At 32.1% G+C, this 138,487-nt stretch overlaps 3 protein-coding genes across 10 annotated transcripts; 2 read left to right on the top strand and 1 right to left on the bottom strand.

The window, feature by feature from the left end:
- Positions 1-47,260: 47,260 nt before the first annotated feature.
- LOC128221326 (uncharacterized) lies at positions 47,261-116,441 on the top strand. Of its 8 annotated transcripts, none has more exons than XM_052929887.1 (15): positions 47,261-47,351; positions 68,554-68,611; positions 68,932-68,977; positions 71,811-71,834; positions 72,634-72,657; positions 77,111-77,134; positions 83,868-83,891; positions 86,112-86,135; positions 91,483-91,506; positions 97,821-97,838; positions 104,447-104,467; positions 111,227-111,268; positions 111,427-111,468; positions 112,268-112,330; positions 115,113-116,441. In XM_052929887.1, exons 3-15 carry the CDS (start codon positions 68,952-68,954, stop codon positions 115,555-115,557), a joined length of 801 nt encoding a protein of 266 aa, XP_052785847.1. In that variant the 5' UTR covers positions 47,261-47,351; positions 68,554-68,611; positions 68,932-68,951; the 3' UTR covers positions 115,558-116,441. The 8 variants fall into 8 exon arrangements, with proteins under 8 accessions (XP_052785847.1, XP_052785852.1, XP_052785851.1 ...); XM_052929889.1 differs by lacking the exon at positions 47,261-47,351 and adding an exon at positions 47,680-47,717; XM_052929888.1 differs by lacking the exon at positions 47,261-47,351 and adding an exon at positions 54,432-54,522.
- Positions 116,442-124,748: 8,307 nt separating this feature from the next.
- On the top strand, positions 124,749-128,545 carry LOC128221322 (putative nuclease HARBI1). Its single transcript, XM_052929872.1, has 4 exons — positions 124,749-125,403; positions 125,879-126,014; positions 127,434-127,584; positions 128,065-128,545. The coding sequence occupies exons 1-4, from the start codon at positions 124,878-124,880 to the stop codon at positions 128,260-128,262; spliced, it is 1,011 nt and encodes a 336-aa protein (XP_052785832.1). The 5' UTR covers positions 124,749-124,877; the 3' UTR covers positions 128,263-128,545.
- A 148-nt stretch (positions 128,546-128,693) lies between these two features.
- On the bottom strand, positions 128,694-130,644 carry LOC128221321 (uncharacterized). Its single transcript, XM_052929871.1, has 5 exons — positions 130,289-130,644; positions 129,924-130,063; positions 129,335-129,494; positions 129,045-129,132; positions 128,694-128,868 (listed from the first exon to the last, which is right to left on the bottom strand). Exons 1-5 carry the CDS (start codon positions 130,579-130,581, stop codon positions 128,764-128,766), a joined length of 786 nt encoding a protein of 261 aa, XP_052785831.1. The 5' UTR covers positions 130,582-130,644; the 3' UTR covers positions 128,694-128,763.
- Between the last annotated feature and the right edge of the window lie 7,843 nt (positions 130,645-138,487).

Here is a 138,487-nt window from a genome sequence, read left to right as displayed (position 1 = left end):
GAATTTACTCTTTAAGTGTATCCATTATACAACAACAATGTTCATATGACTTATTTACTCTGTGATTTACTCTTTAGGGTGTATCCATTATACAATAACAATGTTCATATGACTTATTTACTCTATGATTACTCTTTAAGTGTATCCATTATACAACAACAATGTTCATATGACTTATTACTCTATGAATTTACTCTTTAGGTGTATCCATTATACACAACAATGTTTCATGACTTATTTACTCTGTGAATTTACTCTTTAAGTGTATCCTTATACAATAACAATGTTCATATGACTTATTTACTCTGTGAATTTACTCTTTAGGTGTATCCATTATACAACACAACATGTTCATATGACTTATTTACTCTGTGAATTTACTCTTTAAGTGTATCCATTATACAATAAATGTTCATATGACTTATTTTCTCTATGAATTTACTCTTTAAGTGTATCCATTATACAATAACAATGTATATGACTTATTTACTCTATGATTTACTCTTTAGTGTCCATTATACAATAACAATGTTCATATGACTTATTCACTCTGTGAATTTACTCTTTAGGTGTATCCATTATACAATAACAATGTTCATATGACTTATTTACTCTATGATTTACTCTTTAAGTGTATCCATTATACAATAACAATGTTCATATGACTTATTCACTCTGTGAATTTACTCTTTAAGTGTATCCATTATACAAAACAATGTTCATATGACTTATTTACTCTGTGATTTACTCTTTAGTGTATCCATTATCAATAACAATGTTCATATGACTTATTCACTCTATGAATTACTCTTTAGGTGTATCCATTATACAATAACAATGTTCATATGACTTATTTACTCTATGAATTTACTCTTTAAGTGTATCCATTATACAATAACAATGTCATATGACTTATTCACTCTGTGAATTTACTCTTTAGGTGTATCCTTATAAAAATACAATGTTCATATGACTTATTTACTCTGTGAATTTACTCTTTAAGTGTATCCATTATACAATAACAATGTCATATGACTTATTCACTCTATGAATTTACTCTTAGGTGTATCCATTATACAACAATAATGGTCATATGACTTATTTACTCTATGAATTTACTCTTAGGTGTATCCATTATACAATAACAATGTTCATATGACTTATTTTCTCTGTGAATTTACTCTTTAAGTGTATCCATTATACAATAACAATGTTCATATGACTTATTTTCTCTGCGAATTTACTCTTAAGTGTATCCATTATACAATAACAATGTCATATGACTTATTTACTCTATGAATTTACTCTTTAAGTGTATCCATTATACAACAACAAATATTCATATGACTTATTTTCTCTGTGAATTTACTCTTTAAGTGTATCCATTATACAATACAATGTCATGACTTATTTTCTCTGTGAATTTACTCTTTAAGTGTATCCATTATACAATAAACAATGTTCATATGACTTATTTTCTCTGGAATTTACTCTTTAAGTGTATCCATTATACAACAACAATGGTCATATGACTTATTTTCTCTATGAATTTACTTAAGTGTATCCATTATACAAAACAATGGTTCATATGACTTTTTTCTCTGTGAATTTACTCTTAAGTGTATCCATTATACAATAACAATGTTCATATGACTTATTTACTCTATGAATTTACTCTTTAGGTGTATCCATTATACAACAAATAATGGTCATATGACTTATTTACTCTATGAATTTACTCTTTAGGTGTATCCATTATACAACAATAATGGTCATATGACTTATTTACTCTATGAATTTACTCTTTAAGTGTATCCATTATACAATAACAATGTTCATATGACTTATTTACTCTAATGAATTTACTCTTTAAGTGTATCCATTATACAATAACAATGTTCATATGACTTATTTACTCTATGAATTTACTCTTTAAGTGTATCCATTATACAATAACAATGTTCATATGACTTATTTTCTCTATGAATTTACTCTTTAGTGTATCCATTATACAATAACAATGTTATATGACTTATTTACTCTATGAATGTACTCTTAAGTGTATCCATTATACATAACAATGTTTATATACTTATTTACTCTATGAATTTACTCTTTAAGTGTATCCATTTACAATAACAATGTTCATAGATTATTTTCTCTGTGAATTTACTCTTTAAGTGTATCCATTATACAACAACAATGTTCATATGACTTATTCACTCTATGAATTTACTCTTAAGGTGTATCATTATACAATAACAATGTTCATATGACTTATTTTCTCTGTGAATTTACTCTTTAAGTGTATCCATTATACAATAACAATGTTCATATGACTTATTCATCTATGAATTTACTTTAAGTGTATCCATTATACAATAACAATGTTCATATGACTTATTTTCTCTGTGAATTTACTCTTTAAGTGTATCCATTATACAATAACAATGTTTATATGACTTATTTTACTCTATGAATTTACTCTTTAAGTGTATCCATTATACAATAACAATGGTCATATGACTTTATTACTCTATGAGTTTACTCTTTAGGTGTATCCATTATATAATAAACAATGTTCATATGACTTTTTACTCTGTGAATTTACTCTTTAGTGTATCCATTATCAATAACAATGTTCATATGACTTATTTACTCTATGAATTTACTCTTTAGGTGTATCCATTATACAATAACAATGTTCATATGACTTATTTACTCTGTGAATTTACTCTTTAGGGTATCCATTATACAATAACAATGTTCATATGACTTATTTTCTCTGTGCATTTACTCTTTAAGTGTATCCATTATACAATAACAATGTTCATATGACTTATTTTCTCTATGAATTTACTCTTTAAGTGTATCCATTATACAATAACAATGTTCATATGACTTATTTTCTCTATGAATTTACTCTTAAGTGTTATCCATTATATAACAATGTTCATATGACTTATTTACTCTATGAATTTACTCTTTAGGTGTATCCATATACAATAACAATGTTCATATGACTTATTTACTCTATGAATTTACTCTTTAAGTGTATACATTATACAACAACAATGTTCATATGACTTATTTACTCTATGAATTTACTCTTTAGGTGTATCCATTATACAATAACAATGTTCATATGACTTATTTTCTCTATGAATTTACTCTTTAGGTGTATCCATTATACAACAATAATGGTCATATGACTTATTTACTCTATGAATTTACTCTTTAAGTGTATCCATTATACAATAACAATGTCATATGACTTATTTCTCTATGAATTTACTCTTTAGGTGTATCCATTAACAACAATAATGGTCATATGACTTATTTACTCTATGAATTTACTCTTTAAGTGTATCCATTATACAATAACAATGTTCATATGACTTATTTCTCTATGAATTACTCTTTAGGTGTATCCATTATACAATAACAATGTTCATATGACTTATTTACTCTATGAATTTACTCTTTAGGTGTATCCATTATACAATAACAATGTTCATCTGACTTATTTACTCTATGAATTTACTCTTTAAGTGTATCCATTATACAATAACAATGTTCATATGACTTATTTTCTCTATGAATTTACTCTTAGGTGTATCCATTATACAATAACAATGTTCATATGACTTATTTACTCTATGAATTTACTCTTTAAGTGTATCCATTATACAATAACAATGTTCATATGACTTATTTACTCTATGAATTACTCTTTAGGTGTATCCATTATACAATAACAATGTTCATATGACTATTTACTCTATGAATTTACTCTTAGGTGTATCCATTATACAATAACAATGTTCATATGACTTATTTACTCTATGAATTTACTCTTTAAGTGTATCCATTATACAACATAATGGTCAAATGACTTATTTACTCTATGAATTACTCTTTAAGTGTATACATTATACAATAACAATGTTCATATGACTTATTTACTCTATGAATTTACTCTTAGGTGTATCCATTATACAACAATAATGGTCATATGACTTATTTACTCTATGAATTTACTCTTTAAGTGTATCCATTATACAATAACAATGTTCATATGACTAATTTACTCTATGATTTACTCTTTAAGTGTACCATTATACAATAACAATGTTCATATGACTTATTTACTCTATGAATTTACTCTTTAAGTGTATCCATTATATAACAATGTTCATATGACTATTTACTCTATGAATTTACTCTTTAGGTGTATCCATTATACAATAACAATGTTCATATTGACTTATTTACTCTATGAATTTACTCTTTAAGTGTATCCATTATATAACAATGTTCATATGACTTATTTACTCTATGAATTTACTCTTTAGGTGTATCCATTATACAATAACAATGTTCATATGACTTATTTACTCTATGAATTTACTCTTTAGGTGTATCCATTATACAATAACAATGTTCATATGACTTATTTACTCTGTGAATTTACTCTTTAAGTGTATCCATTATACAATAACAATGGTCATATGACTTATTTTCTCTATGAATTTACTCTTTAGGTGTATCCATTATACAATAACAATGTTCATATGACTTATTTTCTCTATGAATTTACTCTTTAGGTGTATCCATTATACAATAACAATGTTCATATGACTTATTTACTCTATGAATTTACTCTTTAGGTGTATCCATTATACAATAACAATGTTCATATGACTTATTTTCTCTGTGAATTTACTCTTTAGGTGTATCCATTATACAATAACAATGTTCATATGACTTATTTACTCTATGAATTTACTCTTTAAGTGTATCCATTATACAATAACAATGTTCATATGACTTATTTACTCTATGAATTTACTCTTTAAGTGTATCCATTATACAATAACAATGTTCATATGACTTATTTACTCTATGAATTTACTCTTTAAGTGTATCCATTATACAATAACAATGTTCATATGACTTATTTACTCTATGAATGTACTCTTTAAGTGTATCCATTATACAATAACAATGTTCATATGACTTATTTTCTCTATGAATTTACTCTTTAAGTGTATCCATTATACAATAACAATGTTCATATGACTTATTTACTCTATGAATTTACTCTTTAAGTGTATCCATTATACAACAACAATATTCATATGACTTATTTTCTCTGTGAATTTACTCTTTAAGTGTATCCATTATACAATAACAATGTTCATATGACTTATTTTCTCTGTGAATTTACTCTTTAAGTGTATCCATTATACAATAACAATGTTCATATGACTTATTTTCTCTGTGAATTTACTCTTTAAGTGTATCCATTATACAACAACAATGGTCATATGACTTATTTTCTCTATGAATTTACTCTTTAAGTGTATCCATTATACAACAACAATGGTCATATGACTTATTTTCTCTGTGAATTTACTCTTTAAGTGTATCCATTATACAATAACAATGTTCATATGACTTATTTACTCTATGAATTTACTCTTTAGGTGTATCCATTATACAACAATAATGGTCATATGACTTATTTACTCTATGAATTTACTCTTTAGGTGTATCCATTATACAACAATAATGGTCATATGACTTATTTACTCTATGAATTTACTCTTTAAGTGTATCCATTATACAATAACAATGTTCATATGACTTATTTACTCTATGAATTTACTCTTTAAGTGTATCCATTATACAATAACAATGTTCATATGACTTATTTACTCTATGAATTTACTCTTTAAGTGTATCCATTATACAATAACAATGTTCATATGACTTATTTACTCTATGAATTTACTCTTTAGGTGTATCCATTATACAATAACAATGTTCATATGACTTATTTACTCTATGAATGTACTCTTTAAGTGTATCCATTATACAATAACAATGTTTATATGACTTATTTTACTCTATGAATTTACTCTTTAAGTGTATCCATTTTACAATAACAATGTTCATATGACTTATTTTCTCTGTGAATTTACTCTTTAAGTGTATCCATTATACAACAACAATGTTCATATGACTTATTCACTCTATGAATTTACTCTTAAGGTGTATCCATTATACAATAACAATGTTCATATGACTTATTTTCTCTGTGAATTTACTCTTTAAGTGTATCCATTATACAATAACAATGTTCATATGACTTATTCACTCTATGAATTTACTCTTTAAGTGTATCCATTATACAATAACAATGTTCATATGACTTATTTTCTCTGTGAATTTACTCTTTAAGTGTATCCATTATACAATAACAATGTTTATATGACTTATTTTACTCTATGAATTTACTCTTTAAGTGTATCCATTATACAATAACAATGGTCATATGACTTTATTACTCTATGAGTTTACTCTTTAGGTGTATCCATTATATAATAACAATGTTCATATGACTTTTTTACTCTGTGAATTTACTCTTTAGGTGTATCCATTATACAATAACAATGTTCATATGACTTATTTACTCTATGAATTTACTCTTTAGGTGTATCCATTATACAATAACAATGTTCATATGACTTATTTACTCTGTGAATTTACTCTTTAGGTGTATCCATTATACAATAACAATGTTCATATGACTTATTTTCTCTGTGAATTTACTCTTTAAGTGTATCCATTATACAATAACAATGTTCATATGACTTATTTTCTCTATGAATTTACTCTTTAAGTGTATCCATTATACAATAACAATGTTCATATGACTTATTTTCTCTATGAATTTACTCTTTAAGTGTATCCATTATATAACAATGTTCATATGACTTATTTACTCTATGAATTTACTCTTTAGGTGTATCCATTATACAATAACAATGTTCATATGACTTATTTACTCTATGAATTTACTCTTTAAGTGTATACATTATACAACAACAATGTTCATATGACTTATTTACTCTATGAATTTACTCTTTAGGTGTATCCATTATACAATAACAATGTTCATATGACTTATTTTCTCTATGAATTTACTCTTTAGGTGTATCCATTATACAACAATAATGGTCATATGACTTATTTACTCTATGAATTTACTCTTTAAGTGTATCCATTATACAATAACAATGTTCATATGACTTATTTTCTCTATGAATTTACTCTTTAGGTGTATCCATTATACAACAATAATGGTCATATGACTTATTTACTCTATGAATTTACTCTTTAAGTGTATCCATTATACAATAACAATGTTCATATGACTTATTTTCTCTATGAATTTACTCTTTAGGTGTATCCATTATACAATAACAATGTTCATATGACTTATTTACTCTATGAATTTACTCTTTAGGTGTATCCATTATACAATAACAATGTTCATATGACTTATTTACTCTATGAATTTACTCTTTAAGTGTATCCATTATACAATAACAATGTTCATATGACTTATTTTCTCTATGAATTTACTCTTTAGGTGTATCCATTATACAATAACAATGTTCATATGACTTATTTACTCTATGAATTTACTCTTTAAGTGTATCCATTATACAATAACAATGTTCATATGACTTATTTACTCTATGAATTTACTCTTTAGGTGTATCCATTATACAATAACAATGTTCATATGACTTATTTACTCTATGAATTTACTCTTTAGGTGTATCCATTATACAATAACAATGTTCATATGACTTATTTACTCTATGAATTTACTCTTTAAGTGTATCCATTATACAACAATAATGGTCATATGACTTATTTACTCTATGAATTTACTCTTTAAGTGTATACATTATACAATAACAATGTTCATATGACTTATTTACTCTATGAATTTACTCTTTAGGTGTATCCATTATACAACAATAATGGTCATATGACTTATTTACTCTATGAATTTACTCTTTAAGTGTATCCATTATACAATAACAATGTTCATATGACTAATTTTACTCTATGAATTTACTCTTTAAGTGTATCCATTATACAATAACAATGTTCATATGACTTATTTACTCTATGAATTTACTCTTTAGGTGTATCCATTATACAATAACAATGTTCATATGACTTATTTTCTCTATGAATTTACTCTTTAGGTGTATCCATTATACAATAACAATGTTCATATGACTTATTTACTCTATGAATTTACTCTTTAAGTGTATCCATTATATAACAATGTTCATATGACTTATTTACTCTATGAATTTACTCTTTAGGTGTATCCATTATACAATAACAATGTTCATATGACTTATTTACTCTATGAATTTACTCTTTAGGTGTATCCATTATACAATAACAATGTTCATATGACTTATTTACTCTATGAATTTACTCTTTAGGTGTATCCATTATACAATAACAATGGTCATATGACTTATTTTCTCTATGAATTTACTCTTTAGGTGTATCCATTATACAATAACAATGTTCATATGACTTATTTTCTCTATGAATTTACTCTTTAGGTGTATCCATTATACAATAACAATGTTCATATGACTTATTTACTCTATGAATTTACTCTTTAGGTGTATCCATTATACAATAACAATGTTCATATGACTTATTTTCTCTATGAATTTACTCTTTAGGTGTATCCATTATACAATAACAATGTTCATATGACTTATTTACTCTATGAATTTACTCTTTAAGTGTATCCATTATACAATAACAATGTTCATATGACTTATTTACTCTATGAATTTACTCTTTAAGTGTATCCATTATACAATAACAATGTTCATATGACTTATTTACTCTATGAATGTACTCTTTAAGTGTATCCATTATACAATAACAATGTTCATATGACTTATTTTCTCTATGAATTTACTCTTTAAGTGTATCCATTATACAATAACAATGTTCATATGACTTATTTACTCTATGAATTTACTCTTTAAGTGTATCCATTATACAATAACAATGGTCATATGACTTATTTACTCTATGAATGTACTCTTTAGGTGTATCCATTATACAATAACAATGTTCATATGACTTATTTTCTCTGTGAATTTACTCTTTAAGTGTATCCATTATACAATAACAATGTTCATATGACTTTTTTACTCTATGAATTTACTCTTTAAGTGTATCCATTATACAATAACAATGTTCATATGACTTATTTACTCTATGAATTTACTCTTTAGGTGTATCCATTATACAATAACAATGTTCATATGACTTTTTTACTCTATGAATTTACTCTTTAGGTGTATCCATTATACAACAACAATGTTCATATGACTTATTTACTCTATGAATTTACTCTTTAGGTGTATCCATTATACAATAACAATGTTCATATGACTTATTTACTCTATGAATTTACTCTTTAAGTGTATCCATTATATAACAATGTTCATATGACTTATTTACTCTATGAATTTACTCTTTAAGTGTATCCATTATACAATAACAATGTTCATATGACTTATTTACTCTATGAATTTACTCTTTAGGTGTATCCATTATACAATAACAATGTTCATATGACTTATTTACTCTATGAATTTACTCTTTAGGTGTATCCATTATACAATAACAATGGTCATATGACTTATTTTCTCTATGAATTTACTCTTTAGGTGTATCCATTATACAATAACAATGTTCATATGACTTATTTTCTCTATGAATTTACTCTTTAGGTGTATCCATTATACAATAACAATGTTCATATGACTTATTTACTCTATGAATTTACTCTTTAGGTGTATCCATTATACAATAACAATGTTCATATGACTTATTTTCTCTATGAATTTACTCTTTAGGTGTATCCATTATACAATAACAATGTTCATATGACTTATTTACTCTATGAATTTACTCTTTAAGTGTATCCATTATACAATAACAATGTTCATATGACTTATTTACTCTATGAATTTACTCTTTAAGTGTATCCATTATACAATAACAATGTTCATATGACTTATTTACTCTATGAATGTACTCTTTAAGTGTATCCATTATACAATAACAATGTTCATATGACTTATTTTCTCTATGAATTTACTCTTTAAGTGTATCCATTATACAATAACAATGTTCATATGACTTATTTACTCTATGAATTTACTCTTTAAGTGTATCCATTATACAATAACAATGGTCATATGACTTATTTACTCTATGAATTTACTCTTTAGGTGTATCCATTATACAATAACAATGTTCATATGACTTATTTTCTCTGTGAATTTACTCTTTAAGTGTATCCATTATACAATAACAATGTTCATATGACTTTTTTACTCTGTGAATTTACTCTTTAAGTGTATCCATTATACAATAACAATGTTCATATGACTTATTTACTCTATGAATTTACTCTTTAGGTGTATCCATTATACAATAACAATGTTCATATGACTTTTTTACTCTATGAATTTACTCTTTAAGTGTATCCATTATACAATAACAATGTTCATATGACTTATTTACTCTATGAATGTACTCTTTAAGTGTATCCATTATACAATAACAATGTTCATATGACTTATTTTCTCTGTGAATTTACTCTTTAAGTGTATCCATTATACAATAACAATGTTCATATGACTTATTTTCTCTGTGAATTTACTCTTTAAGTGTATCCATTATACAATAACAATGTTCATATGACTTATTTTCTCTGTGAATTTACTCTTTAGGTGTATCCATTATACAATAACAATGTTCATATGACTTTTTTACTCTGTGAATTTACTCTTTAGGTGTATCCATTATACAATAACAATGTTCATATGACTTATTTTCTCTGTGAATTTACTCTTTAAGTGTATCCATTATACAATAACAATGTTCATATGACTTATTTTCTCTGTGAATTTACTCTTTAGGTGTATCCATTATACAATAACAATGTTCATATGACTTATTTACTCTATGAATGTACTCTTTAAGTGTATCCATTATACAATAACAATGTTCATATGACTTATTTTCTCTGTGAATTTACTCTTTAAGTGTATCCATTATACAATAACAATGTTCATATGACTTATTTACTCTGTGAATTTACTCTTTAAGTGTATCCATTATACAATAACAATGTTCATATGACTTATTTACTCTGTGAATTTACTCTTTAAGTGTATCCATTATACAATAACAATGGTCATATGACTTATTTACTCTATGAATTTACTCTTTAAGTGTATCCATTATACAATAACAATGTTCATATGACTTATTTTACTCTATGAATTTACTCTTTAAGTGTATCCATTATACAATAACAATGTTCATATGACTTATTTTCTCTGTGAATTTACTCTTTAGGTGTATCCATTATACAATAACAATGTTCATATGACTTTTTTACTCTGTGAATTTACTCTTTAAGTGTATCCATTATACAATAACAATGGTCATATGACTTATTTACTCTATGAATTTACTCTTTAAGTGTATCCATTATACAATAACAATGTTCATATGACTTATTTACTCTATGAATGTACTCTTTAGGTGTATCCATTATATAATAACAATGTTCATATGACTTTATTACTCTATGAATGTACTCTTTAAGTGTATCCATTATACAATAACAATGTTCATATGACTTTTTTACTCTATGAATTTACTCTTTAGGTGTATCCATTATACAATAACAATGTTCATATGACTTTATTACTCTATGAATGTACTCTTTAAGTGTATCCATTATACAATAACAATGTTCATATGACTTTTTTACTCTGTGAATTTACTCTTTAAGTGTATCCATTATACAATAACAATGTTCATATGACTTATTTACTCTGTGAATTTACTCTTTAAGTGTATCCATTATACAATAACAATGTTCATATGACTTATTTACTCTATGAATTTACTCTTTAGGTGTATCCATTATACAACAACAATGTTCATATGACTTATTTACTCTGTGAATTTACTCTTTAGGTGTATCCATTATACAACAACAATGTTCATATGACTTATTTACTCTGTGAATTTACTCTTTAGGTGTATCCATTATACAATAACAATGTTCATATGACTTATTTACTCTATGAATTTACTCTTTAGGTGTATCCATTATACAATAACAATGTTTATATGACTTTATTACTCTATGAATTTACTCTTTAGGTGTATCCATTATACAACAACAATGTTCATATGACTTATTTACTCTGTGAATTTACTCTTTAGGTGTATCCATTATACAACAACAATGTTCATATGACTTATTTACTCTATGAATTTACTCTTTAGGTGTATCCATTATACAATAACAATGTTCATATGACTTATTTACTCTATGAATTTACTCTTTAGGTGTATCCATTATACAATAACAATGTTCATATGACTTATTTACTCTATGAATTTACTCTTTAGGTGTATCCATTATACAATAACAATGTTCATATGACTTATTTACTCTGTGAATTTACTCTTTAGGTGTATCCATTATACAATAACAATGTTCATATGACTTATTTACTCTATGAATTTACTCTTTAAGTGTATACATTATACAATAACAATGTTCATATGACTTATTTACTCTATGAGTTTACTCTTTAAGTGTATCCATTATATAACAATGTTCATATGACTTATTTACTCTATGAATTTACTCTTTAAGTGTATCCATTATACAATAACAATGTTCATATGACTTATTTACTCTATGAATTTACTCTTTAGGTGTATCCATTATACAATAACAATGTTCATATGACTTATTTACTCTGTGAATTTACTCTTTAAGTGTATCCATTATACAATAACAATGTTCATATGACTTATTTACTCTATGAGTTTACTCTTTAGGTGTATCCATTATATAATAACAATGTTCATATGACTTATTTACTCTATGAGTTTACTCTTAAGGTGTATCCATTATATAATAACAATGTTCATATGACTTATTTTCTCTATGAATTTACTCTTTAGGTGTATCCATTATACAATAACAATGTTCATATGACTTATTTACTCTATGAATTTACTCTTTAAGTGTATCCATTATACAATAACAATGTTCATATGACTTATTTACTCTGTGAATTTACTCTTTAAGTGTATCCATTATACAATAACAATGTTCATATGACTTATTTTCTCTGTGAATTTACTCTTTAAGTGTATCCATTATACAACAATAATGGTCATATGACTTATTTACTCTATGAATTTACTCTTTAAGTGTATCCATTATACAATAACAATGTTCATATGACTTATTTACTCTATGAATTTACTCTTTAGGTGTATCCATTATACAATAACAATGTTCATATGACTTATTTACTCTATGAATTTACTCTTTAAGTGTATCCATTATACAATAACAATGTTCATATGACTTATTTACTCTATGAGTTTACTCTTTAGGTGTATCCATTATATAATAACAATGTTCATATGACTTATTTACTCTATGAGTTTACTCTTAAGGTGTATCCATTATAAAATAACAATGTTCATATGACTTATTTTCTCTATGAATTTACTCTTTAAGTGTATCCATTATACAATAACAATGTTCATATGACTTATTTACTCTATGAATTTACTCTTTAAGTGTATCCATTATACAATAACAATGTTCATATGACTTATTCACTCTATGAATTTACTCTTTAAGTGTATCCATTATACAATAACAATGTTCATATGACTTATTCACTCTATGAATTTACTCTTTAAGTGTATCCATTATACAATAACAATGTTCATATGACTTATTTACTCTATGAATTTACTCTTTAAGTGTATCCATTATACAATAACAATGTTCATATGACTTATTTACTCTATGAATTTACTCTTTAGGTGTATCCATTATACAATAACAATGTTCATATGACTTATTTTCTCTGTGAATTTACTCTTTAAGTGTATCCATTATACAATAACAATGTTTATATGACTTATTCACTCTATGAATTTACTCTTTAGGTGTATCCATTATACAATAACAATGTTCATATGACTTATTTACTCTGTGAATTTACTCTTTAAGTGTATCCATTATACAACAACAATGTTCATATGACTTATTTACTCTATGAATTTACTCTTTAGGTGTATCCATTATACAACAACAATGTTCATATGACTTATTTACTCTGTGAATTTACTCTTTAAGTGTATCCATTATACAATAACAATGTTCATATGACTTATTCACTCTATGAATTTACTCTTTAAGTGTATCCATTATACAATAACAATGTTCATATGACTTATTCACTCTATGAATTTACTTTTTAGGTGTATCCATTATACAATAACAATGTTCATATGACTTATTTACTCTATGAATTTACTCTTTAGGTGTATCCATTATACAATAACAATGTTCATATGACTTATTTACTCTATGAATGTACTCTTTAAGTGTATCCATTATACAATAACAATGTTCATATGACTTATTCACTCTATGAATTTACTCTTTAAGTGTATCCATTATACAATAACAATGTTCATATGACTTATTCACTCTATGAATTTACTCTTTAAGTGTATCCATTATACAATAACAATGTTCATATGACTTATTCACTCTATGAATTTACTCTTTAGGTGTATCCATTATACAATAACAATGTTCATATGACTTATTCACTCTATGAATTTACTCTTTAAGTTTATCCATTATACAATAACAATGTTCATATGACTTATTCACTCTATGAATTTACTCTTTAAGTGTATCCATTATACAATAACAATGTTCATATGACTTATTTACTCTATGAATTTACTCTTTAAGTGTATCCATTATACAATAACAATGTTCATATGACTTATTCACTCTATGAATTTACTCTTTAGGTGTATCCATTATACAATAACAATGTTTATATGACTTATTCACTCTATGAATTTACTCTTTAAGTGTATCCATTATACAATAACAATGTTCATATGACTTATTCACTCTATGAATTTACTCTTTAAGTGTATCCATTATACAATAACAATGTTCATATGACTTATTTACTCTGTGAATTTACTCTTTAAGTGTATCCATTATACAATAACAATGTTCATATGACTTATTTACTCTGTGAATTTACTCTTTAAGTGTATCCATTATACAATAACAATGTTCATATGACTTATTTTCTCTGTGAATTTACTCTTTAAGTGTATCCATTATACAACAATAATGGTCATATGACTTATTTACTCTATGAATTTACTCTTTAAGTGTATCCATTATACAATAACAATGTTCATATGACTTATTTACTCTATGAATTTACTCTTTAGGTGTATCCATTATACAATAACAATGTTCATATGACTTATTTACTCTATGAATTTACTCTTTAAGTGTATCCATTATACAATAACAATGTTCATATGACTTATTTACTCTATGAGTTTACTCTTTAGGTGTATCCATTATATAATAACAATGTTCATATGACTTATTTACTCTATGAGTTTACTCTTAAGGTGTATCCATTATACAATAACAATGTTCATATGACTTATTTTCTCTATGAATTTACTCTTTAAGTGTATCCATTATACAATAACAATGTTCATATGACTTATTTACTCTATGAATTTACTCTTTAAGTGTATCCATTATACAATAACAATGTTCATATGACTTATTCACTCTATGAATTTACTCTTTAAGTGTATCCATTATACAATAACAATGTTCATATGACTTATTCACTCTATGAATTTACTCTTTAAGTGTATCCATTATACAATAACAATGTTCATATGACTTATTCACTCTATGAATTTACTCTTTAAGTGTATCCATTATACAATAACAATGTTCATATGACTTATTTACTCTATGAATTTACTCTTTAAGTGTATCCATTATACAATAACAATGTTCATATGACTTATTTTCTCTATGAATTTACTCTTTAAGTGTATCCATTATACAATAACAATGTTCATATGACTTATTCACTCTATGAATTTACTCTTTAGGTGTATCCATTATACAATAACAATGTTCATATGACTTATTTACTCTGTGAATTTACTCTTTAAGTGTATCCATTATACAATAACAATGTTCATATGACTTATTTACTCTATGAATTTACTCTTTAGGTGTATCCATTATACAACAACAATGTTCATATGACTTATTTACTCTGTGAATTTACTCTTTAAGTGTATCCATTATACAATAACAATGTTCATATGACTTATTTACTCTATGAATTTACTCTTTAAGTGTATCCATTATACAATAACAATGTTCATATGACTTATTCACTCTATGAATTTACTCTTTAGGTGTATCCATTATACAATAACAATGTTCATATGACTTATTTACTCTATGAATTTACTCTTTAGGTGTATCCATTATACAATAACAATGTTCATATGACTTATTTACTCTATGAATGTACTCTTTAAGTGTATCCATTATACAATAACAATGTTCATATGACTTATTCACTCTATGAATTTACTCTTTAAGTGTATCCATTATACAATAACAATGTTCATATGACTTATTCACTCTATGAATTTACTCTTTAAGTGTATCCATTATACAAAAACAATGTTCATATGACTTATTCACTCTATGAATTTACTCTTTAGGTGTATCCATTATACAATAACAATGTTCATATGACTTATTCACTCTATGAATTTACTCTTTAAGTTTATCCATTATACAATAACAATGTTCATATGACTTATTCACTCTATGAATGTACTCTTTAAGTGTATCCATTATACAATAACAATGTTCATATGACTTATTCACTCTATGAATTTACTCTTTAAGTGTATCCATTATACAATAACAATGTTCATATGACTTATTTACTCTATGAATTTACTCTTTAAGTGTATCCATTATACAATAACAATGTTCATATGACTTATTCACTCTATGAATTTACTCTTTAGGTGTATCCATTATACAATAACAATGTTTATATGACTTATTCACTCTATGAATTTACTCTTTAAGTGTATCCATTATACAATAACAATGTTCATATGACTTATTCACTCTATGAATTTACTCTTTAAGTGTATCCATTATACAATAACAATGTTCATATGACTTATTTACTCTGTGAATTTACTCTTTAAGTGTATCCATTATACAATAACAATGTTCATATGACTTATTCACTCTGTGAATTTACTCTTTAAGTGTATCCATTATACAATAACAATGTTCATATGACTTATTCACTCTATGAATTTACTCTTTAGGTGTATCCATTATACAATAACAATGTTCATATGACTTATTTACTCTATGAATTTACTCTTTAGGTGTATCCATTATACAATAACAATGTTCATATGACTTATTTACTCTATGAATTTACTCTTTAAGTGTATCCATTATACAACAACAATGTTCATATGACTTATTTACTCTATGAATTTACTCTTTAAGTGTATCCATTATACAACAACAATGTTCATATGACTTATTTACTCTGTGAATTTACTCTTTAAGTGTATCCATTATACAATAACAATGTTCATATGACTTATTCACTCTATGAATTTACTCTTTAAGTGTATCCATTATACAATAACAATGTTCATATGACTTATTCACTCTATGAATTTACTCTTTAGGTGTATCCATTATACAATAACAATGTTTATATGACTTATTTTACTCTATGAATTTACTCTTTAAGTGTATCCATTATACAACAACAATGTTCACATGACTTATTTTCTCAATGAATTTACTCTTTAAGTGTATCCAATATACAATAACAATGTTCATATGACTTATTTACTCTATGAATTTACTCTTTAAGTGTATCCATTATACAACAACAATGTTTATATGACTTATTTACTCTATGAATGTACTCTTTAAGTGTATCCATTATACAACAACAATGTTCATATGACTTATTTACTCTGTGAATTTACTCTTTAAGTGTATCCATTATACAATAACAATGTTCATATGACTTATTCACTCTATGAATGTACTCTTTAAGTGTATCCATTATACAACAACAATGTTCATATGACTTATTTACTCTATGAATTTACTCTTTAGGTGTATCCATTATACAATAACAATGTTCATATGACTTATTTACTCTATGAATTTACTCTTTAGGTGTATCCATTATACAATAACAATGTTCATATGACTTATTTACTCTATGAATTTACTCTTTAAGTGTATCCATTATACAATAACAATGTTCATATGACTTATTCACTCTATGAATTTACTCTTTAGGTGTATCCATTATACAACAACAATGTTCATATGACTTATTTACTCTGTGAATTTACTCTTTAAGTGTATCCATTATACAATAACAATGTTCATATGACTTTTTTACTCTGTGAATTTACTCTTTAGGTGTATCCATTATACAATAACAATGTTCATATGACTTATTCACTCTGTGAATTTACTCTTTAAGTGTATCCATTATACAATAACAATGTTCATATGACTTATTTTCTCTATGAATGTACTCTTTAAGTGTATTCATTATACAACAACAATGTTCATATGACTTATTTACTCTATGAATTTACTCTTTAAGTGTATCCATTATACAATAACAATGTTCATATGACTTATTCACTCTGTGAATTTACTCTTTAAGTGTATCCATTATACAACAACAATGTTCATATGACTTATTTACTCTATGAATTTACTCTTTAAGTGTATCCATTATACAATAACAATGTTCATATGACTTATTTACTCTGTGAATTTACTCTTTAAGTGTATCCATTATACAACAACAATGTTCATATGACTTATTTACTCTATGAATTTACTCTTTAAGTGTATCCATTATACAATAACAATGTTCATATGACTTATTTACTCTATGAATTTACTCTTTAAGTGTATCCATTATACAACAACAATGTTCATATGACTTATTTTCTCTGTGAATTTACTCTTTAAGTGTATCCATTATACAACAATAATGGTCATATGACTTATTTTCTCAATGAATTTACTCTTTAAGTGTATCCATTATACAACAACAATGTTCATATGACTTTTTTACTCTATGAATTTACTCTTTAAGTGTATCCATTATACAACAACAATGTTCATATGACTTATTTACTCTATGAATTTACTCTTTAAGTGTATCCAATATACAAGAACAATGTTCATATGACTTATTTACTCTATGAATTTACTCTTTAAGTGTATCCATTATACAACAACAATGTTTATATGACTTATTTACTCTATGAATTTACTCTTTAAGTGTATCCATTATACAACAACAATGTTCATATGACTTATTTTCTCTGTGAATTTACTCTTTAAGTGTATCCATTATACAACAACAATGTTCATATGACTTATTTACTCTATGAATTTACTCTTTAAGTGTATCCATTATACAATAACAATGTTCATATGACTTATTCACTCTGTGAATTTACTCTTTAAGTGTATCCATTATACAATAACAATGTTCATATGACTTATTTACTCTATGAATTTACTCTTTAGGTGTATCCATTATACAACAATGTTCATATGACTTATTTTCTCTGTGAATTTACTCTTTAAGTGTATCCATTATACAATAACAATGTTCATATGACTTATTTACTCTATGAATTTACTCTTTAAGTGTATCCATTATACAACAACAATGTTCATATGACTTATTTACTCTATGAATTTACTCTTTAAGTGTATCCATTATACAATAACAATGTTCATATGACTTATTCACTCTATGAATTTACTCTTTAGGTGTATCCATTATACAATAACAATGTTCATATGACTTATTCACTCTATGAATTTACTCTTTAAGTGTATCCATTATACAATAACAATGTTTATATGACTTATTTACTCTATGAATTTACTCTTTAAGTGTATCCATTATACAACAACAATGTTTATATGACTTATTTACTCTATGAATTTACTCTTTAGGTGTATCCATTATACAACAATGTTCATATGACTTATTTTCTCTGTGAATTTACTCTTTAAGTGTATCCATTATACAATAACAATGTTCATATGACTTATTCACTCTATGAATTTACTCTTTAAGTGTATCCATTATACAATAACAATGTTCATATGACTTATTCACTCTGTGAATTTACTCTTTAAGTGTATCCATTATACAATAACAATGTTCATATGACTTATTTTACTCTATGAATTTACTCTTTAAGTGTATCCATTATACAATAACAATGGTCATATGACTTTATTACTCTATGAGTTTACTCTTTAGGTGTATCCATTATACAATAACAATGGTCATATGACTTTTTTACTCTATGAATTTACTCTTTAGGTGTATCCATTATACAATAACAATGTTCATATGACTTATTTACTCTGTGAATTTACTCTTTAGGTGTATCCATTATACAATAACAATGTTCATATGACTTATTTTCTCTATGAATTTACTCTTTAAGTGTATCCATTATATAACAATGTTCATATGACTTTTTTACTCTATGAATTTACTCTTTAGGTGTATCCATTATACAATAACAATGTTCATATGACTTATTTTCTCTGTGAATTTACTCTTTAAGTGTATCCATTATACAATAACAATGTTTATATGACTTATTTTCTCTATGAATTTACTCTTTAAGTGTATCCATTATATAACAATGTTCATATGACTTATTTTTTCTGTGAATTTACTTTTTAAGTGTATCCTGATTTGAAATCATCTGCTTTAAATACACGCACCGACCCATTAGCGCAATAAAAAGTCTACTTAACATTTTATATTGCTTTAACAGAGATCTAACGAGATATAATATTGATGATTTTAAGTCAGTCGAATTTTGACTGCCGGGTTCCAAAATATTTTTACCACATGCTTACCCTTTTATTCCGTGTATTATACTCATTACGAATATTATTATCTTACACATGTGTAAGACAACATATTAGACATTTCTTTTGGCTAGACTTATCACACGCGACCTAGATATTCCTCCGCATTGTTTGTAAACAAAATGGTTTAAACGCCGACAACTACTTACCTCAGAAATGAAGCTGTAGGCTAACGAATCATAGTGCTGGAAAGCATCTTGTTCAAAAACTTTCTAAAAACTATGTTCAACCACCCAGATAATGTAAATCACTAGTCACTGAAATATCCAGTCATTCATAAAATACAGCCACATTAGTGACACACAACAAAAGAGCATTTCAAACATCTCCATCTTGAAAACAACAGGCAACACGCAATCAATGCCATTTGGTTGCCGGTTTAATCTGCTTTCCGTCACCAAAAACACAAATACGAATTTAACAGCACAGGCTTCGCCTTACACCACCAATGACGGCTCGAACATCATGTTTTCTGGAAACATTCTTGGTAGAACATTTTTAACATCAACATCCATGCCGTTCAGAGTAAGGCATCGCCGTAAAAATCTGCTTGTTGTGTAATTCCATGTACACTAAAAAAACGCTGCAAAATCATCGTAAAAAGCCACGGCAAATAACTTTTAAATCCGTGCACACAGTCAAACAGACAGACCGATGATGGTGACAAAAACCGCGCAAATGCATGTTCTCTCAGTGTGACGTCATCAAATTGTGTATTGTTTTTTTTTTGGTTTAAAATGTGCGTTATTCATGTTGTTGGATATCTTATTACACACATTCATATTTGTGACTAGTTAAGCGCTTTATCAGAATTAAAACCTGATAACTCCTAGCTGTTTTTATCATTTTTATTTGGATTTTTTTATATGGCACACCGTTGACATTCCACACGATGACATTGGCTGTCAAACATTGGGCTCAGAAAGTGGAACTAAATTGGTAATAAAACACCGTTTTAAGCATGTGATAAAACAGATCTGACACTCGTTGACATTTTATACAAGGTTTGTATTAAACTCGTCCATGAAAGTTGTTAGTAAGCTCACAAGAGGCTCGCTTATAACAATTTTCATTAATTCGTTTAATAAGATCTTGTATTAAATGGCAACTCGTGTCAGATCCTAAATACCTTAACTTTCAAGTAATGTTATAATTATATGTTAAGAACTTTATATACGAGAAAGGGAACTTACATAAGCACTTATTTTGAATTTAGAAACTAGTGCAATATATAATCTCACCTTGCAGTCGTCGTTGGATTTTGTATCCAGAACGATTTGTTTTCTGTTCCCAAACAGTAATGTTGTTTGAACAGCCTTTCGTGGGCTTTACCACATAATGTACAGTACACTTTATTACACGTTTGACAATAGGATTGTCCTTCAGCATTCTGTCCATCCCCCTCACAAACTGTACATGGATATTCGTACAATATATCCGAGGCGCTCGCCATGTTTTAGGCTAGAGTAGAATGAATTCACGTAGCGATTTGATTCACGAGCGCTTTACGCAACTTTCTAGTTTTAAAACAGTTATGACAGTGGTTAATATAAAGCATGAAGTCATCTGATGAATGACTCGTCACAGTGCACTATACATGCCATGGCTGTAAATATTTATGTGCTTGTATAACGATGAGATTGCAATGCTTAAGTCGACCTTAATCTCTTGTCTTGTTCTGTTCCGATATGAAGGGACCATAAATATAGCTATATTTATAGTTATATGATCCGTCCAATGTCGTAATAAAATACATAATATTTTAGGAATGTTTATATAAACCAAGAGGGGATATCGCGTTTTCTTATCAAGATATTTTGAAAAATAACTACTTTGTTCAAAAGAACCTTGAGCAATACACTAATGTGTTTATGTTAAGATATAGCTATACACACAGATGTTAGTTTACTTCATTACGAAACTACACATATTAACTTGTAAGATGATAAATGATTATATTAAACAATTAAACCTGTTTGTCAGATCGTTAGTCGTAACAGGAAGTTTAAGTTAGAATTGGTCATACCGCCCCTCGGCTAGTGGTTAGGGTGTCCGCCTATGGTGCGTGAAGTCGAAGGTTTGAGACCCGCACAGGGCTTGATCTTATATGGCCGGTTCCTCACCCAGCAATTAATCAAATCATGGGCACCGAATGATCACTTTCCAAGCGGCTTGCATATATGAAAGAGACCGGGAATCACATGTTCATAAATCAAGGAGTTCCAAAGTCAGCTATCAATTAAGAGGAGTGCAACTATAAAATACTTTTCGTAACATATGACAAAAAATAAATCGTTATACCGAAAAACGTTAGAAACGATATTGTATGTACCTTAAAGGATGCGTGTATGCGTGCCTTTCAATAGTCTTACAAATGAGTGATTAATTTTATAGTACATTTTTCAAACAAAACGCTTCCGATTTCATGTTTGTTAATTCTGATTCTATGACTGAATACCCCTGTTCACATCCCTCTATCATGCATTCCTTTGGGTTGTATTGAAGCTGTTCTCTAACAACAGTTACATTTGCAAAACTGCCGACGCCCTCTAACGCCGGCTTTAGTGGAATTTTACTTTCCTTCAATGATAGGTCGTCGGTATCAGTTAACATATGAGTTTTGATGCTCATATGTTTATCAAAAATACACCAAAAAGCATTATACACGCTATTGCATTTATTGAACTGGATTACTACGGGCATGAACAAACTGTATCTGATCAAATAAGTATTTGTTGAGTACTTTTTGGTGTTAAATCATTATAAAAATAAATATATCTCAATTTAACGTAATTATATTTACATAAAACACTATTGTCATTGTTCAATCTTTAAGAGTCCCTTTAAAATGTGATCATTCGTTGTTGGCGGTACATGTTAGGGGTGTATGGTTATGGCAAAGTATACTAAGCAAGTAGATCTTTGTTTTAAATAGTTTTGTATGTTTATATTTAAAGAGCATTCGGATAAAGTTTTAAACTCGTTTTTGGAAGTGTCTTTGTTTCCCATATAATTTAAAAAATGTTTCGTATTATACTGAGTTGTTTGTTAATACGTTAATAAATGTATCTAATATTTCTTAAATTATATTTAAAGACATGATAATTAAGGAACCGCACCCTATTATCACATTATCATTATCACAGCGTATGTCTAGTTGTCACGGTCTTTTATGATCAGAGATTCAAACGTGATGTTAAATTAACCGCATGTAATATAAAGTATTTATATTGTCAATGTATCATGCACGTGTTTCTATCTTATATAATCTGGATCACCTTACAAATGCATTGATGAGTCTATATAGTTGTATTTTAAAAGTGTATATGTTCCCTTACATATTGAAAAGTTGGCTTGCAAGGTTAATTCGGGATGAAATTTGATATAAATATCGATCACCTTGAGGGTGACAGTGCTTATTGTAAAGGTATGTTGTAGGTATCGACTGAGGCGAAGAGGTTGACCTTTTTTCCCAAGGATGACAATATGTACTGAAACCCTCAAGACAGTCAATATCTATTCTATCATACTGAACAAATTGAGAATCTTAAACTGTTCGATTACGTACAATCCTCTGTGAATTATATAAATATTTTGAATATTTTGATGTTTCTAATGTCAATAAATCCCTATCACTGATTGCTGTGAATTTTGCATTCATTTTGGCATATATTGTCGGCTGGTAAAACATTGCACTCCGGTGATATATCTTGCAGATAAAATGCTGTCAATAAATCCCGTATTCGTAGCGTATTGCCAATATTCTATTGAAGAGAGGGATAATAATCAGTGTCTTTAAAGATTGCAATGCCAGTTTTATTAATAATGTTTTTCACTTAAAGCTCAAACACGACGGCGTATTTGTACCGTATTGTCAGGTTCATGGTATCAGAGGGTAACAGTGCGGCAGCCATAAACAGATCATTTGATATATGTGTTAAACGGCCAGACATTTGATAACAGTTTAAATGTACTTATCATAAAACAATGAATGTGTGTTTCCTGTCCGGATAGAAAAATACATCAATTCAATTTGTAACTGTTAACTGTATGTTCAAATGAATGAAAATAATGAAAAATTTAGACCTATTGCAAATAGTTATTAACTAAAATGAGTACTCTTTAGAAATAAAAAAGGAACGGCTTAGAGTGAGAGTTTATCTTTAAAGCTGCAATCTCACAGATATACCATTTTTATCATATGCCTATCAACTTCCTTTCCCATATCCAACAGCGAAAATACGTCACGCTGTATTGGAATATCCGTATCATGCGAGTACCTTGTGTAGTCTCGAAACTACTTTCGCGTTGCTAAAAATAGCGTGACAAAAAACCTGGTAAAACCTGTCAACTTTTTAATAAATACAATTATCTAACTTTACTCACGCTCCAGAAGCATGTTAATATTCAACGCATGGTTCTCAAAGAACCATGAGGATAAGCACGAAACTGGGAACACTTCCAATCTATCTAGACAGCTACTTCAGTGAACTAGTTGTTTGCCATTTCGAAGTTCATAAATTGTTGCATTATCCATGTTTATGATTAGAAATATGAACAGCTCGCCAATACAAAGAAGAAGGCGAATTCGCGTCATCGATAGAAATAGCGATTGACTCACGAACTTCCCTCGATTCTGCATATTATGATCGTCAAAAAATCCAACGAATATTTACTTTGTTAAAAATGGCCGCGTTACGTCTACAGGAAATGACGATTAGTGTATACTAGTAAAATAAGTACCGTTTTTTTTTTTTTTTTTTTTTTTTTTTTTTTTTTTTTGGGGGGGGAGGTTATGTTGTGCTGTGACACTTAATAATTGTTTTCGTATTAGCATTTTTTTTTTTATTTCGCTAAAAACATAAAATAGTTTGTTCTTTATTTTGCTCAATAAGGTGAATTCTGTAACTTCTGACTTCGTTTGCTGTAGTAGCCTCCCTTGACTTCATTACACAAAACTACGTAATACATTCGAATTCATACGCGCATTTGACAGATGATTGTAAATTCAAATCAAATCAAAACCGAAAAATAAAAAGATATAATTAAACAGACAGGTTTATAATAAGTCGAATATTACGATAAAACGTTTTTTTCTGGTGACCTGCATCATGTCTGGTTCGGTGAGTATACATGGATCCGTCTCGACCTGCGGTCTCGCCGGATGCGTGTTTACACACCGAACTCGACGTCATACAGGTTACCAGAAAACCGTCCTATCATAACATCCCATAATTACACCTTTCTTATTTGTTTGTCTTGAAACGAGCAAATTTGTGCGTAAATATCTGAAAACCAATGATAAAAGATTGCTGACAAAAGATCAGATCGCAATTTTTTATGGATTAAGAACAATGCATAAGACATCAATTTTTGAGCTTAAACATGAAAGTCTGCGATCTTATTTTTTTGACAGCAGTCTTATATAACTGGTTTCCATGGGTTTTCGTAAAAATAGGCTCGTTCCAGGACAAAAAATAAATAAAAAGTAAATGTTGTCAAAACGTCCAATATGTGTGAGTGCAGCTTTTTCATCCTAAAAGTTCGAACGATTGCAAATTGAATACATTTGGAACTTTTCCTTTTCAATAAGGAAATGAGAGGAACGCGATTTATGGAGTCATGACTGTTAAAGCATGATGTCACATTTGTATTTTCAGTTTCCTACACCTGCCAAATACAAGATGTAGGAAATTTCAAAGTAATCATCCGTCTATGCCCATATGTCTTGATCATTCTGGCGGAGTGTAAAATTCAGTGCTACGACGTTTAATATAACACTGTAAGTCGTTTCAAGAATACGTTCGTGTGATAAATGTCAAGACAATAAGGCAATAACCGTCCATATACCAATGGCCCAGACAAAGCCTGTAACTACTGTCGCAAAATCAATGATGAAGACAACGAAAGCGACTGCCGTTTCAACACTAATGTCCAAGACAAAGTCGGCAACTATCGGTATTTATCGTCACAAAATGAAAGTTAAAGACGACGAAGGAGACTGTCGTCCCAATAATAATATCCTAGACAAGGTCGGCATCAACCTACACAGAGGAAAGCCACCAGTGTGCACAGAGCACAAACCTACACAGAGGAAAGCCACCAGTATGCACAGAGTATCAACCTCGAAGAGGAAAGCCACCAGTATACACAGAGCACCAACCTACACAGAGGAAAGCCACCAGTATGCACAGAGCACCAACCTACACAGAGGAAAGCCACCAGTATGCACAGAGCACAAACCTACACAGAGGAAAGCTACCAGTATGCACAGAGCGCCAACATACACAGATGTAACCCCATAGGCATACACAGATCAACGACCAACACAGAGTTTACCCATAATTGGGCACAGAGCAGCGACCTACACAGATTTAACCCATAAGAATGCACAGAGCAGCAACATACCCGGGATTTACCCATTATAATGCTCATGCCAACGGCCTGCACAGATATATCCCATACGTATGTACAGAGCTGCGACCTACACAGAGTTATTTCATCAGTATGCACATACCAACGACCTACACAGACATATCCCATACGTATACACAAAGCAGCGACTTTCACAGAATTAGCCCATTAGTGTGCACTAACTAAAGACCTACACAGAGTTAACACATTAGTATGCATATACCAACGACCTACACAGAGTTAACTCATTAGTATGCACATATCCAAGACCTACACAGAGTTTACCCACTAGTAAGTTAAGACCTTAGTATAACCCATAAGTATGCACAGAACAACGACATACACAGAGTAAGCGCATTAGTATGCACACGCCAACGACCTACACAGTTCTAACCCATTAGTATGCACAGATCCACGACATACACAGAGTTAACGCATTAGTATGCACATAACAACGACCTACACAGTGCTAAATCATTAGTATGCACAGAACAACGACATACACACAATTTTCTCCAGTATTGTGCAAAATTTATATTAACTTGTTTATATGAAATCTCGTTTTTAAGTTGATGATTCGTGAAATGATCAATCAGGCTAAGAATCTGATCAAAACATGCTTGATATTGACACAGCAAATGTTAACAAGAAATATTTAAAGTATGAAACTTCGAGGTAAAAAATCAAGACGTTGTCATTGTAATTTTCCGTTACTCGTTATTTTGCTTAAGGTCTAGTTAAAATTATTTCTATCTGATTTGTTATTTCTAAATTGATTACTTTTAAAAATTTCGTATTAGAGCAAATTCAGCTCCTGTATTGTTTACAGATTTACCTTTATGTAGTTTTGTAAATTCAGAAACATATCTAGTATAAAGCGTAATATCTATTGTACTACTTTGTTTTATTATTGTTGCTCTCGAAAACAAAACAACCCCGGGCAAAAACCAATGTGCATTTCTTCTTTTCTATGGGCCATTTATCAATCAAAGCCAACAATACATTACCATCAAAAATGTCACATAACAAAATAATCATGGTCATAATCCTATCTGGAATGAAAGCTATATATTCGATAAGATCCACAACGGGAGGTTATCTCTGCGTGGAGCAAGATTGATATCACCAGCGATAGGTCTATGCTGCGTGGAGTTTGTACGTTATCCGCAAATAAAAGTTTACGCTGCGTGGAGTTGGAATGTTATCAGCAACTAAAATGTTACGCTGCGTGGAGTTGGAATGTTATCCGAAACTAAACGTTTACGCTGCGTGGAGTTGGAATGTTATCAGCAACTAAAATGTTACGCTGCGTGGAGTTGGAATGTTATCCGAAACTAAACGCTTACGCTGCGTGGAGTTGGAATGTTGTCCGCAACTAAACGTTTACGCTGCGTGGAGTTGAAATGTTGTCCGCAACTAAAAGATTACGCTGCGTGGAGTTGGAATGTTATCCGCAACGATATATTTACGCTGTGTTGAGTTGGAATGTTATCCGCAACGAACGATTTACGTTGTTTTGAGTTGGAATGTTATCCGCAACGATTGGTTTACGCTGCGTAAAGTTCCAATTTTATCCGTAACGGGAAGTTTATTTTCCGTGGAGTTAAAGTGATATAACCAACGATAGGTTTACACTGCGTGGAGTTGAAATATTATCCGCAAGGGGCAATAAATGTTGCGTGGGGTAAGAATGATATCACCAACGATGGGTGTACGCCGCATAGAGGTGGAATATTATCCGCAACGGGTGATAAATGTTGCGTGGAATAAGAATGATATCACCAACGTTAGGTTTACTTTGCGTGGAATTGGAAAGTTATCCGGCACGGGAGGTAAATGTTGTTTAGAGTTAGAGTGCTATTCGCAACAGGAGGTAAAGGCTGCGTGTTGTTGAAACGATATCCACAACGGCAGGTTAACGTTGCGTGGAGTTGGAATGTTATCCGCAACGGGAGGTTAACGCTATGTGGCAAATAAATGCTATCTACAACGGTAGTCTTACGTTGTGTGGTGAATAAATGCGTTCCGCAACGGGAGGTTTGCTTTGCATGGAGAAGGAATTATATCCGCAGTGGCTGGTCAATGTTGCGTTGAGTAGGAATGCTATCAACAACGGCATGCTATCTTTGCGTGTAGGAATGCTTACCAAAACGGGAGATAATCGATGCGTGGAGGAAGAATGCCACGGTAGGTTAACGCTGAAATGAGTTTAAATGCCATTCTCTTAGTCAAGCGTCTCCGTGCTTATCTGAGCTCAACATTCTGTTATTTTACTGAATACATCGTTTTAGGGGCATAAGTAAGACAGTCCATAATTAATGTATGGATTTACTTACGAAATGACTTTTTGAATACGATTTTGCCACAGAAAATACAGATCCATGTGTAGATAATCTTAAAGGCATATATATTGTATTTCATTATTTTAGTATTAGAATTTTTTTGGTTGTGTTGTCAACAATCGTTTGTTTAACTTGTTCTTCAAAGTAACTGTTCAGGAAAATGTAATGGATTTACTAAATGTTATCATTTTGGTTAATGTATATGCATTCATACAGTAATTATATAAGATACATGAGCTGTCGTTATGAATACATGCTGAAACCGTTTAATTAAATGAGATTGAGTGTGCTTCTATTCCAGATGTTGTCAAGTAAATGATGTTGTAAGATATTAATTTGGAACAATATGAATACAATTAAAAACCCGTTTGAAACCGCTTAAACACAATAAAATTAACGCAGAATCATTCAATCGATATTTAAGGAATACTGTCTTAGAAAACGCTGCAAAAACATACAATAGTGACTCGGTAAGCATACACATAATGTTATATTACAAGAGCGATATATCTATTTGACAGTCTAATACACATGCATATGAACTGTTGACTATGTTGTAAAATTAGGTAGTCGTTATAACACTCAATTATAACTCGTTAACATCTGGAAGAAATTCTTGTTTTAACAGTGTAAATATCTTCACGTATATGTGATCAAAGTAATCTGGATGTAAGCAAAGTAATGTAAATAGCCATTATTCATAGATACCCGATATGCTCGGTTAACAAGTGTGATCCCCTTGGATATCTCAAAGAGTTAAAGCAAAAAAGTAATAAGTGGCATTAAAATAGTTTTCACTTGAAGCATTCGCATACATTGATCGAAAAAATAAAAATCTGTCTAAATCAAACGTAATTTATATAACTTCGATGGTTTAAGATCAATTTTAAAATTGCATTTATGATTGACTAGTTCACACTTAACAAGCATTAAACAACATTACATATTAGTCTGTTTTAAGTGAACTCTCAAAACTTCATTGATAACCTTGTTCTGATACAGATAAGATGTAGTTGTATTGTGTGTCACTCTTCCGAGAAGTTAAATAAGTCTTTGTGCATTATATTGCTCTTCTGAGGTGTTGAATGAGTCTTGGTGTTTTGAATTGCTCTTCTGAGACGTTAAAGAAAAATATTAATAAACATTAGAAATATTTTTTTAGGCTTGTATGTTCTGGGTCGTTGAGTAAGTTTTGGTACCTAATCTTGCTCTTCGGAGGCATTAAATACAACTATTGATAAACATGATATGTTGTTATATCTTGTTTTGCTCTTTGGAGTCGTTAAATGAGTATTGGTTTATAACCTTGCTCTTCGAAGTCATTGAATGAGACTTTATGTATAATCTTGCTCTTCGGAGTCGTCGAATGAGTATTGGTTTATAACCTTGCTCTTCGAAGTCATTGAATGAGACTTTATGTATAATCTTGCTCTTCGGAGTCGTCGAATGAGTATTGGTTTATAATCTTGCTCTTCGAAGTCATTGAATGAGACTTTATGTATAATCTTGCTCTTCGGAGTCGTCGAATGAGTATTGGTTTATAATCTTGCTCTTCGAAGTCATTGAATGAGACTTTATGTATAATCTTGCTCTTCGGAGTCGTCGAATGAAACTTGTTGATATTTCAGAAAGGGTATATCATTCAAGCTTGCGCCAGTACTTTGGTCATCATACAGTCATACATGCGGTGGTAGTTTTGTTTTGCTCTTTACTAGTGTTTTAATGTGGCCTTAGATTATGGCTACGGTTGACTTGTGAAGCATCAGGAATCTGGTGTCCATGGAAACTTACTCTAACTTTTTTAGAAATATATATTTTACATGTATCCTGTTAAATAGAAAAGATACAAAATATTGAATTTTCCTTTCCATCAATTAATCTTACCCACGGGCAAATGTAAAACAAGCACCCGTATGAACTCCTGTTTTTATTTTGTAATCACATAGTTACCTCCCTGAGTGAAGTTTGTCGTGTGTAGCATCATGTAACTCTAACCCTAACCTTGTCTTGTGGCAATATTTAGAATGGTAATTTATTAGTTCTAGCTTCAAATGGCACCATAAGAAAGTTTTTACCTACCATTCAATAAATAATGCTGCGCTTTTCTCAGAACAATTTAAAAACCGATTTGAAAAAAAATAATCTGAATCACTGCGCGCAAATCAATGACAATAATGAATTATCACATATCCATTTAATTTACTACACACAAAAGAGTTCCAGCGAAAAAAAATACATTTTTACTTTATTTTGTTAAACTGAGGTGGGGAAAAATCATCTACCATAGCCGCTCGTGTTAAATAGGTTCATCCAAACCCTCGCGCAGGGTGTTTTGCGGAAACTCGGTTTCGCTCGGGTCAGGATAAACCTGTCTACACTCTCGGCCATGGAATATACTTATAATATCCCTCTCATAAACTCACCCCACATAAAAAGTACTACTATTACTACTACTACTACTACTACTACTACTACTACTACTACTACTACTACTACTACTACTACTACTACTACTACTACTACTACTACTACTACTACTACTACTACTACTACTACTACTATTACTACTACTACTACTAAGACTACTACTACTACTGCTACTACTACTACTACTACTACTACTACTACTACTACTACTACTACTACTACTACTACTACTACTACTACTACTACTACTACTACTACTACTACTACTACTACTACTACTACTACTACTACTACTACTACTACTACTACTACTACTACTACTACTACTACTACAACTGCTGCTGCTGCTGCTGCTGCTACTACTACTACTACTACTACTACTACTACGACTACTACTACTACTACTACTACTACTACTACTACTACTACTATTACTACTACTACTACTACTACTACTACTACTACTACTACTACTACTACTACTACTACTACTACTACTACTACTACTACTACTACTACTACTACTACTACTATTACTACTACTACTACTAAGACTACTACTACTACTACTACTACTACTACTACTACTACTACTACTACTACTACTACTACTACTACTACTACTACTACTACTACTACTACTACTACTACTACTACTACTACTACTACTACTACTACTACCACTACAAATACTGCTGCTGCTGCTGCTACTACTACTACTACTACTACTACTACTACTACTACTACTACTACTACTACTACTACTACTACTACTACTACTACTACTACTACTACTACTACTACTACTACTACTACTACTACTACTACTACTACTACTACTACTTCTACTACTATTACTATTTCTACTACTATATAACTACTACTACTACTACCACCACTACTAGATAGGCGGATATTTAGAGGCAGTCCTTTGTTTGTCTACACATTAACTCTCGATCCTAATACAACAATCGTGCGGATAAATTACAACGCTCTATACTCATAGTGCACATTATTTATTTTAAATTGTCCGTGAAATTATTTATTTTAAATTGTCCGTGAAAACATGGTACAAACTACTTATGCCATCCGCAACCTTCGTGGTTTAATTTATATCATCGCCTTCAAGCGCTTTAATATGCTCCCGATAACTATTTTTTTTTTAAGTATAGAAAAGTCAACATTGTATTATGTTGATTCGTAGTTAGAGATTCTTACAAAGTAACGTACACATTCATATAACCTTTATTTGGTCAATTTTTAACTTGCAGAAATAATTTGTTGTTTATAATATAATAATAAATAGTTATTGAAAATAAACATTCGATCTGGATATAGCTTGTTGAAATAAATATGTGCATTTGTTAAATCTAAGGTCATATCGACTCAGAACATAGCTTATGTTTCTCAAAATATACCAATATTGACAAAATGAATCTCCTAGTTAAAGTTTAGGCAGATATAAGATACGACCTATTTATAGCATACTAAAGGTGTTATATCAACAGATGGTGGCAATAGTGAAGGACAAGATGATATAACCTACGCGGAAGAGTTTATAAAGTTAAAGGGGCAGAATAGGAATTAAACAATTGAATCCCTGCTTTTTGTGGATAAACAGTTTGAAATAAATAAAATATATGATACTCTTACAATGAGTGTTTAAACGAGCAAGATGTGCAGGCCCGTATTTGTATGTAGGGATCATTCATTGTAATATTTGTTCTTAGTTCAGGTTGTAAAAAGCACAGTGCATTTTAGGGATGTAAATACAGTGCCTACGGTACTAGTGAACCTTGTTTGAAAGATATTTCGTAAGCGGAGATACAAATTACAAAATGGCTTTAAGGCAGCAGTCGGACTTGGAATTGATCTAAAATACAGCTTGTTGAAAATCAAACTTATAGTTTTCTCAAGTTCATAAAAATCATCCAATGATGTATTGCATATTGTATCTTAAATGTGACATAATATAGTTCCAAACTTATGTATACATCTTTGACAATGTTAATTAGTTTCTAATAAATGTTTGACGAAATCGTTTATGCGCCTTTAAAATGTTTAAAATCATTGGACTGTTTATCTTTCTAGATTGATATACGATCACTAGTTTAAGTATGCACCGATAAATAGTGGATCGTTTGATGTCAAAATGAGCTGTTTGAAGAGTTAACTCAATTAAATCATCGATAACATTTATAAACTTTGGATAAATTAACTTGATGAATGTAAGTTGAAAAGTCTATACTTTATTTATGGTATCTTGATTGTTAGAGTATCACTATATTTTAAGTCATTATATAGTACCATAATAAACAATTTGAAACTAAGAGCAAATTAGCTTTTATTCTTTCATAGCATTTCTAAACATAACATGGGATAAACAACACTTTTAGTATTGTCCCTATGGTATTGTAAATTTTAAACAAATAATTGGAATAGCATAATATACAACTTCATTTTAAAAAAATACTTATTTTACATTATATTTTTCTTCTTGTTTAAACAATCAAATTGCCTTGATGAATGTATACCATTATGGAATAAGCTCTGTACATCACAAATTGCTACACGCCATTGGTTAAGCACTTACTAAGCTTCAGGGTGTTCTTACTTAGTTCATTATGACCGTAACAATCATATTGATAAAGTAAAAAAGATCTCTGGTTTTGTCCTTCTGGTTTGTATATATTTGTCATTATTAACTATGTTTATGTATATTTATCGTACCCAATAAATAAAGACGTAGGTTTAAGATACGAGTATGCATTCCACGAAATGATGCCATAATTTAACGTACTAGTATTTTAAGTTTAAGGCATCTCTCTTTTTTTGAAGACACAGATGATATTTGTTTGTTTCAGTGTGTATTTTTACCGTGTGAGTATAGAAAGCAATGTCTCACGAGGCGCGTTTCATTTTTGTTTAATTGTATGCCTAAAAGGACACACAACATCATTAAATTGTAGCTCATGTAAAAGCTCGTCAAATTGCAATCAAGTGTTACTTTGTTTCAGAAATGACGTCGTTGAGCTTGTGTTCAAGCGATGTGACCGATGACATTTGGTTTAAACGTAAGAGAGGGTTTCAGTTTTAAACTGTGAAATAAATATCAAAATAGTGTTACGCTGCTTTAATCAGTGAAGTTTCATTATAACTTGTTTAAAGGAAATAAAAAACTCCGGACAACATATCATTAACTCTTTTTCAGTTTATCTATGTTAAAACTACGAAACCTTTTTTGATATGCGTAATTAATGTTGGTCAATAACGATACCATAGAATATGTGAACGTGTTTAAAATGAACAAACGAAATACAAATCCATTATTTAGGGATTTAAAAACATTCTTCGTTAATTAAAACTATTTTAAATTGGTCAGGTACAATTTGCCTATAACCAGTAACACATGATATTTCGATTAAATGGTTGTTTCCTAAAACCAACGCGCGTCTTCTTCCCTTAGTAGCAATACGTTGCAAATGAAGGGCATATTTATCTAAATGAAGCGGATAATGCGTTCAAGTATAAACAACGTGCTGTTTAGTGTTTACATAATAAACAAAGCTAGCACATTGTGATAAAAGGTTCTGGTTTTGTCCTTGTATTGCATTTTTTGTCATTATCAACAATGTAACAATCTGTATTTTTCGCACCCAATAAATAAAGGCGTAGGTTTAAGATACGAGTATGCATTCCACGAAATGATGCCATAATTGAACGTTCTAGTATTTTAAGTTTAGGGCATCACTCTTTTATTGAATACACAGATGATATTTGTTTGTTTCAGTGTGTATTTTCACAGAGTGAGTATAAAAGGCAATGTCTCACCAAGCGCGTTTCATTTTCGTTTAATTGTATGCCTAAAGGGATACAAGTGAACAATAAATTTGAGCTTATGGAAAAGCGTGTGAGATTGCAATCAAGTGTTTCTTTGCTTCAGAAATGACGTCGTTGAGTTTATGTGATAGCGTTGTGACCGATGACATTTGGTTTAAACGTGAGAGAGGGCTTTAATTTGAAACAGTGAAATAAATATGAAATGGTGTTACACTGCTTACATCAGTGAAGGTTCATTATAACTTTTTAAAGTATATAAGAAAACGCTGGACAACAAATCATTAACTCTTTTACAGTTAACTACGTAACCTTTTTTGATATGCGTATTAGATGTTGATCAGCTGTTAGATACCATAGAATATGTGAACGTGTTTAAAATGATTTAACGAAATATAAATCCACCATTAAGGGATTTAGAAGAATTCTTCGTTAATTAAAACAGTTTTAAATAGATCAGGTACAATTAGCATATACCCAGTAATACTTCATATTTGGATTAAATGTTTGATTCCAGAAACCAACGCGACTTCTTATCTAAATAGTTATACGTTGTAAATGAAGGGCAAGTTTATCTGAATTAAATTGATACTGTGTGTAAGTGTAAACAACGTGCTCTTTACATGATAAACAAAGTCTGCACATTGTGAAAACACTGTTTGGTCGTTTAATATTCAAATAAGAGTAAACGGAAACATTTTAAGGGGACTCAGACCTGTGCCATTGGGATAAACACTCAAAAACAGATCTTTATTCCGACGATGTTCAGCCGTCTATAAACGTTACTAATGAACAATGATAACCTAAATCTCATTGTTTCAAAAACATGTTTGTGTTTGTTTAGCAGATTCGTGTTTGTACATGTGTGTTGGCCTCGATTGTGTGTTTGTGTCTCGATCGAATGAATACATAAGAATATTACAAAATGTTATAAATCATGAGACAAACATTTAAATTAAAACAGTCCGGAAAAAGCCACGCCCCGCTCTTATTTATTTCATTGATCCTAACAATTATTTCCCTTTCTCTTTAATGTCCTTCATTCTCGACCCAATCAATGAATTGTTAAGGGATAGCCAGTGCAGGCCTTTTTGTCTTTTAACACAGACATCATTGGAAAAGGGTCTGTAAACATTTCACAGAAAGTTTGTCACTATGTTCTAAAAACCAGGACAGTAAGCATGTCAGTATTAAGTAAGACATTCCGTTAACCAGAACAAAATACGCCGATAAATGAAATGAATATCCGCATGGGTTGTTCTTTTTGCATAAATATTGAAAAAAAAATGCAACAAGGAATTAGTCCTATATTGTAATACAAGTATTGAATTTTAATTTCCTCAGTTTATCCTGCTTTACTGATATTTTCAAACTAATGATTTGAAACTATACTATTTAAACTCAAAGAAATCCACGTTGTCAGATCTCGATACTGAAAGTAATCTGTGTCTTTCTGAAATACCGTATTATCAGTCTGATTTAAATATGTAGCAATCATTATCTGATAAATTGATGTCATTAGATCTGAAGAAATAAAGTCCTGTGTCGCTGTTCGGAAATACAGAAGTATTTGAGAGCTTTTAAGTTGAACATTATGGTTGAAAGTATTTATTTTACAAGTAACAAGTGTTGGGTATATCAGGCTGGCTGAAAATGTATTATAAGGTAAATCTTTTGGGGGCTGTGTTGTAATTGAAACGAGAAATATCTTTCAAAAATCTGTATCTATAAAAAATGGAGGGGTGATCCAAATGATCATGAAGTTTTTTCACTATGTTTTAAAATACAATCTCTTGAAACAGTAAGATTAAATAGGCTGCATGTGTGGTTTTGTGCTTTAGAATTATTTTATTCAAATATATTTTTAAAAAAGATTATCGCTAGCGCCTCATTATTGTATAATATATATATATATATATATATATATATATATATATATATATATATATATATATATATATATATATATATATATTTGTATAGCTAAACAGAGCTTCAGAAAAATATCAAACCGCAATCGCTGGTTTAAAGGGTCGTCAATTATTTAAGAGAGATTTAGTCGAAAATCCAGGTGGTGAGTTTTAGTGTTGACAATTAGAGGTTGTAAATTTTACCTTGCAACGTGCAGATGTGACAAACGATGCTAATAATACTTGTTACCAGGCGGCCGGCGTAAGAGACGCCATTAAAAATGTTATTAATCTATTTTTTAATGTTTATGTTTCAGGTGTAGCAAAAGATGATACAGAATGGACTGGGAAAAGCTGCTGTTGTTATTTATTCTCGTGAATTCTTATTGCTTAGGAATCAATGCGCGTAAGTAAAGTAGCACATACTTATGTAGTGTCATTGTAGAAACTTTCTGTAATACAATTAGTCATTCTAAGTATTAGGCAAGTGTATTTAATAACGTCAGGACTTTGACAACCGAAACTAGGTATCGACTCGTTTCCTATCGAAAACATTTAATAAAGTTTGTTTGAATCATAAAATGCTAACAACGCTGCAAAATGTTTGAGGACTTGCATATATTCAACACGAGACACAAAACATAAAATGGCGACACAAGAAATTACACATTTCATTTTCTCCCCGCGCAATAATGGCATGGCTTTGAAAGGTGCCAAACTATTAGGTTGGTTTTCCACTGGTGCATTGGTGTGCTCGGGGTAGTGCAACCACACCAATAAACCAAAACGGCATTAAGAGTGCGTAAATTATGTTTCTTTTTTTCCTGGGACATTGTTGTATTGGCGGGGTGAAACAATCGATTGGTACAGTATTGTTTTCATCTCGATGCGTTATTATTTTAGCGGGACTAACACTTCAACATTTCAGAACGGCATACACAGGGCGAAAACATACTAATGCAGTATATCCCTTCCGAGTGCATTTGTATATTGGCCGGTCGCAATAACAAAAGGGCACAATTAAGTCACACTATATGACGTTCCATCCTGTATGTTTTCAGAGGTTTCAGATGGCCAGTCTAATGGTGCTCGGGACAACGAAAGGTTAGTATTTTATCAGTGTGGAACCAGTCAGTAATCACTCTACGGAAAGTTGACATAGAACGCTGAAGGACAGAATTGCTTAATAAATAATATAAATATATATTTATATATCATGTTTTTCTATCATAGAACGTACAAACGTAAACTGTAATGATGTATTTGTATTTTTACAAAATACTTATGCACACTACAGTCTAAATGTGGTTCAGAATGAGCAATACGACTTTCCGAAGAAAAAAATCAGGAACAAGAACAGGATTACCTGATATTAATATCTTAAAACAACATATGATCAATTAAAGTTAAATAAATTAATTAAAACTTAATTACTGAAGTCCTGACATCAATATCCTAACAAAATTAAAGTTCATACATCATTATCACAAACTGCTTAGACATTTTATCACTTTCACAAAATGCTATAGGCCTTACATTAATATGCTGAGTCCTTCAAATAATATTCACAAACTCCTTAAGTGCTGACATCACTATCAGTAAAAAGACCCTATAATTTGTCTGAACTGCACACTGTATTTACAACAAGTAAATGACGGAAATTTCGCGTTACGTCAATATGGTTTGTATTTCAGCACTGCCCAGACGGCGATTCTAGTCACTGCCATAGTCTGCGCAATCGCTGCAATGTTGTGTGTTGGTGCTTGTGGTTTTTGCTGTTATCAGAAATGCTGTGTTGGTAAGTTATTTCGTATATGGTACAGTGGATGTATTTGGGAGAAATAAATTCCACGAAATAAAATTTACCTATAAAACTGTTTAAAAAAACTATTAAAATTTGACAAATGTCAAAAAGCCTGAGAAGTGTTTTTTTTTCATTTCGCTAAAAAGATGATAAAAAAAACACTTTAAGTAAATTGTTCACATTTTATTAAATCTTGATTATTACAAGTATATCTTCTTTAATGACTCAACACTGTCCACCAGAAGAATAGTACACACTTTGTTAAAATCAGATGAACTAGCTTTGCTCGACACTGTTATAATCAAAGCTGTGCAAAGTAAACCTTGAGGTAAGCACGAATGCTTTAATCGAATTAGAATGTTAAAGAAGTTGTTTTTTATAAGTGACGATTTTAAAGTTTTATGTGAGTATACGTAACATCATCTATAACTTTATTAAAGCGAAAAAGAAAGTTTATAACTGAATCAAAACATAATAATCACATTTTGCTTGCCCTCCTGCTAATGCACTTCTGCTTTTTAATCTTTGGACACCTTAAATCTGGTACGGCTAGCAAAATCTATTTTCTGTTTCATGCACACAGATTCTTTGTTATACCGGTGTCCAATTCCTGTGGTATTTTACAAATAATGGTAAATGATGAATGCATATACTGGTGTACAATAATAAATTGTTGAATGTGTCCAATTGTACGTCAGAATGACCCAAACCACTATTCTGTATCTGTAAAAATTATGTTGATATAAACCCTGTATGTACTTATGTTAGTCAATGTACCAAGCTGTAAGATGGTGATGCCAGGTAATATATTAATTGTGGAAGTAAACGTTCCAAAATTTGAAATGAAACAATCAATCAACAAGAATTAACACAACGATCAATGTCAGGATAAATAAAAAAATCATATGTGTCATATACTTTCAATGTGAAGTAATGGACAATTTAATAGCTTAAGAGACCAAAGGGCCTATAACAGCTTGAAAGCGCTAGTGACTGCATGTATTGGGTCTGTTCCAAGGAGGATCTTGGGAACCTTTTTTCAACATTCTGGTCGTACCATTACTTTTACTAATCAGTGTCCCTGGCTTGTAATGATTTGTATTACGAAACATCATTTAAAATTGAACACATACGACTTCGATTAGTTGAATTTGGAAGTGTTCCTTCCAAATGATGTAGTATCATTATATCAAATCAAACTTATTGATATTTATTTATGTTACTTGGATGACCCTTCGTTGTTAAGATGCCGCCGTAGTTGTCCCATCTGTATTTTCACCACAGATGGCAAACTATTAACTTAGTTCCGTTCTTTTTTATTTCGCCTGTCTTGTGGTTATGAAGTCTTTCAAATGCAGTTTTTCTTATTTCACGATAGCTCAATTTCAATTCGCAAAAATAGTTATACTTAATTAAAGCAAATCTTACACTTTCAACGTACGACTGAGATCAGTAATAAAACGAGTTCCTGGACGGTGGCCACGAGGTTAACATTGATATACGATTGATGTTGTGTATGTATATCGCTTGCGTTGTTCTGTGAGTCTAGTTATATCTTTTGCATGTTTGTCATTTGGTTTTCGATTCCGTTGCATATTAGGGACACGAAAACCGTCTAAAATCACATCCGATGGACGAAAATGACCTGCCATTATTTAAATTGATGACGGTCACAAAAAATGAACATAAACGAAATTTTTGATGTTATTGGGAGGATGATAAAAAAGAACAAATTGTGTTGTAAATGTATGTAATTAAGTGAAAATGAAGGTCTTTTAAAAAACAAAGTATTAACAAAATGTACCCTTGATTTACATCTATGGAAAAGCATTATAGCGAAATCGATTGTAAGAGATTGCAATCAATAATGGGCACCTAAATTGTAAACTTTCGATTTTCGATAGTGATCGTTCTTATCCCTAATGACACTGAACAAAACACACAGTGTACATTCGGCTATCCTTTAGTATGAATGAACACTTTCATATAAAAAACATTTACTTTATGACATCCTCGAGGTCTGGTTATGTTGAGTTTTCATTCCGTTGAATAAATGACACTTGTATTATCCATGTCAATTTAAATTGCCTTTTTCTTTGGAGTGGGGTATTTGTCGAGTGTTGCATGCTGCTACATATGTGATTGGACCTCGTCAAGTTTTATACGTCAGATGACATAAATTACAATATATTGTTGAAACACTGTCAGTATGATAGCAGCCCTTCAAACAAGAGAATATATTACATTAAACAAATCAAGTAAATTTAGCAAAAAACAACTTCCAGTTTGTTTGAGATTGCGAGCATATAAGTCTAGCATGAAATGGCATGGCAAGCTCTCATACTATACACAGAAGCAACTTTAACAAAATATATACCATGTATGTAAATGGAACAACTGTCTATTTTAGAGGACTGCGTGATATAGCGCCGGTTGCCAACGATATTGACAACTACAACCAACGAAGATGCATGGTGACGAAGAACGCCTGCCATCGACAATATATTATTCTAGTCGTTCTGTTTTAGATAGACACACTTTTTGTTGCATATAATTCTGATTAAATTTATGTACATATTAATCGTGTTGTTTATGATATTTAAACCAAATAATTGTTCGAAATGTGTCTTTGTGTTTCTTTTATTTCCCTCGAATATTGAATATTAACATGTTAGATAACTTTAGATGAAGCGTTAATAGCATGAGTTCATCAAGACAGTGTCGCAACTCCTAGCAGTATCAGCCAGAGATTGAGAACATTTTAATTATATATAGGGGATATTATGATTGGACGCTATTTTGGTGACCTCAATCATGTAGATTTCGTTGTGTAAACATTTTAGGGAGGCTAATCTAGCAAACAAGTCATATGTTACAGAATTCATGTGTTTGTGCAAAATAAGAAGAAAAAGCTTTATAACTCAGCAAAATGAACAAATTGCTTATACAAAAACAAATAGTCAATGTCTATGCACAATCAAATAACAAACATAAACGGTATTTATTTTACGAGTGTAAACAAATCGCTTTTCCTTAAAAGGAAACGCGGCTATTTTAACAAAATTGAATGATGAATTTTTCACGATCATTAAAAAACAAATATTTATAACTGAGAGAAGTTCGTGAGTCAATCACTTTAGCTATCGATGACGCGCATAACTAGCCAATAAAACATAGGTAATAATACATTTAAAAAGAGAAATAAGATATATTATAAAATATTAGTTATTAGTAAATAATCAATTCAAATTAAGTTCACCGGTTAGACATGCCAATCAATGAGTTAGACCAGGCCAGGCTCACCTCCCTACGTTGTCACCGGGTCTTCTTGGTGTGAGCAGATATTTAGGATGAATCCGGGCTAGGATCCACTCGCAACGCTGTAAATGGGGTACATATATTTAAGTAGATTAGGTCAGGTTCTCCTCTTGTCACTGGGGCAATATAGGGGCACATTGAAGTTGGATTCAGGCCTGACTCCCCTCCCTACGACGTCACTGGGGCAATCTGGGGGATGCATCTATTTAATATAGACCCGGGCAAGGCTCCCCTCCTGACGACGTCACTGGGGCAATCTGGGGGTGTGCATCTATTTAATAAAGATCCGAGCCAGGATCCCCTCCCTACGTTTTCACCGGAGCAATCTGGTGTGTGCATCTTTTTAATATAGATCCAGGCCAGGCAACACTATCTATGACGTCACTGTGGCAATCTTGTGGTATGCATCTATTTAAGACAAATCTGGGCCAGACAACCCTCTCTACTTTATCGCTGGGGAAATCGGGTGGTGTGCATCTATTTCAGATATATCCGGACCAGGCTCCCCGCTCTACTTTATCGCCGGGGCAATCTGGTGGGGTGCATCTATTTAATATAGATCCGGGCCAGGCTTCACACCCTATGACGTCACTGGGGCAATCTGGGGGTATTTTCGATATAACCGGACCAGGCTCCACTTTCTACTTTATTGTAGGGGCTATCTGGCGGTGTGTATCTATTTAAGATATATCCGGACAAGGCTCCCACTCTACTTTATTGAAGGTGCAATGCTAGTGTGCATCATTTTAAGATAGATGCGGGACAGGCTCCCCTCCCGACGACCTCACTGGCGCAATCTGGGGTGTTCATCTATTTAAGATATATGCCAGAGAGCCTCCCTCCCTACAGAGTCACTGGGGCAATCTGGGGGTGCAGATATTTAAGAGCCAGGGCCAATCTCCTCTATATACATTGTCACTAGGGTCTTCTTTGGGTACTCGGACATTTAAAACGGATCGGGGCCTTGCTTCCATCCATTCGTTGTCACTGGAGCATGCTAGTGGTGGTAGTTAGACCTTAAGGCTCCTCCCTCTATGTTACGACTGTAACATTTTGTGTGTGTTTTGCTGGGTCTAATCAAGTAAAAATATTAAAAGTCATAATAATATTTGTTGTTGGTGTTGTTTTCTTGAACGTTTCCATTTGGGATTAATAGTTCATAATGCAACATAACTAAGTGCTTGATAATACAGTAATACAGTATCCATGATAACGACTTAATGTTCGATAACTGACAATACACTTAATAACAACAACTTGTGGCATAAAGCTTATTATGGCAGAATTTGACTAATCAAAATAAGATTTGAAATGTAACGCACACACTGATAAGCGTTATAAAATCAACGTTAACTGACCGATAACGTTCCAAAATGAATAAGATTATAATAGCAACAATTCAAGAGCAAATTAATCATTTTTCTTTTGGATATCTAATTGCGTAGATGAAAAGGCCAACATGGCTGAAAGAATGTTACCATGTTATGTATAAGGATTAATATTTGTTTCAGCAACAACTGTCCAAAGGCACTTGAAAATGGATGGTGTCTAGATCGATACATCATAATATAAAACGAAGATAACCGGAAATGATGGAGAATAAAATGAAGGATTCCTGCATTTCTGAAAATTCAGGAATGAATGATTTATGAACAGCTAACGTCTGAAATAGTATTGATCATTGAGCTGTTTACGCGATAGGCCATATCACATTTCAAAATAATTAATATTTGAAGACATTGTAGAATATTTTTCTCAATTAATACTGTATTCACAATGTCTTTGTTTTATTGTTTTACTGCATGAACAATTAACCCTGCACCGTAAATCAGACATGGGGTTAAACCCTGACGAGATTCGATACAGATACTAATCGTCGCCTTAATACACCTATTCAATATACTGTCATTCAAAACTACTCGTCTTTTAAACCTGTTCTTTTAAATACCGATAAAATTGTCACCCACTTAAACACATTATCACTTCTAGGTTGAAACTACTCTCATAGAATTTCAACAGTGTAAAATATCCATTTTAACTTTAAAATGGCTAGATATTAACTCTCGGAGTGAATCTAAATCGGATCGAACGTGCTGACCTCCTATTGTTTACTGATACGAATATGTTCACTAACAAACTGAAATTAAACGCTTGCCGATTTTTTACCTGTCAACACAACAGTATATTGAAAATAATTTGGTTTGTAGTAAATGGTGGTTTGGCTTATTTGATATCACGAATACGGTGAAATAATAAGTTGATCAACAATTATTTTGAAAGCCAAACATCATGTGAATACTGTAATTGTATTATTTTTGTTTTGTTTTACCATATCGCAACGGATTGAGTAATTGGACCGACTTCATATATTGCAAAGGTATTCCATACTCCGCCATAAGTTATCCATACCTGTAATACTCGGTCACTTGATACATGTCAGTTAATTATATTAACTTTAATGTTATGATATTATTGTTCAATGATATTGTTTTTCAATTCGTTTACTTTCAACCCCGTTAATGAGTCGATTGAGATAAATAGGACATCAAACTATTAGCGTATATGCGCATAAAAGTAAAAGCAATAATGTCAATACTTGCATGGGTCAATAATGAAGGTGCTTGTAAACGCGTTTTCCGATCAGTGCCGGATAAGTTTGTACATGGTATTTTGTGTAGCCCCTTCGAATGGAGTAGGGTCAACAGGCATTACAAACAATATGGATTTCGCAAATTTGACATATAGTCTTCATTTGTCCGAATTTCATAGCATTTCTTATCCCATGTTCCCTTAACGTAGCTAACGTTTTTTAAAGCAAACTTTTATTTGGCTATCTTCTTATTAACATATTACAATATCACAGACACCCGTATCGATTTCAGAGTCATTTTCAAACGACACAATTTTCTTTGCTAGGCGCATTCTTCTTATACGTGCCCATACTATATTCAATCAGATAAAGACAAAAGACCAGCGTGATTGCTTAATATCAGTTACTTATACGATAAGAAAATGAATTATGAAGTAATATGATATGTCTGTTATTGACGCTTAAGTCCAAAGCCGTCTTTTAACAGAAAGTTGATAGCTTTGTTTAGGAGTTATTCAAAACTTTCCTTTATCTTAATAGCATCTAATACAAAAAAGTAACGTTATGCTTTTCTTCTATATGTTGAACTAAATTATGTTATTGTTACAAAAATCAGTCCTATCATAGAGTGTATATATAATTATGACAGAAACTAATTAATATATTTTTGTTCTATATCCTGTGAATTTGTATATAAAAAATGAATGACATATCGTCTGTGGTCAATGATCGAAAAACAAATTTATTACAATGAATAGTAATTAATTCACAGTAATCATCGCCATCGTCATCATCATCATCATCATCATCCGTCTGCTATTAAATGAAAAAAAAACAGTGATGTTGTTGATTTATACGCTATTTAGTAACGCTTGAATTTTCTGTCTATCTATGTGTTTAGCTAAAGAGCAATTAGTTAGAGAGAGCGTTTGAGCATGTTTTCTGTAAATTGTAAACAAAAGGCATTTCTATAAGGCTTTTATGATTTGTAATTTTTTATATTTTTTGAAAAAAAAAGTTTTATCACAACCTTCTGTAAGATACTAAAGCTTTTTATTTGAAAACAATACAAACAGGGTCAAATAATTGAATTAACAAGTGACGATGTTAAGAAGAGCTGTGTGTAGTTTTGAAGGCCAAAGCTCCTTGATATATAAGACATGCGTAATGTCAACTTATCATTATTTCAGAAAAAAATCAAACGTTTTCTTCCGTTGTGGTATGCAATTTTCTAAGGCTATTCTTCCGTTGGTAATCCTGGTTGGGGTATAGGGGTTTACAAATATCGTAGGTGATATTTTATAACAATATTTTATAACACGGCACTAAAAGGGTGTCTTTTTTATTATTTCAGAATATAGCAAAGCAGGCGTATTTTAAAATAATCATTTTATGGACATGTTTATTGTGGGACAACAGCACGGTACTGACTTTAACTTTATAAGTATACAACTGGAACTCTGCTACATACGTACTCTTGTTTGTACTCGAATATCCTAAAGAAAGTTCAATGCATTTTTCTTCAAATATATTTTTGAACAGTTTGCTCTGTGCGCCTTCACAAACATATTTCAGAGTTTTTTGCCGATTGTTTATAGACGATTATGAACAGCGAGTAATGGGTGTATGTCTTTATGTGTCAATTGATTATGAATGCCGTTAATCAGACTATTAAATGGACACTATTGTTATAGTGGGTTGTTCATGACAGGTGTATATAACGAATTGAATAGCTTGATATATTATACTGAAAGTGACTGAGTCTATAGTATATTGGACTCCACGTTACTAAAGAAGTGAAATAATTGAACTTTTTGTTTCACGATTCCTCTGTTTGGATATAAAGTTACTTTTAATATTAAAGGTCAGTATTCTTTTTTTTTACTATTTGTTTTCTTCAGTTGCTACAAGATCTTCGATATAGAAGATATGTTTTCGCATCATGGAGATACAAATGATAGCTATATAAGAAGCCGTACCATTGACTGCCTCTTGCTCTTGAAGATGACAGTGATATTTACACATAAAACGGTATCATTCTATATAAATGGATATATGTTCGATGCTAGGAAAATTGTGTTTTACTGACGTACCCGCATTCCGACACTTTGGATTATTTTTAACATCTATCAATCTTGGTATCTTGTGAAAAACTCGTTTCACAACATATTATTGACATGGAATTATTGATTCTGGATTTAAAACAACACACACACACACACTAGATAATGTAAATAATCTTCGACATATATTATATTAAGCATAAACTTTCAAATATATATCAATATTAACGTGTGTGCTTAGCTAACCTAGCAGTACGGATTTCAGAAGAAGGAATCCCAATACCTTCTATTGGTTATTTTCGAAAATCATTGTGTTACTATATTGAATAGCTGAGATGAAGTTACGATTAATCAAGATGTGCGCAATTGTCTTAAATTGTGAAAGTTTTGCAAGCGTAAATGTAAAGCCACTCAATTTGCTTTAATTGTTTATTAGTTGCCATGCACCTATGTGCACACTGTACGTTTGTTCATGTGCGATATTCATTCAAAAATATTTTTTTTATATACTTTTTATATCATTGCTATAATAGGGTTATTTTCATACATTTAATAAACACATCGTTTGGAGTAATTATTAAACATTCCTTCTATTTGACAAGCTGTAAAATGTTATCAGATTACTTTGACATGTAAACAAATGCTTATTTTAAAAAAAAAACCTATATAATCAGTGTAAGTTTTCAGATATAATTCCGTTGAATCATATATTTCTACTCTTAGATTCAGATTTGTCTATGAAACATACGTATACTGTATAGTCGAACTCTTATTTATAACGGAAATGGTCACTTTATGAGTTGGTAAAGCGAAAACTTTTCTTTTCTTTTTAATTTCTATTTTTTATATAATAAATGTTTTGCAAGACAATGAGAGAGTCTCTTTCAAGGCTGGAATGTTGATATTTCATACATACTTTGGATCAGACATTTGTTTTACATGTACACATATTTGTAAGCAATGCTTTGTTCAAAGAAATCTGTGCAGATTTCGCAACGTTTTAGATTACTTGTTTCATTATGTTGCAAAACAGTGTTAACATTATTTTTATTATTTCCATGTAAGAGGGTGACAATGACTGATATTAATTTGCTTCACACATACTGTAAGATTTCATCTAAAAAGGACTTCCTCAAGCTAAAATCACTACCTTTTCCTTTGGTTAGCAATTTGCCGCCTGTAGGTCCTTGCCAACACGCATCTTGTTCCTTTATTCCATGATGCCGTTTGGCTTTATACCTGATTTGTAAGCACTTCACAGTAATTTGCTAATACTATAAGTGAGTTCTGAAGAACAATATTTATCATTTGCAAGCAAACACATGACATAAACGTCAAGCGCCCGCATGGAAGGTTCAGAATAAGACCGACTTCATTTAAAATTTTCCTGCCGTTATTCTGCTTGGTACATCCAGATGTCCAGTAAGCTTACTCGCTTCTCACAAAGGCATCTCTCTTTCGTATTCAGGCCTGGTCGTAATTTAGTAAAGTTGGTGTTCACAGTTGAGTGTTCTCTAGTCACTTCGGTTGCCCTCATTTCGCAAGACTTGACATTTACGTAACATCTTGCAAACGATAGTTAACGTTACTCAATATCATTAATTTACAGTTTAATCAATGTCAACCATAATCGTCTATGCGCGCGAGCGTTTAAAAAATAAGATTGCAAACGTAACACATTTCTGCATGGACTCATTTTTACCATTTCAGTATAGGTTGTTAAATTCTGTTTTTCATTTGAATTGAGAAAGGCAGTGACGTAACTAGTTTTAATGACACTAGTTTCCAGTAAATAATTAAAGGTTCGAGAAAACTTGTATGTACACTGTATTAAACCATTGCCTTTCTCAAGCCCGTCTTTTAATATTGGGTCAATAAATATTTTATTAATAATATAATTGATTTTCGCAAGTCTAACTTAGCCTACAATGATTTCTGTATTTATATATCATAGATTGTGTAGCTTTTTCTTATTGCGATCATCTAATTAATATATCAGTATAATTTTATAAAAATGATTTGAAAGTTATTCTAATAAAATACAATACTTTTTATTCAGCGCATACTTCATGTTCGCCTACATACTAGTCTAAATCAGATAAAGAACAAAGCAGATGCTCGACTACGCAATAACAATCAATGGTACAATAACAGCATGACCTATAAAGAAATATAATATGTTTGCTATTCCCACATACTTTTATTAAGTAAGAATATAGTTCAGTTGAGGTGAACATTACTTTATCTTAGTAATTAATACCAACAATACCAACAGCTACGTCATTGTATTATTTGTTCTGTTTTACAATTGATATAACTTATTGTTAGAAAATAATAGTTTGAAACAAATCAAATAATTTGACATTTCATGAAACGGTAATTAAGCGGCAGTTGTGAATGTCTTTATTTATAACCAAATATGCCCTTAAGATCAATCATGAAATGGGCATATCCCTATAGTCATGCCTACGGGTACATTCGATACCTACCGTTATAATTACCTTACATGCCGGTATTTACATTATCACTTCTAAATCTTGATTATATTTAGATCAGCAGTACTGTAAATAGTGCTTAGCAGGTTTAATATCGTATTTATATTAATTAAAGGGTGACAATGTTAATTTGAGATCAACTCTTACGTTATGTCTTATCAAAGTGAGACTTGATGGTTTCTTTTCAAGGACGTTGACCCTGCGTTATCAATAGCCAAACACATCATCTTTGTCACTGTGTCAAAGGTTAGTGGGAAATAATTATTCCCTATGTCTAAACAAACGGAAATGGCATTATTTATTGCAATGGAATAGGTTTTGATGATTCTGATACATACGCATCTTCTTTAAAGAAATACCAATGATCAAACACAACAAAAACGGATTGTGCAATAAATGTGCTAGTCATGGACAGTTTTACAGATTTTATATCGACGACAATTACTAAATCATTCTGATATCCTCATTACCTTAATACGAGTATACAGGGTTAAAGAATTGTGCTGTATATATTATAGGAAAATTAGCTTAATTAGGCAATATGGCAGGCGATAAAGGTATACGTGTATACAATTTCAGATGAATACAATAGCAGCTTATCTAGCTGGGTCACTTGACCAATATAATTCGCTGTATTCATTACTAATTGAACAAGTTTCTATACTCATACTGTTAATCGATCGGTCTGTTTTCAGTCGAGACCTATATTGCCTAGCCGTAAATGTGCAATAACAAGTGCGCCATTATTATGGAACCCTGCAACGTATGATATCGGCATATATCTAACAATAATGTTATTTCGGTTATGGTTCAATGCAAGTAATTAGTACTTCACTTATCAATGATAAGTATTGCTAATTGATTTTTTCAAATACATTGCAAATCTAAAGTCCAAGAAAATTTAAGGGCATTATGTTTGTATCATTGGCGTTAACGAGGAGAAATCTTTCGAAAGGGCAATTGCATTGACTGACTTTGTGCAATTCGCTCATGAAGATGAAATATTTCATGCACTTCTGAAAGAAATAAATGATCTATGAACGGCTAACGTCTGAAATAATATTGTACTTTGAACTGTTTACACGATAGGCAATATCACATTTCAAAATAAACAACATTTTAAATAATTATATAATATTTTCTGAATTAAATCCGTAATTACAATGTTGTTGTTTTCCTGTTTTACTGTAAGAACAATTACGCCTGGACTGTCAATCTGCCATGGGGTTTACGCACTAACAATATGCAATACTGTTAACTATTGCCGCCTTAATATACCTATTTAAGATACTTTCATTTAAAACTTGTCCTCTGTTAAACCAGTACTATTAAATATCCAAGATCGTGTCTCCCAATTAACCTCATTATCACTTTTAAGTTTTGAATTTTTAAGAATGTAAAATATCAATTTTAACTATCAAATGGCAAGATATAAACTCGGAGTGAATCTGTATCGGATCCTACGTGCTGTCGCCTGGATATTTGCCTGATACGAATATGTTCACTTACAAACGGAAATTAAATGCTAGCCACATTTTACCTGTAAACACAGCAGCAAATTGAAAAAAAATGGTTTGTATTATTTGCTGGTTGAGGGAATATGATATCGCGAATACGGTGATATAAGTAGTTGATCAAAATTTGTTATGAAGCCAAACCGCATGTGGATATTGTTATTGTTCTATAGTTGGCGTGTTTGACAATATAGCAACTGATTTAATAGTTGGACTGACTTCATATATTGCAAAGGAAGTCCAGGCTCCGTCAAAAAATTGTACATGCGTCTAACAAAACTCAGTCACTTAATACATGTCAGATTATGTGAAATGTAATGTTATAATGCTGACTTTCATTTCGTTGAATGGAACCCCATTAATGGGGTGATTGAGATAAATTGGATATGAATTGTTGGGGCAGTTACACATTCAGTAAAAGCAATTCTTTAAATACATTTACATATCATTAAGGAAGGTGCTCTAAGTTGCAAATGCGTTACCTGATCAGTGCTGGTTAGGTTACTGGAACAGCAACCAAGCATTGACAATTACAATACACTGAACCAAGTGATTCTATTGACATGGCATGTCTCTAGCTATAGGCTCTACATTTAAGTACCTTGTAATTACCCTGTTATACCTTGTCGAAAATAATTAATTGCTCTTAATTGTCATTGCATTATTAAATTGCCGACACAGCAAAATTGTATTATATATTTTTTCACATGATGATTTTCTTTTCCCTCCTTATGTGTGGGGGTCAACGGACATTAATAATATAATTTCTGCAAATCAAACTTAGTCTTCATTGGTCCTAATTTCCTATGATATTTACAGAAATTTTGTTATTCAATGTTATTTTATCGTGGGTGGCATTTTTTTTGTAAGCAAACAGTCATCTTCTAATTAACATATTATAATATCACTAACGACCGTTTCTATTTAGGAGTCATTTGGAAATGACACAAATATATTTTAATTAGTCGCATTGTACTTAAACTCATTCATACTATTCTCAATCAAACGAAGATCAATGAGCAGAGGTTTGTATTCTCAATGACAATAAGACAATAAGACTTATGTAGAAATATGATATGTTTGTTAGTCACGCTTGATTCCAAAGCAGACTTATTAAATTCGGCTGATATATTTGTTTGGGTGTTATTCATTACTTTCCTTTTATCTTAGTAGTTAAATCAAAATAGCTACGTTATGCTTTTGTTCAATATGTTGAAATAGTTTATGTATTGTTATAACATAAGGTTTTATCATAGAGTGTATGAATAATAATGACCGAAACTGATTAATGTATTTCTGTCTTATACCTGTGAATATATGAACAATAATAACAGTAACATATTGTTTGTGGTCACTGATCGAGGATAATTAAATTGTATCATCATCAGCAGCAGCAGCAGCAGTAACATCATCAGCATCATCATCATCATCATTATGAAAAACAGTGATATGGTAGATTGATACATCAATAAGCTGTGTTTGAATTTTCTTTCCATCTATGTTAGTCCCTTAAGAACACAGTGTGTGTATACCAAGTGATCAATTACGTGATATGCTAAGTCGGAAGGCAATATAGTACTTAAAATAAAGAATTAAATCAAAGATAACTTTTCTTTTACTACACCATTTTAAATAAAACAATGGGCAGTCTATGCCGCTTAATGAAGCTCGCCTTCGTTTTATTACCGACGTTTGATAAGGTAATTAGTTTTATCAAACACTTCGACAAACCTGTTTTCAAAATAATGTCTTGACAGTGCTCCGTCAGACGGCCGTACTGTGAAAAGGTTTGTCGAAGTGTTTTAAGAAACTTAACTCTGAATCAAACCCTGATAAAAGACCGAAAGCGATGCTTAGTTAGCGGCGTAGACTGCGCAATGATTCATTTAAACGGGTGAAGAAATAGGAAAGTTATCTTTGCTTAAAGTCTTAATTCGAAGCAAAATATTGCCTTCCGACGTAGCATTTATGAAGCAAATTATCACGCGTTATACACACACTGGAACAGTAATTTAGAGAGAGTGTTTGAGATATCTATGAAAAATGTCAACACGTGACATTTCTATAATAATCTGTAATATTATTGTTTTTTTGAAAATGCCGTTGCATTTGTTTTATCACCACATGCTGTAAGATACAACACGCAGGGTAAAATAATTGAAGTACACTATCAGATGACGATATTAAGGAGAGCTGTTATGTAGTGTGTAAGGCTAAAAGTCATTGATATATTATTCATGGTTAGTGTCATCCTATCATTATGTTAGGACAATTCCAAAGTATTCTTCCGTTGATGTATACAAATATCTAAGCGTATAATTCCGTTGGGAGTCATGGTTGGGGAATACAATTTTCTAATATGATATGTTATAACACGGCTCTGAAAGGGGTGTCTATTTTACAATTTACTTACTAACACTCTTTTTCATCCATTTATAAAGTGATTAAACCCCTATATATAATTACAGGTTATAATCAAACATACGTATTTTAAAATATTCGTTTTATGGCAAGATTATTGTAGGACAACAGTATGGTACTGACTTTAACTTTATAGGTATACAACGGAACTTTTAAAAAACAGTTAACGATGCGGAGACTATATTCAAAAATGCTTAATTAGGCTGAGTGCTTTTTTTCAAAACTATTTTTATTTTTATGCTTATGCAACTTGATTTTAATCAGTTCATTAACTTGGCATGTCCCTATTGTTAAAGAGGGTTGTAAATTACAGGTGTATTATATGAATTGAAATGATTGAAGGATTATACTGAAGTTGACTGAGCATTCTCAATAAAAACATACACTGGGATCCCATATTTACGTATTGTTCTGCTAGTGTAAGCGATACGTAATAAGACACTCGGTGTCTCTTGGACTAAACGTAACTAAACAAGTAAATTTGTTAAACTTTTAGTTCACGATTCATCTGTTTGGATAAGTAACTACTTCAAATATTAAAGGTCAGTCATCTTTATTGTACTATTTTGTCTTAACTTACTACAAGATCCTAGACATAAGGGGATTGTATTCGTATCAATGAAGTAAACAAATGATACCTATTATAAGGAGCCGTACCATTGCTTGCATTTTGCTGTTTAATATGACAGTGATATTCACACATAAGACGATATCATTTGATATAAATGTATTTATATCCGAATCTAGGATTAATATTATTGTAACCGCATTCCCCAACTTTGTATTAATTTTAGCATCTATAATTGGTGGTATCTCGTGAAAATCTTGTTTTACAACATATTAGGGACAAGGAATATTTGATGCTGGATTTAAAACAAAAATATAATATTAAACATAAACTTTCAAATATATATATCGATATTTACGTGTGTGCTTAGCTAACCTAGCAGTACTTATTTCAATAGAAAGGAACACAATACCTTTTGTTTGTAAGTTTGGAAAACCATTGTGTAACTATTTTAAATAGCTGCGATCAAGTAATGGTTAATCAATTCGCAATTATCCAAAATTTTGCAAGCGCAAATATAAGGCCACTCAGTTTGCTTTAATTGTTAATGACAGGTATTAGTTGTCTTGCACCTATGTGAACGTTTGTTCATGTGCAAGAGTCATTCAAAATTACAAAGTGTTATTTATACCATTGCTATATATTAGTTTGTTTAACACATTTAATAATAACATCGTGCAAAGATTTAATAATAACATCGTGCAATGAGCTTTGTCAGTATTTAACAAATGACGCAGCAAAGACATTTAATGGCGTATCTGCGTTCTTGTGATAAGACCCGCCACTGTCTATAAAGGGAGGAGTCGTGTGACAGTGCTTTAAATGACTTTAAGACCAACAACATATTAGGACTGAAACATTAACTTGGTCCGACGCTAATTGATGCTATTTTTTTCTGTAGGCGGCCCTTATATCGAATTATATCCAGAATACCAAGAATGGCTGTGACTTCTTGTTCATTAATAATAATATTGGTAAAAGAGGAATTGGTTTTAGAGGCAAATGGAGGAAGAGAAGAAGTTGAATCATCAACAGTAGATATTGACGAAAAATAATTATTAAGAGTAGTTGCTTTATCGGTGCCAGTAAATGAGAATGACTGGTCATTGTTTTGCAGTGGTGGTATATTCTGGTCACAGTTTGTATTGCTTTTAGTTAAGAGCTTTACGGTCTTCCAATATTGTTTTTGATTGTTGTTTTTGAAATCATTTAAAGACTCCTCAATGTTGTTATAGAAAATTGTTTTAGCGTACTTTTTCATGTTATTAACTTTGTTTCTAAAAGTTTTGTATTTATTCCAATCTAATGTTTTATCACTTACGGTTGCTACCTTCTTTAACCTGTCGCGTTGTCTTGAAAACTTTCGAATCTCGTTTGTGTACCATGGTTTGTCGTCGGATCGTATAGTAACTAAATAATTTGGAATACATTGTTTAACTAAGTTTATGAATATTTCTGTAAATTTACGTGTTGCTGTATTTATATCAAGCGGGTGTTAAAGAAGACCAATCATAATTATTAATTAGTTCATTTAGTTTAGTAAAATCTGCGCGTTTATAGTTCCAGACTCGCCTTTGGTAAGTATTATTTGCCGGAAAGTTAAAATCAATGTATGCAAAAGTACCTAGATGATCACTAATGGAGTTATTTGAATCAAGTATGCCAGCGTGATGCAGTTTTATGCTATTGCTTATCGCGATTGGGTCCAAATGTGTTGCAGAGGTATTTGTCACTCGCGTAGGAGCATTAATTATATTTGTCAAATTATTTAAAAGAAGAATATCCTTAAATTTATGATTTGAAGTATTGAGTTGATCTTCATTTATGTCACCTACGATGATTATTTGGTTCGAAATTTCGTAAGCCTTCTCAATGCCTAAATGTAATCTTTCCCACATTTCAACAGATGTATTGGGTTGGCGGTATACATTACAAATTATATAACTACTTGATCTGTCATAAACTTGCACCTAAATAGATTCTGGTATAATTTTTTCAATATCAAATAATCGTTTCGGTCTGTAGACCGATGACGTATAAATGAGAAGACCGCCAGAGTACGATGAACAGTCTTTTCGAAAAACAGTATCAAATCCTTCGAGAGCAATATCTTCGTTTAGAATTTCGTGTGATAAATGCGTTTCCGTAAAGCAAAGTATGTTAAAATCTGACAGATTATCCCTGACATAATCGATTTTATTACGTATACTACGGATATTTTGATGAAAAAGTGAGCAACAGGACCTGATCAAATATTTCACCGTATGTTAAAAGAAACAAAAAAATACAATTTGCAAACCACTCACAATATTATTCAACAAATCGTTAGTAGAGACCACTTTTCCTAGCGATTGGAAGTTAGCTCATGTATTGCCATTATTCAAAAACGGTGAAAAGTATTTGCCCTCAAATTATAGACCAATTTCCCTTATTAGTTGTGTTGGCAAGGTTATGGAAAGAGTAATACGTAAACATATCCATAATTATCTTATACAAAATAATCTCATATTCAAAAACCAATCAGGCTTTTTACCAGGACATTCGACAGTAAACCAGCTCGTAGATATGTATAATCAAATTTGTAAATCGTTTGACGACAAAAAGTCAACATGTATTGTATTATGTGATATTAGTAAAGCATTTGATAGAGTATGGTATAAAGGTTTATTATTTAAATTAAGACAATACGGTATCAATGGTGATGTTTTAAATTGGCTTTCAAGTTACCTTCAATGTAGATCACAAAGGGTTTTTGTAAAATCATCATTCTCTCAAAAAATGTCAATAAATGCTGGAGTCCCCCAAGGGTCCGTGTTAGGCCCTTTATTGTTCCTAATATATATTAACGATATAGCTGATCCGTTATTAAGTATAACACGCCTTTTCGCTGATGATTGTTCGCTAGCTGTTACTTCAACTGATGTTAATTACATTGAACGTACATTGAATCATGATCTTGATAAAATACATCGTTGGGCAGAGCAATGGCTTATAACTTTTAACTCTGCTAAAACGCAAGTTATGTTCTTCTCAAGAACCAATGATAACCGTCCAACTCTTATTTTCAATAACAGCCAACTCAACTTTGTTGAACACCATAAACATCTCGGAGGAACACTTAGTGAGAATGGTAAATGGCATGAACATATTAACTCTATAATTAATTCTGCAGGCAAAGTATTGGGCTCTATGAGACTACTAAAATATAAACTGAAGCGGAACACTATTAACCAAATATATATTTCATACCTTCGTCCAATTCTAGAATACAGGTCAATAATCTGGGACAATTGCACTAAATATGAGAAAGACATGTTAGAAAGAATTCAGTATGAGGCTGTAAGACTAGTCACTGGACTTACCCGTTCCGTCTCTATTAACAATTTATGAAATGAAATAGGTTGGGTATCTTTAGCTGATCGAAGAAAAATGCAAAAACTAATATTGATATATAAATATAAGGAAGGTTACTTGCCACATTTTTTTAATTGACGATATGCCTCAACTTGTTAGAAATAATACCCCATATAATCTTAGAAATAATGATAACCTTGAAACACTTGCAAGAAGAACTGAAATGTATTCTAATTCCACGATACCATCCTCAGCGAAATTATGGAATGATCTAAACCCAGAAATAAAAATGTCTGACACACTAGCAGTTTTTAAATATCAGCTTAAAAAGATGTACAAACCCCCAACAGTCCCAAACTACTATTATCATGGTGAGAGATTATTGCAAATTCAACACACTCGAATAAGAAACAAATGTAGCAATCTTCACGCAGATTTTTTAACAACTTTCTACGTGACGATCCATTTTGCGAATGTGGCAATAGTTACGAAGATGCTGAACATTATTTCTTCTGGTGTCCTTTATATGAAAATGCGAGATTAACTTTATTTACAAAAACTAGACCCTATCACCCTTTAAGTCCTGATAAATTCCTGAATGGTATAGACAGTTTAACTGATGACGATAATAGTAAACTCTTTCAACAAGTCCAAGCCTTTATTAAACATACAGGAAGATTTCACCAGCAAACTACCTAAGCGAGTATACTAATTAGTAAATAGCCATGTGGAAGAGTAAGCGGTGTAGCATTTGATGTAACGCTATGTGAGGGTTGTGCTTGGGGTGTGTGCTTTTGTCTCTTTTATATGATTTTTCTCGTCATTTTTTTTTTCTTCTATATCAATTCTTCATTTTCTTGTTTGATACAATGTTGTTGTTTTTCTACTTTTTTCATAATAATATAACGAATATTACATATACATGCAAATTCACAAAATAAATGCATTATAAATACTTTTAGCATATTATGCATTATGCTCTTTTTAGCATATAAGTTACTTTATATACCAATCATCTTGTTAACTCTAACGAAACTATAAGGGGAGGGCCGTAACTAATGTTGTTGATAACTTGTGGCCCGACCCTTTTGCATACAACTTTGATAACATTTATTTCAAACTTTTCTATATACATGTATTTAAATATTTTGACAATTGTAATAATGTTTATAAATATGCAATAAAATATTATTAAATAAATTATATCGAATGACCACACATTAACGTAACATCGTGTCAACTATAGTTAACGTTAGTCAATATAATTGTCTATAAATTATTTGTAAAATGAAAAACAGTTCATCTCTGTCAACCATAATCGTATGTCCGTGCGTGCATTTAAACGATAAGATTGCAAATTTCTGAATGGACTCATTTTTACCATTTTATTAGAGTGTTCTGTCTTTCATTTGAATTGTTCTTAACATGAACTGAGAAAATATCTTTGTTTCCATTAAATAATTTCTGGTTCAAGAAAGATGGTGTGTTTTATATACAAAATATTGTATTAAACCATTGACTTTCTAATCCCCTTCTGTTAATATTGGGCCAATGCGCAATTAATTAATATAATAATTGATTTTCGCACATCTTAATTAGTCTTCATTGATTTCTTTTTTTATGTTATCAAAGTTTGAGTAGCTTTATGCTTATTGCGATTATCTGGTCTATGTTTCCGTATAGTTTTAAAAAATGATTTCAAAGTCATTTTGAAATGATACAATACTCTTTTTTTAGCTCATACTTTATATTCGTCTCTATACTAGCCTGAATGAGATAAAGAACAATTAGCATAGGCTTGACCGCGCAATAATAATAAATGGATCAATAACAGCATGACTTATGAAGAAATATAATATGTTTGCTATTCCAATTCGATTGATTTCAATTAGTATAACTCAGTTGACGTGCCATTTTTTTTTATCTTCGTCATTAATACAAGTAGCTACGTCATTGTATTATATCGCATGTTTGACAACTGGTATAACTTATTTTAACACAATAATAGCTTGAACCAATTCAAATCGTGCCGTCTTTTCACCTGTGAATATGGCACAGACAAAATAATTTGACATTTCATTAAACGGTAATTAAGTCACAGTTGTGAATGTCTTTATCTATAATCAAATAAGCCCTTAAGATCAATCATGGAATGGGCGTAAGCCTATAGTCATATGGCTAGTGGTATATTCCATAACTACCGTGATGTATAATGTATACGGTGATTCCGGATTTACGTATAGTAACGACATTTTAGCAATACGATATAAAGTATCCGGTATCCCTTGAAATTCCAATTACCTAACATCACGGAATATGTAATCTCATTTGTAATATCTCTATTTTTAGATTAGCAATACTGTAAATAGTGCTTAGCAAGTTTAATATCGCATTTATATTACTATACTACTAGGGTGACAATGTTAAATTGTGATCAACTATAACGTAGTGTTAACCAAAGTTAGACTTGATGGTTTATTTTCAAGGACGTTTGCCATGTGCTATTAATAGCCAAACTCACCATCTTTGTCACTGTGTCAAAGGTCACTTGAAAATAATCCTTCTCTTTGTCTTAACAATCTTACAGAAATGGCACTATTTGTTGCAATGGAATAGGTTCGGATGATTCTGATGCCTACGCATCTACTTTGAAAAACATACCAATGATCAAACACAACAAAAACGGAAATGTTTTACAACTTTCATATCGACGACAATGACTAAAAATTCTGATTAATTTTGTTCATTAGCTTTATACGATTTTAAAGGGTAAATGTTTTGTGTTGTCTATATTATAGGAACAATCGCTTTGAATCAAACATGCAATACGATAGGCAATAAACATATGCGTGTACACAATTTCAGATTGGTACAAAACAGATCATCTGGCTGGGTCACTTGACCAAAGATTATACAAAAAATATAATACAGTGACTACACCCTTGAACATATTCATGCATTATATTTCGCTATTACGTGCAAACATTCAACATATTAACTCTACATTGAACAAGTGTCTATACTTTTACTGTTAATCGATCGGTCTGTTGTCAATCGAGACCTATATAGCCTAGCCGTAAATGTACAATAACAAGTGCGCCATTATTATGGAACCCTGCAGCGTATGATATTAGTATATATCTAACAATAATGCCATTTAGTTTATGGTTTATTGTAAGTAGTTAATACTTCACTTATCAATGATAAGTATTCCTAATTGAACTTTTCAATTTCAAATACATTTCATTTCAAGTCCGGGGAAATTTAAGGACATTATATTTATTTCACTAGCTTTAACGAGGAAATATATTTAGAAAAAGCAATTGCATTGACTGATTTTATGCAATTCGCTCATGAAGATGAAAGTCATATACACACGCGTGTGAAAGTCGTCGGGACCTAGGAATATACATAGAGATTACGAACATTCATCATATGTGAGTTACAAAACTATAGCGTCAAACCCAACTACAACAATGTGAAATAACCATTTTAACTTTTAAATGACTAGATATTACCTCGGATTGAATTTAAATCTGATCGAGCGTGCTGTCGTCTGGTAAATTACTAATACGAATATGTTCACTGACAAATTGAAATTAAACGCTAGCCTGTCAACACAACAGTAAATTGAAAATAACTTGATTTGTAGTAATCGTTGGTTGTGCGAATTTGATGTTTCGAATACGATAAAATAATTAGTTGAGAAAAGGTGGTTATTCCATACTTCATCAAAAGTAATCAAACTATTCTCCCATGCGCAAGTTATTGTAAAAGCATTATTGTCATTACTTGCATGTCCCAATAATAAAGGCGCTCGCGCTAAATTGCAAATGTGCTACCCGTTCAGTGCTAGTTAGGGCACTGGACTTGTGTCATGTTTTGTCCAAGTTGAGTGGTTTTCATCATGAAAACCTTTAAGTATTTTAAATGTCAGTGTTTGAATTCTGATTAACATAATACATGTAAAGCCAATAGATTATAGAGTCCCTTTAAAGCTGCAATGTTACCTTTCCTTAATCTTATTTCATATATGTTACCAACAGGGGCGTACCTAGGTCAAAATCTAGGATACGCACAGTCTAGGGGGGGGCGGGGGCATGCCCCCCCCAGAAAATTTTGAAATCCAACATAGCATTTGGTGCTATCTAGGGGCGTTTTGGCACGTATAAAAGCATACAAATAGATGAATATTTATCTTAAGTAACATTGTTAGTCCCGATATTTTTTTATTATTTTTTTCCAAAAATCAATACTTGTATTTGATTTAAATAAACAAAAAGATCTGGGGTGATGGGTGGGGTCTCTATTTAACATCCAATCCGCTGAATAATTGAGATATTGCGTTGACCAGAAAGGCTTGCGCACCTGGGAGCAGGATTTTTCAACCCCTTCTCAAAACGAAGACTTTTCAACCCCTATTTTAAAGACTTTTCAATCCCTACCTGTTTGGACTTTTCAACCCTTAAATCAAAGACTTTTCAACTCCTAGTTGAAATATTTTGATAGCCATATTGAAGGCTTTTCAACCCCTATATCAAAGACTTTTCAACCCCTATTATTTTTGTCAGCCAGGTGTTGTCTTTTCATTGTTTTTGCAAGAAACTTAACCAATTGTTATTGAAATACAATTAGAGATTTGTTTGGCTTATTTGTTACACTTTTCTCCAAAGTATTGGATGAAATTTACAAAGGTTTGCCTTGATTTACTAAGCACTTGATGGTTAGTTTTTTTTCAAAATAATATTCCGAACATTAACAATGGTACGGTAAAGTAAGATTTTGGTACCTGGTTACTCCGAACATGCAATTGTTGTATTATTCTGAAGGATATTACATATCACAGCGAATTCACATATATTATGTACAATGTTATTACCATAATTGTGTTCTTTAAATAACAAATTTGAATAATTGCAAAAGAAAATGGATGCAAAGAATAACTACAACTAATAACTAATAAAAGAACATTCTACTTTTTGTGCTTGTAGAATGCCAATAAAAACCTGAACTTGAACATTTATAAAACTTTCATGGCTTTTAAAAAAGGTCAACAGTGGAAAGTATTTTTGTAGTACCATATTGCTATTTCAGTACAGTTTGATTTTAATTCTTGATAATGTATTATCTAAAAATTCAGAGTTTGCGGGTATAAATAAATAATATATATTTTTTGTTTGATTTTAAATCCTGAAAATTATACACAAAATTTTTCAAGCTGGCCATAGTTTGGAATGATGGCCATGATATTAGAACCTTAGTTAACTGCCACTTTCAAGTTACTATAACCTCAATTAAAGGTGTTATGAAGCCCCTTAATCCCTTAGGAATTTATGACAATGTCACACGTGTTGCCCATTAATGAATGTGCGACCTTCATTCCATTCTTTAATTGCATATATGAAAAGAAAATACAATGCTTATAGCATTTTTTTTTACATATATACCACTTTATAATAGAATGTCTATATTTTTTTAAACTGAGAAATAAAAAACGTTAATAAAATCTTATGTTACATTTATGTAATTTGAAAGCATTTGGAACTCAATCTATAATACATTTATAACATCTTTGAACTCAATGTATACTTTTGTATTTCTTAAACATTGTCTGCTAAATCATGATATTTTGAAATATTATGAAGAATTTTATTTAAAGTTCAACTCATTTTATTGTCTTTTTTATTGATGACAAAATGCTTTAAAAAAGTGTTTAAAAAAACTAAAAGAAAAACAAACAAACGCTGTTTCAATTAATTGATGGAGCAGTACCATGCACATAATATATTGTGTGAGGATTTCCTCAGGGAGATAAGGAAGATTTATGGTTAAATGACTAAATAGCTAAATGGACAGTCGAGCATTTTTTTTACTTATTTAAATGTAAATATTTAATGAATTATTGTATTATCATGTGTTTTAAGTATGTATATTTTGTATGTATTACATATTTTTTGTTTGTTATATTTTTAGTCTTAATATATTCTTGATTTTTAAAAGAAATTTCATAATAGATTGTTTACTGTTGTAGTTATTTTCTTAAAAAGGTGAGAAATTAAGGGGTTGAAAAGTCTTCGTTTATTAGGGGTTGAAAAGTTTTTGTTTAAGGTGGGGTTGAAAAGGCTTAGCACTTTTAGGGGTTGAAATGACAAAGGGGGTGAAAAGTCTTTGATTTCACAAATGACAAAGGGGTTGAAAAGTCTTGGGGTTGAAAAGTCTGACAGCCGCGCACCTCACCGGTATATTTAATCACATGCGGAGTCTGAAACTGTCTCCATGCTATGCTTAACAGCATCTAGATAAGTTAATAAAATATTGTAACTTAACACAAATAGATCTATACTTAATTATTTTGCTTTTAAAATGTATGGGAAAATATCTGTTCTTTCACGGCACTAAAATGATGATAACAATCAGAATATCATCTAACTTGTATTCATGCACACCTGACGATTTGTAAACATGATAATTAAACGCACCTGTTAATGTGCTTTGCTGTGGCGTTTACATGAAATTTATCACTCAGGTATACAACTATCGTAATCGGATCAGTTATTTCTTACTCTTCTCACGGTGGAGAACCCACGTGACTTATTCGGTAAAGTGCACGGCAACAAATGTCAACAAGTCTCGATTCAGGTAAGGTTTTTAAAGATAACTTTCTTAATATTTGGAGAATTTTTGTGAAATAAAGACCATAAACCCCGCATTTAAGAGCTAGATCCACGGTAATAAAGAACTTTCTGTTCAGTCATTTTTAAAAGTCCCGCCTTGTAAACATCATTCGGATCATTTACCAGGAGGTCAACAGGATCCACACCGATTTGGCAGGTTATGGGAAAATAACGCGTGTATAACTTAAGTTGAGATCTACATCGTGATCACCTTTTTTGCGGAATTTAGGTATTACGCTATAAAAACCAACAAACGATAAAATTCTGACGTAATTATTTCTTATACCCCCCCCCCCCAGCCTTTACTTTTTATTGCATTTTTGGAACTTTTATTTTTTCGCTTTTTTCTGACGAAGTGTACGCATTGGCGTACTGGCGTATGCCTGGGTACGCGCCTGACCAATATATTTGTTCAGTAGTAATGAATGCAGATTCTAGGAAAATTAGTAAAACGTATTTGTTTAGAGAGCAACGGAAAGTTATATATTTTGCGTCTTATCGTGATTGAGAACTATTAACAGAAAGTTATATATGTGACGTTTTACCGCGGTTGATAACAATAAAGCTTGTGTGTATGTCTATAACGTGATACCGTCAGAGAGAACTATTAAAATAAAGTTATGTCTCTGACGTCTTACCGTGATAGAGAACTATTAACAGAAAGTTATATCTATGACGTCTTACTGTGATAGAGAACTATATACAGAAAGTTATATCTATGACGTCTTACCGTGATAGAGAACTATTAACATAAAGTTATATATGTGACGTTTTACCGTGGTTGAGAGCAATTAACTTAGTGTATATATCTATGACGTCTTACCGTGATTGAGAGCTTAACAGGAAGTTATATATGTGACGTTTTACCGTGATTGAGAGTAATTAACAGAAAGTTATGTATGTGGGGTTTTTACTTGGTTGAAAGCAATTAACCTAATGTTTACATTTATGACGTCTAATCGTGATAGAAAACTATTAAAAGAAAGTTATATATATGACGTCATACAGTATAAGAGAACTTTTAACAGAAAGTTATATATGTGACGTCTTACCGTGATAGAGAACTACGAACAGAAATTTATATATGAGACGTTTTACCATGATAGAGAACTTTTAACATAAAGATATATCTATGACGCCTAACTGTAGTAGAGAATTATTAACATAAAGTTATATCTATGACGTCTTTCCGAGTATGAGAGTAATTAACAGAACGTTATATATGTGACGGTTTACCGTGATAGAGAACTATTAACATAAAGTTATATCTATGACGTCTTACTGTGATAGAGAACTCTGAACATAAAGTTATATCAATGACGTCTTACCGCGTATGAGAGCAAATAACAGAAAGTTATATATGTGACGTTTTACCGCGCTCATTGAACCCTATCAAATAAAAAGGATACATGTATTAAGACCATGACCCTGCACAACAAGTTTTGAAACTATATATCAAGTGTTTTCATAGCATACATGCCGTCCAACTGGACGACAATTCTCGTAAACACTGTTGAATTTTATAAATATTATCGATTTTATTCTACGTCTAAGCTGTTTGTAGGCATATGTGTCATTAATAAGAAATGATGACTTATGGCTGTTTAGAGTTAAAAATTAAAAGTTGTATTTGATACAAATGCAATAAGTTTGTGGAGCAATCATGACTTGTTATTTATTTGTAATGTATTTGATTTAATTACGGTGAATCCCAACTTCTTCTAAAGAAATAAACGATTATATTAGGTCATTTAATTAATGTAAGTCGATACCCATCAAACACATTGTCCGAATATTGACTTATTTTGACGACTGTGCCTTTTCAAAGGCAGATACGTCATCAATTGGCAATTCAGACAGGCGACTGGTTGAAGTAATATTGAAAACTCATATTTGCCATTTAATCAAATTATTTTTGCATGTGGGGCATTCCTTGTTAATGCATTAATTGTATTTGATTTGGTTTACCCGAGCCCTTAAATTAAGCAATTATATCTGGCGTTTTCTTGAATGCCAATTGACTAGATTGACACCCCAAATACAACAAAAATCTAGTACCATTTCGACGAAAGATATGAACAAGTAGTGTACATTAAAGTTTAAAAAATATATACTTAACACTTTTCTGAAGAGAAGCCAACAATTGTCACGATGCCACTGTTAAGAGGGCACATGTTTCAAAATATAACACTTTTATGTAGTTAGACTCCAGACAGTACGTTACTGATTAGATGTAAAAGAATCGTTTAATCGTTTATTTTTATCCTTTTGAACACTGCTTTATAGTGTGTAGAGCGACATTTTGTTCTGTTTTTCATCGGTGCTAAACATCCGTTTTGCCTGAACGACAATCTTAAAATGTCTGAAATACCATTTCGATGGCACCATTAAAAAAGCCGAACCTACATTTTTTGCTATTTCGGGTTTTTTATATTTTTATTAACCTATTTTAGATTGCCGCCTTTTCTGAAAACACCGGACTCAACAGCCAATAGAAATTGAGTTTACTTGACAGAAGTTGCAGAAAAACCCGAACCTTCATGTCATTGTATATGACATTTTATATTGTTGTTTTTTTGTATCTCCTGAAAAAGTACAAAATTGTAAATGGTGCCATCGATTTGCTTTATACGTCTTTTATAGTTATTGCCCGAGCTTGAGGGTGTTAAGGTGGGTACATGCACTCATGCTACTCTGTGTAAGGCTTGATATTTGGTCTTAAACGAATTAAAAGCCGTTATTTTGTGGTTACTTCTACCATTTTTATCCGCAATTTTTGGTGGTAATATCCTACAATCTCACTTAATCTACGCAGACAATAGTTACGTGTATTCATATCGATGTTTCAAAACATATGTCGACCGGATTCAGTTATTCTATGGATATAAATACTAATTCACATTTATTTTAGCATTAATATCATGTAAATTGCATATTTTATTCATAATGTTCAAGCAACCACCTTTTAAATGAGGTCATACTTGTGTTTGTCACCAGCAATAAAACAAACTTTAGCAGTATCGTCTACAGCTGAACGACAGGAGTTTGATGACATAGGTTGCCTTAATAGCAATTAAATAGTTCTGTCGGTTTAAGTACTTAAACTATTCATAGTTGTACCTACTACATTTCTTACATACAACCTGCTTAATATATATTATTGTTCTTTACATATATTTATACAACATTTTGTATTACTCATGTTGATGACCTCAAAACACATATTTGTATTATGATTTGATGATATTAAAATAAAACTGTGGAACAGCAATTTGACCTTTAGATGCACAATTTATAAATGGCATAAAGGACACTGAACGAGATTAGCATAACAGACTAGCACACACAACAAACATACAAGAGTTCCGTGGAACAAGAGTACACTGGGTTTTAACATTGTTTATGAATATAGACAACCCAAACCATTGATAAATAAAGAATTAAATTATAATGTTAACAAACAAATTAATATTAAGTATTTATCCACTGGAAACATACATAAACTGTTAACGTTTTTGTCGGAGCAGAAATGCAAAACCCGAAAGAGTACGATGCAGAAATCCAAATACAATCATTTGTCATATTTCACCAAAACACATTTATGGTTTACAACTACGTTTAAGGCATATATATTGCATCGTTGTACAACCAGGAGAGGTAACATAGACTCAAATTAACATTACGTTTGTATGCTGTACAATTTTTTTAATAGGTCAAAGCGGAATAATTTCTTACGAAAAGAGTCCTATGTATAAAGAGACATCGGCTGGCATTGTTACTGTACTGAAAACGGTCTTAATGATCATTTATCAACAAGAAAGCATCGAAACTAGTGGGGAGAATATATTTTATTTAAACAGAGTAGTTAAAACATAGTTAAATGATTGCAATGTAATGATGCAAAAGCTGAAGCTTAAGCGTTTCAGTGAAAGGGATACCTATATACCACTATGTGATACATACATATTTATTTGCAGGAACCAACGTGTTTTACGATTAATTGGCTCTGCTCGTGAACAAGTTGCATTGGAAGAGGTACAGAACTTTATTGTTATTTATTGTTTTTTGTTTTTGTTTTAATGATTCGTTGTTGTTGTTATTGTTGTTGTTTATGATGTTTGATTTTGTTGTAGATATTTTCGTTGTGGTTGTGATGGCCTTTAAATGTGAGCATTAACCCAAATGTTATACGTGTAGCGTAAGTCCATGACATTGCATATTCTTATTTAGAATAAGAATAAGAAAACAAAACATTTAACATACACATTCTCTTCGCTACAAGCAATATATCAGAATGAACGTCACATCAGTATTTTAATTAATACGAAATACAATATTACGCTTATTTATTTCAGGTCAAAATTTGTGACTAAAAATGGCCAGCGGTGAGGATACTTCTGGGTATGTATATTTGCGTGCATTTAACATTGATTAACCATATTACAGGCTGTTGTCACAGTGTGTAAAAAACTCTTCAATCAAGGGTCGCATTGAATGCTTAGCATACTCAACCAGGTCATGCACGAATCTGGATTAATTTTAAAGGTGAAAATGTCTTAATATTTCACCAGAAATCGGGAGCCGTGATAGTGTCTTGTTGTTTTTTTGTATGAAAATCAACATACATTGGTATTTTGTCTGAAAGGATACTCGTCAAACAGAGACATGTTATCAACAGTCGTTTTTAATTCAGGAATTGTTAGATAAAGTCTTTCGTGGTACCTGTCAGACTGCCTTCGCCTAACATGCCTAAACAAGCTTGGTAAAATTACTCATAACCCGAAGGTCCATAACCCTAATTGTGCCATTCGCCTTTGAAACAGTTTCAAATTTACAATATTGTCAGTGGTTGTTTTATATGTAGTTTTATGAACGGTTTTCTAGACAATTATTGTATGCGATCGAATGCTCTTAACCGTTACAGTTTTCACAGATTTTCAAATACTGTAATGTACATTGGATCTTGTATACAGTGTTTCAAACGTGAATCAGTTTTGATCTAGCATGCTGTTGAAATTTAGAATTTTAGCAACCCGTTTAGTATCGTAGCAAATTATTTGATATTAACACGATCAAGTCGAGTCCAAAGGCCTATAACCATATTCAATTATCATACAAACGATATAATATATAAAAGTAAAAAAAAAATAAGTTTTGAATGATATATATATATATATAAATAAATAGGACCTGTCACGAGTCGTCATATAATACACAATTGTATTCATCAAGTTCAGAAAATATGGTAGTAAGCTAACCGTCGGCGAGTATACTTACATATTTCCTGGACTGGTTTAATAAAACTGTGTATGATATGAAGATGAGTGACAGATTAGTTCTCAAATTGATGCGTGAATATGTCGTAGCCTATTTTGTTTTATGCTGACTGTGTCTGATGTTTCTTTTATACCGGAAAAACACTTTTATGCCGTATACGTCGGCGAAACACTGAGGGTTTACTATACGGATTTTCAACTATATTTTATATGCGCCATTTGGGTCCAGACGCTTCATAAAATCAAGCAGAATATAATATCCGTATACAATTACCACAATATGACACATATACTAAAGCACAACATTTATCATACGAATATTGCTCATTTAAAATTAAGAGTTATTATTGGTACAAGTTTGCAAAACATTTAAGTTGGGGGGGGGGGGGTATGAACGAAAATGACCAAGCGCAACAAAAATCAAAGAGGCCGATAAATATAATAAATCACACAAGGATATGTTGGTATTTTTATTTAAGGTATCCGTTTTTGTTTCAACAACCTTACTTTAATTTAAAATATATACGACATGTTTCATTATAATTGACTTTTCTGTTTATTTTTATTTGATGCTATAGATATATAAAACATGCCAGGTCTTGTTGCATGGTTGATTTAAATAAAGGTCATATACAGAACATTTAAGAACAGTCTATAATGCGAAACATGTAAAAAAGGGGCATGGACGGGTAACTCAGTGTGTCATCAAACTGTTCATAAAGGGTTAAATTATCCGCCATTAACATTAGTTGTACATATGACTTTTCCCAAAGCATTGCAGGCTAGGCTTTTAAATGGATATTATATCAAGATAATTGTCCGAAAATTTTACCTTTAGCGTGTTGTCTTTGCATTTGTTGAAGCTATAGTGTTAAACGTTGTGAGTGAGTGAGTGAGTGAGTGAGTGAGTGAGTGAGTGAGTGAGTGAGTGAGTGAGTGAGTGAGTGAGTGAGTGAGTGAGTGAGTGAGTGAGTGAGTGAGTGAGTGAGTGAGTGAGTGAGTGAGTGAGTGAGTGAGTGAGTGAGTGAGTGAGTGAGTGAGTGAGTGAGTGAGTGAGTGAGTGAGTGAGTGAGTGAGTGAGTGAGTGAGTGAGTGAGTGAGTGAGTGAGTGAGTGAGTGAGTGAGTGAGTGAGTGAGTGAGTGAGTGAGTGAGTGAGTGAGTGAGTGAGTGAGTGAGTGAGTGAGTGAGTGAGTGAGTGAGTGAGTGAGTGAGTGAGTGAGTGAGTGAGTGAGTGAGTGAGTGAGTGAGTGAGTGAGTGAGTGAGTGAGTGAGTGAGTGAGTGAGTGAGTGAGTGAGTGAGTGAGTGAGTGAGTGAGTGAGTGAGTGAGTGAGTGAGTGAGTGAGTGAGTGAGTGAGTGAGTGAGTGAGTGAGTGAGTGAGTGAGTGAGTGAGTGAGTGAGTGAGTGAGTGAGTGAGTGAGTGAGTGAGTGAGTGAGTGAGTGAGTGAGTGAGTGAGTGAGTGAGTGAGTGAGTGAGTGAGTGAGTGAGTGAGTGAGTGAGTGAGTGAGTGAGTGAGTGAGTGAGTGAGTGAGTGAGTGAGTGAGTGAGTGAGTGAGTGTATCATATGTTGAAAATATGCACCGAATATGAACATGTTTGTTCCATGCACCATATTTAAACATTTAATTCGTTTATATAATACTGAATCGGCATGATTTAGTTGTATGCATTTCTTTAAAAGGCAAACATTTTTTTAAAACATGATGAGCGGTTTTCGTTAAATTAGTGTTACATGTACATTTATTTTATGATGATGGTAAACACCTTTTTCATATATACGCGTTTGATTTCCGTTAATCAAGACATTCCAGTTGGTTGATTTTGATGCAAGTTGATAATGTAATAACACATAGCATCAGAATTGGTAAGGAATCTTTATTGCCTATGTACATACATACATATCAATTGATCTATCCCATATGACACCTGGTTTTGGTTTATTTTTTTTTATTTTCAGTTTGAGTGATAAAGACTTGTCAGAGTAAGTGTTTTTCCTCATGTAGATATTTTGGAATATATCATACTGTATTTAATGTTACATTGTATTCTATTAGTATAATTAAAACCTATTTTATATAAGATCGAAATCATGATGTTGTGATTTAGGATTTGCTTTCATCTGACTGTTGAAATGCAATATTGTGATTTTGTACTCCAACTTTCATTCATTATTGGTGTGCATTTAAATACACTTCTTAGACTTTGGAAAGCATTTATTGCTTTTCGAGGTAATAACTGTATCACGGAAACAGTATAAAATGTACAAGTGTTACATAAGTATATCGTCACATATGCATATGTCAGTCAGACAGTGAGACGGTCGGTCGGTCGGTCAGTGAGACAGTCATTGAGTCAGTAAGTCTGTCAGTCAAGTCACTGAGTCAGTCAGTGAGTTAGTCAGTGAGATAGTCAGTGAGTCAGTCAGTGAGTTAGTCAGTGAGATAGTCAGTGAGTAAGTCAGTGAGTCAGTCAGTGAGATAGTCAGTGAGTCAGTCAGTGAGACAGTCAGTGAGATAGTCAGTGAGTTAGTCAGTGAGATGGGCACTGTAAACATTATATATGATGATTTATATAGAGCGTTGGTGAACACTATAGGTCGGACATATGCCTTTGATTTCCTTTAATAAAGACATACCAGTTGTTTGATCTTAATGCAAGTTAATCATGTAACAAAAGCACCAAGAAGGTCAGGGGATCTTAATAACCTGTGAACATACATACATATAATCAATTGGTCCAATCCCATATGCAACTGATGTTGTTTTATTTTATCTTTACAGGCTGAGTGATGGAGATAAGCCAAAGTAAGTTATTTTCTTCAAATCATAATCTTGGAATTTATCATAACGCATTTAATGCAACAGTGTATTATTTCAATTGACTTTAGACGACTGTGATATAAGACCGAAATAATTATGTAGTAATAAAGAATTTGATTTGATCTTGACCATTGAAATACAATCTTGATAGTTTGTGCTTCAGTTTTCATTCAGTAAATGCTTGCTTTTAAATACAGTACTTAAGAAACATTACACACCACTGAGGATCATATGGCATTATAAGGATCGGCCAGTCAGTCACCGAAAGTGATAATTGACCGAGGAGTTAACCGACGTCTATTTAACTTCGATTTTATATTACAAATCAATATTTTTAAAGCGCTTTAGTTGTGTTTTATTAAACCAAGCTAATAGTATTACCTTGCGACAAATTGTCACCGTTGTGAAAATAGCTAGCTGCACTAACCAGTTGTATACGACATCAGCGGACCTTATTACATTTTTTGCGAAGTCCAGACCGGCCAAAATATGATTATGACCGCTGACGTCATTGAAACGTACTAGTTTATAAAAAAAAATCAATATGCAGTGAATACAAAACATATCAGTGTCATGCAATATACTTAAACAGCTTAAATGCCATTATATAACAGTATAATTACATGATTTAGTTGTATGCATGTCTGAAAAATGCTGACGTTTTTTGTAAAAACAAAAATAGATAAGCGCTTGACGTGATATTTGAAGTATATGTAAACTTATTTTATGATGACTACATAAATGGTCGTTGAACACATTCTGCGGTAAATATGCCTTTTATTTATATTTAAAAAAAGACATACCAGTTATTTGATCTTGATGAAAGTTAATCATGTGATAACACATCAAGCATACCAATGAATCGTTATTGCCCGTGAACGTACATACATAACCTATTGATCAAAATGAATCTGATGCTATATTTTTTATCCTTACAGGTAGGGTGATGAATATTGGCAAAAGCAAGTAGTTTACTTCATATCAGAATCGTATAATACATCATAACTTATATAATACACTGTTTTAATTTAGTTGACTTGAATCAACTATGATTTAAAACCTAAAAATGATGTTGTAATTAAGGATTTGCTTTAATCTTGACTGTTGAAATTCAATCTAGATAATTCATACTTCAGTTTTCATTCATTATCTGTGTGCTTTGAACTACACTATTTCAATATAGTAAACATTCATTGTTGTTCGGGATGATAACTGTATTCACACAGATACAGTCTAAAATACAGTTTCTCACCACAAACAATTACAAAGGGCGACCAGATCTTAAAACATGTGTATTTTTAACACAGTTTCTAACATGCTTTTCGATGTAATATGAAGTTTTATCAATGAAATAACAACAGTGAAAATACCAATTTGATATTTTTACTGCAAATAGGGAGCGAAACTGTCAACTTTTAGAACTAATTTTTAAAATCCCGTATAGTTACATCTCCTTGGTCAAAACTAAACACTGCACTTGGAACAGGAAAATGTTGTGAAAACAATAAAATAAATTTAAAAATGGTTATATTGGTAATAAAGGTATATTAGGAAATAAACAACTTACCGTTCTTTTTAACTGAAATGGTACTCCCGTTTATTAAACGTTTTCTTGAACCTTGCAGCCGAATGTTCGAACAGTTCCTTTCATACCAAACATATTACAGACAAAAAACCCTTCTCAAACATAACTTTAATGTCATGTCATCGTCAAATATTGTTTGAACTGATAGTCGGCGTAATAAGTAAAACGAACTACCCGAAAAAATAACACAACAATAAATAGATTAACTGATGATCTTTGTACCCCACCTACGCCTAATAAATTGTCAACAACCTAGCGTGGTATTTTTTCCTGAAAATCGACCTGCTTCAAGCGAATCAGACAAGTCTCTGACAGTGAGATGGCTGAATACTCATGACTCATTAAACAAACTCTAAAACTAAGAAAAACTGTTTTATATCAAATGATTATCCGTAATTGTTTTGCTATGACGTTCGACCTTTTAAATGTTTCAAATCCAATAAATGACAGCGTAGTAAATTGGTCATGTATTCATGCCCTGGTTAATATAAACGTTCTTCCTTTATTTTTTTAAACATATTTGCACTTAAAAAACTTTATTGATTAATGTTCAAAATATGTTTGCACAACAAAAGAGCGAATAATAAACTGTATAAAAAGAATATCAGATAATGTTTTTAAACAAACAGGAAATAGAAAACTGACAGCTACGTCATCGGCTATAAATTTGCGTGAGGGGCGTCCGACCGGTAGCGGCGTAAATAACACTCATTTGAAAAAGGGGGTTATTAAGGAAATAAAATAAAATACTAATAATACTCCGAAAATAAGAATAGAATATAATAGAATAATTTATTTGGATTTAAACATACAGTTAATCATCCATCAACATGATCATACATATAAACAAAAGTCAATATACCATTTAGTATTACATTTAGAATACATTACAAACATATCAAATATACACAGATATACTAATACTAATACTTATATATTACATTTAGAATACATTACAAACATATCAAATATATACAGATATACTAATACTAAGGAGAACATGCATCAAAACATATTATCAAAGGAAATATTATACTTGTAGAAATGAAGACAAATATTCAATTTATAAGCAGATAGCATAGTTTTTAGTATTATTTTCATGAAACATACCTGATACAAAAACAACACAACAATAACAACGAAACCACAACAACACGTCTTTCAGTTCGTATTTTATGCGCACAATTTATGAAAGTCACTATTTTCAGAATAAGTGTTTCATTTCTTGTGTTTATCAACTCTAAAAAAATTATCATGTTAGGTCTTCAATATAATATTTATGTAAATATCGCTTGCGTATAACTTTATATTTATTACAAATGCACAAGAAGTGATACTCATCTTCTATGTACTCATCTTCCACAGTATCACATAGTTCACATAATCTTAGTTTTCTGTCAATGCGATGTCTTCCATATCGCCCAGTTTCAATTCTTAGACTGTGACATGATATTCTCATTTGTGTAAATAATTTTAACAAATAGTCAATATTACTATTAAGATAAATTTTGTATTCAAAGCTAAACTTAATTTCCTTATACACGTTTAATTGTTCATTATATCATCTTTCCAGTTTTGCATATAACAATCATATAATCTTTGTTTAAAGCTTAGTAAAATATACCTTAAGATTGTTGAAGCTGCGCTGCATGTCTTCTACTGTTTCGGCTAGAATCACCATATCGTCAGCATACAACATGAAATAAGACTAATTTCCTCAATTGTAATTCCACTATCAATGTTTGACTGTAAATATAGTTCCAGGTCTTCTACAAAGATTGATCAGAAAAGAGGAGAACAAATATCACCTTTCTTTAAACCGACCGATATTTCCATAAAATCTGAATACTAATTGCAATGTTTTACTTTAGATCTAACAAAAGCATACATAGATCTCACAGTTCTAAGCATTTTACTATCTATTCCTATTTTAGACATCTTTAACCACAGAGCATTTCTGTTTACGATGTCAAAACATTTCTTCATTTCCATGCATACGTAATAGGGACGAAGTCCGTTATTTAGCCCCGACTCAATTAAGGATTTTAAACAAAATTATATAATTAGATATGGCGTGACTTGTTGAAAAACCCTTACGGAAACCGAACTGTGCATCCGTTACTTTGTTGTATTTCTCACACCAACTAGTCAGTCGTTTATTTATTAGTGAGGAATATATTTTGCTAAACAGCTCATAAGAGTTATTCCCCTGTTGTTATTAGTCATCGCGTCGTCGTCCCTTTTGAAGACAGGAACGATAATTTCTGCCATCCATGGTGTTGGAAAATGACCCGATGAGAAAATGAGATTAAATTGGTCTGTCATATGTCCTGCAATTATATCCCAAGATTCAATAATATATTCATTTATAAGCTCATCCGTTAATCCAGTTATGTATCTTTTAAGGTTTCTGATCGCATGATTTACCTCTTGTAGTGTAATTTCTTCATCTAGCTCATTATATGTTTGGTCATCATCAGGTAACTCTTGGTCAAAGAACCTAAAATATATTGACCATTACAGATCAACATATAATTTTATAATATCAGCGACGCCTCGAACGTTTTGTCAGAAAATCAGATTGATTTAATTAAAAAGCAAAATCAAATAATAAGTATGCCATACATAACAAAAGTCAGATTTCTTGAAATAAAAAGCAATATCATACAATTGTTGTACCATACTTTTGTCCCCTACCATATGCGTTTTCATTAACAAAAACTACATACTGATTGTTTGTTCACGTTGAACGTTGACCACAGCAAAACCCACATGATAAGGTCACAAAACAGTTGTTTACTGTGTACAAGTATTATACCTGGTAATTAATGTTGAGTTGTTCTCTTTTTTCAGGATGTCCGACAAGCGAGAGATATTGTAAGTGTTGTTTTGCTTGCTACTTAAACTTTGGAATATATTGTAACGTTATTTTTTTCAAACGGCTAAAATGTAGGACCGACAACACGATGTTGCAGACAAGGTTTCGCTAAATTTTGTACTCCAGCTTTTGTTCACTACTTTAAACAGATCAATTAACATTCATAAATATTCTAATATGTCATGTACAATAATTATAAATCGATATTATCCGCCTATCAGTAAGAAATTAACCAATTTTGGACTTTGCCTTATCATCGTGTTTACGTGAAAATTACCTTTCAACGAATATCAAAACAATCGTTCTTTTCCTTTTTTTAATTACAGTTTGAATAAAGGCATTCGTTAAAACTTTTATGCAGCTATAGCACATGTGTACATGTTTTTGTTTAAGGTTTTTGCATTTATTAAAATCCTGTAAAAATTAACATACTGTCAGATAATGATTTATTGTAAATCAACACTTATTTGGTGAAAAAAATAATATTTTAAACTATTGAAACCCAGCCACATTAAGAAATCGATGTACGACAGTATTGTCCAAATTTACATTACAAGCTGTGTACTTTAATGCTAATATATAGTCCATTTTCTTAATTATATCATAATACTTCCTTACCAAGCTAACATGTGTACTTTGTATATTTTATTATACTACTATTGAACCCTTTTTGGTGCTTATTATGTGTTTGAAATCAATTGCATATATTTTCTTCTCAAGGTGTGGTTCATCGGCAAGACAATTAAGATCCATGATATTAATGAAATATACCAAATAGGTTTGCTCTGACCATTATAGTGCATGATAATAAGGTTCAAACAATAGTCATAATAAGGTGTTTATTCTTGTCCCAATTTCTACTCTTAACTTAAATTAGTAATTCTAAGCACATGTTCCTACCTGGTTCTACTTCGATAATAGTCTATGTTGGCTGACCTAGCGAGATCGACTTTAATCCTGAAACGCCAAACGGTTCACGCCTAATTTGCTCCTTAGAATTGTTTTCTTGCCACATAATTCAAACACATGGTATATGATACAACGTTGTTAACAATACTTGAATAAAATATTCCATAGTAGCGTTCATTGATCATGATTGTATTTCTTTAGATTTCCATATTTTGTCTCCCAAAGCGTTGGTGATTCAGCAGCAATGTTGAAACATGTTAAATCTGGATTGTCTCAGCGGTTGCTGAGCTGTCTGTGCATCGTAGATAGATAAGAACGAATTCATACTGTTTAAAATTATCTCAATAAGGGTGTAACGTTTTTTGTCTTAGTTGCTGCAACTTCCTACAATAATATTGAACTAGACTGATATGAAAACCGATCTTTTGACATCTGTTTAAGCTTTTATTCTAGAATTATTCATTTTCGATAATTGAGACATTAAAAGCGTTTTGACTTTGATGTATTCATGTATCATTCCTAACGTATTCATCGAAAATAGCCACTGACGAACCATTGATCATTATACTCAAAATAATTATTTTTTGAGATTCTGAACTTTGGGAAATAAAATGTATTAAAGCAGCTTAGATTAACGACGCACGTAATTCTATATTATAATAGAAAGAATCAAAACGAGTTGTGCTAATACTTTAATAAAATATTCAGTGATTAAACGACATGAGTTTTGGAGATTGATATTGATGAAATACCTTATATACTAACTTAAAGAATAGTTTGAAATTAAAGAACCACTACGGGTATCGCTTTGTTGTTAGACTAATTTTGTTTTGCTTAAATGAATCAGATAAATGGTATGTGGTATGAATATAACCTAACGTATTGCATGTATATGTTTTGGAGAGTCTTTACAACTTGAATGAATTCATAGGTTAACACTTACAGGCAGCTATGAAACCCTTTAAACATGTTTCCGGTTTAGTAATTTAAATGTTTTCAAAACTAATAAAATAAAAGTTTAAGAAAAAATCAAAATAAAAAAAAATGATTGAGACATTCACTAAATAGCAATTAATTTTTCTGAAAATAAACATTTGCTATACTATTGTATTTACCTGAAAAGACATTACAAACTACTTATTATTATCCTAATATTGTCCAGAAGAATATACGTGATTTTAGTGATGTAACATCCCTTTCCTTAAATTAAATTGGAACCGGCTTCTATAAAACTGTATTATTAACTTGCAAAATCATATGAAACGAAATCAAATTGATCATTTTTCGTTAATTAAAGAACACAACACAAGCTGAGTGAACACATGGATAAGCAACACTCTTTATTAGGTTCTTGTTTATAACATTTATATCACAGGATAAAAGCTTTGTGTCTTAAAGATTTTCATATAACATTTATATTTGTGTTTAAATTAACTCAATAAACTCAATGAACGTAACCATGCTGATATGGGAATATGTAAGGAACGTAAAGATGTGGGTACGGTAGTACGTAAACGAAACCATGCTGATAAGATAAACCAAAAAAAGATCGCAGTCATGCTTAAACGGTAATACGCAAATACACTAAAGAAAAAGTATAAGTTTTACAACTTCTAAATCATCTCAGATAATCGTCTTTGTTTATCATGCTAACATATGCAGATATGTTGAAATATCTCGTCTTCTAAAAATAGCGTACACACATAATGGTTTTTTTTTCATGTGTTCCAAAAAAATATGGTAACAGCAACTTAATTTTTTAGGATTGAGCAAACCAGAAAACGTACAAAATTATTCAAAATGTCATATAGTGAGTTGTAATAAAAGTCAAATTCTTATAAGAAAAAGTTCATGAACGAAGTCAAACAATCACAAATATTCATGAAATATCTTACTGAAGCCAAAGAACGCACACTATCAATTTATAATCAATATATATTATAGGTGTCCGAAAATAGTCCTGAGGGATGTAAAACGGATTTTTAGATTAATTAGGTGAACGTCATACATAGTAGTATATTTGTTTAAGTTGTACTAAGAGTATCATCCTGTCCCTCTTCATTAAACCCCTTCAGTTCAGCGATATCATTTTAGAATACATGATTATTATGGCAAAAGAACATCATAAATTATGATTCCGATGAAAACAGTGGGAATGTGAAATAACCTTCGTCAAATTGTTATGAAGTAAGACTTTGACACTATTGTTTAAATTAATCACGAATAGCAATTTCGTGTTAACAGATTACTAAGTGACATAACAATTGTCCTTGCCCTTGAACATATGTATATACAGTTCACAGACAGCATAACATAACTACTATCTAATGTTGGGTTGTTTTTCTCTGTTCAGCTCAATGTGAGAAACAATCGAGGTTTTTTTGTAAATAGTTGATGTATATTGTTGCTTGATCGAGATGTTTTGGAACTTCATTTGATGGTATAAATATGGTTTACAATTTCAAACATTGTATTTAAAATTCTCGTATCCGTAACCGCACATATATGATAATATAAAGAATGTGTCAGTTTGATTTAGCGCTTAAATAACCTACATAACACATTTCAACGCAGATGTATCAAGTAAAAAAATAACTTGTTCATTTTTAATAAATAATACATTTTTAAAAAACGTTGATAACATTTTGATCTAAGTCAAGTAAGTCATTGAAATCATACATCTAGATAAAGCGGTGGATGAAATGCTTACTATTTAAATCATCCAATTGTGTTTGCATTGAACCTAAAAGACAATAACAAAGGCTAGAATATTTGATATTTCTACCTGGAACTCGCTGTTATATCCATCGTTGCAACTTATTTTACAAACTATTAAACAATAATGGGCTCATAATGAGCTTGCGTTTAGTATTATAAGACATAATTTAACATTTTTGAAAGGTGTGCAATATATTAGTGTTTTAAACTCAACCCAGTCTTTGCAAATGTCAAATGTCAGGCATGCTTACCATAAGTGATTATTCTGAATTTGTTATCGGTCATACCTCTTCTAAAATAGCATGCCGTAAAATGTCAACAGCCATTGCAAACTATATTTATCAAATGTCTCTTTTAAATTTAAATAAGATGTATTCGGTTAACTCGAATTAACTTTTCAGAGCCTCGACAACATGTCTCGGCTTAGGACTGATTTTAAACGATATGGTAAAACAAATATCAAATAATTAACTTATTTGAACAGAAATGTACAAATAGAACAAAGTCAACAAAGGCATATAAAGTAACTCCGAAACAAGTTCACCAGAGATCTAAATCATGATCATGTCAGGTCGCTTTGATTGACATTAATATCAATTGTGAATGTTTAAGTGCACAAAATTAACGTTCGAAAGAGAAACCAAACTGAACAGTGATATGTTTATTGAATCGAACGTATTTGGGGTTACAACGTTTATTGTCAAACATTCTAGCATTGTCAAGAACATATAAACATAATAACAAATCATCGCTCTACTTCTTCACTTGGTTCTATGCCAATATAAGTTTCGTACACACACTGGTCATAGCTGTGAATGCGTCCATAATACTTATGCCTTTATAAAAGACTGGGTAAAAAATGATTTGTTTACATCATCAATTATATGAAGATCTTGTTGTATTTACAGTTGCCCAAACAAATATCTATGTGGTCTTTGAATGATCTGACAAAGACCGTTCGACTGTTTTGTAGTCAATATTTTTTCATCAAACATTCTGTTAAATGTACCTACTACTTTTATCTATTGGTATGAACTATTAGATTACATACGGACAAAGCCTTTCACAGACTTATCAACAAGATAAATGCAGGTCAGCGGTCATTTTGATAATCATTCTTAGAACGAGCAAGTATTTTATATTTCCCTTTTAAAATTCTACTTCAATGACGTTTCATCAAGGTTTTTGCTCATAAGTAATTTTCAGCGCAAATTTAACATTCACTTACGACGACATGATGTTTGATGTTGTGTACATTTAAAATACATTATACGTATCAAGTGTTACTTGCTTTAAATGGCATGAATCAAACCAGGTCGCCAATTGAATAAAAAGACAAAAGTGATCATTGTATATGTAAGTATAGATATGTTTAGGATGTCACACTGTTCAGTTATTTCCTATCTCTGGCTCATATTTCCACCAATGAACATAGTTTCATATATTACTAATGTTTTTTTTTTTTATTTTAAAACCAACAGGAACTAGGGCTGCGCGTATTTTCTTTCACTTACTTGAATTGGTATATAAAACAGCCAGGTATCAATTATAATGGGGCTAGAGTAAACATTAACACGGCCAACACCGAATCAAAACATCTAGTCCAACACTGACATACTCGATACATAAGCGTGACTGTTCATACCTATATCTTGCCGGCCTTTTTATTAACTGAGGTTAATGTAGCACACCGCTATGAAAGCCTCCACTTGAAACTTTTCAATTTTAATGCTTAAACCTATGTTGTTAAGCACAGGACTACAAATATTTTGACGGTTTCAAGGTACTGGTCCGATTCCAGCCAGAAGCACACATATGTTTTTTTTGTCTTGGTCTTTTTCTACTTCTTTGTTTTCATTAGTTACATCTTTTTTCCTAAAGTTGATATTGTATTTTCATTAAAAAGTAATTGAATGCATTTCTACACATACATATTAGCTTCTGTGAAATTTTTATAACTTGCACGGCTGAGATAGGTTATAGGGAATTTCAAACTTTATGTTGTTTTAAATGAGCGGTAAAACAATTTTATTTTTGGTATAATGTTATCAAAAGATAAAATATATGTTTTAGCAAAGAACAGGTCATGCATATTACTAGAACCTGTTGATTTGGCTTTTAAATGTCCATGTTCAAATTTTACGTGGTCATAACATTATGTTAAAATTGAAATACCGTATGGCTATTTCAGTTCAGCTTGATTATATTTGTTGGTGATGTGATCAATAATGTATTATTTCTGAAAGCAAATATATTTCTTGTTACTCTGATACCAAACTATTATAAAAATGTTGACAAATAAATGTAATAAAGGTTTTTTCTTGTCTGTTTGATAATGTCGTTTTTATCCATAATCCAGCAATGGTTGTAGGGTACTTCAAATTTAAATAAAATTGGTTGTTTTGACGGTAAATTTCTCTACATTTTGTTTATAAATCCAGGGAATGATACCCATTAAGAAATAATCAAGCTTAGAATAGTTTGAAATGGTGCCCATATGGGGTGTGCTACCTTAAATTACCACTCATACAATCAATAAAGGAAAATAAGAACGTCGAGTAAATATACCTAAACATGTTGTTACTTTGTATTCAATATGATCATATATTAGCATTTGGTGTCATGTTATCTTAAAAAAGATATTAAAAACATTTTATTTTAAATTTAAAACATTTCTTTTAAACGAAATTGAACAAGTATAATTGATAAAGAAATCACATTCAGCCAACCTTTTTTAGCAATTCTTAAATTTGAAGGAAAACAATCAGTTTGTTTCAAGCACATGGGCGAGCGAGCGGGCGGTCGGTCGGTCGGTCGGTCAGTCAGTCAAAAAAATGCAATCGTCTTTTTGTTTCTTTTTTTAAAACTAGATAAGCGCTTAACGTGATATTTGAGTTATATGTACACTTCATGATGTATCTATATAAGGAGTTGTTGAACACAATATTCTGTACATACGCCTTTTATTTCCTTTAAAAAGACATACCAGTTGTTTGATCGTGATGCAAGTTGTGATAACGCATAGCATCAGGAATTAACATACATACATATAACCAATTAGTCAATCCCATGTCAACTGATGTTAGATTTTTTTTATAATTTCAGGCTGGATGAGCCAAAATGGCGGTGGTAAGTATTTTTCTTCAATATCAAAATCTTGGAATATATCATAACGTAATTAATGTAACACTGCTTTATTTTAATTGACTTGAAACGACTATGATAGAATACCGAAAAAAGTATGTTGTAATAAAGGATTTCCTTTGAAATTGACTGTTGAAATGCAATCTCGATAATTCATAATCCAGTTTTCATTCATTTTTCTGTTTGCTTTAGCATACCTTAATTAAATATAGTGAACATTCATTGCTCATCGGCTGATAACTGTTTTATCACGGATACAGTTTTAAACTATGTTAAATAGGTACTTTGTTACATATGCATTGTACGAGGGTTGTCCGGAAAGTTTTGAGACTGCATTCATAAAAAATTTACCACTCATAGGATGCGATTAAAATTTTATCAGCTGTCAATCGTATCTCATATAAACAAATCCTGAAAGTTTCAACAATATACTACGAAGTGAACGTATACAACAAACATTACAAAAAGTACAGGTTACAAGCCACGGAGCACTTCGTTGTCCCATTGTGTCACGTCATTTACAGTTTTTCAAAATACGCTCCTTCTGCACGTACACACTTACGGTGAAAATCAACTCATTGCTTGAATATCTGTCCGTACCACCCTTTTATGATATTATGAACAACTGTTCTTTTTAGCTGAACGGATTCGTCAATTTCCCTCTCTGTCCTCCGCCATTCTTCTTGTAACATGTCCTGCACTGAATTTACGTCAATTTCACTCACGACTGACGGTCTGCCGCTCCGCTTCTAATCGCACACATTTCCATGCTCGTCACTGAAACGTCCATACCAGCGAAATACCAAAGCCCTTAAACATGCTGGCTTTGATTTATCCCGTGTTATAAACGTATAGGTATGTGTAGGAGTTATTCTGCTGCGAACACAGTGTTTGATCATAGCGCGCTGATCCGTGCGTGACGTTAACGTTGGGTTTTTTCCGACATCTTCGAAATACCTCTCTACTTCCGCTGATCGTTACAACCATGTCTACTGTTAGATTGCGTCAATAATTTGCTTAGTGATGCAGCTGACGTCATAATGTCGTCATATGTTTTGACGTGACGTTTTGGCGTCTATTATTCAGACGGAGTAGTATATATGAATTGTGAACAATTTTCAGAAAACGTCAATTTCAAAGTGCTCCGATGTTTTATCCGATGCTTGTCATTCAAGCATAAGTTATACTATTTGGATGATACTAATGTAATCAATGCATCTCCCGGAATCGACGTTCATCGTGCTATGTAAATTTTACTAAAAGATGAAAATAAAACAAATATTCAGCCGGCCGGTCGGTCGGTCGGACAGTCGCACAGTTCGTCGTTCTGTCAGTCGTAAAGTGTGTTGAAATACATTATAAATTGTATAGATTGATTACCTTTTGCACTTTCCTTTCTTATGCTCTTACCACTGACCATCCAACCTCCCGACAAAGGTTTTCTTACCTTTTTCATATGTTGGTGTTTTATTTATGTTTGTCGGCGCGTGAATATAGTGCTATGGAGAATCTAGCTTCGATTTAATTTATTCCTAGAAATAACAATATTGGTGTTAACCGTTGTGTTATCAAAAACGCCCATTATATATTGAAAATCGGTCTTAAACGGACTTTGACTAAACACATGTTTTGTTTTAAAGTTTTATCTGATTAATTTTAAGTCACAAACAAAATGACGCATACGATGGAAATGGAAAGTAATTCCACATACACTAATATTTAATGTGATAAAACACTTTCAAATATCTTCATTTACTGTTTTGCTGCAGCCACAGGAACTCGGGCATAAAACAGACCTAAAAAGATTATGTTAAAGAGCATATTTTGGAAAAAATGAAGGTTTTATTAGTTATATATATTTTAAAAGATTTACGGAAAACATAAATGTATGTTTGTTAATGGTGTTTGTAATACTGCATATCATACAATTCGCAATGCAATCGTCTTTTTGTTTCTTTTTTTAAAACTAGATAAGCGCTTAACGTGATATTTGAGTTATATGTACACTTCATGATGTATCTATATAAGGAGTTGTTGAACACAATATTCTGTACATACGCCTTTTATTTCCTTTAAAAAGACATACCAGTTGTTTGATCGTGATGCAAGTTGTGATAACGCATAGCATCAGGAATTAACATACATACATATAACCAATTAGTCAATCCCATGTCAACTGATGTTAGATTTTTTTTATAATTTCAGGCTGGATGAGCCAAAATGGCGGTGGTAAGTATTTTTCTTCAATATCAAAATCTTGGAATATATCATAACGTAATTAATGTAACACTGCTTTATTTTAATTGACTTGAAACGACTATGATAGAATACCGAAAAAAGTATGTTGTAATAAAGGATTTCCTTTGAAATTGACTGTTGAAATGCAATCTCGATAATTCATAATCCAGTTTTCATTCATTTTTCTGTTTGCTTTAGCATACCTTAATTAAATATAGTGAACATTCATTGCTCATCGGCTGATAACTGTTTTATCACGGATACAGTTTTAAACTATGTTAAATAGGTACTTTGTTACATATGCATTGTACGAGGGTTGTCCGGAAAGTTTTGAGACTGCATTCATAAAAAATTTACCACTCATAGGATGCGATTAAAATTTTATCAGCTGTCAATCGTATCTCATATAAACAAATCCTGAAAGTTTCAACAATATACTACGAAGTGAACGTATACAACAAACATTACAAAAAGTACAGGTTACAAGCCACGGAGCACTTCGTTGTCCCATTGTGTCACGTCATTTACAGTTTTTCAAAATACGCTCCTTCTGCACGTACACACTTACGGTGAAAATCAACTCATTGCTTGAATATCTGTCCGTACCACCCTTTTATGATATTATGAACAACTGTTCTTTTTAGCTGAACGGATTCGTCAATTTCCCTCTCTGTCCTCCGCCATTCTTCTTGTAACATGTCCTGCACTGAATTTACGTCAATTTCACTCACGACTGACGGTCTGCCGCTCCGCTTCTAATCGCACACATTTCCATGCTCGTCACTGAAACGTCCATACCAGCGAAATACCAAAGCCCTTAAACATGCTGGCTTTGATTTATCCCGTGTTATAAACGTATAGGTATGTGTAGGAGTTATTCTGCTGCGAACACAGTGTTTGATCATAGCGCGCTGATCCGTGCGTGACGTTAACGTTGGGTTTTTTCCGACATCTTCGAAATACCTCTCTACTTCCGCTGATCGTTACAACCATGTCTACTGTTAGATTGCGTCAATAATTTGCTTAGTGATGCAGCTGACGTCATACTGTCGTCATATGTTTTGACGTGACGTTTTGGCGTCTATTATTCAGACGGAGTAGTATATATGAATTGTGAACAATTTTCAGAAAACGTCAATTTCAAAGTGCTCCGATGTTTTATCCGATGCTTGTCATTCAAGCATAAGTTATACTATTTGGATGATACTAATGTAATCAATGCATCTCCCGGAATCGACGTTCATCGTGCTATGTAAATTTTACTAAAAGATGAAAATAAAACAAATATTCAGCCGGCCGGTCGGTCGGTCGGACAGTCGCACAGTTCGTCGTTCTGTCAGTCGTAAAGTGTGTTGAAATACATTATAAATTGTATAGATTGATTACCTTTTGCACTTTCCTTTCTTATGCTCTTACCACTGACCATCCAACCTCCCGACAAAGGTTTTCTTACCTTTTTCATATGTTGGTGTTTTATTTATGTTTGTCGGCGCGTGAATATAGTGCTATGGAGAATCTAGCTTCGATTTAATTTATTCCTAGAAATAACAATATTGGTGTTAACCGTTGTGTTATCAAAAACGCCCATTATATATTGAAAATCGGTCTTAAACGGACTTTGACTAAACACATGTTTTGTTTTAAAGTTTTATCTGATTAATTTTAAGTCACAAACAAAATGACGCATACGATGGAAATGGAAAGTAATTCCACATACACTAATATTTAATGTGATAAAACACTTTCAAATATCTTCATTTACTGTTTTGCTGCAGCCACAGGAACTCGGGCATAAAACAGACCTAAAAAGATTATGTTAAAGAGCATATTTTGGAAAAAATGAAGGTTTTATTAGTTATATATATTTTAAAAGATTTACGGAAAACATAAATGTATGTTTGTTAATGGTGTTTGTAATACTGCATATCATACAATTCGGCAATATAATTTAACCAGATAAAGGTTGGTAAAACACCATTCAATCAAAATGAACATCTGACAAAATAATTATTTAACGTTAACTTCATAATGCTTGGCAATTATTCAACGAGTCAGACATTCTACAAAGATAGCTCATGAATACCATCAGCCTGTGCACGGTAATGGTGAAAGTGTGTGGATTTCAATAGTGAACCATAATCATGTCATTTTGAGAAGAGTGACAATAAATAACAATTTTGAACACGCAACGGCAATAGAACCTGTCACACATGCAATGTTTTACTTAATAAAATGTTTGATGTCACATAAGAAGACTTACCAAAAGAGCCGTTGGGAACATGTTAGTAACAACATTTGTGGTTACAAAATTCAAGCTCAACATGTGGCGGAATAGTCAGGATGCTTTATAAATTCAAATGATTTTGTCTTTTAATTACCGCTCCTTGAATTATCCCTTTAAGTTGTTGCAGCTTCATGAATGCAATTTACAATATTATTAAACCAGACAATATTGAACGGACCTACAATCGCAGATTTATTCTAAATGATTGCAATTTAAATGATTCAGATAAGTTTCAAGGCTTCTTTATATGATATTCTTTGACTTCATATAATCACCACGTATCAGTTTTCATCTAAAATTACCACGAAATATTTATTTAACCAATTTAAAGCTACACTCTCACATATATACCGTTTTTACAACTTTTTGTTATTTTTTTGTCTTGGAAAGAGCTGTTTTTCCGTAAATATCTGCAAACCGATGATAAAATATTACTGACAAAAGATCAGAACGCAGAGTTTCATATTTCCATTCGCAAATTAATGTTAAATGGCTTAAACCGTTACTAAATGCATAAAACATCATTCTTGGAACTTAAATATAAAAACCTGTGATCTAATTTTTACAGCAGTCTTATATAACTGGTTTCCATGCATTTTCGTATGAATTAGCCCGTTCAAAGACAAAAAAATAAAAGCGTTGTCAAAACGTTCAATCTGTGCGAGAGCAGCTTTAATTAACTACTAACCTAAGACCATAAATACATGCATTTTTTACAATAACTACAAGAAATGGTGTTATTGTTTAATGATTCAAACTATTGAACTTTGTTCTTGACTTCGGTGGATATCCGAATGTAAACTTAAGTGTAATTTTGTATTGATTTTAAATTTTTCAGACTGTTTTTACAGTAGATAAAACGCTCCGAAACAGAAGAAAATTGCCAATACTTCTGGTAATTTTCAAAAAAAAATTACTTTGAAGATAAGACATATTTAATTGATATTTTTTCACATGCTTATCGTGCTAAATTTGGTAGTTTATATCCAATACATAAGTTATAAAGTAGCAAATTGATTAAATTTATCTTCCGTCGTTAAAAATGATACAATTTAAAAGAAAGACATTTTTTATAAAATAAACAACAATGAAATAACAAACGGCCTACATATCTGTTTACAAGTGGTATTTCAAGTGTATATATTTGTATTGCTTTAAATTGCTTACTTAAATTTAAAAACCAAAGGCGTTTTCTTCATTGGAACTGAATAAAGAAACAAAATTGTTACGTATACAGCGTTATCAATCCAAGTTTCAACTTCATTCAGATTTACCGAAAGAGTAACATGTGTCGCGAAAATAATTGAGAAAAAAAACCACAATACAAAACAGAATGACAATTCGAGATTGCACGTCTTTTTTGTCAGTGAATTTAGTTTATACTTACCTGATTACTTATCTTACATGTGTAACTCCTAGGCCCATATCATTAAAATGTTGCACACAATATTTGATTAATAGCATTCCAAATGCTTATTACCCTGTGAAATTTTGTTCTTAATATCATAAAGCTAAAACAAGCTACTTGTCATTGTCATCGTAAACTCCATGTTTTTCTCGTTTAACACTTTGCTAAGATATAAAATACAATAAATAATAACTCTAGCTATTGCAGTCCGTGAGTTTATCATATAAAAAGTTGTTTTTGTGTAAGTGTATACACGTAAACAAATACTCCTAAGGGAATGGGCAGTGATCACTTCATGGTATTTTCAACGAATTTTCTAGCCATGCAGCTTTTGACAAAAATATTAAAAAATAGTTTTTACTAATGATTATTAAAGAAGTGGCACCTACGGCGTGAATTGTTTTGATTACAGAGACACAATGTGTACAAGCTAGGTAGAGGGCCACTTCACAATGATGTAACTTACTATAGCCATTTCGATTGATGAGAAGAGTTTCCAAAATTTTGAAAGGTCAAGATTTTTACTGTGTGACCCTTAATATGTACTTGTTAGAAACAATTTAAAGGAAATTAAAAGGGACAAATACCAGCGTATGTCTAGTAAATGTTTAGTTAGAGTGTTGCTGTGTTATTTTTGTATTTGAAATTACATATTGACGATGGACATAGGCTAGTCAAAAAGCTCACCTCAAGCCGTGGTTTAACGACTTTGTTGCAATGATAATTTAGAAAGTCCCGATGTGTTGACTAGCGTGCAAACTTTAAAGTATTATCCATTACATTTCAGTAGACACGTACATACTCGTATTATTTTATAGTCACAGGCTTCTCTTCAGTTGACATGGAACCTCTCCAATAGCTAAAACGGCAAACATTATGCTCACTTGGCGTACGTCCAGATAGGAGAATTATACGGCCAACAATAACATGTTCCAATCACAATTCTTATACATTTATTGATGCATTTAACTTCCTCAAGTGTAACATGAGTATATAATTAAATATGTCAGTCAGTCAGTCAGTCAGTCAGTCAGTCAGTCAGTCAGTCAGTCAGTCAGTCAGTCAGTCAGTCAGTCAGTCAGTCAGTCAGTCAGTCAGTCAGTCAGTGATTGTGTCAGTCAGTCAGTCAGTCAGTCAGTCAGTCAGTCAGTCAGTCAGTCAGTCAGTCAGTCAGTCAGTCAGTCAGTCAGTCATTCACTCAGTCATTCAGTTAGTCAGGTCGTCTAACAGGTAGTAAGTCCTGTACAATATATTGAAAATATGCACCGAATATAAATATTTTTGTTCCATGCAACATATTTAAAGAGCTTAAGTGCTTTTTATAATGCTTGGAAGGCATGATTTAGTTGTATGCATGTCTGAAAAATGCAAACGCTATTAACAATAGATGAACGCTTATCGTGATGATGGAGTCATATGTAGACATATTTTATGATAATCTATGTAAACCGTTGATGAACACCTTCTTCCGTACATATACGTTTGATTTTTGAAAAGGAATGCCAGTTGTTTGAGTAGGATGCAAGTTAATCATGTGATAACACATAGCATCAAGAAAGTCAAAGAACCGTTATCGCCGGGAAACAATTACACATAGTACAATTGATCAATCCCATATGGCAATTGATGTTGTTTTATCTTTACAGGTTGAGTGAAGAAGAAAAACAAAAGTAAGTATTTTCTTCATATGAAATTCTTGGAATTTATTAAAACGGATTTAATGTAACACTGTATTATTTCAATTGACATGAGACGACTATGATATAAGCCCGAAAAAATGTAGTTATTAATAATTTGATTTGATCTTGACTGTTATAATACAATTTCGATAGTTTGTGCTACAGTTTCATACATTATATGTTATGCTTTGAAATACGCTACTTAATAAATATTAGACATCACGAAAGTGATTATGGACCGAGGAGTTAGCCGATGTCCATTTACCTTCGATTTTATATTACCATTCAATATGTTTTAAGCGCTTAAGTTGCTTTTTATTAAACAAAGATAATCACGTTTAAATGCTACACATTTTTAGCGTTGTAAAAAGAGTAAGCCGCACTAACCAGTTGTATGACGTCAGCGGACCATATTACATTTTTTGCGAAGTCCGGACCGGTCAAAATATGTTATTGACCGCTGACGTCATTTAAAATGATTTTTTTTATCAAAATACATTTATATACCGGCCGATCGACTTTATATATACACAGAAGGGACACATTTATGTAAGGTATACTATCTAAGTATAGTAAACATTCATTGTGGTTCGGAGTGATAAATTTATTCACACGAATACAGTTTATACATGTGTTAATGTGCATTGAATATACCATTCGATATTTGTTATTCATGCGATAACTTATCTTGTTTGTATAATAACTATGTAGTCATTGCATCTCCCTGAAGCTTCGTTCATCGTGGAAATTTTACTCAAAGTATAAAAAGCAAACAAGTATTCAGTCGGTCGGTCGGTCGATCGTTCGGTCAGTCAGTCATTCAGTTAATATACATTTAAAATTCTATGAAATTATCTTTTTACCTTTAGCACTTACCTTTCTTACTCTCTTGCTATTGCACCCTCCCCCGACAAAACATTTCTTACCTATCAATTTTGGTGTTTCAGTTATGTTTGTTGGCGCGTGAATGTACTGTTACACAGCATCTACTTATCTTTAATATCATTTATTTCCTTGAAATACCACTATTTTCGCTAACCGTTGTAGTATCGAAAACGCAGCGTTAACGCTCATTGAAGGAATGCAAAGTTATTGCAAAATCGGTCTGAAACGGTTTACAAAATGCGTATTTTGTTTTAAAAATTTATCTGATACATTTTTTGATACAGCCAATAATGTAGGCATAACATTGAAATGCAAATTTATTCCATAAACACTAATATTTAATGACTAAATACCTTTCAGCGAATATTACAAGCATCTACTGATAAGTGCGAATCCGAGTTAATGACGTAACAAATTAAACATATTAAAGTATCCGATGTAAACTTTCATTTTCATTTCATCGAGCAATTAATAATTTTGTTTATAGTTATGTCTTGTAGCCTTATATAGTTTTGATATAATTTCAAACGGTGTTGCCTTTTGATTAATGATATGTACAATAAATGACACTATTATACTTCAAGTTTTTGTTATTTGTAATTTGTTATTAGTTTTATTTTGTATGTTTCCTACATATTATTGATTTTCTCATGAAAATTTACACACAAATATGTCGTCCGAGATTGAAGTTGCCATTGCGCATGTTTAATGTGTTGCAAAGACAACCTGTATGTTGAAAAAAATAGAAAGACTTTTCGTGTATTCGTATATACGAATAATACGCCCCACACACACGCACACATTACGCATACGTTATTAAAATGATGATCATCGTAGTGATAATGGTGATGACGGTGCTGATAATGATGCTTTTATAACTGCTACTGCTCCTATTGCTACTACAGCAGCTGCTGATCATGACACTGATAAATATAAGGACAACAATAGTTATGATAATGATAAGGACGGCCATAGTTTAAGATTGGTCGGTTCAAGTTCAAATATAGTATATATGTCTTATACATTCTTCTAAGAACGCTTTCCATCCTCTATGGTGAAAACACTCCGTATCAATAATTCCGAATGTTTATTTTCAAATTTTAAATTTGCGTTTGCCATCTTTTTATCATATTGTGTTATATTAAGTACATATCTTACACATCGTAAAGATGTTTTACACAATTTGAAGGCTAAATATTTAAATATTTGATTTATTATGCAATATTAACGACAAATGATGGAATTATGTTATTCGTTTATAAGTGAAATTCAGTTAGGACATGTATCGTATTTATAGTAATAAAAGGTCCTTTTTATCAATTTATTTCTGGAAATATGTATACTGTAACCAGTGTTCAGACAAAAACACTCAATGTCTGATTTTAGAAAACAGACGCTTAACTTTTTGTGACTAACGTCATAATTCAGAGCACTATTTGAAAAATCAACAACAAAGAAAACCAGCATAAAGCGTCACTCATTGTTGTGCTGCAACCACAGTAAACATACTATCGATACACAAGAACTGGGGCATCAAACATGCACTAACGACCATTATGAGTGATCGGACAATCTTTGGTGAAAATGAGTGTTTTGAAAGTAATATTCATGTTGAAAAATTAATGGAACAGATAAATGTATGTTTGTTAAAGCTTGACGGATTTTAAATATGTGTTTGTTTTCGTAATTCTGCAAATCATATAATTCAGCAATAATAGCATTGTAGCATACGGCATAAGTAAGAATGTGAATTAAACTTAGAAATGCTAGGCAATGCTTTAAAGATGCATGCATTATTAGATAAATAACGTATTTCATCGGCCTATACTCTGTAATCGTTAATGTATCTTACAACTTCACTAGGCAAGCCATAATCTCGTCAATTTTTACAGTGTAGACTATCAATTTTGATAAAGCATCAGTTAACAAGTTTATTAAGCTATAAGCTATAGAACCTGTCACGAATGCAATGTTTTACATTTTAATTGGTATTTAAAACAACTTACCCGAAAAGTCATTTAGAACAAGTTAGTTACAAAATGTGTTTTTAATACGATCCACATCAAAATATGCTAGCAAACTCAGGATGCTATATAATTTTGCATGAACGATTCTATTTTACAAGATCTCCTTTTATTATTTTTTTCCTAGTTGTTGCAGCTACATATAAATTTCATTTACAATATTTTCAAACCAGTCAATTTCTAACTGAAAATATATTGCAAACGATGTTTTACCTACAATCATAGATGATTCTAAGTAATTTAAATTTAAAGCATTCAGATAAGTTGCAAGGCGTCTTTCAATGATATTCTCTGATTCTATATAAATATCACATTTGAGCGTGTATCTAAACTTGTAACGAAAAAGTGATTAAACCTAACGACGAACGTTAGACCATAAATCAATGTAAATTGTTCTAGAGTGTTTTGTTTTTGTTTTTCGTCTTCACCTTAACTCGCATGCTTGAGCAATAACTTTTATATTTGGTGTTACTACTTTATAACTACCGTGCGGCTAAACTATAATGCATAAACAGTTTTCCTTTGAAGACAATAAATAATTATATATATTATTTATATCGTCATCATCGTATTTTTCACATGCTTATCGCGCTATATTTGGGTATTTATATCCGATACATGGTTGACAAAATGATGTGATAAGTTCTTTTGTTTAAATTATAAATGGAAAAAACGTAAATAAAATGCAATTAAAATAACCATTAAAAACATATGTTGTATTAAACGGGCTTAATAGTTAGCTCCTGTTACTTTCTCGACCAGAATATTTTTTGGCATTTTTTTTTAAATATATATATGAAAAGAGTGGAAGGCCGCTGACAGTGACGTAATAAAAAGTTACTAAAACTAATGAAGCACAACATGATTTGTTGGTATTTTAAGTGTGAGCTTACTTTAATTTCAAATCTTTACGGTGTATTTTTTCATCGAAACTGATTTTCGACCGAGATAAAACACAACAGTCATTAATTTGGCGTTTATATCAAATTTAAATTTTAATTAATATTTACAGAAACAGTAGCATGAGTTGCACAAACATTTGTAAGAAACGAATGGTTGACAAAGTGAAACTACACCTTTATGGGTCAGAACAATTATTTAATTATATCCTGATTAAATTTGTGTGATCTTATATTTGTAACTCCTAAGCCAATATCGTTTAAATGTTGTAAAAAAATAGTAAGTTATTGAATCAATACTTGTGTTTATTTCCCCGTGACATTTGTCCTTGATATCATGAAGCTAAAACATTTACCAAGCATCTTAATTGTAATCGTTAATTCCTTGTTATTCTCGTTGAACTCTTGGCTTGGAAATTGCGGGTACATAGGACATTCCATTTTCCATATATCAAAATAAGTTTCATTTGTAGAAGTGCAGAAACGATGCATTAGTTCATGGGCTATTTGTAAAAAATACTAAAGCGTTAACTATAGCCATTCCAGTTCATCGGTAGATCATATTAACAGTTGTTCTTGTATAAGAGTATACACGTAATCAAATATTCCTAAGGGCAGTGACCACTTCAAAGTATTTTAAACGAATGTTCTAGCCATTGCACTCATTGACAACATAATTAATAACAAGTTTTGATAAATGATTATAAAGGAAGCACCTAGGGCGTGACTTGTTTCGATAACAAGGACACAATTTGTACAAGCTTGGTAGAAAGCTACCTCACAATGATGTACCTTAAATATCTTTGCTATAGCCATTTCGATTGATGACAAGAGTTTCTTAAATTTTGAAAGATAATATTTTTTACTGTGTGACCCTATATATGTACTGGTCAGGAACCACTTAAAGGATATAAAAAGAGACAAATACCAGGATATTTCTAGTAATTGTTATGCTAGATTGTTTCAGTGTATTAAAGATATTGACGATGGCTAGTCAAATAGTTTACCTCAAGCCGTGGTCTAGCGATCTTATTACAATGAAAATTAACTTACTCACTCAATACGTGAGTAAACTAATTATTCACTAATCTCAAAATACAACAACACAAACAGTTTAGGAATTGGCAATGTATTTGGTGAACATGTACACAGGAAAAGGCAGTATTCGGATGCTGGAAGATTGGTTATAGCGTCTGAGCACATCTAGATCGTAACCTTGGTCAATCGTTGCCACGTCCGTCTTTAGAATCAGCAACATCAATAATGACTGGTATCTTAGAAAACATCATGAAACAACTGGAACGAAACTAAACATACGGTAAATCTTAAATCATAAAAGTAACAAATACGTTACTAACTTATGCTAGGCAATCAAACAGTGGAACTCTGTAAATGAAAATAAATATGCGTGTTAATAGAGCACGTGTAACAGGAAAATCAACCTGAACAAAGGGATGGGATGGGCGGGAAATATTATCAAATTTATATCTTCGCTTTCAGACATTTCAAAATAACTTCTTTTTAACAAAAAACAAAACCTCGAGTGACGAAAACAAAATCGTTTCCCCCATATACCCACAAAAACACGAGGAAATCATGTTACTAGTGTCCGGCCAAACTAATCCACCTAAGTACTGAAGTACTACTATTTCTTGAACCAATCTCCTGAAATCAATAGTCCTGAAGTTTATATTTTTCAAAACGTGAATAATTGTATATAGTCCCCATGTGCTGACGAGCGTGCAAATTTACATTGCCTTTCAGTATACCTTTACATAGTCGTATTATTTTCGAGTCACATGCTTCTCTTCAGTTGACATGGTACCTCTCCAATAGCTAAAACGGCAAAATTTATGCTCGCTTGGGATACTTCTCGAAAGAAGAAATATACGGCCGACAATAGCATGTTCCTGTTACAATTCTTTAACATTTTTTGACACATGCATTTAACCTCCTCAAGAGAAAGTTACCTGTTACACAGTTTAACCGTTATGCAAACCTATGAAATGGTTCCTTAATTAATTACTTTTATCTAAGAGATTCATGTAGATTATAGATTATCTTTGGATTATCTTATGTATAAAATGACACGATCTCCAGCGGTCTCTATATAACTGCGCAGTATCCTGGCTTTAGACTGCCTTTTTTAAAAGTGTTCATCGACATTGATCGATATGCCAGAGCCATTACTTGCAACTGATTGGAACTGTTTCGCGTCCTATACATTTTCAAAGAATCGCCCTACTTTAAGCAAACTATATACATGCACAATACTTTATAGACAACTCACTTTCGAAAGCCATGACTTCATGTGACCCAGTTTTCTAAAGTTTCTTCAGTGCACTGCACACATATGTCATATCCTTTTTGTTATGCAAGCTTTTACATAATTAATTATATATGTCAACAAAACCTCTTTTCCATGTACATGCTCATCACAAATTCATCATATACACTCCACTCGATTTACGTTTGATGGATGTCTTTCTACTTTCAGTAAGAAACACTTGCAATGGTATGTATATTTTTTTTCTAATTTTAAATAACACGTTGGATATATCGTAAACTAGTCCATGTATACATTCTTACTGGCTCCATTATGAAACTAACATGTAATGTTTCAATGTTGAATTCTTTTTAAGTTTTACTCTATCTTTACATTTGTTAAGATGAATTCAACATATTTGTTCATGTCGGAAAAAAACATATGTCTTATCTGTTGAATGTAGACCAACTTCTGAAGTGTTTAAGTTTGTTTTCAAACTTTTGGCTACGGGGTTTGTTTTTGTAGTTGTTCACATAAGTATTATCTAACATGACAACTTATTTGTCATAGAACTAATTGAATATATGATCATCACTTTCCAAAGGGAGGAAGACGATGTTGCACTCTAGTGTTTGGTTTCATGTTAATGCTCAGCAAGCTAACTATGGTATACGTTAGTTATATTATTTTGTTTTCTTGTACTATGCGTGATTATATCCATGCAATCAAAACAGGTCGAGGTAATATAGTTATTTCTAATTGTACACTTTCAAACTGCGTTCGACTGATCTAAAATGACTTGTGTATTCAGTTGTACATAATATATGTGATATACATACAGTATGTACATACTTTTGAATATGAGGTATATGACACATCTTCGTCTGTTAAAAAGGCTTGAATCATCGCATGATTTTATACGCGTGTTGTTTAGTTTCGAATCCAATGCTTAGAATTGAATACAATATATCCCAAATTAAAATGAATGATATAACAAACTTAATTTAATTGCTGAAACTGAAATAGGATCAGAAATGTAAAAAAAAATATGGAAGCGACTTTGCTTTATCAAATTTACAAAAAAGTTTGCAACAATTTAAACGTTTCGTTGTCCAGATTATAACCGGATTTCGATCTATAATTTACATCAGAAGTAACAAATGCGCTATTCAGCATTTTCAAAATTTGTAAAATGTTTCACAATTATTATTTCGCAAACTCAGCCAAGTTTAATCAAGGGTTGTCTTTAATGTCTGATATTATTTTCTTCGTCTATTAACTTAAATATTTACAATCCAGTCAACAGCGAATGAAAACCATGTTCGTGAAATGTCCCTTTATGTTACTTTGAAGAGGTTGAAATAGGGCGTCGGTTTAAGCTTATAACTTTTAAAAACTATAGAGCATTAAACACTTATATTAGCACATGAGTTGATTTAAAACGATATGGACAAATAAATTTAAGATAAGGAAGCTTATATGAGCAGTCATATGTATATATAACATAGTAAAGGAAAGCTTTTGACGTCACAGATTTGCATTAACCTGTGCATGAACGGCTTTGGGTGGACCTACTTTTAAATATTTGTTATAACTGTAATGTACTTTGGATAATGTGTACATGGTTCAAACCTGAATCATATTTGTCTGGTATGCTTTTGAATTTCAGCTTTTAAGCAATCGTTTTAGTATTGTAGCAAGAAATTGATAATAACACGATCAAGTTAAGCCCAAAGGCTCTATCTATAATCAATCATCATGCAAACGATATTATGTAGGAAATATACAAACGTACAAACTAAGTACTGTGTTCGTTATATAAATAGGATCTGTCACGAGTCGCCACATAATACACAATTTTATTCATCGCGTTCACAAATATATATTAGTACTCGAGCTGTTGGCGAGTGTAGTTACATATTTCCTAGACGGGTTGAATAAAACTGAGTATGACATGAAGATGAGTGACATATTACTTTCATCATACACCCATTCCCTTCCAAAATCGCAAAACTGGTTCAGATCAATACGTTGAATATGTCATAGCCTATTTTATTTAAATGTTTTATCATTTAAATGTAAATGCAAGAGGAACGAACACATGCTGTTACAACTTAGGATTTTATTCATGTTAACTGTGTCTTAGGTTTTCTCTTGTACCGAAAAAGCATTGTTGGCACCGGTTACGTCTGTGAAACATTAAGCGTCTACTATCACAGATTTTCAACTTTTAGTATAAGAATCATAAGTGTATTGGAGCTGGAGGAAGCAAGACATATATTATATTCGTATACAATTACCACAATATGTCACATGTAAAAATGCACAATACATTGTTTAACATTTTCAAATATTTTTTTTTTCATTTTATATTTTATTTAAACGTTTGCGAATTTTCCGAAGAACCCTTGTATGCTTAAAGCAGGTCAAGCAACCTTTCTAGTGTTTGTGTATGTATATCACCAGTTACCATTTCCAGTCCACTGATCCAACATGATATAATGTAATGTTTGGATATGTTTGGATTTTAGTTTGCCGAAATTTGAATAAAATGTGTTGATTGTTTCTTAAAATTCAAAGTGTGAATATAGCTTTATGTATTTGATGTATCTTAACTGTTCTATGTTATATGTTTATAACAATACTGAAAGGAGAATAGAATGATGTTGCAATATAAGCCTTACTATTATCCGTACGTTTATAATAGCAGCAATGTCGAATGTTCTCACTTAAATAATTCATTATTTGTTTGTTTCGAAATAAACATAAATTTGGGCTTTGTATGAGCATTGAACATATTCTAGCGAATCTTATCAACTGTGTAATAAAACACTATATGATGGTAACCTAGGAACACCACAATCTATCGAAGATTAATTAAATATTTTGAAATTAAAATCATCACGTTTATCATAAAGATTGATATTCAATATAAAGTACCTTTTTTCGAGTTAGAGATCTAAATAGGATGCTTTTAAATTTGGTGTATTAGATTTATTAAGTTGCAATTATGAAGAGTATATCGATGAAATTACTTGCCTTATCCTTGTATATCAACAGTACATAATAATAAAATTTGGTTGTGCTTGTACAACCGATCTCTTGATGTAAAACAATGGCCATAATTAGTAGTGCCGTGTTAATAGACTACTTCAGGGTGGTATAACACAACAACAATTGTCTTGCCCTTAAACATCAACATTCCTCAGACATTCTAACCTAGAAATTAACTAATAATATGTTGTTTTATTTCCGTTATGTATTTAGAAAAAAAGTAATTCAAGTGTATGTACGAGAAATTCGGAATTTTTAACATGGAGTTAATATACGAAAATCCGTTCTAAATGTGTTTAAATTAGTTCAATACAAATCATTGCAAACGAATATCACATTTATGGTTATAACTAGCTCAAATAGCGCCAAAAGGATATACATATTTTAGGTTTTATTTTGATGAACCATTTAATCAAATTTTAGCGCATTAATATTGCGTTGAAAAAAGATGGTATTATATGATAATGTTTTTTGTTTTATTTGTTGAGATTATCCTGTACTGAGTCATGTATGCATATATGCATATTTGCTTTGTCTTGGATACCAGTAATCTTAGCGTTTGATAACTTACATAATATTTAATTCATCAATGTGAATTACATTTCACGTAAACGTCTTTAACAATTTTTTTTTGTTTTTTTTAAATGATTGTTTCTTCGCCGTTGCAAGTTTGCATATATGCATATTTGCTTTGTCTTGGATACCAGCAATCTTAATTTAGCGTTTGATAACTTACATAATATTTTATTCATCAATGTGAATTACATTTCACGTAAACGACTTTAACAAAGTTTGTTTTTTTCCAAATGATTATTTCTTCGCCGTTGCAAGTTTGTTATGTAAATTGTTAGGCAATTTGCCTCGGAATAAAGCATGAGTGAGCAATTTATAAAGGTGCACATTCCCTTACATGTCAACAGCAGAAAACACTATGATAATTAAACCTCCCTTTATGCAGCATTCAAAAAGTTGAAGTAGAAAATCGGTTAACTTGTACTATTGCTCTAAGCTATAGAGCTTTAAACTATGAACTGCCTTGGTTCCGATTTTAAACAAGGTAATGTCACTTACTTTAACAGTTATACGTATTCATAGAAACAACCGAACTAATGCATTTGAAGATACAAAGTAATTCCTGCAAAAACATTCAACGGACATCGAATTGGTTATTTTGTTATTTACCTTGAACGTATGAATAGTCGAAAGTGCAGCTTTGTTGGTTAGTTGAACACTTGACGTTTATCTACAGTAAGCTGATCTCACAAGAATACGAGCTTCTTTTCGAAAATGACAGAGGAAAAACACAAACGGTGCTACAATACATTATCAGTAGTCCACTAATACTGAACCTCGACAATCACTATCTTAGGAAGTTATGAGGATTGTTTAGGTACATTTGAACCGATCGATAACCGTTTGCAAATGTGTGACGCTGTGCGCATGTTACCTAGTTTAAACCCAAAGTAATCTCAAGCTCGATTGGAGTCGTGTTTTACTATCCGTTCAGAATCGGAAATTCCATCGTGCTACTGATATGGCTAATGATGCGTGTGGTCTTTATGCGGTGATTGTGTGTTTTTAGTATATCGTTCAATATCATTCGGGTGATCACCATAGCAGTGTTTGAATTAAATTTTTGACTACTAGGCTCGACGCAGTATGTTCCAATTGTATTATCAACGCATATTTGATAAGTATAACGTTGAAGTATAACGTTTATATCGTGGGAATGGCATTGTTTCCATAAACGATTTCAATTGAAGAATGTATAATTTAATGTGTCATTATTAAAGTAGTTGTTACATGTCAAAGAAGGACAATTTTCAGACAAATTTCAACTAAAATAATCTGTCATTAATTATTTACGGGGTAACTAGGCTCGAAACAACTAAACGAGTGGCAAAATTGGCCCTTTTGAAATTCAACCGATTTGCACGAGGTTGCCTAACATAACAGGTAGCAAAGACTCGGGATTATATATATGTTGAACGACAATTTGACATGCTGTTAGATAAAATGGGTAAAATTTAAATACATGTACGCAAGGAAATTAGATCATAATTAAAGTAGAACATAATATATTATTCAGCCAAAAGAAAACAAATACATTTATTGAAAATAATATGTTTTTTCTTTATTTTGCACGTTTTTGCATCCATTTAACTCGGATGCATACTTGTACTGGTAAATTGTATATACCTTTCCGGTTTTCCTTTTATTTATAAAAGTGAATATCAAAGATTACACGAAGCTACAAGGCATGGTATAGATAAAATAGTCTTAGACGAAAATAATAGGCCTTTTTATTAAGGATCTTAATATTTCCCTTGTCCTTGTTTTATAGCAATTTCATAGAAAGGAAAGACCTGCTTCATTAGTATAATCTAAACATATCATTGATTTACGTCATCGTGCCGATGAATATGACTGAGCAGCGATGAACTCGACAACTAGTCTTCATTTCAGTTTGTTCTTACTTTTATTTAAATATAAATATAAAATTCAAACATTATAAGATAAAATTATTTTATTTATGTACTTATTCGTACGAAATATTACCTCCGCGAATGATGCGGACGTGTTCTCAAGGGGCCAAATGTTTCCAATCCCATTACCTCGTCTATATTCTGTAAATGATATTTTCCTATTTTATAAAAGAAATAACGTAATTACATTAAGAATACATTGTACTGCCAGGCTATACAATGCATATGATATCATCGAATACCGGTTCAATTCGTAAAACAAAGTATTCAATGTTTATAGTTTTATAATCTTTACTATCACCTTATACATATATATTGCTTAGGTAAGACAAGGTGGATCGCTATATGTCCAAGTACAAAGTAACATGTATTATTTACTACTCCTTAAAACCGAGTATTGGAAAATGATTCTTTGTGTATGTGTTAAATTTTAATGTGTTGTACCATGCTTTCAAGAACGGCGAAAAAGTGCGGTTATATGCACGCAAAGTATTGAACAATTAATATCCGCCTACTTTTACCGTTCCAAAAATTGAGTTAAAGTATAGACAAACACAATGCAGTACGCCCAGCCATAAACACATAATAGGCAATTATTTACTATGAACTGTAAAAAGCATGCAACATACACATGATGCACGAAAAAGCTTTGTTTAAACCTCATATTTAGTGCCCAAATTACGTAGAAATATTTCTGCATTCATCCTTACTCTTGTCTGAAACCTGCAAAATACTCTGCTCTGAGTACTGTAAAAAGACACTGAAGTATTTATATTTAAAGGTCAGTTGACGGATTATATTTCTGCGCCAATCTCACTAGCCCATCTTTTTCACAGCAACATTATATTTAAAAATAAAACGTGTTTTTGCCGTCTATTACGGTGGCCATCGTTTACGAAAACACAACATAGACGTGTTTCGATTGAATTGGCAATGTCATTTGCTAATATATTTCATACTTTAAAGTTTTCAAAGTCTATTTTAACAATGCTCGCAATAAATCACAGTCCAGGTATAATTGTAGCTAAACGTCATAAATAAGGTATAAAGTTTACACGTTAACTAGAACCAAGTTACATTATACAACGAAATCTACAGGGACAAACCCAGTAAATAAAAATTTAAGAAGAAACCCATTTTAGTTGCAAAATATAAGGGCCCAAAACATGCATCAACATATCCACATTTATTATTGATGGTATTTTCGCAATTAAACGGATTTTGATCGCCTGTATATTTTATATGAAAATAGAAGGTATAATGGTGGGTAATAAGATTCGACCTCGTTCCTATTGATGTATGTCTTTCTACTTTCAGGATGCAGAATATTATTGTAAGGTATGTATGTTGTTTTTCTCGAATGCAAACGTTGGATACATCGTAAACTATTGCATGTTTACTTTTTTTTTCAATGGAACGGATATGACAATTGAGTTAAAAGATGTTTCATTGTTGAGTTTTAATTTTACTGTATATTTACATGTGTATTAAACATATATGATCAGGTAAAAAAGTGTTCCTGTCTGATAACATGTAGAACATCAGTATGCATTATACTTTCTAATGACATAAAATACTGATTAATTGTAGAGCTAGTGTTAGTATTTCCTCAAATAAAAATCTGAATACATCGCAACGTACATTTTGTGCATTCTAAATTACCTACTACCTAAATAGTTTACCTTCTAAAAAAGTATGTGAATGTAGACATAAAATCAAAATCGGTCAAAATTTGTTTGATAATGTTCGTTATGGCGGGTTAACATACAACTTTAGAACAAACTTTACGACACAACAATTGTCTTATCCTCGTATATCTACAATACATAACAGCTAACTAATTGTTGTTCTTGTACAACTGATTGATTTACTTAAAACAATTGCCATACATAGTTATGCGGCTTTACCATACAACATCAGGAATGTTTAAAACAACACCGCTTGTCTCGTCCTTTCACATTTACAGTCTACAGACATTCTTACCTAGAATCAATAGGTTGTCTCCTTTTCTTTATGCTCTAGAAAAGGTAAAAATATATTAAAAATCGTACATAAGGTATGTACGAGGCAAGTTCGGAAACTTTAACATCGAGTTTTATAATGAAAAGACGATATAACGTTCAAGATATCTTTATATTAGTAAAAATGAAATTCAATGCAATCGAATACCACATAAATGGTATGTAACCGACACCGGATGCACAAATCAATCTCCTCCCAGATACTGTTCTGCTTATTTAGGTATTACATACAGAGTATACTACACTGTCATTCTGTCTGTATACATATCAATGGGTCATGACTGAAGGTATACAAAACCCTGAAATATATGAAATCAACAAAAACATATTAAGTACAAATTAACGTTTAAATAATAGCAATAATCTCATCTACCTTTCACATATATATCATTAAATGATATGTCCCTGTAATGATATCAATGAGATAGCTCATTCTCCTGGCATATGAAAGTCTGGCAGTTCAGTCCTAAACTAACACAAATACTTTGGTAAAAATAACTAAATGAATAAAATACACAGTCATTTATATAAATTGATGCACATCACGTTTCTCTGTACTCACATAAATGGTTGTTATCTATGGTACTTGAGTTGAACCCTCCGTGCTCGCTCCTCTCTCACACAAGTATCCAGTGCTGGACAATACTGTGAAATTAAGTGCACCTTATAATATGTGAACATGCAAATATAATATTTCACTGATAGCCATGATAGAATTTAGAAAGAAGAATATTACCAAGAAACCTCGTGACAAAACCCCAAATGTCAATCCATCGACAAGGCCAATTTAACCAAATGCCACAGTTCAACTTCTACTTTCAATAATGATTATGCATCCATACTTACATAAAATTGCTATTCTATCATGAATATCTTCTCCAAACTACTCAATTAATGTTCATGTTCAAGCCGTAAAGGTTATATTCAAAGCATTGCTAAAATTTGTCCATTCGAATTAAGTTTTAACAACAGCAAAGTAATCGTTCATTTGGGTGATAGCTGCTTCATGAATTATTCACCTATAACACAGTCTTAGTATTTGAGAATTTTAGATGTCTAATTATTGTCAGAAATGAATGTATGTAGTATTAAATATATGATTGCATATTTACATTAGGCTTTAAGATTGCAACACATCTATTTCAGTGTGTAAGATACGTATAGGATGTAGTTAACGCAGATTTTCGTTACCGGAAACCATACGTTACATTAGGATTTTCCATTTATCGTGAGACTCCTCAGCGCGGGAACACCAAGGTCAATACATGCTAAATAAGCCTAATCAACATCATTGTTCTTTTCTTAATAACCCAAATCAATATCTATTGATGGTCAATAAAGTGTGGCTATTCTGCTAACTTGTTCCGTTGGCACAAAAAGTCAATACCATGACTTCTTCATAGGTATAAATTGAGTAACCATCACGCCCGTTGCAACTTGACCGAAAAAAAGTGGTGACCAACACATACCATTGTGATCACAACAATAAACACCAAATTATTCATAGCAGCCCCTCTATTGCCATGTAAGTTCCTTCTAAGATTGTAAATATCTTTTTCTGTTGTGTGAATTTAGGTCAATGCAATAAAATGTATCGTTTATTCCATGTAATTATTTATATGAATGTTAATTCTGGAAATAAAAGTAGAAGGAGGAAAGCTTATTAATAGTTAAAGATATATAATAAATTTTGCCACCAGCAGAAACAAATGCTTTTCTGAAATTAACATCGCAACTCAATTTGCTTCATATTTAACATTCATATTCCTGGGTAAAAAGATTTGACAAATAATACAGGCTATGTGGCAGGCTGTTGTAAACCTTCCCACGCGGATTTCTTTTTGAACAAAAAGTTTCAAATTGCGAAAACAATAAGTCCAAGCAATGCAGTATCATGTTTGAGCTAACCAAAAAAAGGCTCACTCTATGTCAACCATGTTTCAAACAAATGTATGTAAGCATAAGTCAGGAAATTTTGAAAAGGCCAAATCAACATCATTGTATATCTAGATATGGATTTGTTTTATTAACACGGATGCCAATCTCTTGACCATTGTTTTGATAAAGTAGTAAAATAACTTCCTGTGAAATCGACCTGTGCCGGTAAGATGTTTATAATGCTTTAAAAGTATATTGTGTTCAATTTTAACGTCCATGTTCAATTGCCGTTTTTCCTCCACATGTGAGTATTATTGTTATTGCCATATTCACAATAGTTATCTACTTGACTTTGCAGAATGATTTTAATCAAAGGTATATGCATCAGATATATATGGTAAAATTGGCAAACCGATGAACTCTTTAACTTATATGTCGACTTTAGGTTAGTTAATACAGTACTAATGCAAGATGCATGTCGATTTGATATTAACAAGTGCACATAAACGATTGTACTCGGCTAGGTAGAAACAAAAGAAGAATTTAATATATCCATCCAAGAATTGATAAAGTAGGACAATTATTATCAATAATAAAGTAGGCTTACCCTAAATGTTTAAAAGGAGAGTAAAATAACTGAACATAAATATACAAACAGATAGTATTCGATGGAATGCTGTATTCAAATAAATCTTCATCATAAATATAAAGTCAGAATTAAACGTATAACTTGATGGAATACTAGCAATGACCAATTTGTTTTGCCGATTAATCTGTTTACAAACATGCGGGGTAATATATTTTCCTGACCAATAGAAGTGAATAATGCTATATTACACATGTGTAATACAAAAAAAAAACGTGACGGCTTTTTAGACTGGAAACAATGTATAACATGTGATAAATTAAGTCTAGCCACAAGCTTCAAATTGCCTATTTTGAAATTAGCATCGCAATTCAATTTGCTTCATATTTTACATTCATCCTGTCACTTGCATACAAATCGGTCCAATAACAAGGTGCCGTGTAAATATTAGTTTATTAGTATAGTAGACCACGGGATGTTTATCTACAGTCCATTGGTCATGTGACCGCGAAAACGGATTTTTTTTCTATTCTGAAATGTCAAAGGAAAAGCACAAATAATGTTTCAATATCTTATCAATAGTCCACCAACAACCGACATTAACAATCCATCGCCGATATAGTCCCATCACTCTGCATAATAATGACACTGGCAAAACAATCTAAAAATCTACATGTGATGTGAAAATCTTACCCCACTCGCAAATGCTGGACACTGTGCAGCATTTAACGAAAGTTAAGTCCATTTCTGTGGTGAATGACAAAATCGCACAACAGAAATGAATGATCTCTTTGCCGGTGCAGTTCTGAACATCCAACACTATCAATATGAATTAAATCCATTTAACATGTGGTGATTGTTTGTAAACACTCGTGATCATGAACAATGACCTGGGTACTTTATTCTGTCATTTGCGCAATAATCGTTATATAATCACATAATGTTTGGTGACTGATCCATGTTTATGCACTTTTAAACGTTTTTTTTATGTTTTGAATTGATATTGACGTATAAAATGCAATGACTTTGACTATAGGCGTATTAAAAAATGAACAGTTCACCCGATCAATTCCCCGCCTTGCCAGATGAACTTCTTCTATCCTCGGCACTAACCTAGTGTTCTCTATGTATGTGTCTGGGTACATATATTTGACAATAATTACAGGCTATGTGCCAAGCTTTTATGAACATTCCCATTCAGATTATTTTCTGAACTGAACAAAAGTTTCAAATTTCTCAAACAATCAGTTCAAACAATGCTGTATAATGCTTCAGCTACTCCATAAAGCTCACTCTATGTCATTGTTTTAAACAAATCGAGTCAGGAAATGTTGAAAAAGTCAAATCAATACCATTGTTAATCTAAATATGGAGTTGTTTTATTAGCACGGCTGAAAATCACGAAGCTATTTTTTGATAAAGTAGAACACTAACTTATTACAAAATAGACCAGTGTCGGGAGAGATGTTCTAAAGGCTTAATCAGTATATGTATCGGATGTATATAGTAAAAGTGGCAAACCGTTTAATTATTCAGCTTATATGTCGACAGTTGAAACAGTACTTGTGCAAGATGCATGTCGACTTGATATTAACAAGTGTATATAAACGATTGTACTCGGCTAGGTAGATTTAGAAGTAGAATTAAATACTCATTTAAGAATTGATAACGTAGGCGAACACGTATAAATAGATCAAGAAAGCTTACTTTATTTTTTTAAAACAACAGTTAAATCACAGAAAGATAATAATAAGAAAATGAATAGGATAGATACCAAGTCGATATCTGGTATTTAAGTGCAAAGTCGGAAAATCAAACTTTAACGGAGTTAAATTATGACGACGACATTTTATACAATGTTTTGTTTAATTCATTCAGCAGTTTCTGCAACCAAAAGTAATTGAAATCATTTATAACGAGCGCGAACCTATTACTATGAACCAATGGTATATGACACTTATATTGACTCATTTATAGGTTATCTAATCTCCTTTGTCCGTTCAACTTTTAACTTTCGGACTATTTGTTTCAATACTATGCGGTATCAGCAAGTGTCAAGCATAGAATGACCGTATAATATAAAGAATAATGTTCTGCGGCAAAATTTATCAATGCAAATTACATAACTATATGATACAAATGACAAAACATTGGTAGTGTTAAAATGATAACGATAAACATACCTGCAATACATATGTATAATATATATTTTATTACGATGCGTTATCATAAAGTGTGAAGCATAGAATGGCACAGATCCACCCTATTCACGCTTGAACAACTGTAGTATTAAGTTCATAAGGTATAGGGTATAATAACAAGAGTATTTGCATGCAGGTATTAAGTGACAAAGTAAGTACTCTACTACCATAAATGACTCTACACTGAATTATCGCAGAGGGTAGCTTAGCACCCCAGTGAACACAATGATGTTCAAAACATTCCAACTTATTAAAGATTTATTATGAATGAGATAAAATAATAACTCAAGTGGCAATAAAATAGTTGTTTCTTTATTTCAACAAATAAAAGTAAGGGTTACATGAATATCAATAAACACCCTGTGACATATGCAGAACGTGCAAATACATTTCCACGAAGAAACTTTATAAGACATGCTTTCGTTTCAATCATTATTAACATTGTGTATGCATGCATTTTTTAAATAAGTTATCTTTAAACATATTAAATAAAACTGTTCGTAAGTCGGTTTGACGTCACCTTTATCTATATGTAATGCCTAAAAGTATATTTATACGGATGAACAAAGGCATTATAAAGTACATTTGAGACATTTATGCATGTATTAACAAGATTTCATTTACAATATAACTACATGCATAGGAAATTATATAACTTTCTTCCTATGCAAAACGTGTAATTCAATTTCCAAGGAGAGAAACATTATGAGTTATGCTTTCGTTTCAATCCTTATCAACATAGTGCATGTTAATGCATATATGAATTTATTAAATACATTACCTTTTAAAACAAATAACATGAAGTTGTTCGTTAGCATGTGTGACGTCACCATTTAAAAAAGAAAACTCCGTTAAAGGAATGTTTACATTGAATATAGTGTACCATATTTCATGTGTATTTTTTAAATTAAAACGGTTATGATAATCGAACAAAAACATAATGTTGCAATCTACAACATTATTGTGTATGCACACTTGCTTACTTTGTACAACAAATATGTTTAGGACGGAGAACATACAACCGTTTTTGTCTGTGCACTGGTACCATCATATCCATTCAAACATCACAACGCTAGTGTTGGGTTTCCTAAATAAACAGTACACTTGAATACATCTTAGGAGAGTTAACCTATGCTGAGTTATTTTTGTACATTTAAGAAACTGTTGCAAAAGGGAACACAACTTATTCAATTAATCTAGAGCTTTTTTGTATACAACATTCCACAAATTTCAAACGCTGTTTATTATCAATTCATCATCTTTGAAATAGGCTTTGAGATAACCTTTTTTTAACATTACACTTCAAAAATGTGTTAAAATACTGTTTGGTTCAACATGATTTGTCCAGGAAAATCAGATGGATTTAATGTTTAGATTATGTAATTATATATTTCAAATTCGTTCGTTTCAGTCCGGAAGAGACAATTCACAATCTGGAGTTGAAGAATTGGAGGTGAATGATTTATGTTGCACTTCTCCTTCTTTAATCAGGCACATTGCAAAATATGTGATAATGTCAGCGCAGTGTGATTTAGGATACGGTCTCTAGCTAAATAAAACAATTAAACGTTTAGACTATCTAATAACATGTATTAAATGTATTCTTTTAAGGCTGGAAGCACATATTAAACAGCTGACCTGTGAGAATTCGAGGTAAATTATTTATGTTGTACGACTCTTTTTCTTGTAAAACATGTCATACGCTACTTATTATGAATTTATCTTCTTTGAAATAGGCTTGAACATTTGTTGGTCGCAAATATTTTTGTGTTTGTTCTACACTTTAATTTTAAATTGCTGTCTAGGCCAATCGGATGGAATAAACGTTTAGATAATGTAATAACATTTTTAAATGTGTTCTTTTTTGGTAGGACGAAGCGAAAATAAAAGCTTAAACAAAGAAAAGTTAATTTATTGCTCCTCTTCATTTATTATTATTTATTAGTAATGATTTCCATAGACATACGGGCTTTATTTGGAAGAAACAATTCAATTTTATTTCGAAAAAACAACAACTTATGTTTGAATGCATATCTACCACCACTCTTTGCAAATAAACCACAGAAAAGCATGACCTGACAAGTGTATTTCTAATGCTTTTAAAAAACATCTACATATGTTACTTTATACTATTGTTTACGCAAAATGACATATAGGTGTTATGACTATGGTCATATGTATCCGCTATATTGCATCATTTCACAGATATTGTTCATGAATTAAAAAGCAAACTAATCATTCAACATTGTCAGAAATATGTTTTTTTTTTCAAACTTTTCAGTTAAAAGTTTGGATGATGAGATTCACCATTTGACAGCAATTTTTTAAAGAATCAGTAAATACAATGACAAAGAAATAAAAATGCTTTATATTACTGGGTATTTGTTGGCGGCTAAATAAAACAAGTAGGTAATTAACATATACATGTTTGCTAAATAAGGTTACATTTCAGATTGGAGGATGACAACTCAAAGATGAAAAAACTTCATCAAAGAAAAGAGGGTGTAGTTTTACGGTATGTATTACCTGTTATTGTGACATGTATTATGTGAGATAACAATGCCATTGTATGTGCATTAGGATGCAGTATGGTAAAATATAGAATGCAAATACGATACAAATGTCAACTTTAAATCAACAAAAACGTAAACAATTTTTAAATTGTATCGATTACTCACAATATGATATTTTAGTAAAGCTTGATGAACTTGACAAACAGTTTGTAGCGTGTGTTATATTTCTCATTTAAAAAAAATACCGGACAGTTAACCAAAACTTGTAAAATATATCGACCACTCACACTGCTGCCTATTTTTATTACAAATCCTATGAAATTTATATCATGAACGCCTCGAATTGTCGCGTCATGAAATGTTGTGCCTTCCGATCGTGAATGTCAAGATCAAATCCGATTTTAAATCAGCATGGTAAGTCCGGTGATCTGGAACTCAATACGCTCATGGAAATTCAACCTGATAGAACGCCTGTTTTTTCTGTGGCCGCAATTGTTATAAAGCTATACGACTTATTATGAATACCGGGCCGTCTATCTCAGACACTCTGTGCCGACAATCTTGTTACCAATCTAGTTACCACATTAATGAAAATTAAAAAAACACATATTAATTCATGCACGACAGTAGACATTGGCACACTATGCTATCCATACAGCAATATCAAAACGATGTTGTTGTATTGAAATTATTATTATCACATGATACTATATGTGCTTTGATTAGAACAACTATAGCAACTATACGTACTTATGCTAACTTTCGTAAACATTAGTATTAACATCTAGACTACATACACTCGTATGCATGTAGGAATTTTCTAACGTTCTTGAAAAATATATTTATTCATATATATTAAAGGTTTGAATATGTTAAAACTGCTAAATAAATAAGCACATATTAAATTACATATAATGAGTAATAATATCCCGACTAAATATATGTACTTCTTTTCATATTATTGTGTAACTTTTCTTTTCAAACATATTGGATGTTCGAAAATGAAGACTTAATTATTCAAACTACTACTACTACTACTACTACTACTACTACTACTACTACTAATACTACTACTACTACTACTACTACTACTACTACTACTACTACTACTACTACTACTACCGATACTACTACCGATACTACTGTTACTCATTTTACTACTACTACTACTACTACTACTACTACTACTACTGCTGCTGCTGCTGCTGCTGCTGCTGCTGCTGCTGCTGCTGCTGCTGCTGCTTCTGCTGCTGCTGCTGCTGCTGCTACTACTACTACTACTACTACTACTACTACTACTACTACTACTACTACTACTACTACTACTACTACTACTACTACTACTACTACTACTACTACTACTACTACTACTACTACAACTGCTACAACTGCTACTACTACTACTACTACTACTACTACTTCTACTACTACTACTACTACTACTACTACTACTACTACTACTACTACTACTACTACTACTACTACTACTACTACTACTACTACTACTACTACTACTACTACTACTACTACTACTACTACTACTACTACTACTCCTACTACTACTACTACTACTACTTCTACTACTACTACTACTACTACTACTACTACTACTACTACTACTACTACTACTTCTACTACTACTACTACTACTACTACTACTACTACTACTACTACTACTACTACTACTACTACTACTACTACTACTACTACTACTACTACTACTACTACTACTACTACTACTACTACTACTACTACTACTACTACTACTACTACTACTACTACTCCTACTACTACTACTACTACTACTTCTACTACTACTACTACTACTACTACTACTACTACTACTACTACTACTACTACTACTACTACTACTACTACTACTACTACTACTACTACTACTACTACTACTACTACTACTACTACTACTACTACTACTACTACTACTACTACTACTACTACTACTACTACTACTACTACTGCTACTTCTACTACTACTACTACTACTACTACTACTACTACTACTACTACTACTACTACTACTACTACTACTACCACCACCACCACCACCACAACCACCACCACCACCACCACCATGATGATTTGGGCAATTATATATGATATTTGTTATATGCATAATAATAAAAATCAGACATTTAAAGTAAATCTCATTCCGATAAAATATTTGCTTAACAATTTTGAAAGTGACCATAAATTATATTTAATAACATTTCGTGCTTGTTTTCTTGAGCAAATTATCAAAAAGAGAATATGGACTTCATAATTTACATTGAAGACCTGGCGTTTGTATTTGCATCCTGGTGTTCAAGTATTTCTTGCACTCATTAAAGGGATAATCTCAAAGATTCGTGTTCGGATAATAATAGCGACATTTGATTTTTTTTATTATTATTGTAAACACAAACCATACCGTAAATATACAATTCCCTTTTTACAAACTCTTAAAAAATATATTCAAATACAAAAAAAGAAATATGTTATAGACAATAGCGTTACAAACGATCCCCTAATGCCGACCTACTTTTGTGACTTATTGACATATGACATGCAATATTTCGATATCTGACCCTATAAAACATGATATGATCCTCTCAGGAATTAGGCCGAACAGAGTTTTTATAACACGAACTTACAAAAGCATCAATATGCTTTATTTATCATTTTGTTTAGGGTGAAGGGGTTGAATTCATTTTCTATTAGATTTATTTTCCATCGTAGTACTGTGTATGCCTTGTATTTCGTTGTATTTGACATACTGTACTTCAGAACAAAGCAACTAGGGAAATACTGTTTCTTGTATTACTGGCTGCATTCGGACTGCCATGTCTCTCTTGAAACACCTGCAAGAACATACATAAGTATCCACCCACCAGACACAACGGGATTTCATTCACATCAACCGAACGTGGTACAATCCCTGGAAGAGGATATTAAGCGCCTAGGGAATCCAACTGAGATTATGCCTTTAGTCGGTCTAAATGTTGACGAAATAGATGAATGGTACAAAACAATTGGTGTTCACTTTGAACAGTGGACTGATTATTACCGAATGCTAGAAACTGCTCTCGTAAAAGGATCAGACGACTTCAAGAATTACTTAGCAAAACACAAACCCAGCATTCCAAACAAAATGTGTCCACTCTACATCTATTCAGCTGCCTGGGAACACACATTGACAAACTGCGACAGCTCAAGATGGCATAACGACTGAATATACTAACGTTCCTGAACATAAATTATCTATTTTGCATAGCTTATATTTATTAAGACCAAAGACCTCTCATACTGTAACAATATATATATATGAACACTAATTATTTCAAAGATTTGCTTTTTAATATTTTGTATAATTTTATTGATGTGGTGTGGCGTGTTTCTGGTGTTTGAATTAGGGAACATGGTGTTAATATGTATGTGAATCTAATTCATTGTCGTTAAGGTCCTTGTATTGTGTGCATAGACAGTTTTTCATATTTCGACTACTGGGTTTGTCCCTGTAGTTTGTGTTGTAGCATTGTATAAAATGCCAATACAATATAAATAGTGAACATTTAAGTACTACTTGTGTGCAATATGTAAATCACATGACAGTTAATCATTCCGAATCTACTATTTTTGATTACCGCAAAACAGTAAATTTAAAAATTGTATAAACTGTCTTATGCATCAAAGCTGATATCCTACTATGCAATATATTCTATTTCGTACCTTTTAATTTTACGCTAAAGCACAAGTAGATTGAATAATAATTGGTATTGTCATGACCGATATATTGCATACTACTTAGCATAAGTAAAATAAACTTGCTATACTTCAACACCTTTTATTTGAGTGTGCAAGTGTTGTTTCCCCAAAAAATAAGTAATTGCTTTGATAGTGTAGTTAGCATGTGCACACTTTATGGTATTTTTAGTGAGTTGAACATTTAATAAATGGTACATTAGAAAGTATTTGACTGTAACAGTTCTTTATGTTGTCATGTGTGAACTTAATGATTATATTTTTTGTTGTTTCATTAATTAAGAAAGTAAATAATACAATGCGAAATCCGAATTATGATACTTGTATTCAATCAAACTAGTATTTTAAACAAAATAAAATAACATACCTAGATGTTGTTTTATAATTTTATTTCCTGAATAAAGTGGTTGTGGAAAGCAAAACATAGGCCTATTACATACCCAAAACGTCGAAACAGTACTTGTTACAGAAATGAAAAGAGAAAACAGTAATATTTGACGGTATGTTAAATCAAAACGACTAAATGGATTATTTTATTTAAACTAGGTTCAAACGTGTTGTGTTTTTATCTGTCCCTGTCATGCTACACTATACCAAAATGCATGAGATTTAGTTGTTTCCATCACATATCTTTAAAACTCCATTTCAAAAAGTGTCGGGCAGCATTTGCTCCGAAGAATATATATATTAATAACTTTACATTTGGCATTTAAGGAACCGTTTAGTTGTGTGTTTTTTTATATTGACAAACGAAGGAAGTTAGTTAAAATAAACGTTAATGGAAACTTATATATATTGTGGTTATGTTTCCGGAGAATCACATAGCACCACGAAAGCAACACGTTTACTAAAGATATTAATCACCACACTGTGCTATTAGACTAGTTTTATTTACTTTTCTTATATATTAAATTATGTTCACAAAAAAACAAACCAGATAAAAAAAAATACAAAGTTATACTGGCATGCATATAGATAAACTAAGCCATCCCAAAGAACCGTTCGATTATGTATGCAAAGTATGACATATTGATAATTGAAAAAAAAACAACAACAGTAAAATGTTATCAAACAATTAGAGTTAAAGCATACACTGATGATGAGTTACCGGACCAAAATAATGATGCGAGTTACGTTAGAAATTAAGAAAACAAAAAAACACCGAAACGGAATCACTTAGAAAACTATTTTAAGAAATGGCAGATAATTAATTGATACAGCTTAGTTACAAACATAATTAAACATCATTTCAAACAAAAACCGCAATCAACGAGATGCCCAATATAAAACTTTGGACACAAAAAATGGTTATGCTTTAAAGAGAACGTAGTTGGCGAAATTCGTAAGTAGTGGGGATGAGCAATTTTGAGAAATTGACAAAAGCTATGCGGTTCTCCATTCTTCTGATAAGCCTGTCTGGCGTTCCCGCTCTGCAAGTTTGTTGAGTGCTTAACCAACAGGGAGTTCTTTGAGATCATCAAGGACTATGTGGACGGTAAATTCTTACTCTTATGCTTGTTTATCGTTATAACCACATTAACCTAATGGTTGTGAAATCCTGGTTTGGTGCCATTGCAATTTAGAGACATTTAATCGAAAATAATCTTTACTCGGTTCTGTAGATTTATCAAAGGGATCCTTCCTGCCAGCTGTCTAGCACTGAATTACTGCAATTTAACAATGTCAAAAATTCTCGTTAATAATGTTCCATGTCATATAAGTAGATATTTACATTACATTAAACATATGTGGCAGTAATAAGTCTTCAAGTTTTTTTATGCATTGTATGTACATTTCGACTAATTTATTAAGGTCAAGAAGATTAATTTTCATTTTTATTTAATTGCATTTGTATTACCTGTGTCATTTTTCTGTCGCAAACAACCTCGGATGTATGATGGCTCATAAGTAAAAGTCGTTCACAGAGTTATAAATAATTTTATTAACTACTTATAAAGAGTTGCAATTGACTAAATTTTCTACTATGAAGTTCAAACCGATTCATAGTGAAGTGTATTATTGCATACACATTAAGAATCCTCAGACTAAAGTCTTAATTTTGGGCTACGACCTATTCTTACAAACTCCTGTCTGGTTTGTTTGTTTATTGGAGTTTATCAAGGTCTGCCTGCACCCATTAGCTGAATTATGTCTTGACCCCACCTTGACGCTGCTATCACGACTTCAATAATTTTTCAACACCATTAGTGACAACTGATAGAATTAACAGATATTCGCAGCCAATTTCAGACTTGAGTAAGATACAAAAGATCCGGATGCGATATTTTCGAAGAGACTCCTTGTTTCATTAACGTGCTCGGTGTTAAGTACCGATACACGGGATATGACGAGTTGAAATAGTACTAAGTACACCATTTGCTAAGTACCACTCGCGGCACCAGGGGAGTGGGGGGCACCCGGCGCATGCCTCCTCTATATTAGTCCAATTTACTTTTTATTTCAACAAAGAAGAAACAATTAATTATACGCCCGAAATGCACAATTTCAAACTTGAAATCCTTAAAATATTATTGAGGGAGTTCTCCAAAAACCCTAACCAACACTTTAAACCAAATGAATTTAGGTTCAATGGGAGGGGCACAATTCAAAAGGTTACGCCCCTAAGTTACGCCCCCTCTAACGTGGAATCCTTGAACCGCCTCTGAGAAGTAATCTTTGCACACCGATCGCTAGGCAAGCGAGGGACAGGTACCATGTTTTACCTTTTTTGATTTGACAATGCCGGGCATTTTTCCCTGACCTTCCGCACCCAAGGCGAATGCCCTACTGCTGCAATATTGTGGCTGTCTTATACGATAAAACACAATATTTATTAACTGAATGAACTCAATTATACGCCTTGCACTACATTGAACTAAGAATCGGATAATTTCCTATTTAGCTTTATTGAAACGTCAATAAAGGGTGTAAACTGGACCTCGACGAACAAGTTACATTCTTCTGCCTTACTATCCAAATTAAAAAGGTGTCATGTGCTTTTTTGAGTATATTATTATATCATTGATTATATCATTACTTTTTGTAGTTGTCAAAGAAGACGGTTCAGTGATGACGTCGTAACAGACAATGATAATGACGTCATTGACTTTCCTAGCGGTCCCGATGATGACATCATTGACTTTCCTGGCGGTCCCGATGATGACGTGGATTTCGATCTACTGATTGACGCCATGGGCCTTTCGAGCATTGGGGACGAGATATCGGAAATGACGAAAGGTTGTATTCTATTCGTATCAATATTGCTGTTTGTCAAACATATCTTGTGAGATATCATCAGAAACAACATGTTTCGTCGATATGCTTATGAGGCTATGGTAATGAACGGTATAACATTATTATAGATCATAAGAAAGCAACCTACACTCCCACCGAATGTAGCTGCAGTAAGGTATTTATTTAGTTCAAGGTGTAATCATTAGGAATTTGAATTTTCGTTGGTGTTTAGAGATCCTCCTACTGCCACTAATCCGATACATTTTGCCTGCGTAATATTTTGCGTTTGCTATGCTCTGAATTGAATCTCAAATCGCAGTCATGATGTTAGCTAGTGATAACACGACCGCCGTTTACATATCAGCCAAACCAACATCAACGCAAGCCCTACTTTGTACTACAAACAATTCGGACTACTTTTCAATGAGATTTATGAGTTTACATTATAGATTAGCCGTGTTGTTGAAATCACTGCTTCCATTCTCACAAAAGTATTTAACCACTATCTTTATTTCAGCAACTCAAAGCAGCTATGGTCTAAGCTTGTGGCGCCCCGAAACAATAACTTAACCCATCACCAATACCACAACCATCAATTCCACAATAACTTAAACCATCACCAATACCACAACCATCAACTCCACAATAACTAAAACCATCACCAATACAACAACCATCAACTCCACAATATTTTCTCCTATCTTTAATTGTTATGCAAAGCAAATACCACAGACTATTTTTTTTCATCACGTATACTTGTAGCTTCACAAAGCAGCCATGGTCTAAGCTGGTGGCACCATCAAAACCATCACCACAACCACAGCCCCCACCGCAAGATATGCTAATATCTTATGCTGATAATTGAATATTTCTACGTTACGAATAAATAAATCATTCAAGTGTGTGTAAGCTTATTTATATTCGCACTCGGGCCTTGCCCATTCGGCGAGTGCTCCATTGAGAGTGAAAGTAATTTTAGGTTTTTGGAGTATAGTGCATTGACAGAATGTAACACTATTTACAGCTTCCCTGATTATTTAACGTGCACCAGTGTGTAGCATTGTCACACGGGACCCCCAATTATCGTCCCTTCCGGAAGACGATCAGTATTTTTTAGTGGTGCGACTGGGAATTGAACCCGAGACCCCTGGATTGATAGTCGAGTTTGTTATCACTCGACAAAGAATCCGCCACTGGAACAATCAACTATTGTTTCGTTTCTATATATAGCATGTGTATCGTTTGGCTACCTTTCTGTCAATTACGGGTAAAAGTTGACCATCACGTTGTTTTGTTTCTATATATAGCATGTGTATCGTTAGGCTTCCTTCCTTTCAATTTCGGGTTTGAGTTGACCATGACGTTGTTTCGTTCTATATACAGCATGTGTATCGTTTGGCTACCTTCCTTCCAATTAAGGGTAAAAGTTGACCATCACGTTAGTTTGTTCTATATATAGCATGTGTATAGTTTGGCTACCTTCCTTCCAACTACGGGTTCGTGTTGACCATCACGTTGTTTTGTTAAATATACAGCATGTGTAGTGTTTGGCTACCTTCCTTCAAATTACAGGTTAGAGTAGACCATCGCGTTGTTTCTTTCTCTTTAGAGCAAGTGTATCGTTTGGCTACCTTCCGTCCAATAATGGGTTTGAGTTGACCATCACGTTGTTTCTTTCTATATACAGCATGTGTATCGTTTGGCTACCTTCGTTCTAATTACGGGTTAAATTTGACCATCACGTTCTTTCTTTCTATATACAGCATGTGTATCGTTTGACTACCTTCCTTCCAATTACGGGTTCGAGTTGACCATCACGTTGTTTCGTTCTATATACAGCATGTGTATCGTTTGGCTACCTTCCTTCCAATTACGGGTTTGAGTTGACTATCACGTTGTTTCGTTCTATATACAGCATATGTATCGTTTGGCTACCTTCCTTCCATTTACGGGTTCGTGTTGCCCATCACGTTATTTTGTTCTATATACAGCATGTGTATCGTTTGACTACCTTCCTTCCAATTACGGGTTTGAGTTGACCATCACGTTGTTTCGTTCTATATACAGCATGTGTATCGTTTGACTACCTTCCTTCCAATTACGGGTTTGAGTTGACCATCACGTTGTTTTGTTCTATATACAGCTTTTGTATCGTTTGGCTACCATCATTCTCATTACTGGTACGAGTTGACCATCACGTGGTTTTGTTCTGTATACAACATGTGTATCGTTTGGCTACTTTCCTTCAAATTATGGGTTTGAGTTGACCATCACGTTGTTTTGTTCTATATAAAACATGTGTATCGTTTGGCTACCTTTCTCCTAATTACGGGTTCGAGTTGACAATCACGTTAATTTGTTCTATATACAGCATGTGTATCGTTTAGCTACCATCCTTTTAGTTACGGGTTCGAGTTGACCATCACGTTGTTCTGTTCTATATTCAGCATGTGTTTTGTTTCACTGCCTTCCTTCTAATTACGGGTTTGAGTTGACCATCTCGTTGTTTCGTTCTATATACAGCATGTGTATCGTTCCACTGCCTTCCTTCTAATTACGGGTTAGAGATGAGCATCACATTGTTTCTTTCTATATACAGCATGTGTATCGTTTCACTGACTTCCTTCTAATTACGGGTTTGAGTTGACCATCACGTTGTTTTCGTTCTATATGGCATGTGTATTGTTTGGCTACCTACCTTCCAATTACGGTTCGTGTTGACCATCACGCTGTTTTGTTCTATATACAGCATATGTATCGTTTGACTGCCTTCCTTCCAATTACGGTTCGAGTTGACCATCACGTTGTTTTGTTCTATATACAGCATGTGTATCGGTTGGCTGCCCTCCTTCCAATTACGGGTTCGAGTTGACCATCTCTTTATTTTGTTATATATACAGCATGTGTATCGTTTGGCTACCTTCTTTCCAATAACTGGTTTAAGTTGACAATCACTTTGTTTCTATATACAACATGTGTATCGTTTGGCTACCATCTTTCCAATTGCGGGTTCGAGTTGACCATCACGTTGTTTCATTCTTTATACGACATTTTTATCGTTTGGCTTTCTTCCTTCCTAATACGGGTTTGAGTTGACCATCACTTTTTTTTGTTCTATATACAGCTTGTGTATCGTTTGGCTATATTCCGCCAACTATGGGTTCGAGTTTACTATCACGTTCAACGGTCATCGTCTGTTCCACAAGGAGATTTCACGTAAGCATTAGTGTAATAGTTTAAACATTATACATTTTATAACGATTAAGAAAATTATGATAACTTTAATTGAGTCACTCTCGTTGGCACGATGATGCGCGAGAGGGTAGTCTTGTGTTTTTGGAGAAACCGGAGAACCCAGAGAAAACCCACTGGTCAAGCTTAGTGAACGCTTATCATGCCACACTCAAAATGGCTGGGAATCGAAACCGGGTCACCTTAGTGAGAAGCGAGTGCGCTTACAGGACAACATAGGCATACCTAGTTTAGTTTTTCTTTAAACACCTTTAAAAATGACCGTGCGTCTGACAGAACTTGTTATGGTAGAAGAAAGGGAAACGTTTTCATTAAATCATGTTTTATTTATGTTTTCGACCATTCAGTAAAGCATCCCCCTGCAATATGTTTTCGCCTTCCTGAGATTGGAACGTTTGTGCGTGTCTGTATTGAAGTATACAACGTGAACTTGCACACCAAACACATATGTGTTCGCCAAGTCGGTGTCCTTGACCTTAAGGCTATTTTTTCCAGTTTATATATTACGTCATTTCCTTTTGTACAGATAAATTTTACGTAAATCAAATAGTAATGAAAAAATAATATGTGCTCGTCTGGTTGGTTTTCCTGACCTTCAGGTTTATACTTCCTGTTATATATGACGTCATATTTTTCATGACTGTGACTGTGAAGAAATTTTAATGTATTGTTGTATGATTTTTACTAAACCTTGTTTATTTAAGCCAATTGTATCTGTACTTGTTTTGACATAAATTGAAATGTTCAATTAAAACTTACAGAAAATCTTGCAACTTAGCATAAGCATTTAAACTCAAAATTACACCTTTTAAAGTCAATGTTTGTGTTTAAATATCGGGGTCTCTTCATACTTCAAACATATTGGCTAGTGACATATTTTAAACCTGTTATTTTCTTTTTCTTTTTATTGAACGTTTCCACTCTTGTTTCCATCATATACCACAACAGCATGCTTACCAAATGAATATAACGTTTTAATAACCATGATACAACGTTGTTATATCTCGCGACTGTGGCAGTGAAGAAATTAGAATGAAACGTTACATCATTCTTAAAAATACTTAAGTGAAAAACTACAGAAAAAAGACAAAGACCCGGTTTAATGGCACTGGGTACACACCAAAGACATAGAACACAAAAACAAAAAAATCACAAACAAGAAACATGAAAGAACAGCAAAAAACTTCACAAACAGCACAGTGCATACATAATATATAAACAAACTATGTATGTTTATCAAGGATTGTTAGGTACCGCCTTCGAACAGTCAGTAATATGTAAATTTACTGGGTGGGGGGTTAACTGGTTTACGTGCAAAAACCTCACTACAAATAAACAAATAATAATAAACTAATAAGTAAACCCCAAGCACTTCAATGATAAGAGATCTAAATTTTATCTGCAGACGGAGGAATACAATTTAGAGCACATGATGCAAAAACTTTTCAAAGATAGGATGCAGTCATAGTTTGAAACTATAGACATCACACACAGTCTGCCGAATAGAACAGGAGTTTTAAAACTGTGTGATCATAGAGTTTCATAATCAAATGCATCGTTGCACTAAAACTGGGAACAAATAAAGTTAACATTATTAAAAATAAAAGCGACATAAATGAGCTATTTTCTTCTTCCAAATGATGACCTATGTATAAGTGTGTATGTTAATATAAGCCATTGTTACTTTTTGTTGTGCTATAAGTCAAATTGTACTATTAGATTTTATAAAAGTTGTATAGTTCAGCTAAGCATGACTAACTCAAATATTGCTTTCATGCCCCTTTTGAGTATTGAACATAAATACCCTTGCAATATCGTTGGTGTCATGACTAGTCTTGTCTAAATAGTTTTTATGGGCGTATTATTCCATTGTTATCGGCATTTTCAGTTTGTTATAATTATTTCAAAACCTATTTAAATAAAAACAAATATATTGGCATTTCCTCTTGTCAGTAAGGTTCCTAATATTTGTGTAACGACACCTGCTATACGTAAAAGACAAAGCTAATTTATGTTTTTCGAACTAAATTTCAGATTCACCAATTTAAACTTCATCTGAAAATAGCCTGCTTCCGTATTCCCCTCATCGAGGCTGAGAGAGTCGCCCAGGGGCCGGTTGCTCAAAACCTCAGTTAAATTTAACGGTTCGTTAAAGTTTTAACGGTCCGTTTAATTTTAACTATTATTGGTATGAGGTTGCTCAAAATAAAGTTAGAATTTAACGGCGGGTTTAACGGTTGAACCAGCCGTTAAATGTAACGGAGGAATAGACCTACGTTAAAACATTAACGGAAGGTTTCCAAGATGGCGGCTCTATTTGTAAATCATAGAAAAGTGAAAGAATTTCGGCACACTGCACATGTACAGAATATGCTAGACAATGAGATGTATGCCAGATACAGATATACGAATGGTGGAATAGATTATCTAGAGGATTTGCTGAAGGAATCGCTGGAAAGAACGACAAGAAGAAACAGAGCACTTACTGTTAGACAGATGATTCTGATTACGTTGCGCTTCTTCGCCACAGGAGCATTTTTTAACATCATTGGTGATAGCATGGGCTACCACAAGTGCACTGTGTCACGTGTTGTAGCCAAAGTAACAGAAGCAATTTGTGGTCACATACATCAGTTTGTGATGTGGCCTGATGCCAATGCTCGAGCATGGAATATGACAGAATTTTTTAAGAAAGCTGGTTTCCCGAATGTTGTTGGATGTGTAGAAGGAACACATATCCGAATCCAGGCGCCATCCGAAGACGAACCAGCCTTCGTGAATAGGAAAGGCTTCCATAGCATCAACATGCAGGCTGTATGTGACATCAAAGGTATAAAACTTTGAGTTTTCCACTTTTGTTTTCAGTATTTCCATCTTTTCTTTCGAACGCTTAACATAATAATTATATTGTCAATTCGGCCAAAACACGTCCGGTTAAAGGGCGATACTAAAAGGCTGACTGGAGCGCTGACAGTATACATAAAGAGGGAAAATGCTTACCAAAAATGTTATTAAATGCTGACCAAAATTTAAATAGTGATTTTATATTTATATTAATTAATACAATAATTCAAGTCGACGTACTATATTATTTATCATTTTTTTTGTTAAATAAATAACTCGTAGACATAGGTAACATATGGTACCGTACTCAAAAAGATTTTGTATACAGAGTCTATGCATACAGATTGTGAAGAGTTTGGAAGATGCAGGACGAAGTGAACCATTACCCAAGTGAACCACTGCCATTTGCGGATTCAACTCTGATTATTATTGCACAGTTTAATTGTTTAATCATTTTTCAGGAAAATTTACAAGTGTAAATGCAAGCTGGCCTGGGTCGTGCCACGACGCGCACGTCTTCAGAACGTCGGGATTGGCAGCCAAACTGACCATTGAACATGTGGCGTTTTCAGATGGTATCCTTTTAGGAGACAGTGGGTATGAACATGAAAAGTTTGCTTGAATCCATTAAATTTCCAACTTTATATATCGCAGTAACTTGAAGCTAAGGGAAGTAACCGATACTTTGAGTTTTAACAGTACTTTCATTTAGTTTTTCTTTGCGTTCAAATCGCTTTATGATGGCGGACGGCCAGGGGGGACATCGATCTAAAAATATTAGATTACCCTGGATATCGGTCGTCCAGGTGCTGGAAAAGTGCAAATTATTCCAGCGAAATGGTTAGGGTCATTCAAGCCCAGATTCTTATAAAACTAGGCTTGATCGACCCCAGCTGTGCTCACATATTGAAATGAACGTCAAGATCAGTCGATGTAACAACTGTTTGAAGAATGGAAATGTTTACCGTCCAACTCCGAAAATACGTGAGAAAAAAAATGTTTTTTTTTAATTTCCAAGTACTCGTTATTTTTTATAGCTAATGCCATCCAAAACCAATGTGTTATGTCTCATTTTTTTCAATTTATTTTAAAAAACCGGTTTAATAATGCACCAGTCAATTGTAACCAAGCCCCCCCCCCCCCGGTCCGGGAATAGTGGGGACTTTGACTTTCGGTCCAGCCAAGCCGGGCCAAAATCCTCTACCTGTGGGAAGGAACTGCTCGTGAAACCCCCACCAAATGCCCCTGAACCCACGGGAATCTTATGTTAGGCCCATTCCCGGGAAGACAAAACCACTGCATTCACTCGGCACTGTGGAGCCACCTAGAAGGTAAAAATACGGCCCATTTCCCTGGCTACCCCCGGAACTGGGGGGCTGTGGTTAAAATTGACTGGTGCATAAGTCATTGACAAATTTGTCCAAATGACAAAACATGTGTATCATACAGGATAAGACATGGTTGAAAAATGCCTCTGGTAATTATTATGCGCACTGGGGCAATTATCAACCAAAAGCCATGGTCAACCATGTATTATCTTTATAATTTACATAATAATGTAATAATTATAAATATATAATATTTTTATAATATTTATTTGTCATCTTAAGTAAACCTCACCATGAAGTGTTCCCTTACTTCATAAACCTTGGAATATTTTTTTAAAATAATTTTTAGAATTATTCAAAATGCCAGAAATAATACCTGTTTTCTGACTGAAGCATAAGAAATGAAATACACATGAAAACAAAGGTCCTTATTGATATATACATCAGAAAATGATGCTTTTGTGATACTGTCGGATTACAGCTGATTAATCGGATAATGGATGGATCAGGGTCTCCGATTAATCGATTATGAAAATCCAAGGTGATTGCCCATCACTACTACATAGATAAGATTGATTTTGTTACAGTAATAAGAATATGTATTAAAGGTTCTTTATTGGATGTATTACTTATGAATCAGAGACATCCATCCTTGCCAAGTTGCATTATTATGTCTTATTATATGCAGGTACGCCCTGAAGCCATTCCTCATGACCCCTTTTATTAGGGTTGACAGTGAATCAGAGGAAAGATATCAACAGGCACACACTCGGACTAGGGCCTGCATCGAGAGAGCATTTGGCAGGCTTAAGAGGAGATTTCATGTTTTACATTCAGAGGTACTACTTGTGTATATGAATAATGGTTGTATATTAATTAATGTTATTTATTAGTGTTTAAACTACATGTTGTGTGCCTTACTGTTGACTAAATTTAATTTCCACTTAATGTATTGTGCTAGTATTTAAATCATGAACATATTTTATCTTGTAACTTTTAATGTATCTGGTTATTTTTATAATGAAGCCTATAATCTTATTGCAACCTATGCATTTATACTATAACATGTGATATTATGATCTTGAATCTTTCTTGGTCTTTTGTTTGTATGTTATTGGATAATCTATTATGTCGGAAATAGCTAGTGTTATTTATGATTATCATAACCGATTTTAAATAAGATTAATTTATCTTATCGTATCGTTTCTTAATAGTTATAGTATTAGTACACGCACTTAAACAAACACCAAACCGATCATGCATGTACGCGCACACGTTCAAATATTCACCTTTTTCAATTAAATTATATTATTTTACAGATACGCCTCAGACCAGAAAAGGCATGCAAGGTAGCTGTGGCATGTGTAATCCTACATAATATTGCAGTGGACATGAACATGCCTATGGACGACGATGAGTTCATTCAGCCACAGAATGGGAATGATGGAGTACACCAAGATGGTGGTACTGGCGTTGCCACTAGAGACTTCATTGTGGAAAACTTCTTCTCTGTGTAGTATCGATATATATACCACTGCTATCATAAATGCTCGTTCATCATCACCACTGCTCGTTCTTCATCACCACTGCTCATTCTTCATCACCACTGTTAGTTCACCACTGTTAGTTCATCATCACCACTGTTAGTTAATCATCACCACTGTTAGTTTATCATCATCGCTGTTAGATTATCAACATCTTCATACACCTCTTGAAGTAAAAAATAATAATTCTTACATTGTTTGCTCTTCATTCATAATTGTTTGTGTATTGTGTAAAGGCACTTATTAATGAAAAACAACACCGGTTGGATAAATGGATTTTTTACGTGCTCACTTTATTTTGGCAACTAAGGTAAATCGCTCAGAATGGCCCAAATATTACAGACAGACAATTCACACTGAATTAAACACATCATGTAGGTAACTTTACAAGCTCATACATAAATTGCAAACAGTCAAATAATAAATAAACGCCATGAAAACCAGGATGAAATAAACCATATCACATGTTCATGTTTAACTCTCGAAGAAGGTTGTCCGGATGAATCCGTCTATTTCCTCTGCATCAAGTTTTTTTTCATATTTTTCCATCACTCTCAGCTTCACCCGATTGATTTCCTTCTGTAAAACAAAACAAAACATAAACAACTTTGCCGATTTGGTAATACAATCTTTATTCTTTGGCATATATAATTCATCTAACATATAATTGTTGTGGTTGAAACCCCTTTTGCATTGAACTACATGTACATTTATACTTTTTGTAACATCCTCCGTACCCTGAGTGTTTTTCATACCTCTTGCTGTGCCAATTCCACCTGATTTTGAAAGTATATAATTTGCCAATCAATAAGTTCCTCTGCTTTGGTCTTCCTTCTCTTGACACTATTAACAATAAGGATTATGATAATAAGGATCATAATAATATGATGTTATATCAGTGAACTGAAACTATTGCTAATTGTGACAAAAATTATCAAATAACGTGTGGATTCAAACTGTTAATGTTGAAGTTTACTCAATTGGTGTATATTTCATATATCGTATTTTTACAATGCAGTTGTTTGAATACATGGCAAATACTTACACACGTTCCTGTTTGTGTTCTTGGTAACTGCTCTTTGATGGTCCTGCAGTAGCCTGTGCCGCCATCATGATCTTGGATGGCGGGGGTAACTTTGATGACCTAAGGCTTTCACTCTCCGCATCTTCTTCATCTGTTAAATTTGGTATAAACGAAAGACCATCTGCGAAACAAAATAAATGTTGTAACAATTAAGATAAGGGAGGCAACTGTGTCAACTAGAATTATAGTCAGAGTCGATTTTTTTTCGGACGTTTTAACTTAGACGAAGTATTTGAAGGTGAAGGATGTGAACAACGAGGCACCTCTAATTTACATTGGATTAACGACTTTATAGCAAAATCACCGTTTGGGAATAGATTAAGGTAAGAAATTAATATCGCTTTATGCCTTCTATATATGTATCTTGGCCTGTTACCCGCCTTCTTCAATTATAATCAATATTTTCCGTTGGAGGATTTTGTTACTAAAAATAGAAACACAATATGTATACGAGGCTATGATTTGTTTATTTTAACTAAGAGATTCCCTTTCATTTATCAGACGACATTAGGTTTTATATATCAAATTATCATGTTTATCACGAAATTACCTGGCTCATCAGAGTCCATTCCACCTACAACTCCATTGAAACTGGCATCAGCATGTATAGATACAATTCTATTGGCTTGATCTGTAGCCTTCTTTAGCGTGTCAGTACCCCGCCCACTCTCTCTCCGCTGGAGCCTTTCACTGTTATGACACAAATTAAAGTATCAATAAAGAGTTTGAATAAACAAATTTAGTGTTCCTGGCCAAATTTTAAGCTTTACTCTGAATCAAAAATAACCTTTTCATTTAAACATGTATATTAAGTTGTTTTATGAATAAAAAATGCAATTAATTCAGTACATCTGTCATGCTGAATATATTTCAAAATATTAACAATAACACTTTTTAAATATAATATCAGACTACCTTGTTATCTCAGCCTTGGCATTTTTTCGCATGTTCTGCCATTTAACACTGATTTCATCGCCAGTCCGAACAGCACACCCCAGGGCAGAACATTTGACACCTATTTCTTCCCATTTTCTTTTCTTTTTCTCATTAGAAATTTTATCAGTAAATTTGTTAGTCAGCATTTCCCTTGTATCGAAGTCTCCCATACATTCCTCTATAATCAAAGTTTCACTAGCTGTGAAATTAGGTTTTTTTCTCCTTTTTTGTTTTTCAGTATCATAAGCAGAAGACTTTATGATGTCGGCCATCTTGGATGCTGAATGATGGTGACAGATGAATTATGGGACAGGAAGTTGGATTTAATTGACTGTTAAGCATTTAACGCTAGCGTTACTAAACGGCAGCGTTAAATAGCTATGATCAACAATAATTAAACTGACCGTTAAGTAACAGTCAGTTATGGATTTAACGGATGGTTAAGGTAACGTACTGTTAAATTTAATTGAGGTTTTGAGCAACCGGCCCCAGATGTTGGAGTCACGTGACTTACACGCGGCATCACTTGCAGAAACAAGATCCACCAATGGTAAGCGTGTACGGTTGTGTATGTATTAAGCTATTTTGAAATCATTATCATCAAAAAGTACTTAAGTAGTGAGAGTTATCTGGTGGTATTGGTGTCCGCCTCTCTCACCCAACAGATCGAGGGTTCGATCCCCATTAATGTTGCTTTCTCATGTTTTTTCAAAAAGGTCACACTACTGGTTTCTGCCCAGGAAACGGACGCGCGCGTGATTTTTAAAGCTTTTAGATGTCGTCACAAACGAGCTAAAATAAATCCGTGTATACTAAATCTTACCTTAAAAACCAACACTATTGAGCACATGAAATTTATTTATCCAGTTGGAATTAAAGTCACTGTTATGTCGTGTTAATAACAAAAGGCGTGTTAAGTACGAATAATAACATGTCCATGCATCTACTATTAATTCGTTATAGAATCCAAAGTAGTACATCAGTGTATGTATACCACGTGATAAATAACGTCTTAAATGCTAAGTCCGAAGGCATTGAGTTGGTTTGAATAACGACTTAAAACAAGATAACTATTCTTTCCATTCACCATTTTAAATTTAAAAAATCGAAGTGCATGCCGCTTGAAGAGCCCCGCCACTGCAAACAAACTCTGGTAAAATACCAAAGGCGTGGCTCTTAAGACTGCGCTATGTTTCATTTGAAATGGCGAAGAAATAGTAAAGTGATCTTTGTTTAATGTCTTTATTGGAAGTCAAATGTTAGCCTTTCGATGAATCATTTATGACGCAACTCATCAAGTGATATACACACACTGTACATATCGCCATCAAACGATTGCTTAAGATTCTGTAATATTTATTGTGTTCTTGTTGTGATTCAGAAACAACTGTCTACGAAGTGGAATCCATCCACAAACTTTTTGACCTGATGAAAACTCTCGACTTGAACGATGACGTCACTGAGAAAATGACGTCCGAGGACAAAGTTAACGATCTTTTCCGGTCGCTTCAAGTCCAGGATGACAACAAGTAATGAAATAAGCAGAACAATGGCGACTTCTTTCAAAAACATTAAACATATTTAAGAAGCAGTTGGAATAAGTGTATGTCAACTACATGGACATGCCTAGTCGCCTGACTTTGACACATGTCCAGGGGTGGTTTTCATAAAACTTCTAGCGGCTGTTTCAATGAAGGAGTTCAGTCATAACTTAACTTATCTTAAATCTGTATTAAGGGCACACACGACAATACAGCATATTGTTCTTATTTCCTCATCTCTGTATTTATCTTTAATGATGGTTAAAGCTCATTTCACTCAAATTTGAAGCAAAATAATGGAACTCTGATACTAAGATCATTTCAGTTTACGACTAAAATCGACTAATATTTTTATTGAAACGGTCCCCAGAAGTCATTTCTCAACTTAAGTCACTAACTTAATTTAAGTATCTCTTAAGTCATATGAAATTGAAATAAAGATTTTTAAATAACATTATTTTCATTGACCTTATTGAAAAAAAATACTTAAATGTTAAAAACACTCATACACGTTTTTCTATTTGAATATGAACAATTTACGAAATCCACTTAAGATAGGAACCTTAAGATGCCTTATAAATGCGGCCCCTTGCCCCAATATCTCAAAAATTGTAATCTTAGCAGGCTTATGTTGCTGATTTTGATCAGCCGAAATAATATTGCAATTTGGTATTGATAATTAAAACATGGTTATCGGACTATCATTAAAAATAATTCTGATTTGAAAATTAAAATCTCTTAAAAAATGTATATATTACGCGTATTTTAGAAAAACAAACTATAGCTAATCCTAACCATGCTATTAGAGAGTTCAGAAGTTTCGTGATTTTGGGGCCTGTTTAAAGACTGATTTTGATCAGCCGAAATAATATTTAAATTTGGTTTTGACAAAAATTACATGGTTATTGGGTTTATCATAAAATAATTCTGATTTGAAGTCTAAAATCTCTTAAAAAAGTATAAATTATCGAATTTTAGAAAAATAATCTAGCTAAGCTAATTCGTGCTATTAGGTAGTTTTGTGATTCTGGGCCTGTTTAAAGACTCAAGACTAAAGAAACGTCAATGAAAAGATACACAACGGTACAAATTCATCATCATAAAACAACATAACATCTACTATCTACTGATTGGTCAGAGTTGTCGACGTTGTTGGCATCAAGGTAGTTAAATTGTTAAGGTTCACATTTTGTAAATAGCTAATATATTCAAATAAAACACGTACAGCCGAGAATGCTTATTAATTCTTGTGAGAAAACCTGCAGATCACATAGTTCCAGAGAAGAAAATATTTGAAAAGTATAACATCGATGACGTCAACGATATAAATAACTGACCAATAGTGTGAATGGAGTCAACGATGTATGACCATAAGATAACAACCGTTATATATTAAAAACCACCCAAGTTTCGCTAATCGTTCAAATGCGTAATTGATAAGATTTTGTTGATGAGTTTAAGACTTTTCTGGGTTACTAGACGGTGTTTGTTTTCTCTTTCAGGGTCTCAGTATTGTACATTTTAATAGGGTATTTTTTAAAATTGGTTACTTGGTTTGTCCAGGTATTTTCATTGTTATATTATATTAAACATTTATGTTGCAATATTCTTGCTGTGTACAGTTTACGATTTGTATAAAAAAATGTTTTCAAAGGCAAATCAACACATTTGAGAAATTGTGGGTGTAAATTATTGCTTTCTTTAACTAAAATATGGTTAATTTTGAATATACATAATATAAGCTTTTTAAGACTTTAATAATTTCTTGACTGTTTAACCAAACAAATCAGTGTAGTTCAAGATTCCTGAACAAAAAAAGTGATTAATATCAAAATAACATAGTATTAGTTTTTTATCCAAATAAGTTTTTGGTTGTATGACCAAAAAATCAAAGTTCGTAGATTACGGGTAAAATTTAGTTTTTCTTTTTTACTTCTAATTCTATTTTTTATTCTTGTTATTTTTTGTGTTTATGAATGTACTGGTTCTGTTTGTATGCTTTATATGAAAGGTAATAAAATTGTATTCTTAGCGCATTGTCAGTTTCTAGTTCCACGATTTTACCCTTTGTATTTCATTTGATATTTAAGGACAGTCATGTTCAAAGAAATGTAATAGAAAGGACCCCGGGACCCTAAGATCTGTATTTGTAGAAGTTTTATTTGTTTTGCATGTAAGTTACATTTTTTTAGTTTCATTAATTTTATTTTAAACATAGTGTTATCAAATTCAAGTCGAGCTAAAATAGAAAACAAGGTTCGTTTTTTTTTCGGGGCTCGAATAATTGTTGGTGTAAGGAGTGGATGGGGGTCTCCGTGGGCTTTAAAACGCATATCGATCGTGAGTTCAGACTTGCATCCATATCGATTATTCCTATCACGAATAGCGTGAGTAAAAAACATATTCCTGCAACGTGATTGTCCCCTGTTTACGCAAGTGCTATTTTAAACTTTGGCTGTTGGGCTTAAATGAAATAAGCGTAGGCTGTATTAAACACAACAAAATGATTTGTACGGATACCGATATGCATGCTTAAAACGCCACAAACGGGTAAGTGTGTGTCGCCCAAGTGATTGTCGATAAGTCTAAACTTGTTTTGAATGTAGCCGAGGGTTCGGTTTCCATTGCTTAAGTATTATTGCCGGTGCTAAATACATATAGGAGGTGCAACACATGCTTCAGAAGCGGTCAAGTATGCGGTAAGGTGTCAGATATATACAACTTGTCCATTTCCTGGAACTTTTCAAACGAAAGGAACAAACTTTAACCTAAATATAAATTCGAGGATTTTGTTTTGCACTTGGCTGGCAATGCATCCAAAGCGACGAACGATGTTTATAACATTGCTATGTCAGGGGTTGGTATACGGAAGTAAAGTAAGAATTATTTTGCCTTACCATCTGAGGTTATACAGAGTTTGCAAAACCAAACCGTTTGTGATGGCTGAGCTTTGATCCTGTTGTGTCACGTTACGGAGGAACCTTTCTCAACGGTATGGTGGTAACTTGTCCCTTTAGGTTTGATTATATTTTATTTATGTGTTTGAGTACTGGGCTTGTCCCTGCCAGTTTCAATGTATTATGGAATCAGAAAAATCATGTTATAACACTATATTAATTGCTTTAAAAACTTAATCATTATATTATTACGCACTCAAATAGAAACCGCATGAATATGATTTTTCCAACTGCCAAATACAGCTCAAGGTAATATTACAATGCAGAAGAAGTGTTTAATTGTACCAAATATTGAGTTAAACTAATCTTGCTATGCTCTAGTATTTGGATAGCACTCAGCTGGAAAAATAGTGCCAGTTTTATCGTTATAATTGAATCGTAGTATCCTTACACCTAGCCCGTGACTTTATAAGATAATATAGAAAGTAAATATTTGTTTTACCGAGTTAGCAAAACACTTTATTTCACGAGTAGCGTAGCCACGGTTGAACTATTATTTTGCGTTCACGAGGTGAAATATATTGCGAAATAACGTTGAAACAAACATAAATTTCTTTTATTTGTATGCAGATTAGAGGACGTAAAATAACATTCTATTGCAGTTTTTTATTTCGGAAAAAAGTATGAGGTCGTTGAAAGTGTGTAGTAAAATATCAAGATGTTACATCATTGTTTGAAACAGTGGTTTATTATTTTTATTTCATTTGTAGATCTCTATAAATCACTGGAAAGTATATATTTATTTTCTTTATTTCATTGATTCAACGGGGCTCGAGCTGAAATTGCAATTATGCATTGAATGTCCTTGATATGCAAGCTTATTTATACACGCACTCGGGCCTTGCCCTATCGGCGAGAGCTCCGATCAGACTGATAGTCTATTTTGGTTTTCGGAGCATGGTGTACAGGCAGAATGTTACCCTGGTTAAGACAACCCTGGATCTGTAACTTATATTAGTGTATACCACTGTCACACGGTACCCCGTTTAACGTCCATGCCGGAAGACGATTATTATTTACAGCAATATTAACTTATGGCATTGAGCCAAATGGTAAAATTTGATAACTAATAAGTTGATTTCCTATGTTGACTTTCATCAAGTTCAACAGTTTGCATAAAGTGTTTACGACTAAACAAGGACTAACGTTGTTGGGTTTAATCATCAATCGTTTATAAAGCCTTAATCGTTCTGACGTTTTCTGTCGTATCTTTTGACGTCGTTCAAGCTTAATTAAATATGGATCTCCACTGGGGCGTAGCATTTATATCGTCTACACACCCTGCATTTGATCCGGTTCGTGTAATAGTGGTGAAACTCCTTTTAAACAGAGGACTGTGACTTAAAACCGTTCCACGTGTGCCCTTTGTGTATTACAGTCAATGTCTACAGGAAGCTCATTGAAACCGTGTTCGCGACATGTTGTCTTTGTTTTACTCAATAGTTGGTGATTTTGAAATAGTCTGCGCCAAGGATGGATAAAGTCTGCGCCAAGGATGGGAAAAGTCTGCACCAAGAGTGGATACAGTCTGCGCCAAAAATGGAAATAGTCTGCGCCAAGGATTGATATAGTCTTCGCCAAGAATAGATATAGTAGACGCTAAGGATGGATATAGTCTGCGCCAAGGATGGATATAGTCTGCGCCAAGGATGGATATATCATGCGCCAATTATGGACAAACTCTGCGCCAAGAATGGATAAAGTCAGTGCCAATGATTAATATGGTATGCACCAAGGATGGAAACAGTGTACGCCTAAGATGGATATAGTCTACGCCAATGATGAATATTGTCTGCACCATGGATGGATATAGAATGCGCCAAGGATGAATATAGTCTGCGCAAAGGATGGATATAGTCAGCGTCAAGGATGGATATATTATGCGATAAGGATGGATATGGCATGCGCCAAGGATGGACATAGTCTGCGCCAAGGCTGAAAATAGCCATGGGTGGACACACACACACACACACACACACACGCACACGCACACGCACACGCCCACGCGCACACGCACACACACACTCACGCACACTTTTTAATATTTGATAACACTATAAATTACCTGAATAGTGTTTGCCTTAATTTATTATTATGTTATAAATAAAAGGTCATTACATATATCAGTTGGACCGTTATATTGTAGGAACTGTACGTTGCGCAACTATGCAATAATCATATCATTGTCTTATTACCTCCCAATTTATTTCATTGATATAATTTAGCTTACAATTTAAATACTTTATAATTATAAAACTGAAGGTTTTGTTTTGTTTTGTTTTTTAGAAATATTTAAACGAATAGCTTCTTAGTTCAAATATAAAATCAAATAGTATAAAAAAAAACAATACGGTAATCTGACCATTAAGAAAGATAACTTCGTTGTGACGTTGTGGGCGCTAAACCTATACTCATCTTACGTTTCAACGGTATGTTTGTTATAACAATAAACGCATTTTTTGATCAAACATTTGAAAAATGTCAAAAAGGTTAAGGGAAGTCATTGGGATATACATTCATTTAAAAAAGATTACATTACTATAAGATATAGGGACCGGGAACTTAATCATAAAGGATATTGTTGGTGAAATATAGATATTTGGCACTTTGTTTTAAATATCATTTTTGCTCATTTTGATAATAATAACCGTTTAAATTGTTATAATTACTTTTAATTTCCTTTCTCGTATATGCTCCTGGGCTGGTATTCATAATACATCTAAAGTCATTTCCTAAGTGAATTCATTTTCTTAGGTTAAGTATTTCACTGGTCATATGATATGAAATATTAATAATAATTGAAAAACTTTATTTTTATTCATTTAATGTAATACACATAATTCTATGTTAAAAAAAAACAGTTTTTGTCTTAATTCGAACATGAATACTTTAGGAAATCAACATAAGTTATGACTTAAGATGTTTTATATACACCAGCTCAGTTTTCATTAAAAACAAGTAGAGTATAGACTTTCTCTTATTCACCAAAAGATTGTGTCATACTTAACACATTACTAAAATCATAAAACCTAAAGTTCATAATTGTTAGTATTACAGCACCTTGGATTTTTATGAAACAAAGGTAAGAATATTTATCTGATTTATCTAATCGGATGTCCGTCCAACCATTCGTTCCCACTGTTTCCGATCAATAACTATAAAAAGCCTAGACCCATGGTTCTCAAGGTTTGTATAAGCTTTGCTTTCGTTCCAATCCATTTCAATATTATAGACAACTTGTGTGTGTGTGTATATTCTGTGCAGTTTGTTTGTATATGTTGAATAAAATATGTTTAAATCAAGGTTTGTAGGCATTTTGGTCATGACCAACAGATATAGCCTTTTGATTTTGAGGTCAGTTGATCAAAATTCAATTTCCTGGTGACATTTACATTCAGCTTAAAATCAGTTTTCGTACAATATATGAGGATATCTAAAACCCAAAAACTTTAAACTTCGTGGGAAGGTTGGTCATAACCAGCAGATGATCCCTGTCGCTTAAGAGGTCAGTTGGTCAGAGGTCAAGGTCGTTGTGACCGTAAGCTATAAATACGCATTTTCTTATCAATAATTGAAAACGCTTTGGCCTAGAGACCTCGAACTTGGTTGAGGTCCCTAAAACATGACCAGCACCCTAACTAATTTGACGTCATTTGGTCAAGAGTCAATGTCGTGGTGAC

This window comes from Mya arenaria, chromosome 16, assembly GCF_026914265.1.
Source record: "Mya arenaria isolate MELC-2E11 chromosome 16, ASM2691426v1".
Taxonomy (NCBI): domain Eukaryota; kingdom Metazoa; phylum Mollusca; class Bivalvia; order Myida; family Myidae; genus Mya; species Mya arenaria.
Note: the sequence above shows the minus strand (reverse complement) of the source record. Positions and strands in the feature narration are given on the sequence as shown.

What these genes read in the sequence shown, in the direction of transcription:
- LOC128221326 (XM_052929887.1), top strand. Translation starts at nt 68,952, where the DNA reads ATGGCCAGCGGTGAGGATACTTCTGG. An exon ending in AGCGGTGAGGATACTTCTGG is followed by an intron (nt 68,978 to 71,810) that starts GTATGTATATTT and finishes TTTTATTTTCAG; the next exon opens with TTTGAGTGATAAAGACTTGT. An exon ending in TCCGACAAGCGAGAGATATT is followed by an intron (nt 77,135 to 83,867) that starts GTAAGTGTTGTT and finishes TTATAATTTCAG; the next exon opens with GCTGGATGAGCCAAAATGGC.
- LOC128221322 (XM_052929872.1), top strand. Translation starts at nt 124,878, where the DNA reads ATGGCGGCTCTATTTGTAAATCATAGAAAAGTGAAAGAATTTCGGCAC. An exon ending in GGCTGTATGTGACATCAAAG is followed by an intron (nt 125,404 to 125,878) that starts GTATAAAACTTT and finishes ATCATTTTTCAG; the next exon opens with GAAAATTTACAAGTGTAAAT. An exon ending in ATCCTTTTAGGAGACAGTGG is followed by an intron (nt 126,015 to 127,433) that starts GTATGAACATGA and finishes TATTATATGCAG; the next exon opens with GTACGCCCTGAAGCCATTCC.
- LOC128221321 (XM_052929871.1), bottom strand. Translation starts at nt 130,581, where the DNA reads ATGGCCGACATCATAAAGTCTTCTGCTTATGATACTGAAAAACAAAAA. An exon ending in GCCAAGGCTGAGATAACAAG is followed by an intron (nt 130,064 to 130,288) that starts GTAGTCTGATAT and finishes GTGTCATAACAG; the next exon opens with TGAAAGGCTCCAGCGGAGAG. An exon ending in AATGGACTCTGATGAGCCAG is followed by an intron (nt 129,495 to 129,923) that starts GTAATTTCGTGA and finishes TTTGTTTCGCAG; the next exon opens with ATGGTCTTTCGTTTATACCA.